The 122,383-nt window shown below is 34.7% G+C and overlaps 1 protein-coding gene across 1 annotated transcript; it reads right to left on the bottom strand.

Annotated features, from left to right (window-relative positions):
* Positions 1 to 15,524: 15,524 nt before the first annotated feature.
* Positions 15,525 to 104,316, bottom strand: LOC143226769 (potassium channel subfamily K member 13-like). Its single transcript, XM_076458165.1, has 2 exons — positions 103,297 to 104,316; positions 15,525 to 19,323 (listed from the first exon to the last, which is right to left on the bottom strand). The coding sequence occupies exons 1-2, from the start codon at positions 103,631 to 103,633 to the stop codon at positions 18,395 to 18,397; spliced, it is 1,266 nt and encodes a 421-aa protein (XP_076314280.1). The 5' UTR covers positions 103,634 to 104,316; the 3' UTR covers positions 15,525 to 18,394.
* Between the last annotated feature and the right edge of the window lie 18,067 nt (positions 104,317 to 122,383).

Raw genomic sequence — 122,383 nt, 5'->3', positions numbered from 1 at the left:
CTCAATACATATAAATATGTATATTTGTGTGTATATATATATAGTAAAATTAAATAATTACGCCCAGATGAGTAAACAAAATGAAGAAGGACTGCGTTAAAAGCAGCAAATCCCAACCTCTGATTAACTATATTATAACAATAAGTTTTTAAGCCATAAACAAAACACATTAACATGTGCAGCGTATTTTGTTTCATGTTAATGTGTTTTGTTTATGGCTTGAAAATTATGGTTACATATATATATACACACACACGTATACAAAATTATTATATAAACTCCACAAATAAAACACATACAATTTCCCCTAGTGGCGAAGTGGTATGATAATTTTCTTTTCTTTTAAAGATTTTCCAATTTATAATTCATCTTATTACTTATATTAGGCCAGGTGGTTAGGGTGCTCTACTCGTAATCTGAGGGTCGCGGACTCGAATCCCAGTCACACTAAACATGCCCTTTCAGCCGTGATAGTGCTATAATATTATGGTCAATCCCACAACTCGTGGATAAAATTGCAGCCCACTGAGTTCACTGTTAAATTAAGAAAGACCAGCGCAGATAGCCCGCCTCTCGTTTTGCGCAAAATGCAAAAAAAATAAACAAACACTTGTATTATTAATATGTTTGGTAACAATTTAAATTTTTGTTTTATTACCACTAATTTTCTCTGTGTGTATCTCAAGTAATTATTTTTAATTTGTTTTTACTCTCCGGATAAGTACAATAATTATAATGAGAGACCTTGAAAGATTGATGTATTTTGTTTATACCCTCTCTATGAGGGTGGATTAACAACGTTAGAAAGCAGGTTTCAATACCCGTGGTGGGAAGAGCACAACTCAAACTTGATGTAGCTTTGTACTTAACTACAAACAAATAAAACAAATTTGAATAAGATTTCAAGCAGTTCCATATTAATTTGTAAAATAACTTTCATAAAATAATTGTTTGTTGTTGTTCATTATCTAAACTGAAATGGAAAACAAAAAAGAAAGGCTCTTGAAATAAATAGGTCATGGGTGCTTAAGATACAATCGTAGAAAAGTTTTGAGTATCTTACAATAGGATCTTACCCAGATTTCTAACATTAAACTTTATTTCAAACTTTAAATTTTCTGTTAGGCTAAAATAATTTTCCTCACACGCTGCACATTTTAACACAAAAGTTTTTAGAACTTAAATAGAATGACCTTTTATCCTGGACATCATAACTGAATTTCCGTTCTGATGATACTAGTATTGATAATATAACCTAGATTAGAGACATCCTAAGTTCTCAAGCTAATTAATACATTCTCTGTTTTTATTATCTTGTTTATAACAAAGTAAACGGTTTAAGTATTTAGGTTTTCCACAGGCTACAATAACGTTGATAGTGTTGCTCTTCTTGTAGTGCTGGATGTACAGGAGGCAATAAACGATTGGCACTTTTTAATATTAACTTGCAGCCCTGAGATACACGTAATAACGTTTGGTAACACTTCTGACCGGTTATTATCTTCTGAACCAAACAATATGGCGCGAAATATGTAACTCTCAAGTACGCCATCTAAATCTTATCTACTTACTGAATATATTGTAATTAATTACAGTTACTTTAATATACATAGTTTTTTTTTGTTCCTTTTTATGTGGTAAAGCACATGGAGTATTTTTTTTAAATGTCCAATATAGTTGCTTCTAAGATTAAATAAAGGTGAGGACAGGTTGGTTTATAGTTTCTAAAGGCCCCAGTCGGATATTTCAATGAATATAAGTAATAAATATAGTTTTATAAGCCTTTTAAACAGCAATCTTAATGTTAGAATTTATATAATTTAGAGTTTGACGAAAATCAAACCACTTTAAACCATCATTTCCAACAACAAAACAACCACCGATGTATCTCATCCAGTGTAACTCACTTATGAGCTAATATCTAACTTCATTCTTGGTCAACAATAGTGTCCACCTCTTCTTAGAGAAGTTTCTAAAATAGTAATGTAATTTTGCTCTTTCGTTGGTGAGTTCTTTCTAATCATCTGATGAAAAACATTGAAAGTCTAATCCACGTAATTATAACAAATTAGTTTTTTCCTCAACATTTTTACAGATGAGTGCTCTTGGTAACTTGTAGGCCACGTTTACAAATGACCTTCTGATGTAAACACACTAATTGTACTAGATAATCGTAAAAATAAACTTGTTTAACTTTATGGTTGATCATCAAGTAGCTGAAAAAAAACGATATCTGAAAACAGAAACATTTCCTGACTGATTTTCTTTATTGAATAGAAACAATTGTTGAAATAACTGTCTTCTTAATGCTTCATTAAATCTCTAATTTACTAAAAATGTGGCGTAAAAGTTTTAGATATTTCTAGATCTCCATGTTTAAAAATTTCCAACTTGACGTAATCAACACGATTTACATTTAACTCTTAACATACAAACAAACTGAAACGTTAAAATATATCTTATATTAAAAATATAGGTAGAATAAGAGATAATACAACTTGAAAATAAAGATTTAGACAGAGATGTATTATAAAACGTTAAATATTTGACTTAAAAGTGCAGAAGAACAAATTAATGACGCTCCGGCATGGCTAGGTGAGTAAAGGCGTGCAACTCCTAATCTGAGGGTCGCGGGTTCGAATCCGCGTCTCACCAAACATGCTTGCCCTTTCAGCCGTGGTGGCGTTGGTAAAAGAGAAGCCCAAGAATTTGGCGGTGGTTGATGGTAACTAGCCGCCTTCCCCCTAGTCAGTCTTACACTGCTAAATTAGGGACAGATAGCACTCGTGTAGCTTTGTGCTAAATTCAAAAAAACATACAAACAAGTGAACTACATTGAAATATATTATTTAATTTACTTTACTCTGATTACAAGTATTTTTTGTTTTAACAAAAAGTATAAATGCCAAGATAGTGTTAACGTAGGTTTATTTATTTTTGATTTTCGCGCAAAGCTACACAAGGGCTATCTGCGCTAGCTGTCCCTAATTTATAGAAACGCCGTTGTTGATGAAAGAAATATGTCAGAGTTTTAGGTGCTATTGTCCGCTGTTGAGTCTACAGTAAGGTTTTAAACAATGGCTGCTACGTTAAGTCTTTTACTCTGTGATGCTAACAAGTAACTGCTAAAGTTCAGTTGTAGTCTCATTGAGCACTTTTTTTGCAATTACTGAGTTTTTCACAACTGTTATAACAGAATTACTATTCTGTTCTTCTACCACACTACTTCTATAGGGAAATAAAAAAGGAAAACTACTACTTAGCAGTGAGTTCAGTTTTTAACCATATATTATTTCCTTGTCTCATAACTAACAGTTTTATAGTTGGTCGGTAGATGTCAGCACACATTGCTACCATTGAATTATATAAATAATAACGTTCTTTTATCAATCTACTTGAACGAAGTTGTTTAAAAACGAGAGGAAACAAGTAATACAAGATATTATGATAATTTAATTATGATATAGAGATAAAAATAACAAAAATACAAAAACAAAAGAGGGATGACCAAACAAAATCATACAAAAATTGCTACATAAGTAGCTAGTAAAAACTAAGTCAATCTTACAAGATCATGGTTATCAGCTACTGTAAGATTGTATAGAACAGTGCGGTTTAAATACTTATATTCAAACATGTATAAAACAATCAGTTGTAGATAAAAATCATTCTTGGAAAGAGTGACTGTAGTAATTTTTCTATGATTTTGTGCATTCATCCAAATTCGTTTGTGTACTTTTTGGCACTACTATTCCTACAACATGTTTAATTTTTACAATTTTTTATTACTTGTAAACTTGTTATAATTTGTTTGTTCGCTGAAGGAAACTGTTGTTTAAAAGCTAGAGGGAGCTGCGAGTTTTTGGCAATGTAAAGTTTAGTTCTGTTTGTTTTGAATTTCGCGCAAAGATACTCGATCTACTCGCTAACCGCCCCTAATTTAGCAATGTAAGACTACAGGGAAGGCAGCTAGTCATTACCACCCACCGCCAACTCTTGGACAGGGATTCGAATCCGCGACCCTCGTATTACGTTCGAATGCCTTAACCACCTGCCCATGCCGGGTCTCTGACAATGTAACGATGACATTGTGCTTACGAAATTGAGATAAAATTATAATTTATGGTACACTAAACACAAAGGGTGAGACATAATCTAATTTGTTTCAATTAAAAATCAGACTGTTTTAGTAAAACACAAACATTTAGAGAAAGGGCATATCAGAGTAAGTCCATACACTGACTGCGTCAGTTAGTGATGTATGCTATGATGGTGGAAATATGATAATTATAGTTTCACCAAGTGTAGTACTGCGTACTTCGCTTTCACCGATGTACAAACTAACCCTCCCAAAATTTGTTAAATGTGTAATTCGAAAATAAATAATAGATTCAATTTTAAGTTTGATTATAATTTGACTTTTCAGTTACGCTAGGCCCGGCATGGCCAGGTGGGTTAAAGCGTTCGACTCGTAATTTGAGGGTCTCAGGTTCTAATCCCCGTCGCATTAAACATGCTCGCCCATTCAGCCGTGGAGGCGTTATAATGTTATGGTCAATCCTACTATTCGTTGATAATAGAGTAGCCCAAGAGTTGGCGGTGGGTGGTGATGACTAGCTGCCTTCCCTCTAGCCTTACACTACTAAATTAGGGACGGCGAGCGCAGCTAGTCCTCGTGTAGCTTTGCGCGAAATTCAAAAACAAACAAAACAGTTACGTTAATAGAAGGCTCAATTTGTTTAAGTTTTCTTTCACCACTGCAATGGTATTGATAACAATGTTGCTGTTCCAGCGACCGCATCTGAGAAGTGTATGTATGTGTGCGTTTTTGGTTTTGCAAAGCCACATCAGGCTATCTGCTAAGTTTACCGAGAGGAATCGAACCCCTGATTTTAGCCTTGTAAATCCGTAAACTTACCGCTGTACTAGCGGGGGACGTCTGAAAAGTAAAGGCGATAAGTGAAAAAAGAAAACAAAACCATCTATATGCGAGTTGGTCAAGAGGGTGTGGGGATAGAAAGTGAATTAATCAACGTGCCGTTTGCCGCAGTAAGTTTATATGATTTAACGTCATGTGTAACGTAGATCTATAGCACATTTACTGTAGCACAAGCATTCTAGTTTGTAGAAACTTAAAGAATGAAATAATCTAATTTGTTAAAGTAACATGGGATAGTTTGTTTGTTTGGAATTTCACGCAAAGCTATCAATCTGCACTAGTTGTTCCTAATTTAGTAGTGTAACACTAGAGGGAATGTAGCTAGTCATGACCACCCACCGCCAACTCTTGGGCCAATCTTTACCAATGAACAATTGGATTGACCGTTACATTATAACGTCCCCACAGCTGAAAGGGCGAGCATGTTTAGTGTGACGGGGATTCGAACCCGCGAGTGATGAGTCGAGCGCTTTAACTACGTGGCCATGCCAGGCTTATATTGGACGAACATAATTATTTTATGATTTTAAAATAAACCAATATAATTTTCATCTTAGAAATCCAGGTCAGCCCACTAAATACCTAAGAGCGTTTTAACAAGGGTATCATTCACCGATGACCTATTAAAATAACATGAATTTTTCTTTATCGTTCTTTTATAATAATAACCAGAAAATGTGATTTCATGAACGTTAGAAACAAATTTGGAATTACTTTGAATCTTATTTAGATTATTCGTGGTTTTTCTACATTTTAAAATTATGTTTGATTATATATATTATATTAAATTCATAAACATTTGAAACTTGTATAACATTAAACATAATTTTATAATATATTCATATCATGATGTGGTTCTTTCTTTATGGGTTCTTTTGAATTATTTTGTGGAAATAATTCTATCTCTTTCTTGTTAATTTTGTCGTAATATAATTTTTATCATTTCAAATATGGCCTGGGATGGCCTAGCGCGTTAAGGCGTGCGCTTCGTAATCTGAGGGTCGCGGGTTCGCGCCAAACATGCTCGCCCTCCCAGCCGTGGGGGCGTTATAATGTGACAATCAATCCCACTATTCGTTGGTAAAGAGTAGCCCAAGAGTTGGCGGTGGGTAGTGATGACTAGCTGCCTTCCCTCTAGTCTTACACTGCTAAATTAGGGACGGCTAGCACAGATAGCCCTCGAGTAGCTTTGTGCGAAATTCAAAACAAACATTTCAAGTATTGCTTATATGTCACCACTTGGCCTTGTGGTCGCTACCTTCGACAGTCGAAGATAAGTCACGTTTATACTGTACTACTATTTTTCTTTCAAGAAATAATCTAGCTCTTGATACTTAATGTTGTGGCATTGTTCCCAATTTACAAGTTCGTTTGGTAGAAATAATTCATCATCTAGCTCACTTAAATGAAGACCTTTTAATTGATTTCTTCTTGTAACATTATTATCATAAGCCTAAGCACCGTTATCACTTGTTGGCCAAAACTTTTAGTTGTTGTAATTGAAATAGAAAACGTAAAATTAACATGTAAAAAATAGCTAATACAGTTTCATTCTTGAAACAACTCACTTTCTATAGAATTTCATTTCAACTCAACTCTTTGTCACTAAACGTATTTATGTAATATACATTCGGCTACACTAGAGCTTTACGTCATGTCCGTAGAGTTTCTTAGAAGTTCTATGACTATCCTAACTGCCTAACTAAATTTTTCATTAGACATTAGTATTAGGCTTATTGTAAATTTTAACAATGAATTTCCTTTCCATTTCCTTAAGAATTTACAAGAATCAGTAGAGCAAAAAAAAAAAAAAAAAAGTATTCGAACCACAATGGATACGGCGAGCATTGTGTGGTTAGGATATTTGTATTGTACATTTGTCTAATACTTAACAATCCCCAAAGAATTAAATATATAATACATATGTCTAATGACAAATAACTTAGTCATAATCATGCTTCGTCAGCTATAAAACTAATTTAACACCATAAACATTTCTGGGTGTTACTTCCATCCCTCCTACACCAAATACTCGATATCAGATTTTTAGAATCTATGGATCCTCTAACGCCCTGATGAACCATAAGTCCTGAATCAACCGTTGGTTCAGTGATGGCCGTCTCTGGTTTCTTTTTTGCTTGCTGTTGATCCGTCTGCCATCGTGTGCCCCTAAAAACTGTTATATTGAATTTTTCTTTTACCACCTAGTCATTTCAATACTCTGTATCATAAATGGGAGAAAAGAGAAAGTGTTTTTCACAAAATCCTCAGTTGTATTTAACCCAGAACTGAAATATTAGGTTAAACGTTTCAAACCAAATTTACTTCCACAATTTTCGGATTTGTATTGTAAAAGTGGATTTTTCGGATCAAAGGCCATGTCACTGCGTTTGTTGACTCGCATTCAAAAGTTTTTAGAACGACTATTTTAGGCATTTATTTCCTTACGTTCGGGATCAAACTGTAAATTATAATTGATTTTTGTATGTTACGTGACGTGTTGAATGCAGCACAGATTCAACTTAGATCTTTGTGATATCTAAATACAAAGTCTATACTTTTGTACGAACTAGGAATTAACTTACCGGTACTGATAGGGTAGAATATAAAATAATAACCTCCTATCTTTTTTATTTGCTAAGATATCGCTTGTATACTTAGTCAAACACAGTGGCACCGCTAACCTCTTTCCGTTTTGGAAACGACTTTTCTATATAGTATATATACTTAATTTTCTGTATGACATGTGAATAACCAATCGAAAACACTTATGTCCTTGTAGTGGTTTTCTCAGCCATTTGCAAGTATAACAGTGTGATTTTTCTTTTCTTTTGAGATAAACCTTCGTGCTTATAAGTTTAGTCTAACTTTCGAAATTTAATATATTTTTCGACCCAAATACAGATTATTTAATAAATTATATGGAATCATATGGTATTCATATAGTAATTTATTATTTTTTGGTTATTCAGATACACATAAGAAACCTAAAAAAAAATATTTCGTTTCACATCCTCCACGTGTGAAATTTCTAAAGCTTAGCAAGCTACGACAAGCAATAACAGAGTACAAAGGTCGTAACTAGAAGAGATAATTGTTTGCTTTATATCTATATTTAATGCTTTATGTTTTAAGAAAAATAAGTTTAAAAACGTATTACTAAATATTAATAATCTATAAACATATATGATGCATAATAACTGAAATATGACAGTATTTTACAAAAAAACTAGTCTACTAAAACACAACCAAGACAGGTTTCACTGTATCGCCAAAGTGGAAAAAGAAAGTAAAACGATATGTTCAACATATTGTAATAGAACAAGGCACTCTTCAGAAACTCACGCAGTTGAGAGAACAGAAGGGAGGCAGTCTCACCAAGTGTTCTGTAGAATGTATGGAAATCTTCAATCAAGTGGAGTACCTCTTAAGGGTAGATCCAGACACGTTAAGTAGTGACAAGGCTTGTCAAACAGACTGAGATACTTTCCCAGAATATAAATCTAACCTATAACCATGGTATAAATAAACTCTTCATTAAGTTCTCTGTTTCATATATACGTGAATAAACAGCAGAACCTCCGTAAAAGTAAACTCAAGAAATCAAAATACGGTGGTGAACTTGAAAGTCAGAACACGGCCATGAGGACCACTGTGTAGAAACTTTAGAGTGTAGATGCTGCACTAACCGATTATCTTCTCAAAATATCTCACTTCATATGTCGATTTTTTTTGTCGTATATCACTTGTAGATACTGTTACACTGTATATTTACCAAAGAGTTCATTCATTAGGCACATCATGTCTTAAACCTGTTAAATGTTTTTTAGGTACTTTAAAATACTCTGTATGAGGCTAACATGGAAAATGACCGATGTTTGTACACTTGCAACATGTAAATTATTTAGACAGATGTCTAATAATCATACTGTTCCCATCTCTTCTTTGGAACTTTTCTACAGCATTAATCATGTATATGTAACTGTTCTTATTGATATTACTACAATTGATTATTATTGGACGAAAGAAAATTGTCACTTTCTCAGTAAATACCTTGTAGTGTAATAAAATATCCTAGATACAAATATCGTAACACTTGTATGTTTTGTTTCTGTAATGTGAAGCTAGTATCCTGTAAAGTTGCTACATTACACTTGTAAGTTTTGTATCTGTAATGTGAAACTAGTATCCTGCAAAGTTGCTACATTACACTTGTATGTTTTGCTTCTGTAATGTGAAACTAGTATCCTGCAAAGTTGCTACATTACACTTGTGTGTTTTGTTTCTGTAATGTGAAATTAGTATCTTGTAAAGGCACTACAACTTTTTAATACTCTGATTTTCATTGTCCCTCGGACTTAAGGTTTTTATTGTAGAGAGAAACAGACACTGGTCAGTTGATTAAATTATAATGTTGAATTGAATTAAATGAGCTATATTCATAAAATTATTTAATGAACTTATCTATATTATTTTATTAATAATCAGGAAACTGTAGTTGAGCTGGACTATCAAAAATAAAAACCGATTAATTTTAATGTATACAAAATAACTGATTTCTGTATTATGTTCTGTGTGCTAAATAGAAGTTATAAGATCGCAGAACACAAAATAACTGATTTCTGTATTGTGTTCTGTGTGCTAAATTGAAGTTATAAGATCGCAGAACACAAAATAACTGATTTCTGTATTGTGTTCTGTGTGCTAAATAGAAGTTATAAGATCGCAGAACTATTTTTAGTACTAAGAAGCCATACCCGAAATTTTAACATAAGTTAATTACTGTTTGTGAAACACAATACAAACTTCAGTTAATAAATAATTGATTGATAACTAATCAATTTTTTATTTTCACATTTAATTTAATTTTGATATGAGACTTTATTCAGTCAAATTAAAGTAAATAGCTCCAACTGATGAAATCAATCAAATATTAACTAAAATGAATTTATGTATGCCGGGTTTCATCGAGCCGCAATTCTTTACAGTAGGTGTCTGTGATTTGTTAGCGATAAATCTGAACAATAAACGAATAGCACACAATCTACTTGTTTGAACAAAATATATTCAAAAGAAATCAAACGAATATATATTCGTTACAAAGCTGTACCTAGAACTTTAAATAACTCTCTTTTCTGTCAAAATTTTGCACAGGATGGTTCAGTTACTTTAGAATCCAATTGACAAGATGAATTATTATTCTCTATTCTGTTATTACAGTACAATCTGTGATTATTGTACTTCAGAAATCACTACTATACACTCTTTATTCCTAAACTTTGCAAACACAGTCTAGATCTGTATCTCTCAATAGTTTTGTCTTACTTCCGCTTGTACTAACGTACTAACTTGCACAAACTTGGTCTCCTTTAAATATGTTGTTCGACTGAGACCTATAACATTTTACAAAGTACTAGACCTTATGATGTAACAATTCTCGCTTAAAGCAACGAGAAAGATTCAGAAGGTTCCAATAACATGATGTCAATTCACAAGTGAACTACACAACAAATGATTCTTAAACAGTTACATGAGTAACCTTACCATAATTATCGCTTCTAAAAAATAACTTTAACTTTAAATTAAATAATGCTGTCGTATTGGACGTTAAATGAATAGTCGTGTATATCTAACACTGTCTATGGCAAACAAAGTCGTGCCATATAGACACTTCACGTTAGGCTTGAAATTCCACTCAGAACGGGTTAACAACATGGTGCGTTACTGTTTAGTTGGCCAAACACTATTCACGGCTGTACTGGTGGATATACGACAGTTCTCTCTAGCTAAGAAACAAATTACAATCGTAATACATATATGTATAGATATAGCGTTCAGGTTTTGTTAAAGATTATATGTATTTTTATTTTTAATTGAGTTGTCTGAAGAGCAGGGTGAGAAAGTGCTACCAGCAAATCGAAGTCCAGAATATAAATAAAAACAAACAATATTTCGAACATAGCTGTGATTTGAATATATGTGTTGCTTATGCACTGTTTAACTCGTATCACGTTCTTTCACTTCCATATTCCTTAAGTGCATATTGCCTGTCTCGAGTTTTACTTAAGTTCACACAACTACGTAGGAGAAGTATGTGAAAACGTACAAGATAAAATACATCTTGTTTTTACAGGTATCTTATTGTATTAGTCCATGTATCAACCATAAAAATAAACGATCCTTTGAAATTTACTGTAGCGAAGAGAAATGTAGTAATTTTTTTATCCTCCAATATACGCGACGATTTACTAATTTGTAAAACGAAACAGTTAGTGAAAACGTTTGCTACAAAATGTCATCCCGACACCCACCACAAATATTATCTATTATTTAGTCTTCAAAGCAAAGAAAATGAACTTGGAATTACATAAAAACGTAAATTAAATTTCGAAAGAAAATAAATTATAGGAAATAAAACGTATTTTTCTCAAGTTATACAGGTGGTTAAGACACTCGACTCGTAATCCAAGGGTCTCGGATTCGAATCCCCGTCATACATGCTCGCCCTTTCAGTCATGGGGGCGTTATAAAGTGTCGATCAATTCCACTATTCGTTGGTAAAAGAGTAGTCCAAAAGTTGGTGGTGGATGGTGATGACTAGCTGCCTTCCCTCTAGTCTTACACTGCTAAATTAGGGACGGCTAGCACAGATAGCCCTCGAGTAGCTTTGCGTGAAATTCAAACAATACACTATTTAGAGTTAAGCTACTGAATTCACCTAGACAGTAGGGTCATCTAGTGACTTATTATGTAGAATATTATATTATTAATATGTAAAGTTTTTTTTTATTTTTTTATTTCGCTGAAAGCTACTCGAGGGTTATCTGCGCTAGCCGTCCCTAATTTAGCAGTGTAAGACTAGAGGGTAGGTAGCTAGTCATCACCACCCACCGCCAACTCTTGGGCTACTATTTTACCAACGAATAGTGGGATTGACTGTAATATTATAACGCCCCCACGGCTGAAAGGGCGAGCATGTTTGAGGCGACCGGGATACGAACCCAATATGTAAAGAACTGTGCGTCTAGTTCAAAAATATATTTTTGTTAGACAAATGTTATTTGGGAAGAAGTGAAGTAACATTCGAATTATTGTTGAAAAAGGTTTTCCTAAGAGAATTTCGAACTAGAAATGAACATAAGTGTCAAAGTCCAATTAGTTTGCAGTTAGTTTTTACTAAATTTGAATCTGTAAAGATCGAGCTGTTCTAAGCTGTAATTTAGATATTCGCTAGAGGAAGGTGCGGCTAGTAATGATGAAGTTAAAGTAGGCCTAGAGTTTCTAGAAAATGTTAAAGCATTTGACGTCAGAATTTTGTAGTAAATTCGAGATTATGTACACGGGGTTCAGTGAAGCATCGGAAAGATAGTTGAGAAGGAAGGAAATTACCTTTAACCCGTTGAATGAATCTGTCAGGGTGTGCTTTCCTATTTAGCGAAACACTGGGATGTATGTTAGTTATCAAGCATACCGAATTACTTCGTATAAAACAAGCTTATTTTTACGTCAGTGTTGTATGGTTAATATCTTGGGTATAAAACACGACATACAATTTTCGAAAGTGTTTATTTCCTGTTTTGATGTTTCTATAAACCTGAACTAATTTGTTATCGTTACATATACTGGATACAGAATTGTTTTCACCAATCAATTTAAAAGAAACCGATTACAAATGAACACGTTATAACATTGATGCTGGAAGTGGAACGAACTTGAAATGGTGACCACGAGGTTAAGAAAAAAACAAACAGAGCGAAGCATCATTTGAGGTGATGAAAGTATTAAGACAAGGTCATAAGGTTTAAAGAATACTTGGAATAATACTGGAAAGAATGTAATAGAAAATGAAAAGAAAACCAGTAATAGCGGGAAACAAAAACAGAAGATTTGTTTATTGAATTTCGCGCAAAGCTACACGAGGGCTATCTGCTCTAGTCGTCCCTAATTTAGCAGTGTAAGACTAGAGGGAAAGTAGCTAGTCATCACCACCCACCGCCAACTGTTGGGCTACTCTTTTACCAACGAATAGTGGAATTGACCGACACTTTATAACGCTCCCATGACTGAAAGGAAGAGCATGTTTGGTGCGACCGGAATTCGAACCCGCGCCCCTCGGATTACGAGTCGAACGCCTTAACATGCTTGGCCATGCCGGGTCCGTAAACAGAACAATGTAACAGTAATTTGATTGAGGTGTTAAAAGAAAGGGGTGTAATATTTAAAGACGAATTCAAATAAAAAATGAATACGATTGAAGATGAACAGGGAAATGAACAGCTTTAAAGAAATATGGAATGGTTGCAATAACACAGTTAAGTAAAGAAAGACATCGTATAGTAGGGAAAAACAATGACACATCTGGAACATCAGTTATTTGAATACAATAATTAAACCAATCACACTGCTTTCGGCATTGGCTCAAGAGTTTCAACCTAAAACATATGGAATAGGAGAATTTATTTAATTTATATCTGTTGTCATTACGACGGTGTTACCTGTAACTGAAGAATTTTTGGTATGTGAATAATACTATCACTTTACACCTAATTTAGGGTACTGTATGGTGGTTTAAAAGAGGTTGATAAACCGTTAAATACTATATAAAAAAGATCTGTGACAAAGAGCTCTATGGCATTTGTTGTGGCCTACTGTTTTACCAGGCCCGGCATGGCTAAGCGTGTTAAGGCGTTCGACTCGTAATCAGAGGGTCGCAGGTTCGAATCCCCATCGCACCCAACATGCTCGCCCTCACAGCCGTGGGGACGTTATAATGTTACGGTTAATATCACTATTCGTTAGTAAAAGAGTAGCCCAAGAGTTGGCGGTGGGTGGTGATGACTAGCTACCATCCCTCTAGTCTCACACTGCTAAATTAGGGACGGCTAGCGCAAATAGCCCTAGAGTAGCTTTGCGCGAAATTCTAAAAAGAAACAAACATACTGTTTTACCTATTCCAGACTGAAGCACGTGTCAGCAAACAAAAGGAAAACAATTAGAGCTGTTATAATGGTGATGTTAATGTAATATTTAACGGTTTTTTACCTCTTTTAATCCACCGTACAGAAAAAAAATAACAGAAATGTGCAACATATATTTATATATAATTTAACAGTTTGTTATATTATCAAGTAATGAATTATGTGAAATTTCATAACATTATTAAAACACCTGAATTAGTTTTAGTTTTCTATATGGTGATTCACAAATGACTCAAAAATCCCATAAGCTGTTCATCTTGCTGCCAATCTAAAAGGACCAGCTTTGACTACATCAAGTAACCTTCCATCTGAAAATCATAAAAACTATCAATCGTTAGTAGCTGTCTTATTCAATGGCTTAGGAGTTGTCCGCTGGAAGGAACTATCTGGAGTGAAATTCCAGAACAGGGTAAAGAGAACACAGCCAAACTTGCAGAATAAGTCTCACTCTTATTTTATCCGGATACATTCCGCGAAATGATGGATTCGTTGGCACGTGACCAATGTATAGGAGCTATAATAGATGAAGACATGAAAATCAGTGAACCAAAATAGATGTACCTTTAAAGGAAGCTTACCAATTTGCTGTGGAAATTGGTTCTATTAAAGTTGTAGATACACTACTAAAGGAACCGTCTTGAAGTTACGGGAATATTACATCCTATACTTTTGAAATATCGACTCCTCAAATCGATAGTGAAAAGAACTGGAAGAATTAGTTAGACAACCAGTGGCACAGAATGGAGGAAACAAGACAATAGATTTTTCAAGTGGAACTTAAAATGAATCAACAGCTGTTATTAAGCCAATTAGACAATAAATACCAAACAATGTGTATCAGAGCCCAAGTAGACTGAAAGAACATTAAAAACCTAAGGAGGCATAAACGAGACAAGAGGACTAGCCAGAATTATAAGAAGTTAAAGGTGGGAATATTCCATATACACCTAATGAGTTAAGGCTGTAATAACAGAATTAATGAAGTCAAGAAAGAAATACATCAATAAAGTAGAGAAGAACTGTGATGACAGAAGAAGAACCTACAACTGGTTAAACACAGAAATGAAACCAACCACATCTTTGTCGACATAATTACAAGAGTTATAACCTAAAACACCATCTAATATAACATACAGAATGGGAGAATGGTCAGTTAAAGATACGTTTGCTTTCCTTCATCAATTCTCGTGTCCTCATCTGTTATGGCTTCTATAAATTGGTCACGTGCCAACGAAACTGTCAAATCACAAGGAGAAAGGTAACTTTCAATATATTCTGTAAGTTTGGTTAGATTATCTTGTCTTCTTTATATCATGTTCAGTAACATTAGTTTGAAACAAAAATGATACAGGATAAACTAAAACGGTTGAGAGAAAAAACATACAGTGTTGTATAATTTGTATCACGAATATTAGGCCTATTGATTTTAAATTTTACCCCAACTTTTCACGAATATTACGACGCTTCGTCAGCTATGTTGTTCAAATTCGATATTGAGGATGGTATATGGATAAAATTGTTAAACATTTTGTGTATTGAAAGAATAGAATAAAATAATACACAGTCATTTTTATATTAATAAAACATTTTAATAATTCTTGGTCCATTTGAAATATTCCGTAAGAAGTGTTTCGTATTACAGTGTATAATGGATGCACTGGTTTGAACGAATACGTTTTAAAAACTCTGGCTAGTCAGTTGATCAACTATTGACGTTAATCGACTGCATTATTATCCATATTATTATCTTCGTTAATCTTTTTTGTTTAATATTTTTAAGTGATCACTAATTATTATATCACTGTTTTCTGCTACTCTCAATGTAAGTTAAATGTAATAGAAGTCTTCGTCAAAACCCACAAAAAACGGTTAGTGATAAACACTGTTGTTTAGTCTTACGTTACAAAGCGTAATATGTTAGTTAAGTGTTAACTCGAATGTGTTATAACGTACAAATGGTAAAAAGCATATCCTAGAAATGTCCACTGAAATTTTAATTTGTGGTCATAAATGATAAACTTAAGAATATTGACCATGACAAAAATGGTTCTCCATTTTCATTTGCTAGGTTACCAAGCAACTTCTAAAATCAGAGGTTCGGTTTCCCTCGGTGGACTCAGCTGATAGCCCGATGTGGCTTTGTTGTGAGAAAAACACACACACTGGGCAACTGTTTAACAAGATAACCTCAGAGGGTAACGCGAAACTGAACGAGTGTAAATGGCGATTAGCCTTTGTTAGTAATAATTATAATATTATCAGTAACAGGAGAAAAATTATTGTTTTGAGATGTATTTTTTTAATGTTTTTGCCCACCAGAGGGAGTTTGTTTTCTACATAAGTTTGTTTGTTTCTGAATTTCGCACAAAGCTACTCGAGGACTATCTGCGCTAGCCGTCCCTAATTTATCAGTGTAAGACTAGAGGGAAGGCAGCTAGTCATCACCACCCACCGCCAACTCTTGGGCTACTCTTTTACCAACGAAGAGTGGGATTGATCGATGTAACATTATAACGCCCTCAGGGCTGAAATGGCGTGTATGTTTGGTACAACGAGGATTCGAACCTGCAACCCTCAGATTACGAGTCCATGCCGGGCCTCTCTACGTAAGTAACGATTAGTGTGTGTGTGTATTTTCTTATAGCAAAGCCACATCGGGTTATCTGCTGAGTCCACCGAGGGAAATCGAACCCCTCATTTTAGAGTTGTAAATCCGTAGACGTACCGCTGTATCAGCGGGGAACGTAATGATTAGTAAAGTCTCAGGATTTCATGAAAAGTTAGGCCCCTTTAGAATCTCGAAATTTCTCGTAGAACGTAGTAAACTAATACGATATAAAAATGCCAAGCTAGATGTGATAGAATTGCTAGTTCAGCGTCAGTTAGTGAGTTGGTGATCGGTAAGTCTGTTTACCTTTGATCTTGTTAGTAGATCAAGTCAACAGGTGTTTTTGTTGGTCCATTAGTGAGAAAGCTTTGCAAGTAACTTAGGCGTAAATTAATTTTGGAATTTCTGTTGAAAAGTTGTTTGCGAGGTTAGGCCAACCAGTGAATATAACCTGTAGCAAACATAACTGAAGAAATAAATTAATTCGTTATCATTACGTAAACTGGTTTTTACTAAATAATAAAATGAGTCCGCCAAACGATAAAAAAGTTATAACAATATACATGTACATTTTTATAGGCTTAAAAAAACATAAGCACTTGAAATGTAATTCGATAATTTTACATAAGTCGGTTAAAGGAATTTCGAAAATGTTGATACACTCTGAATTTATTGAAGTATACTCATGAAGAGAAATTTTTTTTTGTATTTTATATTATGACTTCCAGAGCACCTGAACACCGCTACAAGGTGCACTTTGTTAGTTCAAGCGATCGAAAAGAAATGTTAGTTAAGACCTTTGGCACTTCATGGCTTTGTAGTCTGAAGTGTTTCAGTAAAAAAATGGAATAAACATGTTGAATGATGGCGCACTAGAAACAACGTTTAATAAAACAGGAGAACCACGTGAGATGGATATGTGAAACGTAACAATCTCTCTCTTCAGACGAGAACAATGTTGTAGTATATCTTCAACAGTCTTTATAACGAGATATGGAAAAAAAAACAAACTCGAACTATTCTTCAATGTTCGAAATGCATATAATATTCAGTAGGGATGAAATGTATAATATTAAAGAAAACTCGAGAAAGTATATTATTGTCGAAACAAACTAAGAGTTTGTCGTTGGTTTCTGAGAGATTAGGATAAAAATTAATTTTCGTCATTAATATCACACGTAAATACTTTAGTTTTCTGTAGGGAGTGACGCCCTCTGTAGGTAGTAAGAAAAGACAAGTGATGATAGAGAAGTTCACGGAAAACATTCCTCTGATTATCAACAGATACCAAAGTTGTTCATATAAAGATATTATACTGTAGAATGCTCTTTAGTAATTCTTCAATTATTTTAAATTCTGTAATGACGGGACAGATGTCATGATGAGGAACTGCTTTCACATTTTGTGATGTTAACCATGAAAACATTATTCATGTGAATTTGAAATACAATTTTTCTAAACGTTTTAAAACATCTTTTTAAATCAATCTACAGTAAGCTAATAACTTCGCTTTATGCATATGTTTCTGTTTTTAATATTAAGCAAAAAATAATATAATGGCCAGACTGTAACCTCAGTTTCTCGAAGTTTCCGATAACTTGGCACTCTTTTATTGCAACTTCAGATGTTTCTATTCAGAGTTGATAAATGCCTATTTTATAAATTAATTATTGAGCTATCCTAGTTCTCTTTCACTTACGACTATGATCTCATGCCACAGTCACGTTTCTCACCAGGACAAACACTGTGTGCATAAGCCATGATTTCTTCCAGGTATTAGCAATGCTCAAGCACTGCCACATCGGGAACCTTGAATGGAAAAATTGACGTCGTGTTTTTTCTAGGGTTCAGCTGCAACTGACTGTATGCTTATGCTATGTCCTCACCAAGTTTCTTGCAAGCAATAGCCAGTGGTCCAACACTCCCGGGTTTGAACTCTTCCATTGGTGGTCTTGGTGGCAGAATGATGGCACGACCTCGAAGAGCTGATTCATGAAGTTCTTTCTGCATCACAGCCAGTGAGACTTTGTTGGACCTGAGGAAGTCCTGCATAGAGATCATCTCGTTGGAGTTACGTCGCTCCCCTTCACTGTCGTACGTGGAATCTGGCTCGCTGACCTCTGCCACTGTTTTAGGGGGAGCTGTCCTGTTGGCGTGTTTAAGGTGTTCTGGAGTAATAGCGTTTCTGCGGCCTCGCGGGATCGGTGGCCTAAACTGTATTTTAGTGTTCCTTATGTACGTGCAGCGACAATCCAGTTTTTGAATAAGCCAGTTTAGAAACTGCTTGATAATGATGGTAGTTACGTTGAAGAGGCTGTACATAAAGCAAGACCCACACACTATGAAGATAAAATTTCCTAGTCGATACCACTCCACGTTGTCGTAATATGGCTGCTGACTGGAAACGTAGTCCCCGAATCCAATAGTAGCGAAAGCCACGAAGCAGAAGTAAAGACTTTCAAAATAAGTCCACTTTTCTATGGGTGAGTAAAGCGCAGAAGCACAGATGGCTAAGATCACACACGCCAAGAAAAGGTAGAGCATCACCCAGTATACGGAAGGCTTCCATTGGTCCAAAGTGTCGTCGTAAGAAACTTGAGAATCTCTTCTTTCTCCGCCTATCACTCCTTTACGCCGCAAATCCATTTCATGGAAGTATCGGAGGACGTAAGCGAGAAAAGTTATGATCCTTTCTAGAAACAGATTGAAGAAAAGAAACGCTCCAGAACAGCCAAGAAATCCATAAAAGACAACCAGTATCTTCCCTCCTACAGTTTGAGGCGTGGTCATTCCAAATCCTAGAAAAAAAAAAAAGATGATTCTTATTATCGGTCTCTGGAATTTTAAGCTCCTCGCTAGGAGTAAACAATTAGGAAGAGTAAAACTCTTATTTCATGGTGAACCCCAAATATATGTTAGAATAAGTCAGATTTGATCAGAAGTCTGGCTTTAACTTCTTTATTGAATTCGATGTAATTCACACACTCAACTGTAGAAACTTATGAACTTAGGAAAGCTTTAGATTATGTAATGGACGGCGTTATGATATACATTGATAACTAAAGTTTCAATGTCAAGGTGTGAAAGCGAAACACTTTACAGAATCTGATCCACGTTTCTGTTATGAGTAACAATCCGAATGTTAACCGAGTGTGGAAAATCTGTTGAACTTTCTTAAACATTGAATAATTGTCTTAAAAATATAAACTTTGAGCGCCAAGAAAGTGTTGTTTCAGTTATTATACTATAGTACCGTTTTAGATATTAACATACACCGTACTGCTTGAAGAAATGTCCAAAGACGTCTTGAAAACGTGAGAATGAGCAGAAATCTGATAATAATGTGCGCCAAATTTCCTGATGAAACAGATCCAAGGACTGTTGTCCGGACAACATGAGAATTGGGAGAAAACTTACTGAGAATGTTCTCGTTTCAATAGTCCTCCATTTCCACTTACACCAGAACATACACGTTTAAGTGTGCGATTTTAAGTGTTGTTGACAATACAAGTACCTAACACTGATAACACTAATACGAACTAATATCTTTCCACCTGCGAAGAACAAAACTTGTATAATAATGGGGTGCAAAGAACACAGGAAAACAAAGACCGCAGGTGTCGCTAGTTGCCAGACACAGGGATATACAGCGTTTTAAAGAAATATTGATTATGATTTTTCTAGAAAGCTATTAAGTATTTGGGGCACTAACAACTAAAATCGGGACACCGACATCGTTTGCCAGTGTCTGGCAAGATATTAGCTTGTTGACATAATACAAATTATTAATAAAACCACAGAAAACACCAGAATGGTTTGGTTTGTTTTGAAATTCGCGCAAAGCAACTCGAGGGCTATCTGCGCTAGCTGTCCCTAATATAGCAGTGTAAGACTAGAGGGAAGGCAGCTAGTTATCACCGCCCACTGCCAACTCTTGGACTATTTTACCAACGAATAGTGGGATTGACTGTCACATTGTAACACCCCCACGGCTCAAAGGGCTAGCGTGTTTGGTGTGATGGGGAATCGAACCCGCGGCCCTCGAATTACGAGTCGAATGCCATAACCACCTGGCTATGCCGGGCCTAACATCAGAATGAAAAGCGTTTCAAGTTAAGTGAACGCTATGTTATTTTAAGCAGTCACCGTATTTCATAGGCCCAGCGCAAAAGAGTAGCCCAAGAGTTGGCGGTGGGTGGTGATGACTAGCTGCCTTCCCTCTAGTCTTACACTGCTAAATTAGGGGCGTCTAGCGCAGATAGCCCGTGTGTGGCTTTGCGAGAAATTCAAAACAAACAAACAATTCATGTTGTTTAAAATTGAATCATAAAAAATTGTTGTGCAAACAGTAATAACTGTGGCACATGAAAAAGCTTGTACATAGTTTCCTTAATTAAAAAAGAAAAAATAATAATAAGTGAAATTCATTGGTGGAAGTTTGCTGGTTAGGTACTACTGATACGAATTTTAAGTGACGTCACACTGTACCGGTAAACCATTGTTAATACTGTTGAGTGTCATGTTACGTTTCGGGCTCGGCATGGTTAGGGCACTCGACTCGTATGCTGAGGGTCACGGGTTCGAATCCTCGTCACACCAAACGTGCTCGTTCTTTAAGTCGTAGGAACATTATAACTTACGGTCAATCCCACTTTTCGTTGGTAAAAGAGTAGCCCAAGAGTTGGCGGTGGGTGGTGATGACTAGCTGCCTTCCCTCTAGTCTTACACTGCTAAATTAGGGACGGCTAGCACAGATAGCCCTCGAGTAGCTTTGTGTGAAATTCAAAAACAAACAAACAAACAAACTTATTATTAACAATTGTGTGTGTGCGTTTTCTTATAGCAAAGCCACATCACGCTATCTGCTGAGTCTACCGAGGGGTATCAAATCTCTCATTTTAGCGTTTTAAATCGGGAGGCTTACCGCTGTACTAGTGGGGCACGATAGTAATTGTATCAATTCCCCTTATGTTGTAAGGTACAGAGTGACACCACAAAGACGAGCGTGAATGTTTTGTTTTTAAATATAAACAAGTTTTTAACATTTTTAAAATAAGTACAGAACCTAAAATTCACTTTAAAGCTTGTACGTTAACGAATAAATTGTCTTTAAATGGAGACAAATATCCTTCCGCGAGAAGTTTCGGATAACCATATTTTAACCGGTTGTGTATGAGACACTTGTCTCTTGGAAAAGGCGCTGAAAGAAGGCAAAAGTGAAATAATATATATTATTAAAAAGTGATTTACCGCTAGGGGAAAAACAACAATATGTGAATGAAATTAGGTCCAATTCGACAGTATATCTCGAGGAACTTCATTTTTAATCTAGGTCGGCAAAGGTTAGGATAAGGTCATAGAAATGTTAATACCGTGACAATATTCTTATGCTTGTAACGACTTTGTGTTGTAAATTAATCTTTTTTAGGCTATTTAAAACAGTTATTTATATCCCATCGTGATCTTTTTATAAAGAATGGTTTTGCTTTTTAATTCAAAATTTCTGAGTTCTAGTTTACTGACCTGACCTCTGTTGTCTGCTATGTGTTGAAACCTTAGAACACTCGTCTTCCTTTGTAATTATTGTAATAACAAGTTGTTATTCTTGTCTGTTTTTCTTTTAGTGCAAAGTTTCACGTGCTCGAACTCCGAATTTTAGCGTTATGTGTCTTTGAACTTACCCCTTTTCCACGACACCACCAAAATATTTTCGGCATTGTTTTCTGTGTAAGATCTGATAGAAACTTAAAAGATTTGAAAGGTCGTTTTAAAACGTAAAACCTGAAACTTTTCATTAGAAGTGAAAACGGATAAAGAGGAATTCATTCAAAAAATTGAAAACTTGCTGTCGTTATAAATGTACGATGTTTTCAAGAATTGTGTTGTTGTCAACTTGTACTGATTTTTAAACAAAGCTTCATTTATTTAGACGTAACGCAGTTTTAATTTAAAACAGTTCTACTTAGCTTAAAGAAACTGTATCAAGTTCAGAATTAAGATTAACGATTTGAAAGTGGCGGTGTGTCCTATCAGATGCGCGCTCTTTTATTACCTATATATCTGGTTCTCGGCAAAGGTTCAACTTTGCAGTGCTGCCACCGGAAGACTTATGACTCCGAGAAGAAAAAGAGTGCTCGAAGAAATGTAATTGTAAACCTAGACAGCAAATAGCGAGATGATACACTATTGAAAATAAGAGAATATTAAGTGTTCTTTATATTGGTTAGGTTTTCTTAAGTGTCCATTTTTCAACTGGAAGATGTTGAACGATACCTTCTATATAAGTATGACTAATACAGTTCTTGAAATGTGACTACTAAAAACCTGATGCCAGTAATCTAACAGTCAGAATACATTCTCTTATATTTTTATACCTTGATAAAGATAAGTACTGTGTTTCATATGTGTTCTTCCTTTACCAGATTATATTGTACCTGGAATAAAAATAGTAAAAAGCAGACAAACTGTACGGTTTTTTCTCTTCTACTGCCTTTTTATCTGTGATAATAGTTCAGGTGCCCACTATGTGTACCAACCATTCTAAAAATATAAATATGAAACCTATCACTGAAATGTATACCATCTCTGTATATTAACAAAGACAGGTGTAGAAATTAATATGATTTCCTTTATATTACTACGATCATTCCAGCTGTAACAGGCTAAATGTTACTCTGGATTAGGCTACTTCCACAGATCATAAATGTAAGTTGTTATTATAATGTGACATTATAGTAACAAGTGAAAGCAGATACAAGGAGTTGAATGAATGTGGTGATATTGTTTATCCATTGTGGGAACTTTACACGTATCTCACCATGTGTCCAAGTATCTGCTTTTGTAAACAGACCCCTAATTATCATTCATACATTCAACTTTGTAATTTATCAGTCAGTTAAACCTAAAACTACCACCAGTCACACCACGTGAACGTTAATTATACCGTTACAAATACACACCAGTTATGTAATCCCGCTTTCAAGGACTTTTCTTCCAGGAAGATGAATTTATATGTGACTATACACTTCAAATTCGCCATACCATAATTAACTGCACATGGTGGAAACTAAATGTGGCAGGAAAGCATTATACATTCTATATATTCTGAAACAAAGCTGGAGTAACGGACAGCATGTAAAAACGTTCAAACAGTATGTTGAGATCAAACTCAATATGTTATATACGTTTGGAAAGCTTTGTCCTTCGCCTATCATTCAGACATTATTAAATCTTTGTGTAAGGTACATATTCAAAGAAATTTGTACCAGAACACAGGCGACATCTAACTAACTGGACACTTAAGAAAGCCTAACCTACGTAGGTGGATTAGAGGGTAACGTGGCCTAATAATTAGTGCTTTAAGCTCGAAGTTGAAAGGTTTGAGGTTCAGGCTTTTCCTCAACACGTTGTTATGTCCTGGAACAAAGTGTTTTACCCTAGTTGCTATACTCTACTCAGCTGTTTAATGGGTATCTGGGGAAAACCCGAGATCTATTGGCATCTTATTCAAAATCGGTTACTGTTTGTGAATAAATTGCAGTTCTGTAGGGTTGGACATATTACCTCTAACCAATCCTGAGTAATGATCTGATCCACAAAGTTAAAGATATGGTTATGAAAGTGAACTCTCCAATCCACAAATATATTTTAACGTAACTGAGCATAATAACAGGGTAAACAACGGTGCTTGAAGTTGACAATGGTGCACACACACACACAAAATCAAAATATTCCTGCTACACCTTTAGATAAACGGACGTTTTAAAGATGGTTTGTTTGTAGCTAAGCACAAAGCTGCATAATTGTCTGTCAACGTTCCTGAAAATTGGACAACATTGATGCGAATTTTGACTGACTTTCCAGGGTATTATAAACCTAAATTATGTGTTAATGTTACAAAATTAATGCGTGTCTTAGGTGTTATAAGCCTAAAATATGTGTTAATGTCACAAAAAATAACGTGTGTCTTAGGTGTTATAAACTTAAAATATGTGTTAATGTTACAAAAATAATGCGTGTATTAGGTATTAGAAACCAAAATTATGTGTTAATGTTACAAAAATAATATGAGTATTAGGTGTTATAAACCTAAATTATGTGTTAATGTTACAAAAATAATGTGAGTCTTGGTGTTATGAACCTAAAATATGTGTTAATGTTACAAAAATACTGTGAGTCTTGGGTATTATAAACCTAAATTATGTGTTAATGGTACAAAAATAATGTGTGTATTAGGTGTTATAAACCTAAATTATGTGGTAATGTTACAAAAATAATGTGTGTCTAAGATGTTATAAACCTAAAATATGTCTTAATGTTACAAAAATAATGTGTGTCTAAGATGTTATAAACCTAAAATATGTCTTAATGTCACAAAAATAAAGCCTGTGTTAAATGCTACGAACTGTTACGTGCTACAAAATAACCTTTTTTTTCGAATTATTGTAAATACCTACTTAAGGTCATCGGCATTAGCCTTTCCTACTTTAGACCTTATAGACTAGAGGGTAAATAAGTGTTAAAGGCACATACCGTCAACTCTTAAGTTAGTCTAGTTGAATAGTGGGATTTACTGTAACTCTTATTGTGCATGAACAACCCCAAAGTGTGGAGTACGTTTTCGAAACAACGAACCAAAAACCATAAAATCGTCGGATTCAAAGTACGAGCACGTTAATTATTAAGGCTACACCTGACCCTTTATAAACATGGGTCCCATCTATCATAACTTTAAAACTCATGTAGAATTACACAAAAAAGAGCCCCTTAATAAGAAACCATTAAGTCTGTGAACTTACAATACTAAAGTCATGGGGTACGATTCCACGTACAGACAGTAAATATAAAAAAGAAATAATAAGTAATAGAAATCTGTAAAACCGAAGGGTTTTACGGTTTTCTGTTTTTCTTTAAAATTCAACTTTATACTATACTAGCTTGAACGGATGAAATAAATACTTGTTTGTTAGGAAGGATAGAAAATGTGTTTTCATGTTTTTTCTCTTAAATAAGATGAACGATAAAAGAGCAGTAATAAAAATACGATAAGATACCATTACTGAATTTGTTGTTTGTTTTGAATTTTTGCAAAGCTACACGAGGAATATCTGCGCTAGCTGTCCCTGAAGGACTAGAGGGAAGGCAGCTAGTCATCACCAACCACCGCCAACTCTTGGGCTATTCTTTTACCAACGAATACTGTGGCTGATCGTCACATTATAGCGTAACTATGGCTTATAGGACTAGCATGTTTAGTGTAACGGAGATTCGAATCCGCGACCCTCAAGCTGCAAGCCAAGTGCCTTAACCACCTGACCACTCCAATAGTAAAAAGAAACATACTGTTTTCAGGAAGTCTGTAAATACAGAATTAAATGGGGTTGGGTCTAAATCTCCCTCTCTTAACCTTCCTCGTGTTGTCCTACATCGCTGTGTCAAATTTGGTGTCGATTGATCAAGAACTGTGGAAATATATAAGAAACAGATACGAAATGGTAAATATATGACCGTCTTATATATGCAAAAACGGCTCGTTTGGGTTGAGAAAATATTTTACATAGAAGGTCGAAACGTTGTTCGCTCTTCTATGTAAAATATTTTCTCAACCAAAACGAGCCGTTTTTGCATATATATTTCTCTACAAGTGGGTTTTCCCGACATCACTGATATGACCGTCTATTTGCTTCCTGGACACAGACTTTGCTTAATATAGGATATACGTGGCGGTGTAAGTGGTTTCACAAAACAGAATTATGAAGCAAGGCCTGTATGAGCATTTTGGAAAGAATAACTTATCAGAGACTGCGACAAATAATGGCTTTGGAAAGGGTAAAAACCCAGTTGATGTTTTATTTATTGTAAGACGACTAATGGAAAGCAAACTGGAGTACCAACAGCAGAGTATGTGGGCTTCCCTGGACCTGAAAATAACAATGGACAAGATTTCTCCCAGGTATTATAACAAGTGGTGTATATATAGTAAATCATGGCTATGTGTCATTTTTATGACAAAAGTAAGAACGTATTTTGGACACTAAAAACATTTATATTGAAGATGGTTTGCACAAAAGCTCAGAACTTATTCCATTGTTTTTCACATCAGTAAGCAATTGCTTGTAGAAAGAGGATAGAACTGATAATATAATACTGGTAGTGGAATCAGAGGAAAAACTGAAGAAAACGGATGTATAGAAGGAACGATGCGCTGAGCAGATTAAAAACAGGAGATGATGGTGTAGTCAGCAATGAATCTGACTGGTCTGAATACACTTAACGATGTGTAGATGAGAAAAAAGTATAAGATGACGTGATAATGGATTGAAGGAGTCATATCTGATAGACAAAGACTTTTGTATAAAATTATGGTCAGACCAGCCTTGCTATTTGGTAGAAAGATTTAGCTGCTGAGTTAATATTACTTGGAGACTTTTTGTATAAATCCATGGTCAGTTTGTTTGTTTCTTTTGAATTTCGCGCAAAGCTACACGAGGGCTATCTGCTAAATTAGCCGTCCCTAATTTAGCAGTGCAACACTAGAGGGAAGGTAGCTAGTCATTGTCACCCACCACCAACTCTTGGGCTATTCGTTTACCAATAAATATTGGGATTGACTATCACATTATAACGCCCCACGGCTGAAAGGGCGAGCATGGTTGGTGTGATGGAAATTCGAACCCGCGACCCTCAGATTACGAGTTGATTGCCTTAACCACCTGGCCATGCTGAGCCCACCATGGTCAGACCAGTCTTGCTATTTGGTACAGAGACTTTGCTGGCGAAGTATCATTTGATAAAGTTGGCTGAGTTAGGTGTTTGAGGAATATTTGGAATGTAACTTTGGGAACTTATAATCTCAGCCCAGAAGCTGGGCAGGAGGTAGGTAAAGGTTTGCAACATCAGTGCTGGAACTAAGATGGACGAGGACAGTTTGGTGAGGTGGGCAGCAGAGAGGACAGTGAAAAGAAAACCGAGGTAAAGATTGAATGATTGTATTAAAGAGACGTGTGTCTGGCAACGGTCAGTTAACATGAAGATGACCTAAGAAGGTCGAAACATTGTTCTCTGCTTTATTAGTAAAAGTGTTAATACTCACACCAGCCGTCCTGAGACATATTTTAACTTCAAGTGGGTTTCTCGTTATTACGAAAAGCTATTTGAAATGGTCATATTTAATTTTCAACTAAGAGACAGGAGAGGAAGTTGAAAGGCTAACCACAAACATTCTGGACTTCAACAATGTTACCCATTAAAACGAGCAGTATCTCCTTACCAGAAAACGTTTGTTATCTAGAAAATCCCAGAAAACATTTAAAGTAAAATGAGAAACATTTCTATACTCGGTCGTGTGTTTCTAAACTGTTATAGCATATTTATGGCTGCTCGATATCCGGGTTGGGCACAGCACAAACAGCCTACTTTGTAGCGTTGCGCTTAGTTTCAAACCCAACAACAAACGTTCAGTTCCAAAAAGATAATTTTTTGCTATCACGTACTAATAGTTGGCGATGGTGCTGCCGCATAGTGACTGGAAAAATGGAATGCTATTTATATTTCATATAAATTCTTGAGTTGTTGACGTGTCGGAGAAAAGGTGTGATTTATACGTTTCAAAGCATAAACGTAAACCCGAATCCCAGAAAACCATCAGTGAATAGAGAAAATAAAATAAAAGCTAAAATTATGTATTTACATATTTATTTTCCACAACTAAACTAAGCAAATAATAAATTTACAAAAGTGTTCTATCATTCATTTCTGATCAAAGTAAGCTAACCAAACTTGGAGATGCAATACCATAAGAAAAAAAATCTCATAAAGATTAGGTGCACATATTTGTAAGTTAAGACCCTCCCTCTTATCGCATTTTCGGTCTTAATCCAGGCAATATCATAAGGTTAGGCTAGATTAGAAGTTTAGGGTTAGTAAGAGATTAATATATCCATCTAACAATGCACAGTAATAAAACTAATAAATAAAAATATTTACAAAATATTTTATACATTTGTCTTTCGTGGAGAACTATGAAGAGATCGTCCTCAAATAACTGGGGATTCGTGCTCACTGTACCATAATCTCAATAATATATCACAAGATTGGGCCAATTTAGGGAATTCAGGGTAGGCTTAAGTTTATATGCTAAACTTACAACACAGAATAATGCTTGTAAGTGTGAAATAGAAGTAATAAAAACATATAAATATACATATATTAAACAGTTTTATGAGTAATGTTTCTAACGACACTATCGTTAAAGGCGTTTTACAAAAAAAGCTTAAAACTGTATTTATTTATTTATGGTTTCGCTTTGTTGAAATTGGTTTAGGGACTGCGGAACGACACGTGGAAGGATACTGTCACGTTGGCTACGACCTATGCTTTTTATTTTATCATCAATTTTAGCACGCTAATTTCTCGGATCGTGTTAGCATAATAATCGACGTTAACAGAGAGTAATTTTCATGTGGTCACATTACCAATAAAAAGGAACAACAGAATCACTGAAAGTTGACAGGCCTGTAATGTACTTAGTGTTAAGTTTCATTATTTTGTTGTATACAACAATGAGTGCAATATTGAAAAATTGGGTTTTGGTTTCGTTTTCGACAAACTTTCTCTATGATATGTGAAGAAGCGTCATGTATACGAAAAGTTATTTGTTTTCGTTTTCGGATATTCACCGAAAATATTGCCACTAGCCGACCCTAATTTAGAACTAATAGACTAGAGAGAATGTAACTCGTTAACGGCATCCACCGCCAACTCTTAGGCTACTCTTGTCTGACAAACAACACTTAATATACACAAGAGTAATACATCGTGTCTTCTCTTTAATCACATTGCAACAATACTCTTAACAATATACTTAGACACAAGAGTAATACACCGAGTCTTCTTTTTAATCACATTACAACAATACTCTTAATAATATACTTAGACACAAGAGTAATACACCGAGTCTTCTTTTTAAACACATAACAACAATATGCTTAGACACAAGAGTAATACACCGAGTGTTCTTTTTAAACACATAACAACAATATGCTTAGACACAACAGTAATACACCGAGTCTTCTTTTTTAATCACATTCAATACTCTTTTAAACACATAACAACAATATACAACAATACTTAGACACAACAGTAATACACCGAGTCTTCTTTTTTAATCACATTACAACAATACTCTTAACAATATACTTAGACACAAGAGTAATACACCGAGTCTTTTTTTTAATCACATTACAACAATACTCTTAACAATATACTTAGACACAAGAGTAATACACCGAGTCTTCTTTTTAATCACATTACAACAATACTCTTAACAATATACTTAGACACAAGAGTAATACACCGAGTCTTCTTTTTAATCACATTACAACAATACTCTTAACAATATATTTAGACACAAGAGTAATACACCGAGTTTTCTTTTTAATCACATTACAACAATACTCTTAACAATATACTTAGACACAAGAGTAATACACCGAGTCTTCTTTTAATCACATTACAACAATACTCTTAACAATATACTTAGACACAAGAGTAATACACCGAGTCTTCTTTTTAATCACATTACAACAATACTCTTAACAATATACTTAGACACAAGAGTAATACACCGAGTCTTCTTTTTAATCACATTACAACAATACTCTTAACAATATACTTAGACACAAGAGTAATACACCGAGTCTTCTTTTAATCACATTACAACAATACTCTTAACAATATACTTAGACACAAGAGTAATACACCGAGTCTTCTTTTTAATCACATTACAACAATACTCTTAACAAAATACTTAGACACAAGAGTAATACACCGAGTCTTCTTTTTAATCACATTACAACAATACTCTTAACAATATACTTAGACACAAGAGTAATACACCGAGTCTTCTTTTTAATCACATTACAACAATACTCTTAACAACATACTTAGACACAAGAGTAATACACCGAATTTTCTTTTGAATCACATTACAACAAAATTGTAACATTATGTATATTTTGTTCAGTTTGGTCTTTGGTCATCAGCCTAGATTTATGTATGTACTTTCATTATATGGATGTTAATGGTACTTGTGCATTCTTCCGTATTGCGAGCGGTCAAATTTCAAACGATTTGGTTTATTTTTCTCAACGCCATAATTACTAAATTCGCAATATATCAACGTAGAAATGAAAGTTAACAACAACTACAAAAGTTTCCTGTAAGAAGAAATGACTGTTTATGCTTCGTCACAATTCAGTCAATCAATCATGGTGTCCTCTGAGGGCCGACAAGTGTATTCCATCAGCTCTCCTATTTCTGGCTTCTAATCTTCAATCCATTTTTCGAATGACATCAAGATAAATAAGGTTACTCTTGTATCTCGCTCGTTTTTTTCCGATTTTAACCGTCAGAATCTCTCCAACCCTCTTCAGGTCTAATTTAATACTCAGAGTTTCGAGTCCCTCGTTTTCTGTATGACACAATAATCACATTGTTTATCGTCTGTAAAATATTCAGCCTTTTTACAACCAATAATATGACGAAACATAGGAGTAGAGATGCTGTAAGTGATATCTCCTTCTCTTTTTAACGTGCTAAAAGAATTCAAATCCAGATATGGCTCACGAATCCCTCATATGGATTTAAAATAACGAAACGGTTCCTTCCTGTATTTTTCACATTGAATATTTCTTGACTACAATAGATGGACATGGCCTGGAAAGGGGTCGGAGTGCGTGTTAACAGGATAACCTTTGACCCTTATGTAGTTATTAGATAGCTATTCTGCAGTAATGAATCAGAGTAGTACAGTAGAAGGTGAACCTGACCTTCCAAGGTCTACCAAAAGAAAGGTTACTTTTAATTGAAATTCTACTGGTTGTGACGTTTTCCAGCGAGGCTTAGCGCCAGTAGTAAAGTTACGTGACTATTACATTAAGTTCTGAATTGAGAGTTGTAAATATATTTAAAGAGAAATGTTTCAAATCGATTAAATGTTGAAGAAAGGCGTTAGGATATAAAGTTATTTTGTTATACCCCAAAAAGCTAATTGTCAACAGTCTACCAGGAGGTATTGAGCCCAAATTTGAGGTGTTGCAAGTCCATAAGATTACGTCTGATCCACTAAAAGTACGCCATAAAGAAATAATAGTTTATGGTAAAAACATAAATAAACATTCAGTAACTACATTTACTTAATAAATTACACAAGTGGAATTAGTAAAATTGAGGTAATAATCTTACTGGTGCTATGATAAGTCTTAACTACAGTTAACACAGTGTGAAGTATATATATCTGCTCATGTTCGTCGGATATCAACCAGATATTTAGATTTCTGACGAACAGCTTTGAATAAACGTTTCCTTCTTGAACAGTTTTAATTTGTGTGACAGACGACATTAAACTTCACAAGACAGGCATTTTTCTTTCACTGTGGAGGGAAGCTGTGTGGACTGTGGGTTGTATCTGGTACATATAGCTGTCTCTGGTGTATGTTGTTCCCTCTTCTACTTATAGTCGTCTTTAGTATCTATATTCGTATCTGGTACATATAGCTGGCTCAGGTATATGTAATTGTCTCTTAAAGATATAGTTGTTTCTGGTATATACATATATAGTTCTCTCTGGTAGGTATAGTTGTCTCTTGTGTACATATAATTCTATCTGGTAGATATAGTTGTTTCTGGTGTACATATACTTCTATCTGGTAGATATAGTTGTTTCTGGTGTACATATAATTCTATCTGGTAGATATAGTTGTCTCTGCTGTACATATAATTCTATCTGGTAGATATAGTTGTTTCTGGTGTACATATAATTCTATCTGGTAGGTATAGTTGTCTCTGGTGTACATATACTTCTATCTGGTAGATATAGTTGTCTCTGGTGTACATATAATTCTATCTGGTAGATATAGTTGTCTCTTGTGTACATGTAATTCTATTTGGTAGACATAGTTGTCTCTGCTGTACATATAATTCTATCTGGTAGATATAGTTGTGTCTGGTGTGCATATAATTCTATCTGGTAGATATAGTTGTTTCTGGTGTACATATAATTCTATCTGGTAGATATAGTTGTCTCTGCTGTACATATAATTCTATCTGGTAGATATAGTTGTGTCTGGTGTGCATATAATTCTATCTGGTAGATATAGTTGTCTCTGCTGTACATATAATTCTATCTGGTAGATATAGTTGTCTCTGGTGTACATATACTTCTATCTGGTAGATATAGTTGTCTCTGCTGTACATATAATTCTATCTGGTAGATATAGTTGTTTCTGGTGTACATATAATTCTATCTAGTAGATATAGTGATTTCTGGTGTACATATAATTCTATTTGGTATATATAGTTGTCTCTGCTGTACATATAATTCTATCTGGTAGATATAGTTGTCTCTGCTGTACATATAATTCTATCTGGTAGATATAGTTGTCTCTGGTGTACATATAATTCTATCTGGTAGATATAGTTGTGTCTGGTGTACATATAATTCTATCTGGTAGATATAGTTGTCTCTGGTGTACATATAATTCTATCTGGTAGATATAGTCCATAAGGAATAAACTTATTGTATTCTATTCCTGTTCAGTTAATAACACTTGATATTTTTTAACTGTGTTACAGTCATTTTAACACTGAAATCTCTCTGTGTTTTTTTTCTTACACTAATAACTTGCAGCAAGCTAGGTGTTAACTCAAGTACATCTTTACCTAGTTGTTCACAATGTATATGGCAAAGAATTGTTTGTTTTAAATTTCACGCAAAGCTACACGAGGGCAATTTGCGCATGACAAAGAAAACAGGGTGTTTTGGGGGAATAAGGACAGGAAGGTGAGGACTTGAACTCCCACTACCTTCGTATCATTGTTATTTATGGAGAGGCACTGGTTTTGTTTGTGGTGTTGTGATTAAAAGGACAGTCGCTCGTATTGTGAGCGAGTTTCTTAGAATTAGTGACGATTTTATATCAATGTTACATTCTGTGAAGGTTAGTTATGTGCTTTTATTAAGACTAAAATCAATCCGTAAATAAGTACAAGGAAATAAGTATACTGTTCTTACTGATAACCAGTAGAATTAATGTGCCACCCAGTGGCTAGAAACCGAGTTTTGATACCTGAGATGGTCAGAACACAAACATCCTATTGTGCAGCTTTGAGCTTAGTTTAAATCAATAGAATAGATGTACAAGAATTTGTGTTATGTTAAACAACGGTAATTTATATTTAATTACTAACACAAAGCAATAATGTACTTAAATTGTTAAAATATCTCTATACTGGTGATGAAAGACTTTTTAAATGTTGTCAGTAGAAACACTAGTTTAACAATGACTGAAATCATTTTAAATGTTGTCAGTAGAAACACTAGTTTAACAATAACTGAAATCATTTTAAATGTTGTCAGTAGAAACACTAGTTTAACAATAACTGAAATCATTTTAAATGTTGTCAGTAGAAACACTAGTTTAACAATAACTGAAATCATTTTAAATGTTGTTAGTAGAAACACCAGTTTAACAATAACTGAAATCATTTTAAATGTTGTCAGTAGAAACACTAGTTTAACAATAACTGAAATCATTTTAAATGTTGTCAGTAGAAACACTAGTTTAACAATAACTGAAATCATTTTAAATGTTGTCAGTAGAAACACTAGTTTAACAATAACTGAAATCATTTTAAATGTTGTCAGTAGAAACACTAGTTTAACAATAACTGAAATCATTTTAAATGTTGTCAGTAGAAACACTAGTTTAACAATAACTGAAATCATTTTAAATGTTGTCAGTAGAAACACTAGTTTAACAATAACTGAAATCAAATGTTTTTATTATTTTAGCTTCAAAGTTTTTACTTTTTGTCTATACATTCAAAGATTTATCTTGGATTTCTCTTAACATTACACAATGGTAATCTGCGCTAGTCTTTTCTAATTAGGCCCGGCATGGCCAAGCATGTTAAGGCGTGCGACACGTAATCTGAGGGTCGCGGGTTCGCATCCCTGTCGCACCAAACATGCTCGCACTCCCAGCCGTGGGGACGTTATAATGTTACGGTCAATCCCACTATTCGTTGGTAAAAGAGTAGCCCAAGAGTTGGCGGTGGGTGGTGAGACTAGCTGCCTTCCCTCTAGTCTTACACTGCTAAATTAGGGACGGCTAACACAGATAGCCCTCGAGTAGCTTTGTGTGAAATTCAAAAACAAACAAACAAACTTTCATAATTTAGCGGTGAAAGAATGAAGGGGAGGCAGCTAGTCGTCACCACCCACCACCAACTCTTGGGCTACTCTTTTACCAACGAATAATGGGATTGAGCGTAACAGTATAATGCATCGCCAGCTGAAAGGGCGAGCATGCTTGGTATGACGGGGATTCGAAGCTGCGACCCTCAGATTACGAGCGGAGTTCCTTAACCGCTTGGCCATGGCGGGCCTCCTGTGTATTTGTATGGCGGTTTAAACAGGTTAGGAATCATAAATGGATTTCCTGTTACATTAAAACACAAGACAAGAAGACAGTGGTTGTCACTTGTAACGTCTTGTAACTTAAAGGTTTCAATATAAAACCCGGACCCGTATATAAAGTTGTTTTTTGGAAACTTAAATAAGAAAGACAAACCTTTTAACAGCTTAATCGGTGCGATCAATTACATACCTGTTGTGTCAAAAAGCTGCTTAAAACATAGCAGTTAGTAAATACACTCTGTATTATTAGTTTCTTCTACTAGTTCAGGTGACAAACACTATTAGACTAACTCATTACGTTTTATTCAGTGAACAAATACTGTTTTCCTTTTCTATTCGATGTTTTGCAGGTTCAATGAACAGCTATTTTTACTGTGATTCTTAACTGTTTTTGTCGCGTTAACAACCACTGTTCACATTGTCCATTATTTTTCGAGTCAAGTGAGCAAATACAGTTTATCTTATCCCTCATTATATTTATTGTTCAGTGAACAAACTCAGTCGTATCTGTCATTATGTTTGTACGTCATATTTTTAAATAAATGAAACATCTGAATGTGGAAGGTTTTTTTTTTAAATTTTTCTATTCAAGTGTAAGAGAATATCTCTAATGTTCCATAAAGATCTGTTTTTGATAAAATTCGTCTGCTACTTGTAGTCAGTTAAGCCTAAAACAACACATCGAGAAGAGTAAAGATAAGGTTTAACTTTTGTTACTTTGTTTTGGTAAAAACTCCAAAATTAGAATCTATAGCACGAGAAGCTTTGACACAACAGCTATTAGCAAAATCTGGAAAAACTGAATATCTAATATTTACGTAGTTTTATTACTATTAGATAAACTCACTACCCGAAAATTACGTGGAATACTTCCGTCTGGTGGTGCCCGGCATGGCTAGGTGGATTAAGGCATTCGACTCGTAATCTGAGGGTCGTAGGTTAAAATCTCCGTCGCATATAAGATGCTCGCAAATTCAGCCGTGGGGGCGTTATAATGTTACGGTCAATCTCACTATTCGTTTGTTTACTTTGTTGAATAGAAACAATTGTCGAAATAACTGTCTTCTCAATGTTTCATTGAATCTCGAATTTACTAAAAATGTGGCGTAAAAGTTTTAGATATTTCTAGATCTACATGGTTAAAAATGTCCAGATTGACGTGATCAACACGATTCACATTTAACTCTTAACATACAAACAAACTGAAACGTGAAAAATATAGCTTATGTTAAAAACATAGGTAGAATAAGAGATAATACAACTTGAAAATAAATATTTAGACAGAGATGTATTATAAAACATTAAATATTTGACTTAGAAGTACAGAAGAACAAATTAATGACGCTCCGGTATGGCCAGGTGAGTAAAGGCGTTCAACTCGTAATCTGAGGGTCGCGGGTTCGAATCCGCGTCTCACCAAACATGCTCGTCCTTTCAGCCGTGGTGGCGTTGGTAAAAGAGAAACCCAAGAGTTGGCGGTGGGTGGTGATGACTAGCCGCCTTCCCCCTAGTCTTACACTGCTAAATTAGGGGCGGCTAGCGCAGATAGTCCTCGTGTAGCTTTGCGCGAAATTAAAAAAAAACGCCGTCTAGTGGAGAGTTTAAAAAGACTTTATGTATTATGCTACCAGCCACGTGGTCACTGTTACTAATCTTGATAACATGTGTAAAAAACGTTTCCGTAAAATAACTGAAATCGTATGAAACAAACCATTAGTTAGATGGACGTAAGAAGTAATCTTGAAAATAAACAAACAATTACAAAACAAAGACTTTAGTACATAATCACTTAGTTTTAATCAACGTAAAGTGTAACATACGGATACACACGTAGAGACGGTTAGAATATTCAGGTATCTAAACGTTATTCAGCATAATATAATAGCGCCCCCACGGTTGAAAGGAGGAGCATGTTTTGTGTGACCGGGATTCGAACCCATGACCTTCAGATTAAGAGTCGAGAGCCCTGTTCACCTGTGCTTTGAGCTAATGAATGTATAGACATGTTATACGTACAGGTAATGAAAGTTATGTGTATATGTGTTAGAACGTTCAGATGATCGTTAAAACCTTTTTTTGAATGACATGTACATATAGACATACGTATATATATAAATCTGTTATTATAACAGATAAATAAATTATAATACAGGCACACTTACAGTGTTATTAGTCTTTGGTCTAATTTTTCACTATTTTTATATGTATTTTGTACAGATAAAATTGAATTTTTTTATTCGTAACTTAGATGTTTTTCACATGAAACTAAAGAGATAAGTGCCCACTTATTTATTAAGAGCCATGCTGGACTGGCTAAGCCTTATCCCAACATTGTCTTTAATACTTACTACCACTTTATTTGTTTGTTTTGAATATCATGTAACCCTACACGAGAGCTAATTGCGCTAGCTGCCCCTAATTTAGTAGTGACAGGCTAAAGAAACGGAGCTAGTCAACACCACCCACCGCCAACTCTTGGGCTACTCTTTAACCAATGAATAGTTACATTATAGCGTCACCACGGCTGTAAAAACAAACATGGTTGGTGTGATGTAAACTCAAGTGAATCACAGATTGCAAGTCGAACGCCCCATCTACCAGACTACATGATCCGGTACATTACGCGTCTATTACAATTCATATGTTTTTAATAAAAATGTTTATCCCAATGTTGATTCTTAACAACACATCCATGCGTTTCGGTGTTTCTTTCAACACGGGTAACTTCGCCTCACAGTGGTAACAAAAACTACAACCCTCATTACACACTCTTCGTGATTCTGGTAATACTGTTTTTATTCTTCTACCAGAATGCCAAGGTGTTCTTGATAATGTTAAGCACAGTTATCCACCTGAATGCCAAGATGTCTACGATAATGCCAAGTACAGTTATCCACCAGAATGCCAAGATATTTTATTACGATGCCAAGCATAGTTATCCACCAGAATGCCAAGGTATTTTATGACGATGCCAAGCATAGTTATCCACCAAAATGCCAAGGTATTTTATGACGATGCCAAGCATAGTTATCCACCAGAATGCCATGGTATTTTATGACGATGCCAAGCATAGTTATTTACCAGAATGCCAAGGTATTTTATGACGATGCCAAGCATAGTTATCCACCAGAATGCCAAGATATTTATGGCGATGCCAAGCACAGTTATTCACCTGAATGCCAAGATGTTTACGATAATGCCAAGCACAGTTATCCACCAGAATGCCAAGGTATTTTATGACGATGCCAAGCACAGCTGTTCACCACGAATTGTTCTGGACAGAAATTATTTTATTACAAATGAATAGCATTACTGGGTCTCGGGTAACAACGTTATGTTGAAATAATAAACTTCTATACAGTAAGCTGTGTGTGTCTGTTCACTGGAATGAATAGGGTTTCGGTTTTTAGCAGTATAGGATAACAAACTTAAGCTGACCCACCAGGGATCCGTAAGACAAGACAATTTTGATTCTTAATTTCTTAATACAAATATCACTAGTTTGCTACAATAGTTACTATTCACAGCTTAATCGATACAATAGAATTTATTGAACATTACAAAATTCGTCGACATAGCTTATACCATACTCTTATTTCCCACAAACAGGGTGTTTCTTATCGTAAACTAGGATTCTAATATGTTGTAGAAACAAATCAAAGGTGTTATTGTTCCTATCACAACCTTTTCAAGACCACCACGTCTACATCTTATTATCTTAACTAGTCGTTTATTTTCCATTAGCTTAAGCCGAAAGTTCGCTGGAAAAAGCCACAAAAGTATTAGCCAATCAACTCATTTGTTGTCAGAAATCTTAATTAGTGAATAATAAAATAAAATTATTTTTTTTTAAACCAGAGTGACACATTATGCACACGTCTACTAAACGGACACCCCTAATATTCAGGTATACTGCCGTCCATAATATAATATGTTTTAATAAAGTGAAGGCCGCTCACTCTACAGTTAATCAGTAGTATGTGGCATTGATTCATCCAAATATACACACTGGGAAAGAAAGGTTGAGAAATAATGTTTACTTATCCATTCTTTGTTGTTGAGATGGTTACGTAGAAATTGTATGACACTGTTAATATACCTTTTTTTTTTAATTTCGCACAAAGCTATCCAAAGGCTATCTGTGCTAGCCGTCCCTAATTTAGCAGTGTAAGGCTAGAGGGAAGGCAGCTAGTCATCATCAACCACCGCCAACTCTTGGGCTACTCTTTTACCAACGAATAGTGGGATTGACCGTACCATTATAACGCCCCCACGGCTGAAAGGGCGAGCATGTTTGGTGCGAAGAGGATGCAAACCCGCGATCCTCAGATTACGAGTCGCACGTCTTAACACGCTTGGCCATGCCGGGCCTTATTATATCTTTATATGATAACAGTGACAGAAGTTCAAGGAGTTGTTTAAATATGTAGCTAGTGTGAATGTTAGTTTTTGCTGTTTATATCTATTACAGTTTAGTGATCTATGGTTGGTATATATGTTTGTTTTCTGAATTTCGCTCAAAGATACATGAGGACTATCTGTGCTAGCCGTCCCTAATTTAGCAGTGTAAAACTAGAGGGAAGGCAACTAGTCATCACCACCCACCACCAACTCTTGGGCTACTCTTTTACCAACGAATAGTGGGATTGACCGAAACATTATAACGCCCCCAAGGCTGAAAGGGCGAGCATGTTTGGTGCGACTGGGATTCGAACCCACGACCCTCAAATTACCAGTCGAAAGCCTTAACCCACATGGCCGTGCCAGGCCTTCGACATAAATAGTAAATCAGACTTTGTTTACTAGTAAGATGTGTGAATCATAGACTTTGTGACTGGTCTTCTGTGTGGTGTTTTGTTGGTGTTGTTCTAATAACGTCTTTCTCTGTTTTATTCTATATAATTATTTTCGTTTATACCTTTTGATTTTATGTTAAATTAATTTTTGAACTTATATAGATTATGTTTGTCTTATTATTCTAATATATAGGCAGGTGTAAGTCTTCTAAGTTTAGTGTACCACATCAACTGTTTCCAAGGTTAAGGTCAGAAATGTTGTTGGTAGTTAGAATGACCAGCCAATGATTCAATACGTTTTACTCAGGATATGTTTTAGTTCGACGTATTCAAGTATGGTAGAGCTTTTGATTTCGAGCTAATGATTCTGGTTCGAATCCATGCAATACTGTAATATATCCTCCCTCTTTAAACTCTGAGAGTGTTATAAGAGTTAAAGCCAATTCCTTAGCGTAGTAACTTGTTGTTAACCGGCTTTTTTTGTTTCCAACAATTGAAAACTAGGGACAACAACAGATACAAATACATTATGTTACGCACTTGTTACTTACTTGTTCAGTATCGGTTTCGGTAATTGATACGTCACGTTTTCAGTCGTGACCTATAAAATTGGTTAACTATTTATTGATAATTAATTATTATTTGTAATTAATTACCGACAAAGAAACGAGACTGTCTTGCGATAACAGATATTACTACATTATAATTCGAGGTTCAACACTTGCTTGCGATTAAAGAAGCGACAGTAATTTTAAAATCAATAAGAAATGTGGAAAGTAGCAAACTTGTTTGTTGAAAGGACATTAGCTTAAGTAGGAAGTTCACTGGAGAAAACTCATATAAATATAATTGTCAAAATTCGTAATTATTTATGAAAGAAGGCCCAGCATGGCCAGGTGAGTTAAGGCGTTTAACTCGTAATTTGAGGGTCGCGGGTTCGAATCCCAGTCGCACCAAACATGCTCGCCCTTTCAGCCGTGGGGGCGTTATAAAGTGGCGGTCAATCCCACTATTCGTTAGTAAAAGAGTAGCCCAAGAGTTGGCGTGGGTTGGTGATAACTAACTGCCTTCCCTCTAGTCTTACACTGCTAAAATACGGACGGCTAACGCAGATAGCTCGTGTAGCTTCGCGCGAAATTCAAACAAACCAAACCAATTTATGAAAGGCAGTGTTAAAATTAGGATTTCAGTACATATCAGAACATTTCATTGCTTTACTTACATGTTTTCATGACAAGTATTGTGTACCTGCTATAGATTTTTATATCTTCTTGCTCCAATTAGCCTATAAAATGATCAAACAAGTTTGACTGTAATAAGCGAACGTAAAAATGAAACTCAAAATAACACAAACCATTTTCATATGTTAATATTTAGTCATAATTTCCTAGTATTTCACTACTGTTTCACATCAACGTAGCATGTTTTCAATGAGTTTGTACAGATATTACTGAGTTACTGACTGTCACCCTTATTTCAGTACTTCAGAAAGTTCATCTTCCGTGTTTGACTTGCTATCTTTCGTTAATCGGTTTAACTCAGTCCATAAATTTTCAGTCAGATATATATTAACCTGGCATTATCAAATGATTGACCTGGCCATTGTATAACATCAGTAGCACTGCACAACAAAGTTTTTGCTTCTTGAACATTGTTAGGTGTTCCTTATGGATGTTGTGCTGCTGATCACGAAAATCACATCCAAATTTTCCCATCACGTAAAGTTTCATCGAAATCTTCAGTTTCACCAGAACATTGCTACAATAGAAACACGATATCAGGACAACTGGAATCCATCAATGCTTGCTGACTACTGTTGGACACTACAACGTGATGCACCGGACGTTGAATACAAGCGAAAATCAGGAGCAAAACACTTTTAATTATGTTGAACTTAATAGCGTATTAGAAACATAAATGCAATTAAATAAGTTATTGCCGGTAAACAGTTAACTGTCTATTTCTCAGAGTTCCTAAATGATGAAACAAAACCAAAACTATATTTGTGTATACCCACCAGGTATCTGTCATAATCAGCAAAAACTTTCCAGGAAGCAAAACTTTTCAAAAATATTGTTGTGCAGTGTTATCTTATTTCTTAGATATCTTTTAACGACTCCACAATTATAGATAAACTTGTTTGACCATTTTGTAGGCTAATTGGAATAAGACGGTCTAGGAACCTATAGCAGGTTCACAACACTTTATATGAGAAAATTTAACTCAAATCATGGAAAGTTCAAGTGTTTACAAACGTCAGTGTTAAAATTAGAATTTGAGATCATATTTGAACAGATCTCGTTGAGTGCGTTCTAAAAACATATGGTTTTATACATTTTTCTGTTATCTAATAAAAGATATAACAAATTAACAACAGTTTCAGGTGGAGGCACTTTTTGTCCACCCCCTGTAATTGCGTGTTGTATTAATGACTCGAAATTAGATGAAAAAATCCTAGTTACTAAACGTATTTGTTATAGTAACAACTCAACCTTAACAACAATAACTCTAGTATCTCAGATTGTGTTAAACTAACGATTAAAATTTAAGGAAAATATCTCTAACATTTCAGATTGTGTTATACTAATGTTTAAAATGTAACGAGAACAGTTCCAAGATCTCAGATTGTGTTGTAGAAATGTTTAAAAATTAACGAGAATAGTTCCAACATCTCAGATTGTGTTATAGTAATGTTTAAAACTTAACGAGAATAGTTCCAACATCTCAGATTTGTGTTATAGTAATGTTTAAAATGTAACGAGAATAGTTCCAACATCTCAGATTGTGTTATAGTAATGTTTAGAACGTAAGGAGAATAGTTCCAACATTTCAGATTGTGTGTTATACTAATGTTTAAAACTTAACGAGAATAGTTCCAACATCTCAGATTGTGTGTTATACTAATGTTTAAAACTTAACGAGAATAGTTCCAACATCTCAGATTGTGTTATAGTAATGTTTAGAACGTAAGGAGAATAGTTCCAACATCTCAGATTGTGTGTTATAGTAATGTTTAAAACTCAAAGGAGAATAGTTCCAACATCTCAGATTTGTGTTATACTAATGTTTAAAATGTAACGAGAATAGTTCCAACATCTCAGATTGTGTGTTATAGTAATGTTTAAAACTTAACGAGAATAGTTCCAACATCTCAGATTGTGTGTTATACTAATGTTTAAAACTTAACGAGAATAGTTCCAACATCTCAGATTGTGTTATAGTAATGTTTAGAACGTAAGGAGAATAGTTCCAACATCTCAGATTTTGTGTTATAGTAATGTTTAGAACGTAAGGAGAATAGTTCCAACATCTCAGATTGTGTGTTATAGTAACGTTTAAAACTCAAAGGAGAATAGTTCCAACATTTCAGATTGTGAGTTACAGTAGTGACTCAAACTTATTTTTTATTTAGCTTGTTCTGAGAGATGGCGAAGAAAAGCTAGTTCTAAATTTCGTCATATATTCACTTCCTATGGTCTGCTCGCTAGGCCCAGCGATGCACATTCTGAAATGCATTACCGTAAAGAGATCTTGATAAAAAAAATGATGTAATACTAATTGAACCACGCCTCCTGGTTTGTGGAGACAGTAACGATTAGTGTCATTTTTCGTTATCGTTGCGCGATTTTATCAGCCTTATGCAAGGATTCGATCACGCGTGACACTTGCAGACTTGGGCGAGGTTTTATGTGTTGTTTCCCATATTCATTTCGCTTCAGCCTGCAGAAGACGCTAAGCCTTCAGCCTCGCATTGATTACCATTCACGTACACATGTAGGCTTAATATATACATTACTCCAGCCCTGAGAAACACTATAAATTATAAACACTGTTTCTTGTGTATGGCCAAAATAAAACCCATGTTTTGAATCATCTGGTAACAGAAGCAGGATTTGTAACGTAGCATTTTTTGTACTTGTCACTTCACTCGTATCAAAAGTAGATACATGTGTGAACAGAAGAGAATTAGAACATTTATTATTACTGAACAACAACCAAAGACTTCAGTCAGTAAAATACATCAATCTAGAGGCGATAATTAATTTTTTTTAATAAAAGAAATAACTACAATTAAGTACATTCTAATCAGTAGTATCAACCCACGTTTTTCCTGACATATGACATTCTAAATACCAAGATACTTAAACAATACGGACACTTAATTTCACAATAAACAATTTGAATTTCGTTTACACGTTTCTCATAATTTTGTTTTTGTATTTAACTGTCACCATATGTTTTAAATAATGCGGTTAGCTAAGAGAAAAATAAACTAGCATAAATATTTTGAGTTGTGGTACGAATCCTATAAATAATAAAACCCAAGAAGAGTACAGTTCTGGTGTCAGATCAAGGTGCATGTTTAGATTCTACCATATTGTAATTTACACTGTTTACTTTAACATGAACAAGACATACACAGTGATTACTACATAGTAACTGTAATTACCCAAATTGCTTACAGTAGTAACTCAGACTGGAGAAGGTATAACATCGTGATGTTGTATCTACTAGATATCTGAATACAATCTAGTGAAGGTAACATCATGATGTAGTATCTAATGATAGAGGAATACAATCTAGAGAAGGTAAAATATCATGATGTAGTATCTACTGATATATGAATACAATCTAGAGAAGGTAAAATATCATGATGTAGTATCTAATGATATATGAATACAATCTAGAGAAGGTAAAATATCATGATGTAGTATTTACTGATATATGAATACAATCTAGTGAAGGTAGAACATCATGATGTAGTATCTACTGATATAGGAATACAAACCTCATCTAGTAGATTTATCAATTTTGAGACCCTTTTACATATGATTAAAAATGAATCACCTTTGGCCAAACGTGATTTAACATTTGATACTATGAGAACCACCACCGCTACTCTACCTAACTAGAGTCAACCCAAAAAACAAGTAAACGGAGATACGAAGAGATGTGTGCTTTAAAACAAATATAACTGATGTTGAGTTTGACAGAGGTAATAGTGTTTTGCTACTGGACAGGTTTGGGTATACGTTTATATATCTTGAACATGTATTCTTTGGTGTCACACAATTCTAGAAACTTAAAACCGATTCCACTTCCATTAGAGAGACCAAATTAGATAGGTTTTTATTTGGTTTGAATTAAAGAATTATAACGTTATTTCTGAATCTATTATTAATGACTTACATCCCATAAACTCTCTCTCTTGTCATGGTATTCTGCATGGATTACCACAAATACACAGAACTAGTATACCCATCAATCCTCTTGTGTCCACCGTTGGTACTTCTATTTACAAACTGAATAATTATCTTTACTGTTTCTCACAGAATCAAATGTGCTTATAGATAATTAACTGGACAAAATGGATGAATAGGCAGATAGATGCTAGATGGATCGATATCCAAATAATTGTATGGTTAGATACATAGTTGGACAGAAACAAACCAGCTTTCAGAAGACAGAAAATTGTCAATTGAACAGTGTATCCTCCACTTCATTATTAGAGACGATAACTGAACCTCCATAAACACAATATCTGTAAGTAAACATTAGATACACGTATTTAATAAGGCAGATTATGTTTCTTTAGTGTGTGAACTACATTGATAATTTGTGTTCTTCAAAATTAATGTCCTCAAACAAAAAGAGCAAGATGTAATAATATAATAATAATTTAAAACAAAAACTTAAACCACAAATAATTTATAAACCCCTTAGTATAAGTTTTACACAGAACAAAATGATAACCAATAATTTTAAATGTGAAACTTCTTCTCTGTTTTAAACTATAATGAACCACAGGCATTCGGTGTTCCAGTTTTTTGTTGTTGTGTTTTTTAAGAGTTGTAATACGCCATTTTCTTTATCCCACGCGATTTCTAACATAATCCGTTATTTTATTTAACTTATTTTAAGTTGCGAAATATGTGTTTGTTTATTTCTGTTTCATACCAACAAGTATATATGATATTTTGGCCTAAGATAATAATATAATTAAATAACTCCATTAATTTAGAATTTGTAGCTTTTTATACACGAGTATAAATACTAATTACCACACTCTTCACAAGTTTTGCCTAAAATAGTTGAATACAATTTAAAAATAATTATTTATAAACCTGTTTGCGCTACAACTAAAATTATATATTTTTGATATTCTAACTGATATGTTTGTTGCTAGAGGGAGCTTCATATGTGTAATATAGGCATAACTTCTAGAAGCTTCAAGGTAACTGTAATAACTGTAATTTAACGGGGCGTGTGACCTGAAATGGCCAGGTTGTTGGGCGTTCGATTCTCAATTTGCGGGTAAAGGATTTGAATCCCGTCCCACCAAACATGGTCGCCCTTTCAACCGTGGGAACGTTATAATATTCGTTAGTAAAAGAGTAGCCCAAATGTCGGCGGGAGGTGGTGATGACTAGATGCCTTCCCTTTAGCTTCTCACTGCCAAAGCCTTTGTGTTGCTTTGCGCGAAATTCATAATCGACCATAACAAACGTCGCCTATATAAAAGTTAGTTAGGAAATATATTAACTTGTAGTCTTGAGTTTCCGTTATCTTAAATAAATAATCCAACGGAATTCGTCTAACATGAGACACATTATCTGCTACACGGTCACAATCCACCTTCAGTTACGTTCATTCGCGTTAGGGCCCAGCATGGCCAGGTGGTTAAGGCTCTTGACTCGTAATTTGAGGGTCGTGGGTTCGAATCCCCGTCGCACCAAAAATGCTCGCCCTTTCAGCCGTGGCGGTCGTTATAACATGACGATCAATCCCATTATTCCTTGGTAAAAGAGTATCCCAAGAGTTGGCGGTGGGTGGTGATGACTAGCTGCCTTCCCTCTAGTCTTACATTGCTAAATTAGGGGCGGCTATCGCAGATAGTCATCGTGTAGCTTTGCTCGAAATTCAGAAACAAACAAACTACATAAGTTTAGGTGATTTAGGATCGCAGTCGTTACAAAAAGTGTTGATGTTCGTTTTTATGAAACCGCTGTTAAAGTTGTTAGCGTCCTGTTTTGTTATTGGTGATTCTATACACCACTATTTATGGTTAATTTCATTTTTATTGGCTGATATCTGAAGAGGATGAATAACGTGTTTATATTTTGGTATAACATCTAATATCTTGGAGCGCTTTTCAATTCCACAACTCTGTAAATGAAGCAAGACAGATACTGTTGTTGTTTTAATGCAGAGCTACGCAATGGAATATCTGACATTTTACTCACTGACCAGAATAGAACCCCAGATTTTAACTTTTGTCTGTTAAATAAGAATTCAGGAAAAACAGTTTCTTAAGAAGTGTTTGTTTGTTTGTTTTGAATTTCGCACAAAGCTACTCGAGGGCTGTCTGAGTTAGCCGTCCCTAATTTAACAGTGTAAGACTAGAGGGAAGGCAGCTAGTCATCACCACTCACCGCTAACCCTTGGGCTACTCTTTTGCCAACGAATAGTGGGATTGATCGCACATTATAACGCCCCCACGGCTGAAACTCGCGACCCTCAGATTACTAGTCGAACGCCTTAACCCACCTGGCCCTTAAGAAGTGATTTAACAAAAAAAAATTATCTTCTCATAATCACAGTACTTTATCGCTCGGCATCTGTTGCAGGTGTGGAGAGAAAATTGTCCTAACATTTCTCGTGGACCTATTAAAACAACTGTAAGAAAACCAAAACGTTGATAATGTACACTTAAAAACCAGCTTTAATTTGAAATTCGAATAGACGTGCAGCTTAGTTTATATAAAACACTGTTTGCGACGGTTCATTCGCTTGAATTGGAGTAAATAGCAAGCATATCACCTGAAAGTTTTCATTAAATATCCGGGTAACTCTTTCGGCCAGACTTCTTTATGTTTTTGTTTACATGCATTTCAGTAATTTATTACCAGAGGTATTCAAAATATTGTTGAGGATAATCTCTATCAAACTGATTTTTTAAACTGTCACTGTAATTTATTTTTTTTTTTGGTAGGCGTTACACATACCCAAAAAATTTCTCACCTTTGATAAATAGTTATCAAAGTTCTAGAAGGGTCTGGTACCTGAACTCCGAGCGATACACTACAACATGATTTGATTATGAAGTAACATTTTTATTTTAATAATAAAAAGACTGTAAACGTTTCGAAAGTGTAACGATCTTGCAGAATGTGATTTTCAGTTTATCCCAGTGTCTTTGAATCCCAGCCACACACTTGAAATGCTATTATTATGTGATTCGACCAGTGTAGCCTAGTTTATTTTCTATGCGTATTTTTCGGGCAACATACCATGAACGAATAACAGTTTCTCCATTCGACTGTGATCTAATATGTTTCCAAATGTTTCATTATGTTTCCAATAACATTAAAGTTTGTCTCTCGTCTAATGTAAACATTTATATTGTCAACATAAGATAAGATAAATTTTCCATGATCAATAAAAGTTTATATTTCTTTAACGAAACTAATTTTCTTCAAATATAAAGAAATAAAACATAGGTAATAAAAATAAAATTCAACGTGTTGGATCTATTTTGAATCTCCATCTCCCAGTGGCAGAACGGTATATCTGTGAGCTTACAACGCTGGAAACCAGGTTTCCATACATACCTATGTTGGTGAGCAGGCACAGATCGCCCCTTGTGCTGGTTTGTGCTTTACACCAAAAAACAACAAAATCTAATATCTCTCTATAAAGAATTATGCTGTTTTTTGTTGGTTTGGAATTAAACACAAAGCTACACGATGGTCTATCTGTGTTCTGCTCACCATGAGTATTTAAACCCGGCTTCTAGCGATATGATGCTGGGTTTTAGCGCCAAGTAACACAATGGACAATCTGCGATCAGTCCACGGCGGGGTATCGTTTTTAGCATTGTAAGCCTCTAAGTTTGCCGCTGACCCACTGAGAAACTCTCTTTACGGAAATGAAGTCAATCCATGATTTAAAAAAAAAAAAAGAAAAGGTGGTATTTCTTCAGGTTAAGTCAACTGCTGTCTATTTTCTCGCCAAAATCAAATTTTCGTGATTGTTTTCTTAAACATTTATGGTTCTGCAGTCAGATGCTTTTCAATATATAAACGTACAATGGTTAATGATTCGTTATATGTTTCAAATATTTCGTATATCATACATATAACGTATGCTATCATAAATTCATCGATCTGGAACAAAGAAAGCATGGTTCTCATGACTCATAATAAGTTTCATTCTGTTTGTGAATGTTTTAAAAAAAGGATAGTGATACAGTTTTATAACTCCATCAAGTTTTCAACTTTACGTATTAACTTTATTACAGTTTGTAATACTTCTATAACTATTACCTGTCTCCATATATTCACTAAAAACTTAGAGTATTAGAATTACCAGTTTTAGGCCAGAATTTTCCGAACCACTCAACCGTTAGGCCATCAGTTCCAAGGGACTTATCTTGTGCTAATGATTGACGAATACCAGTTGTTTTTGTAAGCTTTGAAGACATATTTAAATAGTCTTTCAGACATTTTTGTAAACTTGCTAAACGTAGAAAAAAATGTGTTAATTTGGTTTATCGTCTCTTTTAATACAATAATTTGCAAGTAAATACAATTATGTATTAAAATTGTTAATACAACAGCTCTTTGCTTATTAGATTTTTATTCTAAATAAAAAGGGACGTAGAGGTGTCAAATTCTCTATTTTTTTGGGGGAGTGGGTGAGGAGTTACTTCCTGAATTTCACAGTTTGGCGCTAGATTTATACCATATTCTTTAAGAGACTTTTCATGGATGCGATACGTATTGTTAGTATGAAATAGCTGTGATCATTTTATTTCTAAACGCTGTGTTTACATTCTTTTAAACTAATTTTCCGTCTGCAATAACTGAATAAGTGCCTTAATTAGCTCCTTCCATACGATCTCAACATCCTCTAGTGTTTTTAAATTTCTCTTTTTAATATCTTTATATATTGATTTATTTTAAATAACTTGTTAAAACGCCAATAAACGTAACCTTTCACACCACAACTCAGACTGTGTAACAGTAGCTGTATGACCGACCAGAAAGCAAATGATCCGCACCAGTATAACTGTAATCTAGCCTTTAACGTGGTGACTTCTCGTTGGCCGTTTCAGACATATCCATTCTTATTTGAATAAATATACACAAACACATCATCAAATAAACAAATATGATATAACATACAAGTTAATCTACCGTCCACGTGAGATATGTGTTCCATCGCATGCGTACGGTTTAATTCTGTATTTAATGTCACAATCTCTAACCAAGCACGCCTCCCGGTGGTAGAGCGGGTTTTAATAGCCGTTGTGGGCTGAGTACAGAATTTCTTTCGTTTGTTTTGAATTTCGCACAAAACTACTCGAGAGCTATCTGCGCTAGCCGTCCCTAATTTAGTAATGCAAGACTAGAAGGAAGGTAGCTAGTCATCATCATACATCACCAACTCTTAGGCTACTCTTTTACCAACGAATAGTGGGATTTACCATCACATTATAACAACGCTCCACGGCTGAAAGGGCGAGCATGTTTGGTGTAACGGGGGTTTGAACCCGCGACCTTCAGGTTACGAGTTGAGTGCTTAACCACCTGGCCATGATTTTTGTTTAATTTCAAACAAACAAGCGAATCATACCAAAATATTGTTACGCATTTCATTCAACTTCTTTTACACTTAGTCATTCATAATTTTGTGTCCTATTATATTTTTGTGTTAACGATTCAGTTATATGTTTTATAAGACAGTGAAAATTCGTGCCTACATCTTGATATCCAAACCTCTCCAACCAGTGCTACCTTTAAACAATAATATGGATATATCACTATGTTAAACTCCGTTTTAGGGAAGTTTGTTTGACGAACAAAGCGATACAATGGTTTATTTTTGTTCTGCTCATCACTGGTAGTGAAACCGCGATGTCAGCGTTAGAAGCCTTCAGACCTACCGCTTAGCTACTGGGGCCGTTTTAAACGTCGGCATGCCGAATGTAGATATACAGTGCTGTTACAAGGGTTTTTTCAGTGATCTCATAATATTGAATATCTTATGTGAAAAATGAAGAGTAACCTCGAGATAACTCTATATTTGAGACTCGGTTTTCTATGAATACCCTTAGTCATGATGTTAATACTGAGGATGCTGGTGTGTTACTTCGGTTGAAATCCATTTCTTTAAGTTTTTTTTTCTTCGTTTGTTTTTTGAATTTCGCACAAAACTACTCGAGGGCTATCTGTGCTAGCCGTCCCTAATTTAGTAGCGTAAGACTAGAGGGAAGGCAGCTAGACATCACCATCCACCGCCAACTCTTGGGCTACTCTGTTACCAACGAATAGTGGGATTGACCGTCACATTATAACGCCCCTACGGCTGAAAGAGCGAGCATGTTTGGTGCGATGGGGATTCGAACCCGCGACCCTCAGATTACGAGTCGCAGATCTTGACCCACTTGACCATGCCGGGCCTTTTCTTTAAGTATTAATGGTGACGTTGATATTTCTGTGTGTCACAGCACAATTATTCAAATGTCAATACTGAGAATGTTAGTGTGTTGCTTCGGTTAAAATACACTTCATTAAGTGTCAATGGTGACTTTGCTTCTTTTGTGTCACAACACAATTATTGAAATGTTAATACTAAGGATTTTAGTGTGCTGCTTCGGTTAAAATCCACTTCTGGTGACGTTGATTGTTTTGTGTCACAACACAATTATCCAAATGTTGACACCGAGAAGAATAACCAGTTATCTTGCGTAAAATTCTTTTTTAAAACGTTAATATTGGAGATGAGGGTATGTTTGTTTATTTTACAATATTTTTAAGCGCTAGTGGGCAAATATTCATGAGCAATAAGTATAGATAAATATCTATTTTGAACGTTTTGTAACTTCTGAAAAATTTGTCACATTATTAGAATATTTTTAAGTATAACGTTTTTTTTAAACAGTTCTACGTTACATTTGTATATAAAACAGGATCTGTCTCCGCTGGTTATTTGAGAAACAATATTACTATAAACTTTATATACGTTTCAGAACGTAGCTCGCCCTCCCAGTCGTGGGGGCGTTATAATGTAACGGTCAATCCCACTATTCGTTGGTAAAAGAGTAGCCCAAGAGTTGGCGGTGGGTGGTGATGTCTAGCTGCCTTCCCTCTAGTCTTACGCTACTAAATTAGGGACGGCTAGCACAGATAGCCCTCGAGTAGCTTTGTGCGAAATTCCAAAACTAACTAACTACCTAACTCAGAACGTAGCATTTCTGTTGTTACAATAATTGTAATAATAAAGCTATCAAGTTTTCAGTTTCTTTACTTTAAACCCCCACTCTCACGTGTGTAACTCACACCATTAGTCCTTGGTGTGAATTTTCCTGACAACTCAGTTCTTGAAGAAAATTTTTCTTCCTAAAAATTGCCACGACGTTTGGATAGAAACAAGACTAAATTATTTAATACATACGTTCAATACAAACACAGTATTGCATGTGACTTGCCTTCTAGTGACACAGCGGTATGTCTGCAGACTTACAACTAAAACTAAGTGACCAACAGAAATTCGACCAACTACAAAGATTCTTTCATTGATAAACTTTATATGTTGACCCTTGTGGCTTTACTTTGATAAATTTTGGCCAATACATTTGTAATTGTATTTATGGACGACCTACTAAGATTAAGTGCTGTCCTCCCTACTATTCAACTCCCGATCAAAGGGTAATGCTAAATGGCTGATCCCAGCTATATTCCACTAAACATCCACACTAAAGAGTCGATTATCGTCCTTATAAGGTGTCCTTTCTCGCTAGTAACGCGAGGCCAACCCGCGTTCAAACCACTACATATTTTCGGTATTCATTTTCGATACTAGGTAGCCGAGAAAGATAAAAAAAAATATTCTACTAGTTGGAAACATGTCATTACTTACTACGTACAGTAATAAAACATTTTTGTTTATCCTAAACAAACACCTGAACTCTCAACCACCTGAAGCCACGTGCACAAGTGGCAGATACAGAGTCACGTGATTGCCCACAGGTAAAATTTGATCCTAGTATTATTTGAAATCCCAGCACCTGCCAGTAGTTGGTTTTGTTACGGAAAAACGTAAACAATATTAAATTATGATTTTTCTTAGAACTTGATGTTTTCCTTTCAAGTTTATTTTACCAAGTTCACATAAAAGGTCATCGAACGTGAGCTTTTAAAGGCTCTAAGACAAAAAAGAACAAAAAAGAAACTTGATGGATGTACAAGAACAAAACGTCTAAAGAAGTGGAGATAATAAAAGTCTAGTACAAATATTTGAAAAGGCGTTTCACATTGTGCAACTACGAAAACTAAAATCGTAGTTACCAATTGGCTGCACGTTATGTGGCTTCCATTACTTACTATGGATTCAACAAAATTATGTTTTTTTTTGGTTTAATTTTGTGTTCAAGTTTATAACCAACGACAGTTTTAACACTGCTGTAGGAAGTATGTTAGACAGTGAATCCAAACATCAAATACAGAATAACGTATTTCTCTTACCATTTTTTTTTCACTGTCTATTCTCTAAACGTATTGTTGTTGTTTGTCCTTCCAAAGTGGACAAAAAATATGGATTAAAGACCTATCCGTCCTACAAAAAAGGTGCTCATGGACTCCGCCAGGAATATAAAAATATCATGGCCTGCATTTTTCACTCTCAAAACACAGAGTTCCTAAAACCCCACGACAGGGTGAATACCGTAATCTCTGTCTCTGTCTCCCTTAAAAGTCGTATTTCTTGACCTGACCAGAGTGGTAACAGCGTAATGCCTCTACTTCTATCCTTAAAATGGTAGTATTCCTGGATCTCACCAGAGGGGTGACAGTATAAGGCCCGTTTTTTAATCCTCAAAATGGCGGTATTCCTGAATCTCACCAGAGGGGTGACAGAATAAGGCCCGTATTTTAATCCTCAAAATGGTAGTATTCCGACACTCCACCAGAGGGATAATTGTGTAAACCTTGACTTTTATATTTTAGGGATGCTGTTTCTAGGAGGTGGTAACGTAAGGCCTGTATTTTCATATTTCTATACCTACTCTTCCTGCATCCCACCAGAGGGATAATAACGTAAGGCTATTTCCATTCTATAATGATTGTGTTTCTGGCCCTATCTAAAGAAATAATAATACTGTATTTCCATTCTCTAGAGGTGACGTTTCCGACCCCAACTAGAAGGATAATAACATAAGGCTATTTCCGGCCTCGAGAGATGATATTTCTGAACATACAAAAGGTCATACATATGTATGACCTGTATTTCTATCCTCTAGAGCTGGTGTTCCTAAACCCACAAAAGGGCTATTAATGTATAGCCTGTATTTCCATCCTTTAGAGCTGGTGTTCCTAAACCCACAAAGGGGCTATCAACATAGAGCTTGTATTTCTATTCTGTGTAAGTGGTATTACTGGACTCCAGCAGAGACGGGGGGACAGTTTTCTCTCTTCTTTCCATCGTAAAACATTATCTTATCTTTAAAGCTCAGACTATCAAAATAATACTTGACAAATATATTTTGTTGTTAGGAAGTGGATTGAAGTGAAGGTTTTAATAGTATGATATTTATTTTATGGTAAGGTTACCATAGGTCCAGCTGTTGTGTTTGTTTTTTCGTTATTGTTTTTATGGAATGGCCGAGTCTGAGGCAGCAAATTTAATCAAAGTTCTAGATGTCTCCAATTTTTATTGTCTCCTAACTGTAGAATTCTAGATAGAGATTATATAGTTAAAGTTGATTACTTCCAACAGTTTTACTTTTAACAGTCACTAATTCAAAGAACATGTGTTTTTTTTTCCTCTTTTTTTTTTTTTACAATTGATAAATGTTCCCTTTGAGGATAGGAAAGCATCTGGATATCTGCCAAAAATAAAAGACGTTTTGTTTGTTTGTTTTGTTTTCGAATTTCGCACAAAGCTACTCGAGGGCTATTTGCGCTAGCCGTCCCTAATTTAGTAGTGTAAGGCTAGAGGGAAGGCAGCTAGTCATCACCACCCACCGCCAACCCTTGGACTACTCTTTTATCAACGAATAGTGGGATTGACCGTCACATTATAACGCCCACACAGCTGAAAGGGCTCGCTTGTTTGGCGCGACGGGGATGCGAACTCGCGACCCTCAGAGTACGAAGATAAAAAAAAAAAATAATCTTTATTTGGACATCAGATATGATAAGAAGGCAGCAAAATTAAACTTATTTTTTCTGCTATGGGAATGATTGAAGAAATCAGCTGTTTGAGTACCTGACAAATGGCAGGTGAAGTGTAAGTATTCTCTACGAATGATAGTAGTGAGGTGTAGTTTGTATTTTTGAAATAACCAGAGGTTAGTCGATACTAAGTAACTAAAACTGCGCATTATCTGAAGAAATAAAACTTTTAAAATCGTAATTTTAAACAAGTAATAAGGGACTCAGTGTTATGCTTAGGCCTTAATTAAGTGTACATGCATACAGGCGTAAGGTCTAAGAATGCATACTTATCCTACGTCACGCTGCAGAAAAAAATCAATGGTTCTGTTTTAAAACAATGACTCTTTTTGAGACAGTCATGCGTTTTCCAGATATTTTATCTGCGTTATAACAATTTCAATTGACAAGAGCCCCCCCCCCCCCCTCTACCTAGTGACTTAGCAGTAAGCTTACAGCTTACACGGTAAAGAAATTCGTTTCGATACCCGTGGTGATTACATCAAAAATAGCCCATTGTGTATGTTTGCACTTAAGCACAAAATAAAACGAACACTGAACCAGAAATATGCACGTTGTTTGCTATTACATCTAATTCAATGCAATAAAGTAAAACATTTTCAACACTGATTACTTGGAACTGTAAACTTCAGTTCCTCACATTCTATATTCATATTTCTGATTTGGTGCGCCTTGATTGACGAAATTATATTATTCACTATTATATTTAATGCAAAACGTTCAGTAAGTAACACACTTTATTATTCAAAATACACTGAAATACAGAAAAAAAAAAAAAAAAAAAGTTATTTTAATTAGGCTTAGTTTAGAAATAAATAGTTTAGATTTAAATTTGCTCTCCAGTGGCTCAGTGGTATGTCTGCGGACTTACAACGCTAAAAACCGGGTTTCGATACCCGTGGTGGGCAGAGCACATATAGCCCATTTTATAGCTTTGCGTTTAGTTCAAAACAATAAGAAAAGTTTCAAATTTACTCAGTAACGGATTTGAGGTTGTGTGGGCCTGGGGGCTAATAATTTTACATCCTATGTAATTTTACAGAGAATAAAATTATAAGTGGGACCACATTAAGACCATGAACCCTGGATCTGAGTCTCTTCTAGTACCTACCTAAATACGCCACTGAATTTACTTACTAATTATAAATATTATTTTATTACAGGTTACAGCTTTTACAGTAAGGAAGAACATTTCTCAAGTAATGATTAAATGATGACTTAAATAGTGAAACCTTCTTTACTTTTAAAACGTTTGCTTGAAAATAATCGCACCAGTTATTAAAACGTTACACGTGTTTTAAAAATATGTTTTCCTCACTATGATAAGGCCTAGCATGACCTGTTGTTTATAGCTCTCAGGCATGACCTGTTGTTTATAGCTCTCTGGCATGACCTGTTGTTTATAGCTCTCTTTATTTTCAGCCGTTGAGAAGTCACACAGTTACGACAGAAAGTGTTCGTACCCCTGCGTCCCGAGTGGCTTCCTGCTCATAACTTGAAAAGTATCACGATTGGGCTAATAGAAGTAAGCTATATTGTAAATATTATACTAACACACATCTACATAACTTTTTTATATAAATTAAACAACAAATAAACAGTTTATTAACAAATAACCAAAAATAGGAGGAGCAGAAAGTGTTCGTACAGTTTAGAACGTGTGACAAAACTAATATTCCCGTAAAAATTTTGATTAGTTTGGCGAATAAACTACATCATACCATTCCAGAACTAGACACTTGGTTCATAATTATTGGAATTTAGCCAGCAAAACAAATGTGCTTCCGGCAATTTAGCGCCGTCTCCGTCATTATCTGCTTGGTCATCATGGCGAACAGGAAACAACTGTCCAGTGATTTAAAAAAAACGAATTATTGTAAAATACAAGTCTCGTGTGTCTCTTTCCGGTATTGCTACACAACTTAATGTGCCGAAATCTACTGTTCAAAGCATAATTGCCAAGTTTAAGCTTACAGGATCAACTGCAAACCTCCCTCGTTCCGGACTCCCCACCAAAATTCCTGAGAGAACCAAGAGGAAGGTTCTCAGAGAAGTTAGCAGGAACCCTCGTTTAACACGTAATGACATATAGAAACTGGTAAGGGAAACTGGGGTTGAAGTAAGCACCTCTACAGTTACGAACATATTACGCTCTTCTGGGTTCAAAGCATGCCGTCCTCGTAAAACTCCATATTTAAAGCCTGTTCATTTAGAAGCACGATTGAGGTATGCAAGAAAGCATGTAGATAAACTCTTTACCTATTGAAAGAGTATTCTTTGGTCAGATGAGACTAAAATCGAGCTTTTTGGCCACAATGATGTTCGCTATATTTTCCGTAAGAAGGGGGAACGAAATCTTCCAAAGAACACCGTCCCTACAGTTAAACACGGAGGTGGCTCGATCATGCTATGTGGTTCCTTCAGCTCTTCTGGTGTAGGCAGCCTTCACCGCGTCAAGGAATCATGGAAAAAAGAAGAGTACGTTGATATATTAGGCACTTATATCAGGAATGATGTTCGGAACTTGCGGCATGGGCGTCGTTGGATCTTCCAGCACGACAATGATCCTAAGCACACATCGAAATATGTGCAATCCTGGTTGCATAGGAACCATATAAGTGTTCTGGAGTGGCCATCGCAGCTACCTGATCTCAACGAAATTGGAAACGTTTGGCATGAGTTGAATACCAGGGTTCATCAGCGTCATCCAAAAAACTTGCAAGAGTTGGAGGCCTTCTGTGAAGAAGAATGGAAGGAAATACCAGTCGACTACTGTCAAACAATCATGGAGGGCTATGAGGAGAGATTGTGCCAAGTAATTCACCTGAAAGGCTACACAACTGACCATTAAAGTAGACACACGAACACTTTCTGCCCCTCCTGTGTTTGGTTATTTGTTTATAAACAGTTTATTTGTCGTTTAATTTACATAAAAATTTATGTATATGTGTGTTAGTAAAATATTTATAATATACTATACTTTCATTATCCTAATCGTGATACTTTTTAAGTTATGAGGAAAAACTACTCACGACGCAGGGATACGAACACTTTCTGTCGTAACTGCAATAGAACGATAAATCTCACTATTCGTTGATTAAAGATAACCCAAGTGTTGGCTGAAAGTGATGGTGATTATTTGCTTTCCCTTTATTCTGACTCCTAATATTAAAGTCGCGGGATTCGAATCCCCGTCGCACCAAACATGCTCGCTCCCAGCATTATAATATGACGGTCAATCACACTATTCGTTGGTAAAAGAGTAGTCCAAGATTTGGCAGTGGGTGGTGATGACTAGCTGCCTTCCCTCTAGTCTTGGACTGCTAAATTAGGGACGGCTAGCCCAGATAGCCCTTGAGTAGCTTTGCGCGAAATTCAAAACAAACCAAAACCTTTAGTCTGACACTACTATATTAGTGACTCAAGTAGTTTAGCGCGAAGTTCCAACCATATCATATTCTTATTATAATTCTGTAACTTATAATAAGTATGTTTTAAAATGTTCTGCATATTTCTCTGCACAAGGTTTATTTTTATCAAAAATTGTCGCAAAACGTTTATGTTACAGAAGCTAATCGATATATTTGAACAGTTCGTATTATTGAATAATGAATTTCTTTTTCTGTAATTTATGTATTATTTTGAAACAAAGTTAATAAATAATTTACTCTCGTATGCAATGTGATGGTTACTAATGGAATCTAATTTTGTCTTAAATACTAAAAATGTAATACAGTTATTTGCTTCAAACTTCTTTATATTTATTATCCAATTATTGGAAAGGGTTCACTTTGCTGAGAATTTGACGTTAATTGACTGATTTTGAAATAAAAATAAACGTTTCAGATTAAAGCTCTGTTCTGAAATTTCTCTAACGGTTTCAGTTGTGAGTGAAGTAGGGTTAGAAACGAAACATTCATCAAAGCCTCATGGGTATGGTAGAAAATCGTATGTTCACATATATCACGACACATTGAATCAACCATTGCTTCTCAAGCCGTAGTAGTAAACTAATAAAATAAGTGTGGAGGTGATTATGATTACCTAAGCAGATGTTTCCAACAGGATAGTATGAAATATTTCATACGTAAAGAGAAATAACTGTCACGACTCTGGAATTTTACTATAAAAAGTAGAGGACGCTTTTTGAAATAGGCCTCGTGGCGATGTTGTTGGAGGAAAGCGCTTTCTCAAACTATGCAAGTTATAACTTCGGGAAAACTAATTTGTCGTGCTTGCTGTGTTGCCTCATGCATTAATAATGTGAAAAAGAAACACGAAACTGTGGATTGTGTTCATCACGAGGTTGAACATCTTAGGAGCGAAGAAACAGAATATCTTTTGTTATAACGTAAATATTACTTCTCGTCGATAGCTACTGTTATAAACATGGCATTTATAAGACTATAAAACAGTATGAATTACTGTACAAGCAGAATAAAAGGATGTTGTAAGCCGTATTAGTACAATGACATGGAATCTGTTGAAGTTAGAAATTTACATTATACTATGTACGTTTACACAGTAATGCATTCAGCCCGTTTGCTAACTCTGGAGTGCAAAGTACGAAAAACATGGAAACGCAGCCTAATTACTTCTAGTGAGTGAATCTTGTGATAATTATTTCTTTACCCCAACAATTCGTTTTAAACAAACCTTTTGATGCATGAAGATGTTCTGGTTTAGATTCACGAGCTGATACAACTGTGATGTAACATTTACTTTGTTTGTTTTTTTCTTTATCGAATGAAATCATTTTCTTTTGTGTGCTCTCCATTGTTGTTCATTTGTAATGTACAACTTAATTCTTAATGGAGAGAAACCCACTTGAAATAGAAATGTATCTGAGAACGGCTGGTTTGGATGTTAACACTTTTATTGATAAGGAGAGAACAATGTTTCGACCTTTTTACGTTTGCAAGTGACCGTTGACGGACACATGTCTTAGGGACGAGTATAAACGGGTAAGTATTGTAGGGCGTTGTAGTCAGATGTTTATTAATTAGTGTAGGTGTAGAGGTGTTCCTTTATATGCTTTAATTTTAGTTTTAGTTGCTGAATAAGTAGGGCTTCTTTGATTTTGTGTTTGTTTATATTTGTGTCCCTACTTAGTATCTGGGCGTTTTCTATGGTTATGTTGTGTTTATTTGACTTGCAGTGTTCAAAAACGTGTGAAGGTGTTTTTTTTGTGTTCTTTGAATCTGGTTTCCATTTTTCTGCTTGTTTCTCCGATATAGAAGTCGTGGCAGTTGCCACATTGCATTTTATAAATAATGTTGGTGTGGTGTTTGTCAGTGTAGTTTTTATTTACACAGTATGGACTTTAGTTTTGTACCTGGTTTTTGAATAAATTTGGTGTTTACTGGACTCTTGTGTCTTGTTATAAGTGTTGTTGTTTTTTTTTCCAAATGAACACTTCATCAACATCAAATTACCTAAAAATCCGTGGAAAAAAATATACTCACACACCTAGATCAACAAAAAACAAACAATAATAAATCCCAAGATAGAACAAACTACAAAACTTTATACTGCTGAATACCATATGTTCCTGACATAAGCGAAAAAATAACCAAGATTTGGAAAAAACTTATAACAATACACAACGTTCCAGTAAACACAAAATTTATTTAAAACTAGGTATAAAACTAAAGTCCATACTATGTAAAAAACTACACTGACAAACACAACACCAACATAATTTATAAAACACAATGCAACAACTGCCACGACTTCTACGTTGGAGAAACAAGTAGAAAAATGGAAACTAGATTCAAAGAATTCAAAAACACCTTTACACGTTTTTGAACACTGCAACTCAAATAACTACAACATAACCATAGAAAACATCCAGATATTAAGTAGGGAAACAAAAGAACACAAAAAACACCTTCACATGTTTTTGAACACTGCAAATCAAACAAACACAACATAACCATAGAAAAATCCCAGATATTAAGTAGGGAAACAAATATGAACAAAAGCAAAATCATAGAAGTCCTACTTATACAGCAACTAAAACCAAGATTAAAGCAATATAAAGGAACACCTTTATACCTGTCCTAATTAATAACCTAACATCCACCTGCACCGCCCCCTACAGTACCGTACCCGTTTATACTCTCGTCCCTAAGACTTGTGTCCGGCAACGGTCACTTGCAAACTCTCTTCTTCTTGACCTGTAGATGACATAGGAAGGTCGAAACGTTGTTCTTTCCTTATCAGTAAAATTGTTAATACCAGCCGTTCTGAGATACAATGTGCAACTTATTTCAAACCAAAATATCAGTATTCATAGATTATTTATTCTTCAAATAGTTCATTCAGTATGAAGATATAAATGTTTTATGCTAATTCTACTGTATATGTTTGTCTGTCCTTTATGTCCTCTGTGGCCTTAATAAGCAATCGGTGAAAATAACTACATTTTTACAGTCAATATGATTTTGTGTAATAATTTGACAGTGTTTGTGTTTTTTGTTTTGAATTTCGCACAAAGCTACTCGAGGGCTATCTGTGCTAGCCGTCCCTAATTTAGCAGTGTAAGACTAGAGGGAAGGCATCTAGTCATCACCACCTACCGCCAACTCTTGGGCTACTCTGTTACCAACGAATAGTGGGATTGACTGTAACATTATAACGCCCCCACGGCTGAGAGGGCGAGCATGTTTGGCGCGACGGGGATGCGAACCCGCGACCCTCGGATTACGAGTCGCACGCCTTAACCCACCTGGCCATGCCGGGCCGTTTGACAGTGTAAAAACACATGAGATGCAACAAACTCACTACCAGAAAGCTACCATATTCGATGCACGAGCTTAGCAATAATACACGCAATTAAAATTATTCAATTACACATTGTACAGAAGATATGATTGAGTTATTTTCTACAAACAGACACGTGTATGAAAACAACGATACTCAGACATGAAGCTTTACGAGACGAGATCAGTAGTTTTTTGTGTTACACTATTCCATAGTATTTCAAACTATGCTCCGTGGAGCAATTGGGCTCCGCGAGAAAATTTTTGAATGTTAATATTTTTTTCTCTAAAACTATAAAATTGAATCAGAATACGCTATACATAATAGTAAAAAGTAAAATATATCTTTAATACAGCACGTTTATCGCGTATTGGGCCTTTTAATATTTTATTCTGCCTAACGCCAGACGATTTTATTTAGCTTAGAGGAAGTTCTCGCGATTAAAGTGTTTATATACTCTCCAAAAAAAGAAACGCAAAAGGCAAAATATGACACAAATTGTTAACAAGTTTATTCCGGGTAGTTCTGTATGACATGTGTGAAACTTTGCACATTTACTGCTGAACATCCAAAGTTTGCAAAGGCGAAGTCCACGCTCACTAGGTGAAGTTTAACGTCACTCAACGTCAATAACGAGTATGCCCCCCCGTGAGCATCAATAACTGCTTGGCATCTCCTGCCCATGGAAGCGATGAGATGACGAATCACATCCTGTGGAATGGCTGTCCACTGAGCCTGCAAAGCTGCTGCAAGCTGAGGTAGAGTCTGGTGTTGAGGTTGTCGCCGTTGCAGACGTCGGTCCAACTCGTCCCAAAGATGTTCGACGGGGTTTAAATCTGGTGATCTGGAGGGTCAGGGAAGAACGTTGATGTTGTGGTGTCTCAAGAAGACAGTGGTGAGTCGGGCTGTGTGAGGACGGGCGTTGTCATGTTGAAAAACGTCGTTGACGTTCACCATGATGGATTGCACAAGGGGCCTAAGAATCTCGTCGACGGTTGCGTACGGTCTGATCGGAAATCCTACGCAGCCCTGGTATGGTTAAGGCAGTAGACGTCGCAGTGGTGGTCCTATCCCGAAGGTGACGTAACCGGATGTAGCGATCTTGTGCGGGCGTGGTCACACGAGGTCTGCCAGATCGTGGACGGTCACGAGTTGATCCATGTTGTTGGTGACGATTCCATAGCCTTGTGATGGTGCTTGGGTGGACATTCACAGCTCTGGCAACATCTGATCGAGATTCGCCTGCTTCTAAGCGACCAATGGCGTTGTTGCGTTGTGCTTCAGTCAGTCTTGGCGTAACTGTATTGCGTGTCGGTGGCTTAACACTGAGCTATGGAAACCGAGAACCCGTCACTTTTATAGGGATTTTGCACTTGCAGAACATGCAGATCTCTCAAACAAATTTATTGGACACGCATGCGTTTTGGCGAAAAATCCGTGTTTTCCTCCGTTTTCACAGTGCACAACTTTTATTGTCATTTTGGTCTGACAATCAGTGCCTTAACACGTGTAACATCACATACTCTGAGCTTGTAATGTTATTACATATATTTCTCTTTAAAATAACAAAAATATCCCTTTTGCGTTTCTTGTTTTGAAGAGTATACATTTTCAGTTAACTTCTACAGTGGCACCACTGATTGCTAGCAGATATTGCACCATCTCAAGATCGCATGCGTCATTGGAGATGCAAGATAGCCTAGTAATATTCGTATGAAACATTGGTCAACCATGGGTAGTGATGCCAACTGTCTTTTAAAAGCCAGATCTGGATTAGCGGCTAAATCTCGAACGAAATGTAACATGACGTCATAGCTGAAACTTGTCGAAATTTGAAACATTGTGATGCAATTAGATACGGTATCAATTGTTTCAATTTCAAAGTATATTTATATGAAGTAAAATTATATTTATAACAATTATAATTGATAATTGTTAGGTTAAGTTAGATTTGTTGTAGTTTAATTATACAAACTTGGTATCAATGAGCTTATGACGTCAAACAATTACATGACATTTTGTTTCATTTCGTTCGAGATTTAGACGTACATCAGATCTGGCTTAAAATTTCCTATTAAAAATTGTAAAAGTAATAGGTTATCCACCTTTTCCTTAAAAAATATTATTATATTATATTATATATTATATTATTCTAGTAGCTGAGCCTTTTTTCCACAAATCTTTATTTCTGACTTCGTTACAGCAACACCAGTCTTATGTCAACATGTCATTGTATGATGAAAAAACTCAAGTGCTTGAACGAGTTTTTATTAAGCTGTTTTGTGTCCGTGAAAATACTTTTGAAGTGCTAAAGATATAAGAATATGTTTTAGACAAATTAATTAGTTGTCCCCCTTATAATAGATGCGGCTAAATATCAGTAATAAATCTGATACGAGTAAAAATCTTCCTAAGCCTAGGCTTAATAAGAATTCATCGGCGTTATTGTCGTGTGCAAGCACTTCAACGCAGGATGATGCAAGAAGTAGCGAAACAAGAAATAAAAGAAAGTGTGATGAAAGTTTTATTTAATATAGTTTTACATGGACAGGTATTGAAGATGGACTTTGTGGGTTGTGTGATGAATGTAGAATAGTGTTGAGTAGCAGTAGTTTGCATCCAGCAAAGTTAAAACGGCATCTAGAAACCAAACACTCCCAATTAAAAAATCCAACTTCCGAGTATTTCAAAATAAAGTGTTTGTAATAAAATGCAAGGAAAGCTACATTTCACTAGTTTATCCATCAGTAGTATCAAACTTCTGAGTATTTCAAAATAAAGTGTTTGTAGTTAAATACAAGGAAAGCTACATTTCACTAGTTTATCCATCAGTAGTATCCAATTTCCGAGTATTTCAAAATAAAGTGTTTGTAATAAAATGCAAGGAAAGCTACATTTCACTAGTTTATCCATCAGTAGTATCCAACTTCTGAGTATTTCAAAATAAAGTGTTTGTAGTTAAATGCAAGGAAAGCTACATTTCACTAGTTTATCCATCAGTAGTATCCAACTTCTGAGTATTTCAAAATAAAGTGTTTGTAATTAAATGCAAGGAAAGCTACATTTCACTAGTTTATCCATCAGTAGTATCCAACTTCTGAGTATTTCAAAATAAAGTGTTTGTAGTTAAATGCAAGGAAAGCTACATTTCACTAGTTTATCCATCAGTAGTATCCAACTTCTGAATATTTCAAAATAAAGTGTTTGTAATTAAATGCAAGGAAAGCTACATTTCGCTAGTTTATCCATCAGTAGTATCCAACTTCTGAGTATTTCAAAATAAAGTGTTTGTAATTAAATGCAAGGAAAGCTACATTTCGCTAGTTTATCCATCAGTAGTATCCAACTTCTGAGTATTTCAAAATAAAGTGTTTGTAATTAAATGCAAGGAAAGCTACATTTCGCTAGTTTATCCATCAGTAGTATCCAACTTCTGAGTATTTCAAAATAAAGTGTTTGTAATTAAATGCAAGGAAAGCTACATTTCGCTAGTTTATCCATTAGTAGTATCCAACTTCTGAGTATTTCAAAATAAAGTGTTTGTAATTAAATGCAAGGAAAGCTACATTTCGCTAGTTTATCCATAAGGACAACAAAGGTGTTCTTATTGCTTCATATGTTATTTACCGTATTGCAAAAACAGGTGAAGCTCATACAACTGCAGATGATTTTATAAAACCAGGTACAAAAGATTTGGTAGAGTGCACGATTGATGAGAAATTTCTTTAAAACATTAACTCTGTGCCGCTTTCTGACAATTCGTTTTTTTTGAAGAATCAAGGATATGTCAGCAAATTGCTTAACGGAGTTAATAAAACCTTTTCGCTTCAGATGGATGAATCAACAGATGTCGCGGGTTATGCGATGTCACTTGTGTTTATTCGCTACATTCACGAAGATAGTTTTGAAGAAGACATGCTAATTTGCAAACCTTTGCCTATTCAAAGAATGAACGAAGAAATATTTAAGCTGATCGATTTATTTATGGAAGAATATGAGATCAAGTGGCAGGTTTCTTCAAGTATTTCCATTAAAAATGCTGCAGCTGTGATTGGAAAATTATCACGCGCAGTAACACGCATAAAAAAGAAATACTCGTACATCGAGAGTATCCACTGCTGTCTTCATCGTCATGTACTTGCAATGAAATGAATGCCAGAAGACTTAAAAGAGGTATTAGACAATGTCATAAAAATAGTTAACTTTATAAAATCAAGATTACTCAATGCGAGGATCTTCAGTTTACTTTGTGAGGATATGGGAAGTTTACATAAATATTTGCTGCTTCATACTGAAGTCCGATGACTTTCTCAGGGAAAAGTTCTTGCTCGGTTTTACGAACTTCGTGACAAGATAGGTTTCTTTTTATTTGAATGTCATTTTGAAATTGCATACAACGTAAGGGACAAATGCTATATACAGAAAGTGGCTTACCTTTCGGACGTATCTACCTATCTAAATGAAGTGAATGCTGCAGTACAGGATACCAGGGTAACATACTTCAAATCTCAGAGTAAAATAGAAGCGCTTCAACTTAAGTTAAAACTGTGGGGTGAATATATACTTATGGGAAAACTTGATTGTTTCGAAAATCTCGGTGTTTTTTGTTCTTGTTTTTTTACTTATAAATGTTATTTCCTAAGGAGAAGATGCAAAAGTTTGAGTCTTATAGCACATATCTGATTTGTGTACAAGTACTGGGAAGTATTTCCTTCCTAATTTAGAAAAATTACTGTGGATTCAAAATCCCTTTGTTGAATATGCAAGTACCAACGATTTTCATTTGAAAGAGAAATAACAGCTTATAGAAATATCAACTCATTACACCCTAACAACAAAATTTTAGCAGGAACAAATTACACAGTTTTGGATTCAAATGGTCATGGAATATCCTAAAATCAGTAATAGAGCTTTAAAAATTTTGACGCGTTTTCCAACAACATATCTTTGTAAGCAAACATTTTCACTATTTACAGCTACAAAGACGAAATTTAAAAGCAGGCTAAATATTAAAGATGACTTACACTTACAGGTAATAACCATACCTCCAAATATTGAACTACTTTGTGAACAAAAGCAAGCCCATCCGAACCACTAATAAATAAATACACTGTACTTTTACTGATATAGATTTTGTAAGCAAAAATTTTCGAACAAGTAGAATTAAAAATTTTTCTTTAAATATTGATATTTTTAATAAATTCATTGACAACAGCTTGAAATAAACTTTATCTGGTGTTAGTGACCGATTATTTTTGTTTTAAGAGTATTTTTTAAATTTAGACTCCGGAATGTTTTTCTTTCTGATGTGGAGCTCCGCTGCTGTAAAAAGTTTGGGAACTCCTGTACTATCCTGAACGTTTATAAGAACAATAACTGTAAACTAATATTAACACTTTGTGTTTGTTTACTGGGACTATCTTTAATTCAAGTCAAACTCCAATATCTAATAGTTTAATCACTTTCTTGGACTAGACAGAACACAACGTTCTATCAAACGTAGGCCGTGCTCTCTAGTATCTAACACTCAAATTGATTTGTCGGACTACACAGAGCACAACATTATCTCGCATTCTGGTCAACTAGACAGAACACAATGGTCTCCCTAATTATATTGTTCGACTACACAGAACATGACATTCTCTCTAATATAGGCCATAGTCTCTAGTATCTAATATTCTGACAACTTTGGCGGACAATGGAGAACATGTTCTAATTTAGGCTAAACTCTCTAGTATCCAGTTTTCTGATTACTGCCATACTAGACAGAACACAAAGTTCTCTCTAATTTAAGCTAAACTCTCTAGTATCCAATATTGTAATTCTTCTGTCCGACTTAACAGAACACAAAGTTCTCTCTAATTTAAACTAAACTCTCTAGTATCCAATATTGTAATTCTTCTGTCCGACTTAACAGAACACAAAGTTCTCTCTCTCTAAGTTAAGCTAAACTCTCTAGTATCCAATATTGTAATTCTTCTGTCCGACTTAACAGAACACAAAATTCTCTATAATTTAGGTTCAGTTTTCTGGTACGTAACAGTTACGTTAATGTACCTGACTAAACAGAACCCCAAGTTCTCTCTAATTTAGACATGTTTTCTGGTATCTGATAGTCTAAATATCTTGTTCGACTACACAGAACACGACATTCTCTATCATTTAGGCCACAATTTCAAGTATTTAATATTCTGACTATTTTGTCGACCTAGAAAAAAACACAATATTCTCACTGATTTAGGCCAAATTCTATAGTGTCTAACATACTTTGCTGGACGAAACAGAACACAATGTCCTCTTTAATATAGACCCAACTCTCTTATGTTTAACAATCAGATTATTTTCTTGGATTGAATAGAATACAACGTTCTCTGTAATTAATATCAATCTCTCTAGTATCTAATATTCTAATTATTTTGTTGGGCTGGACAGAACACAACGTTCTCTATAATTAATATCAATCTCTCTAGTATCTATTATTCTGATTATTTTGTTGGGCTAGACAGAACACAACGTTCTCTGTAATTAATATCAATCTCTTTAGTATCAATTTATTATTATTTATATTATTATTATTATGCCTCTCGATTCCATGAAGGAACATAGGGTTGCAATCGCTTGCGGATTCATTAACAGGCTGTTTTTGTAAGTGAGTAGATTGTTAGCCTACTGCACAACCCCCCAACCAGGAGGAGAAACCTGAGCCGTCCCTCGGATTACGAGTCGCACGCCTAACGTGCTCGGCCATGCCGGGCACCTAGTATCTATTATTCTGATTATTTTGTTGGGCTGGACAGAACACAACGTTCTCTACAATTAATATCAATCTCTAGTATCTATTATTCTGATTATTTTGTTGGGCTAGACAGAACTCAACGTTCTCTGTAATTAATATCAATCTCTAGTATCTAATATTCTGATTATTTTGTTGGGCTGGACAGAACACAACGTTCTCTACAATTAATATCAATCTCTAGTATCTATTATTCTGATTATTTTGTTGGGCTAGACAGAACTCAACGTTCTCTGTAATTAATATCAATCTCTAGTATCTAATATTCTGATTATTTTGTTGGGCTGGACAGAACACAACGTTCTCTATAATTAATATCAATCTCTAGTATCTATTATTCTGATTATTTTGTTGGGCTGGACAGAACACAACGTTCTCTATAATTAATATCAATCTCTCTAGTATCTATTATTCTGATTATTTTGTTGGGCTGGACAGAACACAACGTTCTCTACAATTAATATCAATCTCTCTAGTATCTATTATTCTGATTATTTTGTTGGGCTAGACAGAACTCAACGTTCTCTGTAATTAATATCAATCTCTCTAGTATCTAATATTCTGATTATTTTGTTGGGCTGGACAGAACACAACGTTCTCTACAATTAATATCAATCTCTAGTATCTATTATTCTGATTATTTTGTTGGGCTAGACAGAACTCAACGTTCTCTGTAATTAATATCAATCTCTAGTATCTAATATTCTGATTATTTTGTTGGGCTGGACAGAACACAACGTTCTCTATAATTAATATCAATCTCTAGTATCTATTATTCTGATTATTTTGTTGGGCTGGACAGAACACAACGTTCTCTATAATTAATACCAATCTCTCTAGTATCTATTATTCTGATTATTTTGTTGGGCTAGACAGAACTCAACGTTCTCTGTAATTAATATCAATCTCTCTAGTATCTAATATTCTGATTATTTTGTTGGGCTGGACAGAACACAACGTTCTCTATAATTAATATCAATCTCTAGTATCTATTATTCTGATTATTTTGTTGGGCTAGACAGAACTCAACGTTCTCTGTAATTAATATCAATCTCTCTAGTATCTGTTATTCTGATTATTTTGTTGGGCTAGACAAAACACAACGTTCTCTGTAATTAATATCAATCTCTCTAGTATCTAATATTTTGATCACTTTGTCTGACTTTATCTTGCCATTTCTTTATTTGTCATAAATTCTGTATAATTTTGATTAAAAAAGAAACAGATTTCTGTTTGACATGGACCGTTTAAAACAAGCAACAATCATGTGTGTGTTTTCTTATAGCAAGGCCACATCGGGCTATCTGCTGACCCCATCGAGGGGAATTGAACTCCTGATTTTAGCGTTGTAAATCCGTAGACATACCGCTGTACTGGTGGGCAGGGCGACAATCATGAAAATAATGTTTGAAAAAAATATCTTTAAAATAAGTAATTCAAAAGCAAAACAGACCTCGTCTTTCTTGTTTTGAAAACCTCAGATGTTTAACATGTTTTGTTTTTCACTTAACCTTGCATAACTGTTTGCTAGTCATAGTTTGTATTGTTAAACTGTTGTGTATTGGCGCTTATGTTACTAGAGATTTCTAAGTTCTTTCGTTGTTTTGATTGATTATTATTGGATCCTAATATTTCGCAATGTGTGCAATGTTCTAAGGTTTTGTGGAGGTGTAAGTACGCGTGGAAAATTTAATTCACCTTAAAAAAATAGTTATATTTAGACTATGTAATTGTGAGTTTAGCCATAAAGAGCATATACTAATGACTTCTAAAATGAAATTATCACACATTGTATTATAATAATAGAGTAGAGAAGAAATGTTTTGTTTTACCAATTGTGTTCAAGTAATTGAACCAGTCTGTGTGGACTTTGAAGAAAAATACAATGATTTAAAGCTCTGGATACAAATTTGGTAACCAGCACTGTAATGAACATTTTCATATGAGTTTGACTTGTTGAAGTGAACTGTGCTGCTGCTCACTTGTTGTTGAGATTTATCGCCATCAAGTCACAGACTTATTATAAATAATCTAGTCCATACATAAAACTTGACATCGGTAAACATTGTTTTAGCCCCAACAATAAATCTTAATTCATATGATATGCGTATATAGTTTGTAATAACCACAAACAAGCCGAAACAAAATAAAAAAAACGCTGTATCAGTTGGATCCCAGGGTACAGGCTATAATGTGTGATATAAAATGTACCATAGGTTTTGGAGGTGACTGAAGAAGTAGGACTCACATGACAGTGAGGATACACCACCTATCAGTCTTAACATCCATTCGCCAGTCTCACATAAAGAAGTAAACTAAAGGAATAGCAATAGAAATTAAAACTGAAATAATATGAATAGATATTAGGAAAGCGAGATGTGAGTACTTAAGCCCATAACGTTCTATATCTATATCACCCTTCACTGCCTGCAGATAGTTGTAGGAAGGTGACTTTTTTCCAAAGTAAAGAAGAAGATGAAGAAAATACAAAAACTAAGAATAAGGTAGCACTGTTTGAGATAAGTAAGTTAAACTTACTTTCTGAAGTTAGCATTTTAGCCTCCATTATAATAATGAAGCACTAATTGGTAACCAAGTAAATGAATTATACTAATATGAAGGGTTCCATCCAGTTATCTGAACTAACTAGCATAACTCCCAATCACCACCCATTAAGTCTACTGTAGCTGTTAATTTTCACACTCTAAATAAGTCTTTATACGCAGTAAGGTGTTCATCCGCATAAAGTAGTGCCAAGCTGTTAAATGACATTATTCACAACTAAAAATAGTTATCAGAAAATTTTAAATAGATATCTCTAATTTTTATTTTTTCTATTTATTGAAAGTATTCTTATATTTATTACAGAATATTTTAATAATTTTACATAAAGTTTCGTTATTAAATCCATTTACCATTAATCTTTGTATCGAAATTTCAACATTACTGATAAAATATTGTAATTTATTACAAATTTTATAAAATATGAATAATTGGGAAGTTATAACAAAAGGGTACGGTACATTACTGTTAAAAGAGGGTGAACCATAAATTGGAAAGGCAAAATATTTTTTTATCAAGAATATTTATATTGATATCCTTATCACTTATTTTAGTTTCTAAGTCTAATAATGTACTTCTGTATTAGTTGTTGAAGTATTTTCAATTTCTAATTCTATCAGATAAATACTCAATAACATTATTTATTTTTGGATTATTTGTACTAATTAAATTATCTCTACATATATATCTGTCAGTTAAAACAAAAATACCTGGGTTCATGCAGTTCTCAATAAACTTGTTATCATAATAGTAAAAATATACATTTACGATACAAGTAGAACAGTTAGTTCCCATTGGAACTCCAAATACCTGTTTAAAAACCTGGGTCCTCTGCTGGGTAGGCGATAAGTCTTCGGATTTACAACGCTAAAATCAGGGATTTAATTCCCCTCGTTGGACACAGCAGACAGCCCGATGTGGCTTTGCAATATGAAGACCCACCCAACCCACCTTTAAAAACCTTATTATTGAAAAAAATATAATAATTATTGTAAATGCAGAAGCTTGATATTTATTTTATGTTTTTGGAGCTAATTTTTTCTTTCACTTCTATGAAAAGATAACAGAACTGTTCCATTAATGAATTTATAACGGTGTATCCCCACCGCAATGTGAGTCCTACTTCTCCAGTCACCTCCAAAACCTAGGATTTATTTTATATCCCACATTATAGCTTGTATCCTGGGATTCTTTCATTTAGTGCAGCGTTTTTCACTTTTTTTCGAATTGTTTTTGGTTATAATAAACTAACATTAGTAAGAGGTTTAGATTTCCTGTTTTTAACGCAGTGTTTCCTGTTTGTATATTTTAACCCTTCAGTGTTAATATTCTCTTGACATACACATATATATACGTTAGTAATTTGGGAATCCAAAATAATTAAAATGAAACATTATTTGATCGAAACTAATATATACCAAAGTCTGAAAACATTATAATATGTTTGTCTGTGATACTTTCTGAAGCATTATTTGATCGAAACTAATATATACCAAAGTCTGAAAACATTATAATATGTTTGTCTGTGATACTTTCTGTTACAGTTTTAACTCATCACAATCAAACACTAATCCTTTAAAATTTAAAATTATCATAATATTCTACCAGATTATACAGAACATTCTGGTCTCTCTGATCACTAATATTCTGATATAAAAGCATTCTTGGGCTCTGTCTAAACTGACTGATACTCTAAACTTTCTCCAGAATTACTGTATAGTTCATTATTTATGCAGTTTCACCAAATCATGCCTGAGTTAATGTAAATCTAGGTTAAAATCTATCCACTCTTTCCAATATGAGTTAAACTTCCGCAACAGTAATAACGGCGAGCAGTTTCTACAATTACTACACAACGTCACACGACCGGATGATTTATTAACTGGCACACACATATGTATATCTATAATACTCTGTAGCTATGTATTAGAAACAATATATTTACGAAATAAAACATGACTTGGAAATTCATCTTCAATAAACACTTCTGTTTAACGTTCAGTTAAATAGCGAATTAAATATGTATGACATTCTGATTAGCTAACTGGTTCAACAAATAATAAACACGATTAAAGCAATATCGAAACCTGTTTTTACGGTGTGACAATTAAAATGTTTGAAGAAATAGAATATTTCACTTTTATATGTACAGTTTCAGTTGTAATATAAATAACTACATTGCAGTCTACACGTAGATGTGATGAGCACGTGGATTCCCCCTTCAGTTAGAGATAAGATGTGGTTATATAAACTAGGCTTTTAGTCAACCGTGAACTTCAGATATGAAATTATTCAAGAAGAGACAGACTACCGCTAGTGGAAAAATGAATACACTGCCAGTTGGATGATTTGGTAAACAAACACCACCCTTTAGCAGTCATTATCAGCTTAAGTGACTCACATAACAAGAGGGAGATCTCCTGGGGTCACCAACCTCTAACCTGGTTCTCTATAGGTTTCAGCCAGCTACATTGTAGGATAACTTGTTTATAAAACAGGTGTAAGGGTAACAGAGTTAAGATTAGAGGTCTTCTCTCAGAATGTGTTAAATACATTCGTGTTGGGATAAGTGTTAAATTAAAAATGCTTCAATTAAGATGACAGAGTTAGGGTGTTAGAGTTATTAAGATGACAGCGTTAGGGTGTTAGAGTTATTAAGATGACAGAGTTAGGGTGTTAGAGTTATTAAGATGACAGAATTAAGGTGTTAGAGTTATTAAGACGACAGAGTTAGGGTGTTAGAGTTATTAAGATGACAGAGTTAGGGTGTTAGAGTTATTAAGACGACAGAGTTAGGGTGTTAGAGTTATTAAGATGACAGAGTTAGGGTATTAGAGTTATTTTGTTTATTTAGTGATTTAATATTTAATTATTGTTTGGTTTTTGTAGCAAAAGTATTAAAAGTTAATTATTTCAAAAGTGAAGCTTATGACAAGTTTCTTTACGTAACTCTGTACCATGCGTTCATTGTACATGTATTTTAATTGTTGTATTAGACTTTTATAATATTGCTGGCACCATCTTACTGGAAGCTTCTAGGTTTTCTGCTATTTTTAATATTGTTTCTACTAGAGGACTAGATATTTCTAGTTATTTTCTTTCGCGTGTCTTAAATACCTGCAGATACTGAAGTTCAGTTAGTGAAAGTGAAGGAAAAAAGAAGTTAATTAGCCTGCGTGCTAATTAAGCCGTAACGGGCGATTTTTAAAGTGAGTTTCATAGTTTGTATTGCAATAACAGATCTTTAGAAGAACAATTTGTCTTGTTTCTTTCTTTATTTTTGAATTTCGCGAAAAGTTACATGAGGGCTATCTGATTTAGCCGTCCCTAATTTAGCAGTGTAAAACTAGAGGGAAGGCAGCTAGTCATCAGCTCTCATCTCCAACCCTTGGGCTACTCTTTTACCAACGAATAATGGGATTGACCACAACATTATAACGGCTGAAAGGGCGATTGTATTTAGTATGACGAGGATTTTGAACCCGCGATCCTCAGATTGCGAGTCGAGTGCTCTAACCACCTGACTGTACGTGGTCACTGTGTCTTGTTCAAGGGGTATTTTAAAGTACTGGACCCGCTTGTGGGGACGAAAAAAAGACAACCATTTAAAGCTCTAGATACAATTGTGTAACCCGCGAGGTAACATAAGTAAATTTATGTATTATTGTATTATTGTATTATGATACCAAATTAAAGGTAAAAAAATTGGCTTGTTAGTTGGTTTCTAAAGTAACTGTGTCAGACTGTGGACTTTTGACGGAAGATATAATTATTCATAGTTCTGGATACAAATGTGACAAACAGTAGTGTAACGAATTTTTGCACGTACGTTTAACTTATTTTAAATTAAGTGGATTCTATACTATCCGTTTAATGTTGAAATGTATCGCTAACAAGTCACAAGCACCTGCTGTAAAGAATCGCAGCTCTTTATAAGTCCCGACATAAGGATAGGGGAAATTCTATTAAAATACTAATGTTAGGATTAATTATCGTTGTTAGATTTTCGAACAGAAGCGTCACTTTGGCACTGGCACGCGAGATCCGTGCCGCGAGTACCCAATTGATCGATATTATTCTTAAACGACGAAAATCTCTGTACCCGTGGGCCCGTTTGAAGTCGTTATTGTTAAGATATTGATGTCAGATTTAGAGATGTTTCTGTTACGATATCGATGCTAGGTTTAGATATGTTTCTTCTAGGTTTAGAGATGTTTCTCTTAAGATATCGATGTCAGGATTAGAGATGTTTCTGTTAGGATATCGATGTTAGGTTTAGATATGTTTCTTCTAGGTTTAGAGATGTTTCTCTTAAGATATCGATGTCAGGATTAGAGATGTTTCTGTTAGGATATCGATGTTATGTTTAGAAATGTTTCTGTTAGGTTTATAGATGTTTCTGTTAGGATATCGATGTTAGGATTAGTGATGGTTCTGTTAGGATATCGATGTTAGGATTAGAGATGTTTCTGTTAGGATATCGATGTTATGTTTAGAAATGTTTCTGTTAGGATATCGATGTTAGGATTAGAGATGTTTCTGTTAGGATATCGACGATAGGTTTAGAAATGTTTCTGTTAGCTTTAGAGATGTCTCTGTTAGGATATCGATGTTAGGATTAGTGATGGTTCTGTTAGGATATCGATGTTAGGATTAGAGATGTTTCTGTTAGGATATCGATGTTATTTTTAGAAATGTTTCTGTTAGGATATCGATGTTAGGATTAGAGATGTTTCTCTTAGGATATCGATGTTAGGATTAGTGATGGTTCTGTTAGGATATCGATGTTAGGATTAGAGATGTTTCTGTTAGGATATCGATGTTATGTTTAGAAATGTTTCTGTTAGGATATCGATGTTAGGATTAGAGATGTTTCTGTTAGGATATCGATGTTAGGTTTAGAAATGTTTCTGTTAGGATATCGATGTTAGGATTAGAGATGTTTCTGTTAGGATATCGATGTTTCTCTTAGGTTTAGAGATGTTTCTGTTAGGATATCGATGTTTCTCTTAGGTTTAGAGATGTTTCTGTTAGGATATCGATGTTAGGATTAGAGATGTTTCTGTTAGGATATCGATGTTAGGTTTAGATATGTTTCTCTTAAGATATCGATGTAGGATCAGAGATGTTTCTGTTGGGATATCGATGTTATGTTTAGAAATGTTTCTGTTAGAATATCGATGTTAGGTTTAGAAACGTTTCTGTTAGGTTTAGAGATGTTTCTGTTAGGATATCGATGTTAGGATTAGAGATGTCTCTGTTAGGATATCGATGTTAGGTTTAGAAATGTTTCTGTTAGGATATCGATGTTAGGATTAGAGATGTTTCTGTTAGGATATCGATGTTTCTCTTAGGTTTAGAGATGTTTCTGTTAGGATATCGATGTTAGGATTAGAGATGTTTCTGTTAGGATATCGATGTTAGGTTTAGATATGTTTCTTCTAGGTTTAGAGATGTTTCTCTTAAGATATCGATGTAGGATTAGAGATGTTTCTGTTAGGATATCGATGTTATGTTTAGAAATGTTTCTGTTAGAATATCGATGTTAGGTTTAGAAATGTTTCTGTTAGGTTTAGAGATGTTTCTGTTAGGATATCGATGTTAGGATTAGAGATGTCTCTGTTAGGATATCGATGTTAGGTTTAGAGATGTTTCTATTAGAATATCGATGTTAGGATTAGAGATGTTTCTGTTAGAATATCGATGTTATGTTTAGAAATGTTTCTGTTAGGATATCGATGTTAGGTTTAGAAATGTTTCTGTTAGATTTAAAGATATTTCTGTTAGGATACCGATGTTAGGATTAGAGATGTTTCTCTTAAGACATCGATGTCAGGATTAGATATGTTTTTGTTAGGATATCGATGTTAGGATTAGAGATGTTTCTGTTAAGATATCGATGTTATGTTTAGAAATGTTTCTGTTAGGTTTATAGATGTTTCTGTTAGGATATCGATGTTAGGTTTAGAAATGTTTCTGTTAGGTTTAGAAATGTTTCTGCTAGGATATCGATGTTAGGATTAGAGATGTTTCTGTTAGGATATCAATGTTAGGTTTAGAAATGTTTCTGTTAGGCTTAGAAATGTTTCTGCTAGGTTTAGAGAAGTTTCTGTTAAAATATCAATGTTAGGTTTAGAAATGTTTCTTCTAGGTTTAGAGATGTTTCTCTTAAGATATCGATGTCAGGATTAGAGATGTTTCTGTTAGGATATTGATGTTATGTTTAGAAATGTTTCTGTTAGGTTTATAGATGTCTCTGTTAGGATATCGATGTTAAAATTAGAGATGTTTCTGTTAGGATATCGATGTTAGGTTAAGAAATGTTTCTGTTAGGCTTAGAGATGTTTCTGTTAGGTTTAGAGATGTTTCTGCTAGGATATCGATGTTAGGATTAGAGATGCTCTGTTAGGATATCGATGTTAGGTTTAGATATGTCTCTTGTAGGTTTAGAGATGTTTCTCTTAAGATATCGATGTCAGGATTAGAGATGTTTCTGTTAGGATATCGATGTTATGTTTAGAAATGTTTCTGCTAGGATATCGATGTTAGGATTAGAGATGTCTCTGTTAAAATATCGATGTCAGGATTAGAGATGTTTCTGTTAGGATATCAATGTTATGTTTAGAAATGTTTCTGTTAGGTTTATAGATGTTTCTGTTAGGATATCGATGTTATGATTAGAGATGTTTCTGCTAGAATATGGATGTTAGGTTTAGATATGTTTTTTCTAGGTTTAGAGATGTTTCTCTTAAGATATCGATGTCAGGATTAGAGATGTTTCTGTTAGGATATCGATGTTAGGATTAGAAATGTTTCTGTTAGAATATCGATGTTAGGTTTAGAAATGTTTCTGTTAGGATATCGATGTTAGGATTAGAAATGTCTCTGTTAGGATATCGACGTTAGGTTTAGAGATGTTTCTACTGGAACATCGACGCCAGGATTAGAGATGCTCTGCCAGGATATCGATGTTATGTGCAGAAATGTTTCTGTTAGGATATCGATGTTAGGATTAGAGATGTTTCCTTTAGACATCGATGTTATGTTTAGAAATGTTTCTGTTAGGATATCGACGTTAGGATTAGAGATGTTTTAGTTAGGATATCGATGTTAGGATTAGAGATGTTTCTGTTAGGATATCGACGTTAGGTTTAGAAATGTTTCTGTTAGCTTTAGAGATGTTTCTGTTAGGATATCGATGTTAGGATTAGTGATGGTTCTGTTAGATATCGATGTTAGGATTAGAGATGTTTCTGTTAGGATATCGATGTTATTTTAGAAATGTTTCTGTTAGGATATCGATGTTGGATTAGTGATGGTCCTGTTAGGATATCGATGTTAGGATTAGAGATGCTCTGTTAGGATATCGATGTTATGTTTAGAAATGTTTCTGTTAGGATATCGATGTTAGGATTAGAGATGTTTCTGTTAGGATATCGATGTCAGGATTAGAGATGTTTCTGTTAGGATATCAATGTTATGTTTAGAAATGTTTCTGTTAGGTTTATAGATGTTTCTGTTAGGATATCGATGTTATGATTAGAAATGTTTCTGCTAGAATATCGATGTTAGGTTTAGATATGTTTTTTCTAGGTTTAGAGATGTTTCTCTTAAGATATCGATGTCAGGATTAGAGATGCTCTGTTAGGATATCGATGTTAGGATTAGAAATGTTTCTGTTAGAATATCGATGTTAGGTTTAGAAATGTTTCTGTTAGGATATCGATGTTAGGATTAGAGATGTCTCTGTTAGGATATCGATGTTAGGTTTAGAGATGTTTCTATGAGAATATCGACGTTAGGATTAGAGATGTCTCTGTTAGGATATCGATGTTATGTGTAGAAATGTTTCTGTTAGGATATCGATGTTAGGATTAGAGATGTTTCTGTTAGGATATCGATGTTATGTTTAGAAATGTTTCTGTTAGGATATCGATGTTAGGATTAGAGATGTTTTAGTTAGGATATCGATGTTAGGATTAGAGATGTTTCTGTTAGGATATCGACGTTAGGTTTAGAAACGTTTCTGTTAGCTTTAGAGATGCTCTGTTAGGATATCGACGTTATTTTTAGAAACGTTTCTGTTAGGACATCGATGTTAGGATTAGTGACGGTTCTGTTAGGACATCGACGTTAGGATTAGAGATGTTTCTGTTAGGATATCGATGTTATGTTTAGAAATGTTTCTGTTAGGATATCGATGTTAGGATTAGAGATGTTTCTGTTAGGATATCGATGTTAGGTTTAGAAATGTTTCTGTTAGGATATCGACGTTAGGATTAGAGATGCTCTGCCAGGATATCGATGTTTCTCTTAGGTTTAGAGATGTTTCTGTTAGGATATCGATGTTAGGATTAGAGATGCTCTGTTAGACATCGATGTTGGGTTTAGATATGCTCTTAAGATATCGATGTAGGATTAGAGATGCTCTGTTGTGATATCGACGTTATGTTTAGAAACGTTTCTGTTAGAATATCGATGTTAGGTTTAGAAACGTTTCTGTTAGGTTTAGAGATGTTTCTGTTAGGACATCGATGTTAGGATTAGAGATGTCCCTGTTAGGATATCGATGTTAGGTTTAGAGATGTTTCTATTAGAATATCGATGTTAGGATTAGAGATGTTTCTGTTAGAATATCGATGTTATGTTTAGAAATGTTTCTGTTAGGATATCGATGTTAGGTTTAGAAATGTTTCTGTTAGATTTAAAGATGTCTCTGTTAGGATACCGATGTTAGGATTAGAGATGTTTCTCTTAAGACATCGATGTCAGGATTAGAGATGTTTTTGTTAGGATATCGATGTTAGGATTAGATATGCTTCTGTTAGAATATCGATGTTAGGTTTAGAAATGTTTCTGTTAGGTTTAGAGATGTTTCTGTTAGGATATCGATGTCAGATTTAGAGATGTTTCTGTTAGGATATTGATGTTAGGTTTAGATATGTTTCTTCTAGGTTTAGATATGTTTCTCTTAAGATATCGATGTCAGGATTAGAGATGTTTCTGTTAGGATATCGATGTTATGTTTAGAAATGTTTCTGTTAGGGTATCGATGTTAGGATTAGAGATGTTTCTGTTAGGATATCGATGTTAGGTATAGAAATGTTTCTGTTAGGTTTAGAGATAGTTCTGTTAGGATATCGATGTTAGGATTAGAGATATTTCTGTTAGAATATCAATGTTAGGTTTAGAAATGTTTCTTCTAGGTTTAGAGATGTTTCTCTTTGGATATCGATGTCAGGATTAGAGATGTTTCTGTTAAGATATCGATGTTATGTTTAGAAATGTTTCTGTTAGGTTTATAGATGTTTCTGTTAGGATATCGATGTTAGGTTTAGAAATGTTTCTGTTAGGTTTAGAAATGTTTCTGCTAGGATATCGATGTTAGGATTAGAGATGTTTTTGTTAGGATATCGATGTTAGGTTTAGAAATGCTTCTGTTAGGATATCGATGTTAGGATTAGAGATGTTTCTGTTAGGATATCAATGTTAGGTTTAGAAATGTTTCTGTTAGGTTTAGAAATGTTTCTGCTAGGTTTAGAGAAGTCTCTGTTAAAATATCAATGTTAGGTTTAGAAATGTTTCTTCTAGGTTTAGAGATGTTTCTCTTAAGATATCGATGTCAGGATTAGAGATGTTTCTGTTAGGATATCGATGTTATGTTTAGAAATGTTTCTGTTAGGATATCGATGTTAGGATTAGAGATGTTTCTGTTAGGATATCGATGTTAGGTTAAGAAATGTCTCTGTTAGGCTTAGAGATGTTTCTGTTATGATATCGATGTTAGGATTAGAGATGTTTCTGTTAGGATATCGATGTTAGGTTTAGATATGTTTCTTGTAGGTTTAGAGATGTTTCTCTAAAGATAAGGATGTCAGGATTAGAGATGTTTCTGTTAGGATATCGATGTTATGTTTAGAAATGTTTCTGCTAGGATATCGATGTTAGGATTAGAGATGTTTCTGTTAGGATATCGATGTCAGGATTAGAGATGTTTCTGTTAGGATATCAATGTTATGTTTAGAAATGTTTCTGTTAGGTTTATAGATGTTTCTGTTAGGATATCGATGTTAGGATTAGAGATGTTTCTGTTAGGTTTATAGATGTTTCTGTTAGGATATCGATGTTAGGATTAGAGATGTTTCTGTTAGGATATCGATGTTAGGTTTAGAAATGTTTCTGTTAGGTTTAGAGATGGTTCTGTTAGGATATCGATGTTAGGATTAGAGATATTTCTGTTAGAATATCAATGTTAGGTTTAGAAATGTTTCTGTTAGGATATCGATGTTAGGATTAGAGATGTTTCTGTTAGGATATCGATGTTAGGTTTAGAAATGCTTCTGTTAGGATATCGATGTTAGGATTAGAGATGTTTCTGTTAGGATATCAATGTTAGGTTTAGAAATGTTTCTGTTAGGTTTAGAAATGTTTCTGTTAGGTTTAGAGAAGTCTCTGTTAAAATATCAATGTTAGGTTTAGAAATGTTTCTTCTAGGTTTAGAGATGTTTCTCTTAAGATATCGATGTCAGGATTAGAGATGTTTCTGTTAGGATATTGATGTTATGTTTAGAAATGTTTCTGTTAGGTTTATAGATGTCTCTGTTAGGATATCGATGTTATGTTTAGAAATGTTTCTGTTAGGTTTATAGGTGTTTCTGTTAGGATATCGATGTTATGTTTAGAAATGTTTCTGTTAGGATATCGATGTTAGGATTAGAGATGTTTCTGTTAGGATATCGATGTTAGGTTTAGAAATGTTTCTGTTAGCTTTAGAGATGGTTCTGTTAGGATATTGATGTTAGGATTACAGATGTTTCTGTTAGGATATCGATGTTAGGTTAAGAAATGTTTCTGTTAGGCTTAGAGATGTTTCTGTTAGGTTTAGAGATGTTTCTGTTAGGATATCGATGTTAGGATTAGAGATGTTTCTGTTAGGATATCGATGTTAGGTTTAGATATGTTTCTTGTAGGTTTAGAGATGTTTCTCTTAAGATATCGATGTCAGGTTTAGAAATGTTTCTCTTAAGATATCGATGTCAGGATTATAGATGTTTCTGTTAGGATATCGATGTTAGGATTAGAAATGTTTCTGTTAGGTTTAGAGATGTCTCTGTTAGGATATCGATGTTAGGATTAGAGATGTCTCTGTTAGGATATCGATGTTAGGTTTAGAGATGTTTCTATTAGAATATCGACGTTAGGATTAGAGATGTTTCTGTTAGGATATCGATGTTATGTGTAGAAATGTTTCTGTTAGGATATCGATGTTGGGATTAGAGATGTTTCTGTTAGGATATCGATGTTAGGTTTAGAAATGTTTCTGTTAGGTTTAGAGATGGTTCTGTTAGGATATCGATGTAAGGATTAGAGATGTTTCTGTTAGGATATCGATGTTATGTTTAGAAATGTTTCTGTTAGGATATCGATGTTAGGATTAGTGATGGTTCTGTTAGGATATCGATGTTATGTTTAGAAATGTTTCTGTTAGGATATCGATGTTAGGATTAGTGATGGTTTTATTAGGATATCGATGTTAGGATTAGAGATGTTTCTGTTAAGATATCGATGTTAGGATTAGAGATGTTTTAGTTAGGATATCGATGTTAGGTTTAGATATGTTTTTTCTAGGTTTAGAGATGTTTCTCTCAAGATATCGATGTCAGGATTAGAGATGTTTCTGTTAGGATATCGATGTTAGGTTTAGAAATGTTTCTGTTAGGATATCGATGTTGGGATTAGAGATGTTTCTGTTAGGATATCGATGTTAGGATTAGAGATGTTTCTGTTAGAATATCGATGTTAGAAGAAGTGTTCGAAAGGATATAAACTTTGGTGAGTCAATACCAATGTGGTCGCGACTGTAACTTATTAATCTGTTCGTAAATGAAAGTGTTGTCTGAAACATATAAAACTTTTAACGACTTGGAAAAGTATCCAGTATGTCGTAGCTGCGTGGAGGTCGTACAGTTTAAAAGTTAAAGCTATTAAAACTTGTTAAGGCACTAATTAACCTTACTAGACTTTTTGTACAAGTTATACGTTTGTCATCCACTTTAATGATAAGAAATGATTTTTTTTACTTATATACCAGTTTTACCATTCAAAGGAATAATTAAATGAAAAATAACATTCACTGATGTAAACTGTACAGTGTTAGTTTCGAACTCTCGCCGATGGTCACGTGTTTATGAGTACTGCGCGTGGTAATGTGTGCATCTTTCAGTAATCCAATCAGAAAATTGAATTTAATTCTAGTCATGGTTGTTTTCGCGTTCATCTCTAACACGATTCCAATAGCAACAAGAACAAACTTCTTTAACGATTATTGGTAGAAACAAACCTATTTTGTTATTTAATTTCCTCTAATAAAACAATACTTTTAAAGAAGACAACACCAGAAAAGACAATAACAAACTTAAGAAAAGAACAAATTAGATTGAGCTATTTTTGATATATGGTAAAAAACGTCTTTGTATTATAAATATTTTTTTCTTTCCAGAAGTTAAGGGAAATGATTTACTTTCAATTACACGATAAAGTTTTTGTTTGTACTTACTGAAAATGACTATTTAAAACAATGGAGTTATGTGTCACTGATAAGGAATTTGAATATTTATAGATTTTTAGCAGACGTACATTCTACCATGTTCTGATTGAACAGAATGAGTCTAGCACTCGGCTGCGCCGTGTGCATAATCTTTGATGTGCACATGCACACAAACATTGAAAAAGTAGAGGCACTAGCGCTGGTATCTTAATTATCTTTTGTATCTGAAATACCAAAAGGTACTCTTTTTACAAATGGTAATAACAAGAAGAAACATCAAGTACCACGAAACATGTTTCTCAATCAAGGACCAAATTGAAAGCCCACGGTTAAGAGGTCTTCTTGATTTCGTCAGTGGTACAACCACACTACATGCTACAATATCAGAGATGGTGCTGACCTACAAACAGACAAAGACCTTCATGGTGGCCCAACTAACAATACCTTACTAAAGCAAACTGGGTTAAGGTGGTGAACTTAAACACTGAAGGTACTATGTACTAGTAGCTGGTGGTTTCATAGTCTTGCTATTTGTATTTAGAAATCAAAACTCGGTGTTTTTGGAGGTACGTCTGCTTATGAATTCTTCAAACAACTGCGTGAGAATGGTCAACGACGAACCACAGTCTCAAAAAAAAAAAAAAACAAAGACGGTCTTGTGCATCTGAGCAAAGTGAGAGGGCAACTTGTAATATTAAAACTGTAGAAGGAAACATAAATATATTTAAATGTTTAAAATTGTGTGAAAATCCGGCGTGTTGGATAAGAAAGCCTGTTCTACCAGTTCAAAATCGCCTGAAAAGACAGGGGTTAAAATATCGCTGAGGTATCTGAAGATAAAAAAAACAAACTAAAAATCGTTTAACACTTAGCATCTCAAGAAGAGATGCAAAGCAATCGAGGGCGCTCAGAAGAGACCTTCTCTTCGCCCTACTCATGAAGTTAAAGTTAACTGGGCTAGTGATTAATGGCTAAACCGACAAGATTTAAAGTTAATGAAATTATGTTACAATCAGGTGGCAAAGGTCAGTTGGTGGTCCGCGAGAGGTTAAATATTGACTCTTAAAATATAAAAAGAACACAAGAGGATAGGGATCTGTAGATCCAAGAACCTCAGAATTTGCTGTGGGGAGAAACATTTCTGAAGATACATCACCATACCAGGTTTTATAGCAGTCGTACCACTGTGACAATAGAGTGTCAAGGGTTCAAAGGTTGTAATAGTTGATTAGGTTCTTGAAGTTCCCTACATGGTGAAATCTTTGTAAGTTATTTATCTACAAAGTTGTTCGTGTATTTATCACGATTTTAATTCATATTTTCTTGAGTTTTTACTAATACTATATGCACATAGTTCATCCGTATTATGTAGAACCTTAGATCATCCGTATTATGTAGAACCTTAGATCATCCGTATTATGTATTGTTTTTACCAATACTATATGCACATAGATCATCCATATTATGTAGAGTTTTTACCAATACTATATGCACATAGATCATCCGTATTATGTAGAGTTTTTACCAACTTTTATGAACCGCAATTCTTAATGGTGTAGACTAGAGTAAGTAAGTGAACCGTAATTATTATCAGTTTTACTTAAGTCATTTCAAAATCAGATTTTTAGGACACTTTATTATTTATTAACTTTTTATTACTTTATAAAGCCACGAATATTATATTGTAGCATATCACTCACATTGCTCTGTTTCAGTACAATGTGCAAGATACTAACAACAAGTTTCATCAATAATTAATACATTGCAATATTGTTTGATGTAATAAGTCAACAGATTTGAAGTATCTTACCCCTGTTTCTAGCCAATGAGTTCTTTGGTTGCTTCCTCTACATCCATTGATTTCTTCCATATAAATATTTTTAATAATATTTTTATTTTGAAAAAATTACTGTTTTGTTGTCGTTGTTGTTTTTTGCGGCTGGTCAGGTCTTCATGTCTCATTTAGTTTGGCTGCCCAATGACAAGTTTGGTTAGGAAAACGTAGTAGAGAAAAGGGAACAGTGTACACTGTAATCTGATTTCGTTAGGCTGTTTTCCAAGTAAATTCTAAAGTCGCTACATAAACTGTACATATCGAACTCACGTTGATGTGCGGAGAAACTGGGACAACTTAAAGTTTTAATGTTTCTGATCTGGACATAAAAAGGTTAAAACTAGGACGAACCTTGTTCTACTCAGATTACCCTAACAATATACAGCCTGATATGTGGAGAACAAGTGTAATATCGGGAGTGAACAAAAACAATTAAACAAAACCAACTTTCTTGACCATGTGTTACAGTAAAACCACATACTGACAGATCTGGAATACTATTATATTTATATTAACAGGGTCACCAAATGCTTTCTGTTTTAAGAGTTAATAAAACTAAAATTAAGAACAAAAATATTTTATTTGATGTGTCAAGCTGTGTTGTAGCCCATAGAGTTCATAATTATTCTCATGATTCATGACATGTGCACGTTTTACTGGCAGTACAAATTACGATGTTAAGCGTCCCTTATTTGGCGTCATTTTAATGCATATTGACCGACTGACAAACAACAAAGTACTATATGTATAGTAGTGCAAGTAATTAAAACAGATAACCCGCTTTCGGGGAAATTATATTTTATATACCACGCGGAGTATGTTCGAATAGACGTCGAGTTACAAATAAAACTAAATTTATATATAACATACCTGTGAAACTGAGTTTATATATTATGAAGTCAGTACAAGAGTATTTTGTTGTGTCACATTTGTTAGTAGCACTATGAAGAATCTACCTGAAATGTTTTGGTTTTTTTTGCATATTTTATAGGTTGTTTTTTAAACCAATTATGAACATGCAAAATTCGTTCTGAATATATATGACAGTTTAAATATTTTTCATTTGTACTAGCCAGCGATATTATCAATAAAAACTACTATATTCAAGCGGTATATTTGGGAAATAATATTGAGGTGTGGAAAAAAAAATGTAATGGAAAGAAGGCTTAAGAGTACAGGGAGGGGTGGGTTAAGAAACTGGTTATTTTCAATGTTAAATACACTGCTGATAAATGATGTTATTACTGACTTTGTCACATTCGACTTCAGGAAAGAGTTGGTGTTTAATAATCCACAAAATTAATTACACTTATTTATTGTAGAATGTACACTACGTAATCATATGTATGCAAATGTCAAAGTTCAACAATATTATTGTAAGTCTGAAACAAATACGGAACCAAAAATAACGTAGGTTTCGTTAAATGGTATTTTATTTTAAGCCCATTGTTATCTGGTTTGTTTTTTCAGCTGCATCGAACGTCTCCACTTATTATTTTCTACGATTTCTCTAATATGATTTGGAATTCATTTATTGGCACTTATCCATGAGTTGTTTCCATGGAAACTGTTAGGTTTAATTATGACTTAAACCAATAAAAGATAGAACACTGTATTTCAACTATAACATATATAAATGACGACCACCGCTTGAATATCACTGCTTTAATACGTAGATAAGTTGCTGTATAAATTATACCACCAGGTGTTTTGGTAACTGTCTTGTTTGTTTGTTTTGGAATTTCGCACAAAACTACTCGAGGGCTATCTGTGCTAGCCGTCCCTAATTTAGCAGTGTAAGACTAGAGGGAAGGCAGCTAGTCATCACCACCCACCGCCAACTCTTGGGCTACTCTTTTACCAACGAATAGTGGGATTGACCGTCACATTATACACCCCCACGGCTGGGAGGGCGAGCATGTTTAGCGCGACGCGGGCGCGAACCCGCGACCCTCGGATTACGAGTCGCACGCCTTACGCGCTTGGCCATGCCAGGCCCAATGGTAACTGTCACACTCCACATTGAATTCTAATCATCAATGATTGCGGGAAGATGTCGTTTTAGATGGAGAAAAATCATCTAATCATCACTGAGAAAAGCAAATGTCGCATCAGAACTTCAACTGCAATCAACTACAATGTCATCCCTATGTGATATAGTCGTTTAACCTTTCTTTATTCTATCCAGACAACCAATTGTCAGACTATTTTCATTTTTCTCCAAAGGATAAAATTGTAAATATAAAACTTTTCTTATTTTCTTTTCTTATATTTTACATCACGTTCAAACTTTCTTTGTTTTACAATCTGCATCACTTTGAGGACGTAAATTGCCTCTACGATACAGGGACCCGGCATGGCCAGGTGGGCAAAGGTGTTCGACTTGTATCCTGAGGGTCGCAGGTTCGAATCCCCGTAGCATTAACATCGCCTTTCAGCCGTGGGGGCGTTATAATGTGACGGTTAGTCCTACTATTCATTGGTAAAAGAGTATCCCAACAGTTGGCGGTGGGTGGTGATGACTAATTGCCTTCCCTCTAGTCTTACACTGCTAAATTAGTGACGGTTAGCGCAGATAGCCCTCGTGTAATTTTGTGCGAAATTCAAAAAACAAAGAAACAAACGATACAGTTAGTACATCAGTATGCAAACCAGGTAACTCCGGTTGGAAGCTTCGCTGTAGTTAAAAGTTGTCTGGATATAGAAACAATAATGTTTTCGTATAAACATTTCTAAAATGTTACATCATGTCATTAGGTATATCATGTATAACGTATCACCCTATTTTTATTTTTATTTTAGCACAACACTCTTATTGATTTAGTCCTCAGCGGTAATTCATTAGGCCTATAACGCTTAAAATCAGGTTTCGATACCCAGGGTGAGCAGAGCACATCATGTATATGTATGCGTACAAGAAACGAACAAAGTGATTATTTTTTTTTTACAATCTCGAAATGTATGTACATGTATTACTTGTTTGTTTGTTTTTGAATTTCGCGCAAAGCTACTCGAGGGCTATCTGCGCCAGCCGTCCCTAATTTAGCAGTGTAAGACTAGAGGGAAGGCAGCTAGTCATCACCGCCAACTCTTGGGCTACTCTTTTACCAACTAATAGTGGGATTGACCGTCACGTTATAATGCTCCCATAGCTGAAAGGACAAGCATGTTTGGTGTGACGGGAATTCGAACCCGCGACCCTCGGATTACGAGTCGAGTGCCTTAAACACCTGGCCATGCCGGGCCATGTACAATCATCCATACATATAAATATATTGACGCATTTTGAATGTCACTCTCGCTACTAGGCGACACCTGGTGAAAATTATTTCAGATGAAATACTTATATAAATGGCGCTTCAACCAAATACAATTGACAACAAAACAGACGACGGAATTTCGAAGTTTGAAAGAAAAAAATAATTTCATTTTTTGATGTCCCGAAGGTTTAGAAACCAATATTTTTAAAATTTGGACAATATAATCTTGCTTACAGTTACACAAGGCACTGAAGGTCCATGGTTCACAGCCTGTTACCTCAAAAACACACTCCGAAGTTTGGATACGTGGATATGTTATAACAGCGACTGTCAAGATCCACTGTTAAATTAGTGACGAAAACTGATGACGAATGCTGATTAATACATAATTACAGACGGCAAAAAAATCGTGTGTAGCTGTGTGAAAATATTGAAAGAACGACTTTAATTATTGGTAGTAATCACAAAAACAGTAGTTTAGTATGTGAACGAAACAGATCACAACTGACAACAGCCTAACATACCAGTCTAACTGAAACAGATCACAACTGACAACAGCCTAACATACCAGTCTAACTGAAACAGATCACAACTGACAACAGCCTAACATACCAGTCTAACTGGAACAGATCACAACTGACAACAGCCTAACATGCCAGTCTAACTGTAACAGATCACAACTGACAACAGCCTAACACACCAGTCTAACTGGAACAGATCACAACTGACAACAGCCTAACATAACAGTCTAACTGAAACAGATCACAACTGACAACAGCCTAACATACCAGTCTAATTGGAACAGATCACAACTGACAACAGCCTAACATAACAGTCTAACTGGGGATAACAAGAAACAAGGACAGTTTCGTAGAACAAAATTCCATCGTAAGGATTTAGATCTAATGACCTTTGACCTCGTTTTTTCTGAATTACTTATAAGTTTAATAAAACTAACTACAAATTAACATACATATATATATAAATTCATGACGCACGTATCAACAAAGTGATTTTATTGGCCTGTTTTTCTACCTCATGCGAAGTGTTATATAAGCGTCCCACCTTATAAAGTTGTTGGCTTTCAGTTTTGTACTAACAGTTTTTGACGTTTCAGTTCTCACAAGGGAAGAAAATATAAATAATTGAATTTTGTTGTTTTCTGTTTATTGAGTATAAATAATGAACAAAGTAAATAATGGAATTCGCCAAACGAAACGACTTAAATAAGATGATTCCAGGTTGCAAGACTGTTTTATTATACTGTATAGAAATATTCTATTTATCATTGTCGATTTTCGTTGCTTGGATTCCTTTTATTCATCTAACGAGTCCTACGAGTCGACACGGGTTTAAGACCAGAACACGATCTTCTACTGTGAGCTAACATACGCAAAATAGATGAACTCCAAACTGTTCAATTCTGAAAGTAACTGTAGCAGTACACAACCAACAACTTCTGGTTGCCTAGCAACAAAGAAAACGGGATCAAGTACCATTACTAAAAACACGGTTATCAAACAGCTGGCGATGTCATCAAGCACTTCCATTCTTTTCTTATTAACACAACTTCGAGTGCCACACTGTCAGTATCCAAGGGAAACGTGTTTTCTCTTAAGCGAGTGACCAGAAGAAGGGACATTTTAATTACCACCGGGTCTGCGAGTCAGTGTATTCTATGTGACTGACAAGACGACAGACTTATGTCGACGTTAAGACAGTTGTGTTTTTTTCTCCACAATCATTGTCAGCGATTATTTCTTGCGCTAAAGCAATATCGAATTTCAGAATCATTTTTTGACAAAAGTGAGTTATGTTTTTCATGATTTTAGCTCTTACTCAGGTCTCATTCTGTCTCTTAATCTCAACTTGATTTACAGCGTTGTTTAACATTACTAGATGTTACTTACTAATGTCCAAACCATGTCAAGATTACGAGTTAAAAATCAAAAGAATGAGAATTATTGTTTTGTTTGTTTTTGAATTTCGCACAAAGCTACTCAAGGACTATCTGCGCTAGCTGTCCCTAATTTAGCAGTGTAAGACTAGAGGGAAGGCAGCTAGTCATCACCGCCCACCGCCAGCTCTTGGGCTACTCTTTTGCCGACGAATAGTGGGATTGACCGGGACATTATAACGCCCTCATGGCTGAAAGGGCTATAATGTTTGATGGGAGGGGATTCGAATTCGTGACCCTCAAATTACGAGTAGAGCACCTTAACCACCTGGCCGTGCCGGGCCCAAAGAATGTGAATAAACGTTCTACGATTAAGGCACTTAATAACGGGCATGAACCAATCAGTCTAATTAGGTTACCCAATTTTACAACTTCTAATAAAACACTAAAAATGAAGAAGCCTAACTTTTCGTTCGGTACACGTATCACAGAATTATATTGGTTTTGAAAAATTCACACCTCATCAGTAGCCATGGACGAATGCAAATCGAAAAAAAAAAAATTGTGTGGTGACAATACATTAGTATTTTTCAAGTAGTATATAAATATAGATTCACTGCTATAAGAAAAGACTGCTGACAGTACCATAGATTCTTATGACTTTCTTTGTTTTGTCATTATGCACAAAGCTACACAATGGGCTATCTGTGCTCTGCCCACCACAGGTATCGAAACCCGGTTACTAGCAGCATAAGTCTGCAGACATACCACTCACTGTGTCATTGAGGGGCACATTCTAATGAAAGAAATAGAACTGGATATATACAAGGGGTGGACAAAAAGTGACCTCATCTGAAACTGTTGTTAGTTTGTTCTATCTTTTACTAGATAAGAGAAAAATATATATAACTATATGTTTTTAGAACGCACTCGACGAGATCTGTTCAAATATGGTCGCAGATCTAATTTTAACACCGGCTTTAGTGAACACCTGAACGTTTCGTGATTTGAGTCAAATTTTTTCATATAAAGTGTTGTGAACCTGCTATAGGTTCTTAGACCGTCTTATTCAAATTAGCCTACAAAATGAGCAGGTTCACAACACTTTATATGAGAAAATTTAACTCAAATCACGAAACGTTCAGGTGTTCACTAAAGCCGGTGTTAAAATTAGGATCTGCGATCATATTTGAACAGATCTTGTCGAGTGCGTTCTAAAAACATACAGTTATATATATTTTCCTATTATTTAATAAAAGATGTAACAAATTAACAATATCTTGAAAGGGAGCACTTTTTATCTACCCTCTGTATATATAAAGCCCCCCGCCAGTACAGCGGTATGTCTCCCGATTTACAACGCTAAAATCAACGATTAAAATACTACAAAGATGATCTCAAATGGTTCCGACAATTAAAACACTACAAAGATGATCTCAAATGGTTACCGACAATTAAAACACCACAAAGATGATCTCAAATGGTTACCGACAATTAAAACACTACAAAGATGATCTCAAATGGTTACCGACAATTAAAACACTACAAAGATGATCTCAAATGGTTACCGACAATTAAAATACTACAAAAATGATCTCAAATGGTTACTGACAATTAAAATACTACAAAGATGATTTCATGTGGTTACCGACAATTAAAATGCTACAAAGATGATCTCAAATGGTTACCGACAATTAAGATACTACAAAGCTGATCTCAAATGGTTACCGACAATTCCAACATCAAAATATTTATTCGTTTGTTACTGGCTAACCTAAACTTCTGATCCTTTGCGGTGTTTTAAAATTTCATTGCAAAATTTCTAAGTTGCATTTCGCGTATCGTAATGAATTATGGATAATATTCTGAGAAATAGTTACAATATTATTGCCACTTTATTAGAATGACAAAATTGGTTAGCATAATATGCACACCCAATCAGACAAGAGAAAGTTAGAAATCTTGAAGTTCAAAATACGTGCCAAAAGACCAGATAAAACCAAACGAATTGTTGACCTCAGCGTTAAATACACTCGTTTATAAGGCTTAGAAAACCTTTCCGTTAAATACACTCGTTCATAAGGCCTAGAAAACCTTACCGTTAAATACACACGTTCATAAGGCCTAGAAAACCTTACGGTTAAATACACTCGTTTATTAGGTCTAGGAAACATCACTGCTAAATACACTCGTTCATAAAGCCTGGAAAACCTCACCTTTGAATACACTCGTTTATAAGACCTAGAAAACCTCACCATTAAATGCACTCGTTCATAAGATCTAGAAAACCTCACCATTAAATACACTCGTTCATAAGACCTGGAAAACCTCACCATTAAATACGCTGATTCACTACACCAGGGAACCCTAACGACGGTTAACTACACTTACTAATTAAACAAGGGAAAACCCCATTGTTAAATACGTTCGGTCATCGGGCCAAGGATATGTCACCAGTACTACTGTTGTACATTTCTTAACTCTGTTGCTTTGATTATTAACCTCTGGTCCACACTGTTATTAACCTAACCTTTTAAAGTTAATTTCACTTTCCTATAATGTTAATAACAGGTTAACAATTTCGTCTATTTTCATGTTACTGACTCCATAATATCTTCTACTTGTTTCCACTGTTGCGAACCGTATAATTTAGTGCAGAGCTACGAATCTTCACATAAAACCTCTCTATACACACAACAAGTTCTGTTAAAACATTAGTATATGTACAGAACTATACATCATGCTGGGTATTTTATTAGAGCAGTTGAATTAAGACTTAGAAATCAAAATGACGTGTCCTCACAGGTTTATGTAAATAACTCTAATATTTTATATAATGTACCTAATTAAAGTTCGTTTTAGAGCTACGAAACTAAAGATGAAAAATGCCCAAGGTCTATATAATACAATTTGATAGCAAATGTCGTAAAACTATGAATACGTAATATGATGAGTCCTGCCCTCTTCAGTGTATTAACTCTCACTTCCTGTCTCACTAACCACGTTTTTACTCTACATACACATCGGTTGATATGTCATTAATCTCTCTCTCCCTCTTATATAATACTAATCCTCACTTCCTGTCTCATTAATCTCGTCTTTACTCTACATACACGTCGGTTTCTGTGTGATTAACCTCTCTCTCCCTCTTCAGTATACTAATCCTCACTTCCTGTCTCATTAATCTCGTCTTTACTCTACATACACGTCGGTTTCTATGTCATTAACCTCTCTCTCCCTCTTCAGTATACTAATCCTCACTTTCTGTCTCATTAATCTCGTCTTTACTCTACATACACGTCGGTTTCTGTGTCATTAACATCTCTCTACCTCTTCTAGTATACTAATCCTCACTTCCTATCTCATTAATCTTGTCTTTATTTCTACATACACGTCGGTTTCTTGTGTTATTAACTCTCTCTCTCCTCTTCAGTATACTAATCCTCACTTCCTGTCTCTATTAATCTTGTCTTTATTGCTCTGCATACACGTCGGTTTCTGTGTTATTAACCTTCTCTCTCTCCTCTTCATAATACTAATCCTCACTTCCTTTCTCATTAATCTTGTCTTTACTCTACATACGTCGTCGAGTTTTGTGTCATTAACTCTCTCTCCTCTTTAGTATACTAATCCTCACTTCCTATCTCATTAATCTCGTCTTTACTCTACATACACGTCGGTTTCTGTGTCATTAACCTCTCTCTCCCTTTTCAGTATACTAATCCTCACTTCCTATCTCATTAATCTCGTCTTTACTCTACATACACGTCGGTTTCTGTGTCATTAACATCTCTCTCCCTCTTCAGTATACTAATCTTCACTTCCTATCTCATTAATCTCGTCTTTACTCTACATACACATCGGTTTCTGTGTCATTAACCCCTCTCTCCCTCTTCAGTATACTAATCCTCACTTCTTGTCTCATTAATCTCGTCTTTACTCTACATACACATCGGTTTCTGTGTCATTAACCTCGCTCTCCCTCTTCAATATACCAACCATCTTATTAACCTAATCTTTTAAAGATACTTTTCTTTAACAACTTGTTAACAGATTCGCAGTTTTATCTAATTTCTTTTCGGTAAACCTGTGGAGTCTCACGCTAACACAGCAGTAACTCTACGGATTTACAACGCTGAAATCAGGCGTTCTATTCCTCTTGGTGGACTCAGGAGATAACTCGAGGTTGTTAAATCAAAATACATGCACACTCTGTGGACTCAGTAGATAACTCGAGGTGGTTAAATCAAAATACATGCACACTCTGCGGACTCAGGAGATAACTCGAGGTGGTTAAATCAAAATACATGCACACTCTGTGGACTCAGGAGATAACTCGAGGTGGTTAAATCAAAATACACGCACACTCTGCGGACTCAGGAGATAACTCGAGGTGGTTAAATCAAGATACACGCACACTCTGTGGACTCAGGAGATAAATCGAGGTGGCTTTGTTAAATCAAGATACACGCACACTGTGGACTCAGGCGATAACTCGAGGTTGTTAAATCAAGACACACTCTGTGGACTCAGGAGATAACTCGAGGTGGCTTTGTTAAATCAAGATACACGCACACTGTGGACTCAGGCGATAACTCGAGGTTGTTAAATCAAGACACACTCTGTGGAATCCTTTTGTTTCCAATATTCCTTTTTCTTTTCGACTCTTCTGTTCTCCTTTGTAAGTTACACGTGGTGTTTTTTCTGCATTATATATTGCCTCTTGTTCTTTCACTAAGCCTTTATTAAAGGTATATTTATTTTCGTCGATACATATTATCTTTAATAATATTTCCTTTAACCCTCATTAACTGTATCATACTTCCCTTTTCTTCTGTCTTTCTTCCCTCTACTTTATGCTTGCTAGCTATTACTGTTAACAAAACGATCATGTTCCGTTTATACCCGCCAACAGCTAGAAGCTGCACAACCGAGTCTAATATTTCTGTGCCCAACATGGCCAGATGGGTTAAGACGTTCGACTCGTAATCTGAGGGTTGCAGGTTCGAATCCTTGTTGCACCACACATACACGCCCTTTCAGCCCTGAGGGCGTTATAATGTAACGGTCAATCCCACTATTCCTTGGTAAAAGAGTAGCCCAAGAGTTGGCGGTGGGTGGTGATGACAAGTTGCCTTCCCTCTAGTCTTACACTACTAAAGTAGGGACGGCTAGCGCAGATAGCCCTTGAGTAACTTTGTGCGAAATTCAAAGAAACCAAATTAGAGACGACTAGCGCAGATAGCCCTCGTGTGGTTTTGCACCAAATTAAAAACAAACCAAACTGAAATTTCTCAGCGGATACTATTTTGATACTATTATTAGAACAGTGTCGCACTCGATATAATCCTAGTTTTAATATAACATATGATAAGTTTGGCTGCCTCACCTTATCCAACCAGTAGTGTCCAAGCTTAGCAACTGCGACTGAAATCTTAAAACGCGTGCATTTAGCCTGCATCCTGTTGTCAGTGATTCCTATTCGTCAATACGTAATGGAGTTTCGTATTAATAAATGAAATGGTGTATTACAGTGTTATAGCTGAATAATGGTAAAGCGCTAAACAGGGCGAAACGTTTTCCGTTATCTAACGAAACGCAGTTTTTAGGATAAACCATGAGAGGTGGGTGTCGTACAATTATTGGAACAAAACAAATACAACTATGTGGGTATTATTTAAAACGACGAATACGAAAATTTCGAATTGTAACACAAGGTAGCGTTCTCACTCCATCACAATACTGTATAAGAAGCAACACCTCAGTAATGTTATATTATTGGCTGAACAATTAAAGATTTTTATTTGACATAAACATTTAATTATGTCTATAATAGTTCTGATCACAGAAATAACAATGTTTCCTCATACTAATGTTCAGTGTCTCTCCATGTCAATATTAACTATTTGTTGAACATGTGACGTTGTCTGTCAACGTTAGTATTTATTATTTATTGAACATGTGACGTTGTCTGTCAACGTTAATATTTATTATTTGTTGAAATGTGGCATTGTCTGTCTACGTTAATATTTATTATTTGTTGAAATGTGGCATTGTCTGTCTACGTTAATATTTATTATTTGTTGAACATGTGACGATGTCTGTCAACGTTAATATTTATTATTTGTTGAACATGTGACGATGTCTGTCAACGTTAATATTTATTATTTGTTGAACATGTGACGATGTCTGTCAACGTTAATATTTATTATTTATTAAACATGTGACATTGTCTGTCTTCGTTAATATTTATTATTTGTTGAACATGTGACGATGTCTGTCAACGTTAATATTTATTATTTGTTGAACATGTGACGATGTCTGTCAACGTTAATATTTATTATTTGTTGAACATGTGACGATGTCTGTCAACGTTAATATTTATTATTTGTTGAACATGTGACGATGTCTGTCAACGTTAATATTTATTATTTATTAAACATGTGACATTGTCTGTCTTCGTTAATATTTATTATTTGTTGAACATGTGACATTGTCTGTCTTCGTTAATATTTATTATTTGTTGAACATGTGACGATGTCTGTCAACGTTAATATTTATTATTTGTTGAACATGTGACGATGTCTGTCAACGTTAATATTTATTATTTGTTGAACATGTGACGATGTCTGTCAACGTTAATATTTATTATTTATTAAACATGTGACATTGTCTGTCTTCGTTAATATTTATTATTTGTTGAACATGTGACGATGTCTGTCTACGTTAATATTTATTATTTATTGAACATGTGACAATGTCTGTCTACGTTAATATTTATTATTTGTTGAACATGTGACGATGTCTGTCTACGTTAATATTTATTATTTATTAAACATGTGACATTGTCTGTCTTCGTTAATATTTATTATTTGTTGAACATGTGACGATGTCTGTCTACGTTAATATTTATTATTTATTGAGCATGTGACGATGTCTGTCTATGTTAATATTTATTATTTGTTGAACATGTGACGATGTCTGTCTACGTTAATATTTATTATTTGTTGAACATGTGACGATGTCTGTCTACGTTAATATTTATTATTTGTTGAACATGTGACGATGTCTGTCTGTACTAATATTTATTATTTGTTGAAAATGTCATTGTGTCTGTCTATACTAATATTTATTATTTGTTGAACATGTCATTGTGTCTGTCTGTACTAATATTTATTATTTGTTGAATATGTCATTGTGTCTGCCCAAATGATTCTGTATTAAATAGACACAACACGAACAAGGAGATTTATGGTAGGATCTCTTTAATCATATATCCAGTGATTACATTCGCCGGCTAGTTATATCGTTCGTACGATATGGAACAATCACAATTAAGTCGCTTTGTTTGTGGTTTATCTTATCTTAAATCATGGGATATAGATTGACAGACTGGCTGGCACGTGACCAGATAGATTGAAACGTATGAAATATTGTATGAATTACTTTATTACGTTGACATGTAGAAAACAAGTGTTTTGTTTTTACAAAACTGTCCACCTGCATTCCATTTCAGATGTCCAGTGTTTTAAAATGTCCTTGAACCCGTTGTCAAATATCCTGTTGCTTGAAGCTGGTACTTCAGATATACACAGTAAAACAAGTTCCTGACTTCAAAGCTACTCTGACTGATTATTCAACTTTGTGTCACTTAGATATTAAGTTCATAAATCGGGTTTCGATATCCGCTGTTGGACTGAGTAAAGATACCCCACTGTGTAGCTGTGTGCATGGTAACTCTCGAAACGAGGAAGGAACGGGATTTTTGTATCTCCTCTTAGAGTAACCATGTGTGTCAAAGTAAATCCATAAAGTATAAACGTGATTAAATCTGTTACTAAAATCATGAATGTCGTATTCTTTCCCTACTTAAAACACTTGTACCCTACTTATAACGCTTGTACCCTACTTATAACACTTATACGATGACATAAAAACAACAGCATACATGTTTAAAACGGAGATCACTCTTAACATCAACATGGAAATCACATGTACAAGATTGGTTTACTACACATGTAGGACACAAAACAAAGATGTCAAGTAAGACATGATATGCATGTTTATCACTGAAATATCGGTTGTCCAGTGTGTTGTATTATTTTAGTCTTAAGAGAAGGTTGGTTACGTTGTTTTAGGTAGAAACCACTGCCATGTTAGAAAAGACGCCACAAATTATGTGTATGTTTTCTTATAACAAAGCCATAATGGGCTATCTGCTTCGTCCACCGAGGGGAATCGAACCCCTGATTTTAGTTTTCTAAATCCGAAGAAGTCCCCAGTGGGGGACTACAAATTATGTCTCCATCTTCTTACTAGCTTGCACGTCTATTAACTCCACATTCATAAATATGTTAGAATACATGGAAACCTTCCACAATGTACTATTTCATTAAATAAAATTAATGTTCTGGTGTTTCACTTATTCTGATTACCGTCTGTTGTTCTGGTGTGTCACTGATTCTAACTTCATATAAGTCCTATCGTTCAGCCACTACATGGTGAGCTATGGAAGTGAACAGAAAATACTGTCGGCCGAAGCTTTATGGAAGAATAAAAAGCATCAGTATACGTCATTCTTACTGAATATCCGTCGTGAAGACTCGTGCTATTAAAACTGTCACGTGATATTACTCTTTGTACTTTTAATTACGTCAGGGAAGCAGCGTGATAAGCAATGCCGTCGAAACAGTAAAACAGCTTATTTGTTTCGAACTTCGCGCAAAGCTACACGAAGGTTACCTACGCAAGCCGTCCCTAATTTAGCAGTGTAAGACTAGAGGGAAGGCAGGTAGTCGTCACCATTCCAGCTAACTGCTGGGCTGCTCTTTTACCAACGGATAGTAAGATTGACTGTCACATTATAACGCCCCCACGGCTGAAAGGACAAGCACGTAAATCAGAGCCAGTTATTCGGTATATTTCTTTGTTAAGTAATTCAATTGAAACCAATATATTAGTGTTCCTTCTTTCTGTCAATCATGAAAGATAAAATATATCAAAGTCTGCTGGTCCACGTGCCCTCTCCGTAAGTGACACGGTGAAAAACCTCTTTAGATACTCATGTTCAACACAGTGTAATTAGTTCCTTGCTCATCTGCGTGTTTAACATAAAAACAAAAAACAAGCCCTCCTTCAGTACAATAACGTTATCTGTCATGTACATAAAGCCCTCCTTCAGTACAATAACGTTATCTGTCATGTACATAAAGCCCTCCTTCAGTACAATAAATTTATCTGTCATGTGCATAAAGCCCTCCTTCAGTACAGTAACTTTATCTGTCATGTACATAAAGCTCTCCTTCAGTACAGTAACTTTATCTGTCATGTTCATAAAGCCCTCCTTCAGTACAGTAACTTTATCTGTCATGTTCATAAAGCCCTCCTTCAGTACAGTAACTTTATCTGTCATGTGCATGTTGGATGAAGTGGAAAATTTTACGAGAGAAAAGAATACATACATGGATTTCATAATGAAATAAATAGAAGATTCCTTAATTTATTCAAATTAATTTAACTATAGACAACTGGACTTAACCAAATTAATATAACTGTAGACAACTGGACTTAACCAAATTAATATAACTGTAGACACCTGGACAGATGAAGGGGAGATCTTCTTATCTTATTCAAATTAACATAACAATTTATTGGACTGGGCAGATGAAGGGGAGATCTCCTTAACTTATTCAAATTAATTTATGCATAAATGACTGGACAGTTGAAGGGGATATCTTCTTAACTTATTCAAGTTAATTTAATTATAAACGATTGGACAGGTGAAGATGGAGATCTCCAACACATAACCCAATTAATTTAACTATAAGCGATTGGACAGATAAAGGGGAAATCTCCTTAGCGTAACCAAATTAAGTTAATTATAAACAGTCGGACAGATGAGCTATCGCTTTTCGAGGTTCAGTTTCCAGTTACTAAGCTCGATCAATGTATGAACGTAAAGTGTGCTGTTATTAATACATAAGGTGGCAAAGTTTTTAAGCTCTACATCCATTAGGTTGAACAACATAAAGTAATTGTATTGAATTAAATAAACCTACAATTTTAAGTAATTGTATTGTATTAAATAAACCTACAATTTTAAGTAATTGTATTGTATTAAATAAACCTACAATTTTTACCAACACGGTCATTAGGTTTATGGCTTTAATATACAGACATGTTTGTAACAGGACGGAATTTTTTCCACTTCTCAACTGTACAGTGAAATGCAGAAAATCCTGAGAGTAAAAATTTGTCTGACAAAATAAGTAACACACATCAGACAATTCTCAGCTAGTTTTGTAGTTTTATATAAATAAAACTCATCAGACAATTCTCAGCAAGTTTTGTGGTTTTAAATAAGTAAAACACATCAAACAGCCCTAAACTAGTTTTGTAGTTTTAAATAAGTAAAACACATCAGACAGCCCTAAACTAGTTTTGTAGTTTTAAATAAGTAAAACACATCAGACAGCCTTAAACTAGTTTTGTGGTTTTAAATAAAACACATCAGACAGCCCTAAACTAGTTTTGTGGTTTTAAATAAGTAAAACACATCAGACAATTCCAAGCTAGTTTTGTAGTTTTAAAGTACAAATATATATGGAGAAGGTTTTACCTGCATCATACTGCCTTTGAGTGTGCAGAAAATTAAATCCTTTAAGAGAAAGCTGGTTTTACTGGCAGCTGTCAGCGACACCTACATAAATGTTTTCAGCGTCGTGATAAATTTAAAAGAGAAGGAATCCAACACAGTTACATTTCGGGACCATCATCTACAGTTATTTGATTACGTTTTTACTTTTACCAACATCTGGTTAATCACGTGGTTGGTAGCACAGAAATATATTTCGAATCGGCGTAACAGAAGCACAGTATGCGTGTGACAACTAATTCTCGACTTGTTAGTGGATTACCCTGAATCACATCTCACCAGTGAAGGTCTTGATAATGTGGCACGTGAAATTAGTGCCGCAGACGAACCACAAGGTTAATACATACCCGCATTAGATATTTTTTTATATGTGAAACAAAGCAGTATCGGTAGATATTTAATGAAAGTAGTGGGACACATACGTGAACAAGCATACTGCACAGGATATATAAACTACATAATGTGACACACGTGTAATCAGATGTACTATGTGTAGAGATCTTCCATCACTAAGTGTGGCACATATGTAAATAAGTATTCTAAACGGGATATATAATCTACATAGGGTGACACATATGTAACAGATATACTATATATATAAATATATATATATAGTGTGACTATAGTGTGACAGATATGGTAAACAGATGAAACACGTGTAAAGAGGTATACCACCTGTGATGTATACTCAGTATGATGAAACACCTACACAAACAGATGTACAACCATGATGTATGTAATCAGTATAATGTGAGGTAGGGACGCAACCAGGTAGTTATGTAATAATGTATATTAGAAAATATATTCATTTATTGGTATTTAATTCAAGTATTATAATTATAGCAAATTGTTGATAAATTTATGTAGAGACCAGAAATAGAAATTCTACCCTTTTTATTATTTGATTTTCATTACCCCCTCCTGCGCATGACTGAGCTGCCGTGACTAATAAATCTTTAGTTTGCAGTGTGTCTAATTTTGCCTATTAGCGCGTGCGCAAAAATTCGCTTTTTTTTTTTCAGCAGGCCATTCATAATGTTTAACACAAAATATTTACATCATATGATGTCAACTGCAATTGAAAAGTCAACCAACACACTCGTTTCCGAAAGGGTTAACACATATTATCCTTCAGTGTTATAGGATGTTCAAACCACCAAAGTTACACCGAATAAACATAACTTGCGAATTCCGTTGTTCGTTTCTGTAGTTACACGTCAAGAGGTAATTTCCTGAACATGTAGCACGAGATAACATTTATGATAACACTACACTCTGCACGTGACGTTTTTATTACTTGTGGAATTACTAAATATTTTAAGTGTTCTGACTGGTTATAAATGAAACATCCTGTTGTTACAAATTTCACCCGACAAACATATAAAATAACATTGTGGTTATGTTTCGCTACAAGTTAGATTACTGCAGTTTTAGGCCCTGGAAAGTACTGGAAACAACCAGAAGTTAATTATCTTAGGATGAGATGGGCAGAACACAAATAGCCCATTGTAACTAAACCGTCACGAGTAAACACACTATGATTATTGTCCTAATTAGACTAATCTACGCCAAACTGTTGATGTTTCTTACATCTACAAGAACCTGCAGGTATTTAGATCCTATAATTCACGCATAATAATGTGTGAGCACATTATTTGCGTCCACCAATGAGAGATATCAGTACATTCAATAATATTTAACACTTCTATACATTTACCAATCAGAGACACCATTACATTCGTCAATATGCAATACTTTTATATGTTCACCAATGAGAAATACTATTGCACTCAACAATATTAAACACTACAGTATATTCTCCAATGATAAACACAATTATTAAACCTTTACTTCATCCACCAATGACAGACACCATTAGTAAAAACTCAATACGCCCATCAGTGATAGAGTGTGCATCTTATCCTAATAGTCGGTCCTTCGGTACTCACCGATAGTAGAGACAACGGTTCCCACGAAGTAGAAAGCTCCCGGAAGGTCCCACCGAGGGCGTTTGTTGATCAAACCAGCTTGGAAAGCAGATCCAAATTCCTCTAGAAGCTCTTCCAAGTCTGTCTTGTTTACTGTTTCGTTGTACTTGGCCCAGAAGTTGGCGAGCACCGCTTGGTAGCGCTGACGACTCAAGTCCTCGTGGTCACGTTCTGTAAAGTGAAATGCCACAGCTCCGAGAAGCATGTACGCCACCATAACAAGAGCCAGGAGAAGAAACCGTGCGTTGTCCTCATGTAAGTGTAAGACATTACAACAACCCTTTCTTGGCGAAGCCATTCTTTGGGCTGGACTCACCTCTAAAAGCTAAAATAACGTTGTACACACTCTTGGCTGTTGGACTTAGTCAGAAAGTTGACGTGTGGATGATACCTTGTAGTCGTTGTCTACACTCCTGGCGAGTGGACATTGGTCAAACAGAACAGAAAATTCACGTGCAGGTACTATGTAGTCATTGTCTATCTACATTTTTGGTGGATGGACACTGGTCAAACAGAACAGACGTTAGTCAGTCAGTAAAAGAACGATCAGGTGAAGTTAACATCTTCTTCTGATTCCTCGAGCTAATCTAATGATTTCTGATTTCATGTGAGACCGAGCGACTTGAGATAAGTCGAATTTTTGACAAATGCGTTCACACTCTGTTCCTTCCAGAAACTGGCCCTAAAGTTTCGTTTTATACAATTTGAGAATCAATAAATCAAAATAGCTAAGACTTAACAACACATTCAAATTAACAGAGAACTTTGTAGGATGGACAGACTGGGACATGTTGGAATTTGTATAACAGCAGAGTTGCTCACGGGTAAGATACGTTTACAAACAACTCGCTTTACTATTTACTGACCTTTAGTTAACACATTTAGACACGTTATAAAACAACGTGATAATCTACATATCGAATTACTTCAGGTCATTTAACCAGCTCTCGACCATATAGAGATGAAAGAAACAAAACATTCTCTACTCGTATTCTGAAAACGTTCACATGGCCACGTGGTGTTGCCTAGACTCGCCCTCGCCTTACTGTAGCTGGCTTTACTGCATGAGCTTCCAGGTGATGTGTGTCGATGTCAGCGCCATCGCACGAATATAGAGAAACATTAATCGATCTGAGACTCAAACAAATCAAGCCAAATACTTGTTCTCCCACCGATAGATATGGTTGAAAGTTAGAAACGGGACAGTGAAGAGATTTAGGATTAAACATAGTGATGTAAAGAGATTTGGGACTAAATGTTGTGATGTGAAAAGATTTAGGATTAAGCGTAGTGATGTAAAGAGATTTAGGTTTAAACGTAGTAATGTGAAGAGATTTAGGATTAAATGTAATAATGTGAAGAGATTTTAGACTAAACGTTGTGATGTGGAGATTTAGGATTAAATGTAGTGATGAGCAGAGAGTTGGGATAGAACGTTGTGATGTGAAGAGATTTAGGACTAAACGTAGTGATGAGCAGAGAGTTGGGACATAACGTTGTAATGTGAAGAGATTTGGGATACAACGTTGTGATGTGAATAGATTTAGGACTAAACGTAGTGATGCTTTAGTGAGTAACCTGTTAACTTTCCTAGAAGAAGAAAAAAAAGTAATTGTTTTGTAAAAAAACTGTCAAATGTTGGTAATTTATAATGACAAACTTATTACTAAACGTCTAAACTTAAATTTATAAACTTGTCGAAACCAAACGCTGCGAACAAGGAACACATTTTCTGATGTCAGATTTAAAAAAAAAATTACTTCAAAACAAGGAACAAGGTACCTGTTGCTACCCTAAGAATTTCGTCTGCTGGTACACTAAAGTTTTAAGAACAAGACTAGAAACAAGTGGTCCATTGCTACTCTAATATAACAACAAACAATGAACCAGCTGGTGTTGCCACAACAACAATTTTACGACAAGACAAGGAATAAGCTATCTGTTGCGAGAATACAACTTTCGTGACAAGGACCTGTGTGTTAAAACTAAGATTTGTAGAACACAAAGAACTCATCTCTCTGTTGCTACACTGCGAATTTTACAGAAAGACAAGAGACCAGATCTGTGTTGCTATAATTATAATTTCGGCACAATAATTTAGTTAACTGTCACTACACTAAAAAAATAAAATGCGTGTATATTTTGTGGACTGTGCGGTGTAGAAAACACGATCTTCATAAAAAAGTTTTTATTATTTAATCACTGATGGTATTATTTCGTGAGACAGCTGATTAGTATTTCACTACTGGCGTTACACGTATTGTTATCTTACTACAAGTATTGTAGGTCGTTATCTAACTAAAAATTAGAACATCTTGTGATAAGTTGGCATTATCTTTCTCAGGAATGAGCAAGTCTTGGATGCAATAATGGCCTATTATTGTTTCAACTGACAGACATGACAGTTGTTTAATATTTCAAGAAACTAATATGACACTATTACTGTTTAAACTAACAGACATGACAGTTGTTTAATATTTCAAGAAACTAATATGACACACTATTTTTGTTTAAACTAACAGACATGACAGTTGTTTAATATTTCAAGAAACTAATATGACACACTATTATTGTTTAAACTAACAGACATGACAGTTGTTTAATATTTCAATAAACTAATATGACACACTATTATTGTTTAAACTGACAGACATGACAGTTGTTTAATATTTCAAGAAACTAATATTACACACTATTATTGTTTCAACTGACAGACATGACAGTTCTTTAATATTTCAAGAAACTAATATGACACACTATTATTGTTTAAACTAACAGACATGACAGTTCTTTAATATTTCAAGAAACTAATATGACACACTATTATTGTTTAAACTAACAGACATGACAGTTCTTTAATATTTCAAGAAACTAATATGACACACTATTATTGTTTCAACTGACAGACATGACAGTTCTTTAATATTTCAAGAAACTAATATGACACACTATTATTGTTTAAACTAACAGACATGACAGTTGTTTAATATTTCAAGAAACTAATATGACACACCATTATTGTTTAAACTAACAGACATGACAGTTGTTTAATATTTCAAGAAACTAATATGACACACTATTATTGTTTCAACTGATAGACATGACAGTTGTTTAATAATTCAAGAAACTAATATGGCACAATATTATTGTTTAAACTAACAGACGTGACAGTTGTTTAATATTTCAAGAAACTAATATGACACACTATTATTGTTTAAACTAACAGACATGACAGTTGTTTAATATTTCAAGAAACTAATATGACACACTATTATTGTTTAAACTAACAGACATGACAGTTGTTTAATATTTCAAGAAACTAATATGACACTATTACTGTTTAAACTAACAGACATGACAGTTGTTTAATATTTCAAGAAACTAATATGACACACTATTATTGTTTAAACTGACAGACATGACAGTTGTTTAATATTTCAAGAAACTAATATGACACACTATTATTGTTTAAACTAACAGACATGACAGTTGTTTAATATTTCAAGAAACTAATATGACACGCTATTATTGTTTAAACTAACAGACATGACAGTTGTTTAATATTTCAAGAAACTAATATGACACTATTACTGTTTAAACTAACAGACATGACAGTTGTTTAATATTTCAAGAAACTAATATGACTCACTATTATTGTTTAAACTAACAGACATGACAGTTGTTTAATATTTCAACTAATATGACACACTATTATTGTTTCAACTGACAGACATGACAGTTGTTTAATATTTCAAGAAACTAATATGACACTATTACTGTTTAAACTAACAGACATGACAGTTGTTTAATATTTCAAGAAACTAATATGACACACTATTTTTTTGTTTAAACTAACAGACATGACAGTTGTTTAATATTTCAAGAAACTAATATGACACACTATTATTGTTTAAACTAACAGACATGACAGTTGTTTAATATTTCAATAAACTAATATGACACACTATTATTGTTTAAACTGACAGACATGACAGTTGTTTAATATTTCAAGAAACTAATATTACACACTATTATTGTTTCAACTGACAGACATGACAGTTCTTTAATATTTCAAGAAACTAATATGACACACTATTATTGTTTAAACTAACAGACATGACAGTTCTTTAATATTTCAAGAAACTAATATGACACACTATTATTGTTTAAACTAACAGACATGACAGTTCTTTAATATTTCAAGAAACTAATATGACACACTATTATTGTTTCAACTGACAGACATGACAGTTCTTTAATATTTCAAGAAACTAATATGACACACTATTATTGTTTAAACTAACAGACATGACAGTTGTTTAATATTTCAAGAAACTAATATGACACACCATTATTGTTTAAACTAACAGACATGACAGTTGTTTAATATTTCAAGAAACTAATATGACACACTATTATTGTTTCAACTGATAGACATGACAGTTGTTTAATAATTCAAGAAACTAATATGGCACAATATTATTGTTTAAACTAACAGACGTGACAGTTGTTTAATATTTCAAGAAACTAATATGACACACTATTATTGTTTAAACTAACAGACATGACAGTTGTTTAATATTTCAAGAAACTAATATGACACACTATTATTGTTTAAACTAACAGACATGACAGTTGTTTAATATTTCAAGAAACTAATATGACACTATTACTGTTTAAACTAACAGACATGACAGTTGTTTAATATTTCAAGAAACTAATATGACACACTATTATTGTTTAAACTGACAGACATGACAGTTGTTTAATATTTCAAGAAACTAATATGACACACTATTATTGTTTAAACTAACAGACATGACAGTTGTTTAATATTTCAAGAAACTAATATGACACGCTATTATTGTTTAAACTAACAGACATGACAGTTGTTTAATATTTCAAGAAACTAATATGACACTATTACTGTTTAAACTAACAGACATGACAGTTGTTTAATATTTCAAGAAACTAATATGACACACTATTATTGTTTAAACTGACAGACATGACAGTTGTTTAATATTTCAAGAAACTAATATGACTCACTATTATTGTTTAAACTAACAGACATGACAGTTGTTTAATATTTCAACTAATATGACACACTATTATTGTTTCAACTGACAGACATGACAGTTGTTTAATATTTCAACTAATATGACACACTATTATTGTTTGAACTGACAGACATGACAGTTGTTTAATATTTCAAGAAACTAATATGACACTATTACTGTTTAAACTAACAGACATGACAGTTGTTTAATATTTCAAGAAACTAATATGACACACTATTTTTGTTTAAACTAACAGACATGACAGTTGTTTAATATTTCAATAAACTAATATGACACACTATTATTGTTTAAACTGACAGACATGACAGTTGTTTAATATTTCAAGAAACTAATATTACACACTATTATTGTTTCAACTGACAGACATGACAGTTCTTTAATATTTCAAGAAACTAATATGACACACTATTATTGTTTAAACTAACAGACATGACAGTTCTTTAATATTTCAAGAAACTAATATGACACACTATTATTGTTTAAACTAACAGACATGACAGTTCTTTAATATTTCAAGAAACTAATATGACACACTATTATTGTTTCAACTGACAGACATGACAGTTCTTTAATATTTCAAGAAACTAATATGACACACTATTATTGTTTAAACTAACAGACATGACAGTTGTTTAATATTTCAAGAAACTAATATGACACACCATTATTGTTTAAACTAACAGACATGACAGTTGTTTAATATTTCAAGAAACTAATATGACACACTATTATTGTTTCAACTGATAGACATGACAGTTGTTTAATAATTCAAGAAACTAATATGGCACAATGTTATTGTTTAAACTAACAGACGTGACAGTTGTTTAATAATTCAAGAAACTAATATGGCACAATATTATTGTTTAAACTAACAGACGTGACAGTTCTTTAATATCTCGACTGATGGACATCACGAATTGCAGCAAATAGACACATGACAGCTAATTTGGTTTCAACAGACATGGCGTTCTTTATTATTTTAGCTAATGGACATCACGTATTGAAGCAAACAGACACATGACAGCTAATTTGGTTTCAACAGACATGACGGTTTTTTATTATTTCGATTCCCCTCGGTGGACTCAGCAGATAGCCCGATGTGTCTTTGCTGGAAGAAAAAGCACACACAAACACCACACACACTCTTTGTTATTTCAACTAATAGACATCAAAGTTATTTATTATTGAAACAAACAAACATGACGCCTATTTCAGTTTCAACAGACATAATTTTTATATACTTTGTACAACGTATTATTAATTCACCTGAGAAACATGAGGTTAGTTTTTGTTTTAACAAACAGAGATGCCAATCTATTATTTTCCAACAAAGTGACATGAAGGCCTACTATTGTTTCAACAGATTAACTGTTGCTTTGCGAACGTTAATCAGATCTTAATATAAAACAGAAATGTCGTCTTCTGTTATCTCAACAGTCAGTTGTGGTCTATCAAAATTCTTAAGTCCACTAATTCTTTTCTGTCTAAAGTTCCATTAAAAGAGACGTAACAGTTCTTTATTGTTTCAACCAGAGACATAACAATTCTTTATTGTTTCAACCAGCCAACATAACAATTCTTTATTGTTTCAAACAGCCGCCCCCCGCTAGTACAGCGGTATGTCTTCGGATTTACAACGCTAAAATCAGGAGTTCGATTCCCCTCGGTGGGCCGAGCAGATAGCCCTTTGTGGGTTTGCTATACGGAAAAAAAAAATTAAATCAGCCAACATAACAATTCTTTATCGTTTCAACAAACTGTCTGGACAGCCTATCATTGTTTCAACAAATATAAATATTATTGTTAGGAGAGAATATTTACAATACATTTGTAATAGAAGTTAAAATATAGAGATTTTGATTGAACTGCTTATGTGTGTTCGATTTTTTCAAAAACTTTAAAAAAAAGCATTTTTAAAATATAATGCAATGAGAACAACATTTATAGTAGAAAAATAAAACATGCATTAATTATTCTTGCATTAAACCTAATTTAACTCAAAACACAGATGTCACTATATGTTTCTAAATTGTAACAAAATGCTCACGCACTATTTAGCAAAATAGAGACAGTTACTTGATGAAGGCCTCACCAGCAGTTGAAACGATACAAAAAATAAATAAATAAAAATAAATAACCATCCCAAAAAAAATGTATCTTTGAGCTTTTACTTAAATATGAAAGCTCTTTCTTACTTCAAGGAATTGACACGATAACCTATTGTTGTTTTAACAAACTGATACGTTAACCTATTATTGTTTTACTAAACTGACACGTTAGCCTATTATTGTTTTACCAAACTGACACGTTAGCCTATTATTGTTTTACCAAACTGACACGTTAGCCTATTATTGTTTTACTAAACTGACACGTTAGCCTATTATTGTTTTACCAAACTGACACGTTAGCCTATTATTGTTTTACCAAACTGACACGTTAGCCTATTATTGTTTCATTAAACCGACACGGTAACCTACTATTGTTTCAACAAACCGACACGTTAACCTACTATTGTTTTAACAAACTGACACGTTAACCTACTATTGTTTCAACAAACTTATATGGCAACATATTATTTTAACAAACATTGTTGTAACAAACTGACATAATCTAGAATTGTTTTAACGGACGGGAAAGTTGTTTATTATTTCAACTAAGAGTTATAACAACTACTTAGTGTTTAAACGAACGGAGATCATTATTCTTTATTCAACTACACACGACACTCCGAACAAAGCAATTGTTGCTCTTTTCATTTTTGTTTGTCCATCTTGACAATTATTTATTGTTTCAAAAAAACCGACAGGATAAACTGTTTTAATTCAACAGACACGACAGTTTTTGACAGACACGACAATATTTGATTATTTAAAGAAACTTGCGTAATATCCTATTACTGTTTAAACTAACAGACATGACAGTTCTTTAATATTTCAAGACACTGATATTATAACCGATTATTGTTTAACCTAAGAGGCATGACAGTTCTTTATATTTGAAGAAACTGACATTATAACCGATTATTGTTTAACCTAAAAGACGTGACAGTTCTTAAATATTTCAAGAAAGTGATATATTATAACTTATTATTCTTTAAATTAACAGCCATGACAGTTCTTTAATATTTTAAGGAAGTGATATGACAACTCATTACTGTGTAAATTAAGAGACACTAAAGTTTTAATTTATACAACTGACTTGACAGATCCTTCATGTTTCAAGAATTTAATGTACACTTAATTATTATTGGTCTATTTGATGTGACGTATTTGTTTCAGTAGATGTTTTGATGATATTTAGTGCTACAAATTGACAATGGTTACTTTGGCATTTCTATACTTTGCGGTAACATTCTGAACAAGCATTTATTCGGAAATTTATACCTAAAATGTTAGCAGATTTAGACTGTGTAAATCAGAGTGTAATAAGAAGCACTCACATATAACTACTTCCACGTGACATCAGCACGTGATGGTTCAAACTGATTCCCGGATACGGCCTGAGAGGTCAATACATCACGTTAAGGTTCTCCAGTGAGAAGGCAGGAAGTCAAACTTAAGTGTCAGAAGAGTAGGCTGGTCAGCTCGGAGTTGACAAATATTCTTTGTCCTTCTCTTTGAACAGGTCAATGTTGTTTTTGAGCAGACAAAGTCCAGCAAAATAGTTCATCTGTAAGAAAAAAAACACTAATAAAACTAAAAAAGGAAAACAGAAGATGGGCGTGGATGACACGACCTCGTTAGGTGCTACTTGTTTCTGGAAACTTTCGTTGATGTCATGAAGTTGTTGATATGAGATGAAGAAAGATTCAGAAACTGATACAGGTCAACAGAAATACTTACAATCTCTGAGGCTTCTTTATCTGTATCACACGTTACAGTTGGAACTCCTTAAAATAGTTGAGGTTTTCTCAGATAAATTTGTAACCCTCAACTATATAACACGTGACTCTTAGAACTCCTTACAATGCTTAGTTTCCCAGATAAAAAAATTTGTTACCTTCAACTACATAACACGTGACTGTTAGAACTCGTTATAGTGGTTGAGGTTTCTCAGATATATAGATTTGTTACCTTCAACTATATAACACGTAAAGTTGTGAATCCCAGTGTCACGAAGATCACCAACACCACACCGCTATCGAAACAGAATTTTGTTGTCTCACTGATCAATAGGAATCTGTATTGAATCTTGTTTAGATCTGTATCGAAAATTATATCATCAATACCTTCAAAGAAAGTCTCACGAAGAATGTACAATTTGTTGTCCACATTAGAAAAGATCTCGAGGAATACTTTGGAGACGTGAGGAACAGCTGCGAGATAATTACTGGTTATTTTATATTATTTAGAGGAACACTTTGGAGACGTAAGGAACAGCTGCAAGATAATTACTGGTTATTTTATATTATTTAGAGGAACACTTTAGAGACATAAGGAAAAGCTGCGAGATAATTACTGGTTAGTTTATATTATTTAGAGGAACAGTTTGGAGACGTAAGGAACAGCTGCAAGATAATTACTGGTTATTTTATATTATTTAGCGGAACACTTTGGAGACGTAAGGAACAGCTGCAAGATAATTACTGGTTATTTTATATTATTTAGAGGAACACTTTAGAGACATAAGGAAAAGCTGCGAGATAATTACTGGTTAGTTTATATTATTTAGAGGAACAGTTTGGAGACGTGAGGAGCAGCTCCGAGATAATTACTGGTTTTTTTATATTATTTGGAGGAACACTTTGGTGTCGTAAGATAATTACCGGTTATTTCATACCTTCTCAATAGACAGCTTTGAAATGTAAGAAACAGCCTCGATAAACAGGTACTGTTACATTTCGGAGATACAAGGAATAGCAGCGATAAATAACACAAGGTAATTCTGTTTCAGATGGATAAGACACATGCAACATAAGACATATGCAACATAAGACATATACAACATGAGACATAAGACACATACAACATCAAGTGGAGATAAAACCCTACAATCAAATGGAATAATATGAAAATAACACAAATGATAAAAATGATCTACCTGGTACAGGAGTCAGATAACTAAAGGCACCACCGCATGTGAAAGTATGCCAACAGTTGGTTGAATCCATCCTTAATAAGAGGGATCACAAATCACTTTTGGTCAAATCTTGACCGTTGTAAACAAAGATCTTCAGATACTTAGCTTGTAATTAGTATCGTTTATAGTATCTTTTTATAAGAATAAATATATTAATGAAAAATTCAGTAACTAGTTAATAATTAGGTGATTGTAATAATATAGTAACCATGGCAACATCTGATATTTGTCGCCGCAAGTTAATACTTTATAAGCATGCTCTCTTTCCTTCATTAAAGATTTGTTTCGAAAAAGATATTTTTGCTGATGAAATGTGATTTTTTTTAATTCAGTGAGACGTGTTTTCAAGGAAATGTATCACGTGGTTCTTTGGCAATGTTCCACGTAGAAACGGGATATGTCACTACTAGTCTACCACATAATTATATATCATTTATTATGTGGCTTCTTCAATAAAGTTTGCTTCATTTTTCACTCGTTAAATAATCCAGAAATTTGTGTTCTTCTGTCATTCGTTAATTCAGTTCATAATAGTTGTACACTTTAATCTATCTATCAAGTAAGTGCAACCATAGTATCAAGAATATATTTTGTTATAATATTATTATTTCGTTCCATATGTTCTTTTAAACTATTTATATTGAAAATAATCCTTAGTCCTCTCCACGTAACAACGAGAAATTATGTTATCGCTCACGTTTCTACAAGCTTATAGCCTGTTGTAATTTGTAGGCCTACATTAATGAATGACGAGCAAACGAAAGTACCTCTCTGAAGATACCACGACTCACTTAAACACGAACTTACTTGTAGAATAACCGAATATACACGGTGGTTAATACGATTTCTCTCTTTCTAAACTAAACCCCTGTCACGTTAGTTTGCGTTTTGCGTTCCTCATAGATGACTGAGTGAATCCATTAATAGCTCTGACCTAGTTTATCCTCGGGAATGGTCTGAACAGGATCTCCGGGCTCCTCACCAAGTTCAATTTCCACTGAGAAATTCTTCTCTGGCATTAGACAATTGGTTGTTCTTTCACTAACTTACTTCCCAAGATTACCATAGAGGATGACCTTTGATTTGAAACACCTATTGTTCTGGGTTCTGTAAACCATATCAAAGTTTGTTTTTCGTGTATATTTTCAGTACAATGTAAGACCCTTCTGAACATCAACTTAACTTTGGAATTTTCTTCTCTTAAAATGATGTCCTTCCAGCTATACCATGTCATCTTGATTAAATCCAGTTTTTTCAGCATTAACATCATAAGGACATATCACGAGCTAATTTAAATATTCCCTCGGTAAAGTCGTGTCCAACATTTCAAGAACTAATATCAATAAACATATTGGAATATTACCTGTCGATAAACTTACGAACTCTTGAAAGGGTTTCCTCATGTAATGAAGTTTTCCTCTATTTCCAATCTATTTGATGCCTTCTTAGCTCTTTTTCAGTTCTCTGATCTGGTTATGCTCTAAAGCAATTTCTCAGTGTATTGTCTTTCTGGTCTATTAAACAGATATTGAGCCATCAAGCACTCAGCTATAATATCCATGTTTCCTTCTTTCTAGTTTCTATTTCATCCTGACTTTAATCAGCAGTTCATCACAACATGTTCTTTAAAGCTAGTTTCAGTTAGCAGAGGTTAATGTTTCAATACTAGGGGATCTAATGATCCCATAATTTCCTGGTTTATCTGCAAATGAAATGGATTCGAGTTCTATCGTCAAATTTAAAGCTTTCTCCAAAGATGTACACCTAATTTTCTTCAGCCTAATTCTCATGTCTTCGTCTATTATGGCATCTATGAATTGGTCACGTGCCAGTGGATCCATTAATTCACAATTACAGATCTTCTGTAAGTGCTGATAAGGCTTCTTCGTTCTTCTGTATTATGCTGTAGACCTGTGTTTTGTGAACTTCCTTCTGCTGTGTCACTCCAAACTTTTTCAATAGTGCAGTTACCAATGCTAGATCCTACTCACTGCTCTGAGCTGGAAGATTACTTAACGTTGTCAAAACAGGTACTTGCAAGATGAGTAGCCTGTTCTCCGCTATTCCACCCATTAATTTTGGAAATGATTTCGATCTGAGTCTGATGTGAGTACAACGCAATCTAGCCATCATAGTTTGTCGATTTCTCAACTGGCCAACATTAAACTAGACAGCTAATTTCTGGAATTTGATTTCACAGTTTCATGGCTGGAGTAGTCCAGGAACTTCTTACAGTTAGCGAGTGCACATCAGTAACGGTAATATGTGTAGACTAGAAGAATTCTTCCGTTCCACACTTCATAGTAGATTTGTGTGTTAGTATGGAACAGTTGAGCTAATGTAGAAGAAGGTATGGTAAGTTTAGTCTTCACATATCATAATTCATTTTTCAAACGTTCTATTCCATCACTGATGTTCTGTCCCACTTCTTCAATTTACCTCTTTGATGTCTTTCTGTATTTCTGCAAACTTTCAGTTGTAATCATCTGTATATTACCAATAACTTTATCCATCTTGTCTACAGTCTTCTCTATAATCAGATTTATTACCAATAACGTTATCAATCTTGTCTACAGTCCTCTCTATAATCAGTTTTATTACCAATTACTTAATCAATCTTGTCTACAGTCTTCTCTATAATCAGATTTATTACCAATAACTTTATCAATTTTGTCTACACTCTTCCCTATAATCAGATTTATTACCAATAACTTTTTCAATCTTGTCTACAGTCTTCTCTATAATCAGTTTTATTACCAATAACTTTACCAATCTTGTCTACAGTCTTCTCTATAATCAGATTTATTACCAATAGCTTTACCAATCTTGTCTACAGTCTTCTCTATAATCAGATTTATTACCAATAACTTTATCAATCTTGTCTACAGTCTTCTCTATAATCATATTTATTACCAATAGCTTTAACAATCTTGTCTACAGTCTTCTCTATAATCAGATTTATTACCAATAATTTTATCAATCTTGTCTACAGTCTTCTCTATAATCAGATTTATTACCAATAACTTTATCAATCTTGTCTACAGTCTTCTCTATAATCAGATTTATTACCAATAACTTTATCAATCTTGTCTACAGTCTTCTCTATAATCAGAGTTATTTCCAATAACTTTGTGAATCTTGTCTACAGTCTTCTCTATAATCAGATTTATTACCAATAACTTTGTGAATCTTGTCTACAGTCTTCTGTATAATCAGATTTATTACCAATAATTTTATCAATCTTGTCTACAGTCTACATATATAATCAGATTTAGTATTTATTTATTTTTTTAAATATTACTACACTTTCTTTTAATCCTTCTCTTAACTTTATGTTAGCCTCGACAAGGCCAGTTGGTTAAGGCACTCGATTCGTAATTTGAGGGTCGGGGGTTCGAATCCACGTCGCACCATACATGCTCACACTTTCATTATAATGTGACGATCAATCCCACTATTCGTTAGTAAAAGAGTAGCTCAAGAGTTGGTGGTGAGTGGTGATGAGTAGCTGTCTTCCCTCTAGTCTTACACTGCTAAATTAGGGACGGCTAGCACAGATAGCCCTCGTGTAGCTTTGCGCGAAATTCAAAACAAACCAAACCAAAAATTTTCTATCTCTTGACAGTCTTTTAGTTTTCTGAAAATTATTTCAATTTCGGTCTCGTTATACATGGCCTTTAAATAATTTTATTTTTGGCATGAGTGTTATAATGTTGGGCAGTTTCTTTCACATTACTTGGTAAGAAAAACTTCTGTCCGCATAATAAAAGCTGTTGTAACTTGTATGCCTAACTTTACAAAGAACTTTCAAACGGGAATACTTTGCTAATGGTACTACGACTAATGTGAAAACAAACTTACTTTCATGGTTAAACAACTAAACAATTTACTCTTGATCTAAATAATTCACAGATTTTTGTATGTATAATATAACTTTGTTTTAGATACTTCGCAAAGTTGCAGTCTTGGCCAAAATGTTTACATACTTTGTAACAAATAAATTCATCATAATTCGGTCGGAAGACAAATATCCTTAGCATTATCACACTGAGAAATGTCTGTTGTATTAAACATCTGCATGTGTAACTTATACAGGGTGTTCGGAAAGTCACTGTGCACTTATTATAATAAGGCAAGCTTTGTGGATATTATTAAAATAGGAAACAATTTGATTAGATAGAAATATGTAATTGAGCATTTCACCTATCCAACAAAACCTTGCCAAATCCTATATAATAATAAAATATAACATCGAGTTATTATAAATGGTGTCTTTAACCTTATATCAGCTCACATAAAACATTCAGTTCTTTCTTGGTCTTCCTAGTACTTTAATAACCTCCGCAAGTTGACGTGGCATGCTGTCAATGAGGTTATTGATGTAATTTGCCGTAGTTTAACTGTTATCACAATAAAGGAAATAAATTAATTTCCTTTTTTAATGAACATTTTTACACTAACTCTAAATGAACAGGTTTGAATAACCTCCAAATATTATTTACTCCACAATACGTTGATTTTTCAGAAACAAAGTTGCACGTATGTAGAAAGACTGAGTAGTAAAGCACTATAGACCAAGCATCACTCCTTTTCAACCTAATTTTGATACTTCTTTAGCCGGTACTGTTAAACACGAATCTTATGGTGTTCCACATTCATTCATCTTTTTCAAGCTAGAACTAACTTTCTGTCGTGACTGTCGTATCGATCTTTCTTTTATAGCATGTTCTTTGGTTTATTTAAATTAAACCAGAACTTATTATCGCCGACTGAACAATATTAATTTTGTTTATGAAATTACTTATTCCTACTCCAGTTTTCCGCTGGTGTAAAGAAGTTTGAAATTATAAAACAGAATGTAAATGAATTAGGTTCATTTCTTTAATGAATTTTGCGCAAAGATACTCGAGGACTATCCGCACTAGCCATCGTTAATTTAGAAGTGATAGACTAGAAAGAAGGCAGCTAGACAATACTATCTCACACAAATTCTTGGGCTACTTACGAAAATTGGAATTAACCATCATATTATAACGCCCCTACGGACAAAATGTTGAGCATATTTGATAATGGAATTAAAACCGGACACCCTCAGATTATTATTTCAGTGCCATAACCACAAGGCCAAGCCAGACCTCTAATTAGGTTTTTGTAACTAAAAAAAGAATTGATGTTTTGAATAGCAGGCACTCAGTACACAGCTTTTACAATTAATTCCACCTTTCAGAACATAAAGAAACACCACTAAGTAGTGTGCTATAATTCCGGTTTATATGAACGCAAAGCTTCGGCCCAGCATGGCCAGGTGGTTAAGGCACTCGACTCGTAATCTGAGGGTCGCAGGTTTGAATCCCCGTTGCACCATACATGCTCGCCCTTTCAGCCGTGGGACGTTATAATGTGACGGTAAATCCCACTATTCGTTGGTAAAAGAGTAGCCCAAGAGTTGGCGATGGGTGGTGATGACTAGCTGTATTCCCTCTAGTCTTCTACTGCCTAATTAGGGACGGCTAGCGCAGATAGCCCTCAAGTAGCTTTACGCGAAATTCAAAGCAGACCTTCTGGTCTTACACTGCTAAATTATGAACGGCTAGCGTAGATAGTCCTCGTGTAGCTTTGCGCGAAATTCAGAACAAATGCTGTTCTCAGTTTATACACGAAGTCTCTTCCTATGGTCTGCACCTACATTTGCAGTCTATTGTTGGTTTTTCCCCAAATAGGGCATCTAGTATGGTTTCACCTTGACAGATTTCTTGTTTTCGTCTTACCCTAGTGTTGTCTGAGGTCTGTCTTTCCTAATATATTTATATACTGACACAGTAAATGTTGTACCTGTAACAAAATCACTGTCTTCTGGTTCTGCGTCTTTGACGTCCATACCTGGCATGTCCAACTGTGCCTGGACAGCTTCATCAGTAGGGTGTTCTTCCCTCTCCAAGTATCTCTTCAACAGATTGGCGTGGTAGATCTTGGTCCTTCCATCAACTTTCACCTTAAAGTTCATTATGTTGACCACATCATACGCTGCAAAAGGTCCTTTATATTTCATAGTAAGTTTATTGTTTGTATGAGTCCATTCTTAGCCTTGCCTTTGATGTGTTGAGCTTCATTAGTAGAACTACTTTGACAGATCCTATACAGTACTCCTTTCTGGTCCTCTATGTCTTCTTACCGTTTCTCTTTTGCTCCTATTATTCATATACACTGTCCTAGAGTGTCGGTTCTATCTTTTCCTCTTTCAGTTCTCATGAACTTGCATTTCAACATATCAATTTTCGAGACTTGAAAGGACTTATGTCTGGCTTGCTTTTCACTCATTAAGCTGTAATAATGACAATAAACTAGTAATTTTTAAACTAATTATATGCTAGCCATAGTTGGACTGTTAAAGTACTATTCGGAGATATTACTTTTATCGTGTATGATATAGCGATCTATGAAATCTAATAAATCATTCTTATTTGAGTTTTTATTGAAATACTTTAGCAAATAATCCAAGAGTCTGCCATGCAGTTACCATATATTAGTGTGTTTATAAATAATACTGAACTTGTACATCAGGGTATTTTCTGGTCTGCCGTGAATGTTGTATTGTATGTAGTTGACATCTTACGTGTGTAGACGTAGCGTTCATACACGCTGGACAAACGTGTCCTATTGATGAACATATATATTCAGTGGTGACGTCTACCCCAAAAGCGCAAAATTGGCTTTGCATTTAACAGTTATTTCAATTTTACAAGGACAGGAGCACCGAATAGAGAGTTCTCACACGTTACATTTATGTCTGGGGCTCAGGCTAAGAATTCTACTCATGTAGAAGCTTGAGAAGAGTTCCATGTGGCTACATGTATAGTTGGGGTCTATGTGTTTAACGGACAACAACGTTGATTGGTGTATATGTGCTTAATGGACTAAAACGATGGTTGGTGTCTATGTGTTTAACGAAGTACAGCTATTGTTTGTGTCTGTGTTTAATGGACTATAACTAGGGTGGGTGTCCATGTATTTACTGGACTAAAACTAGGGTTCGTATTTATGTGTTTACTGGACGATAACTAGGGTTGGTGTCCATGTGTTTAATAGACTATAAGTATGGTTAGTGTTCATGTGTTTAATGGACTACAACTAGGGTTATTGTCTATGTGTTTAATAGACTACAACTATGGTTGGGGTCTATGTGTTTAATGGACTATAACTAGGGTTAGTGTTTACGTGTTTAAAGGACTACAATTAGGGTTGAGGTATGTGCGTTTAATGGACTACAACTACGGTTAATCTCGAGGACTATCCGCACTAGCCATCGTTAATTTAGAAGTGATAGACTAGAAAGAAGGCAGCTAGACAATACTATCTCACACAAATTCTTGGGCTACTTACGAAAATTGGAATTAACCATCATATTATAACGCCCCTACGGACAAAATGTTGAGCATATTTGATAATGGAATTAAAACCGGACACCCTCAGATTATTATTTCAGTGCCATAACCACAAGGCCAAGCCAGACCTCTAATTAGGTTTTGTAACTAAAAAAAGAATTGATGTTTTGAATAGCAGGCACTCAGTACACAGCTTTACAATTAATTCCACCTTTCAGAACATAAAGAAACACCACTAAGTAGTGTGCTGTAATTCCGGTTTATATGAACGCAAAGCTTCGGCCCAGCATGGCCAGGTGGTTAAGGCACTCGACTCGTAATCTGAGGGTCGCAGGTTTGAATCCCCGTTGCACCATACATGCTCGCCCTTTCAGCCGTGGGACGTTATAATGTGACGGTAAATCCCACTATTCGTTGGTAAAGAGTAGCCCAAGAGTTGGCGATGGGTGGTGATGACTAGCTGTATTCCCTCTAGTCTTCTACTGCCTAATTAGGGACGGCTAGCGCAGATAGCCCTCAAGTAGCTTTACGCGAAATTCAAAGCAGACCTTCTGGTCTTACACTGCTAAATTATGAACGGCTAGCGTAGATAGTCCTCGTGTAGCTTTGCGCGAAATTCAGAACAAATGCTGTTCTCAGTTTATACACGAAGTCTCTTCCTATGGTCTGCACCTACATTTGCAGTCTATTGTTGGTTTTCCCCAAATAGGGCATCTAGTATGGTTTCACCTTGACAGATTTCTTGTTTTCGTCTTACCCTAGTGTTGTCTGAGGTCTGTCTTTCCTAATATATTTATATACTGACACAGTAAATGTTGTACCTGTAACAAAATCACTGTCTTCTGGTTCTGCGTCTTTGACGTCCATACCTGGCATGTCCAACTGTGCCTGGACAGCTTCATCAGTAGGGTGTTCTTCCCTCTCCAAGTATCTCTTCAACAGATTGGCGTGGTAGATCTTGGTCCTTCCATCAACTTTCACCTTAAAGTTCATTATGTTGACCACATCATACGCTGCAAAAGGTCCTTTATATTTCATAGTAAGTTTATTGTTTGTATGAGTCCATTCTTAGCCTTGCCTTTGATGTGTTGAGCTTCATTAGTAGAACTACTTTGACAGATCCTATACAGTACTCCTTTCTGGTCCTCTATGTCTTCTTACCGTTTCTCTTTTGCTCCTATTATTCATATACACTGTCCTAGAGTGTCGGTTCTATCTTTTCCTCTTTCAGTTCTCATGAACTTGCATTTCAACATATCAATTTTCGAGACTTGAAAGGACTTATGTCTGGCTTGCTTTTCACTCATTAAGCTGTAATAATGACAATAAACTAGTAATTTTAAACTAATTATATGCTAGCCATAGTTGGACTGTTAAAGTACTATTCGGAGATATTACTTTTATCGTGTATGATATAGCGATCTATGAAATCTAATAAATCATTCTTATTTGAGTTTTTTTATTGAAATACTTTAGCAAATAATCCAAGAGTCTGCCATGCAGTTA

The sequence above is a fragment of the Tachypleus tridentatus genome, chromosome 9 (assembly GCF_004210375.1).
Source record: "Tachypleus tridentatus isolate NWPU-2018 chromosome 9, ASM421037v1, whole genome shotgun sequence".
Lineage (NCBI taxonomy): Eukaryota > Metazoa > Arthropoda > Merostomata > Xiphosura > Limulidae > Tachypleus > Tachypleus tridentatus.
The sequence above is the reverse complement of the archived record's forward strand: the minus strand, read 5'-3'. Positions and strand labels throughout refer to the sequence as shown.

Bases quoted from the DNA above. Each gene is read 5' to 3' on its own strand.
- LOC143226769 (XM_076458165.1), bottom strand. From the start codon at position 103,633: ATGGCTTCGCCAAGAAAGGGTTGTTGTAATGTCTTACACTTACATGAG. The intron at 19,324-103,296 runs GTGAGTACCGAA...TTTTTTTTCTAG, and splicing joins AACCGTTGTCTCTACTATCG to GATTTGGAATGACCACGCCT.